The sequence below is a fragment of the Pinus tabuliformis genome, chromosome 1_2 (genome assembly GCF_031772625.1).
Source record: "Pinus tabuliformis cultivar Carrire ecotype Pingquan chromosome 1_2, CPIR1, whole genome shotgun sequence".
NCBI classification, from domain to species: Eukaryota; Viridiplantae; Streptophyta; class Pinopsida; order Pinales; family Pinaceae; genus Pinus; species Pinus tabuliformis.
Window position 1 is genome coordinate 1,022,736,077 of NC_142298.1, and position 144,179 is coordinate 1,022,880,255.

Below are 144,179 nucleotides of genomic sequence, written 5' to 3' on the forward strand. Positions count from 1 at the left end.
CTTCCCAGGCAATGCTTCACTCACAAAGCCTCAATACCCATTGATCCAATAGATCGAGAATGACCAATCTCTCCCAATTAATCTGATTGGTAACCAACATGCTATCAAAATCTTCGAGAGATTCACCTATACAAACAAAACCCCAATCAATAATACACTTTCACATGTATACAAACCTCTGGGGTCTTTCAAACAACTTGATGTTGCTTCTCAACTTTCCACAGTAGGACTATCAACTGAATCTTTGACAGAAGATTCCTCAATCATATGTTTTCCTTCCTACTTTTCATGCAACAACATATCCCCCGAAATTCATTCTTCAATTAATACCAAGCTATGCCCTCCCTCTCAACCAAGAAGCACTTCTTTGTTCGAATTCACTCTTAATCTTAGGGAGATCTCTTCTATTCATGCTTCCTCTGGGAGACCAAATTCTTCCTTTTTGACATCGGAGAATCTTTCATGGCTTTCAACCATTTTATCAGAGTTATCATCAACCTCATCATGCTTATCACTTCAACGAACATCTTCACCAAGTATTGTGTACATGCACAACTTCAATAGATCGAGAATGACCAGTCTCTCCCAATTAATCTGATTGGTAACCAACATGCTATTAAAATCTTCGAGAGATTCACCTGTACAAACACAACCCCAATCAATAATACACTTTCACATGTACATAATCAAATAAAAACCTCTGGGTCTTTCAAACAACTTGATGTTGCTTCTCAACTTTCCACAGTAGGACTATCAACTGAATTTTTGACAGAAGATTCCTCAATCATATGTTTTCCTTCCTACTTTTCATGCAACAACATATCTTCCGAAATTCATTCTTCAATTAATACCAAGCTATGCCCTTCCTCTCAACCAAGAAGCACTTATTTGTTCGAACTCCCTCTTAATCTTAGGGAGATCTCTTCTATTCATGCTTCCTCCGGGAGACCAACTTCTTCCTTTTTGACATCGAAGAATCTTTCATGGCTTTCAACCATTTCATCAGAGTTATCATCAACCTCATCATGCTTATCATATCAACGAACATCTTCACCAAGTTGAAGATTGTGTACATGCATAACTTCAATAGATCGAGAATGACCAATATCTCCCAATTAATCTGATTGGTAACCAACACGCTATCAAAATATTTGAGAGATTCACCTGTACAAACAAAACCCCAATCAATAATACACTTTCACATGTATACAAACCTCTGGGGTCTTTCAAACAACTTGATGTTGCTTCTCAACTTTCCACAATAGGACTATCAACTGAATCTTTGATAGAAGATTCCTCAATCATATGTTTTCCTTCCTACTTTTCATGCAACAACATATCCTCTGAAATTCATTCTTCAATTAATACCAAGCTATGCCCTCCCTCTCAACCAAGAAGCACTTCTTTGTTTGAAGTCCCTCTTAATATTAGGGAGATCTCTTCTATTCATGCTTCCTCAGGGAGACCAACTTCTTCCTTTTTGACATCGAAGAATCTTTCGTGGCTTTCAACTATTTCATCAGAGTTATTATCAACCTCATCATGCTTATCACATCAACGAACATCTTCACCAAGTTGAAGATTGTGTACATGCACAACTTCAATAGCAAGGACAACCAAATCTATAGAAGCATGATGTAGCTGTATCAAAATCACAAAAGCATTTCATATTTATACATATCAAATACCCAAATTTGATTATAAACAAGAGACATATACTCTTCAACATCTTGCTAGGGACTTTGTTATACACCCTAGACTACTTCATAACAACATTCATTCCATCTAGGGTTTCAATGTGTCTTCCAAAGGTATGACATAACTTACTACAACATATAACAAATCCTAGAAACAATTTACACAAATATAGATCTACAAAGTATCTTACAACCTTTAGAAATACATATGTTAGACTTCTCACTAGGGATTCATACAAATCCTAGATTTCATACAAAAGAATCAATCAAAGTCAATCACAACTTAGTCATTAACCTGACCAGCTTCCACTAGGGTTAGTTCCAACCCCTAGATTTTCAATCAACCATCAATCAATCACTAACATGACTAGCTACTACTAGGGTTAGTTGCAAACCCTATATTTCTGAGCAATCATCAAACTCAACCAAAAATTCAAATTTCAATAATCTCAAATGTCAAAACATATAGTCAACATTCATCAAAGATTTCTACTACTACTAAAGTTCAACTCCAAAACTTTTGGATTCCATTTTTCACAAATTCAACAATCTTACACAGATCTCAAATCATCATATTTCAGAGATTTTACTTTGACTAAGGTTTAACTCCAAAACCTTAGAATTCCACAATCTCAACAATCATTAAATACATAGATCTCAGATTGTTCCATTTCACACTAGGCAATGTTACTACTAGGATTTAACTGCAAAACGCTAGATTTTTTCACATTCCAACAACCATCTAATAGATTTTAAATTGTTATATCACACATATTAGACAATTTAAATTCACTAGGGTTTAGCTACAACACCCTAGATTTTCAGATATCATCGTCCTAGAATCTCAGACAAGGACTTCCATTAAATCCTAAAACTTATGACCATCAATGACTAGGTCCACACACATATCTAGGAATTCATAACCATATATAAGCATATCATATGTCCAACAACATTAATATATCTAACCTAGACCAAGCTAGGGTTTCAATCAAAAGGACACATCTATACATGCCTAGATTTCATCATCATGCAAATACATTTCATGTGTTAGTCAAACCCAAACTTAACAATGATCAATGAGAGTTAGACCCACAACCATCTTGAATACACTCGGGTTTGATCAAACAAACACACACATACCAAAGAGAACCATTCTAAGACAAAATAAGGGTCTTGTTCACACATTCCACCAAGCCCTAATGAGCTCAGGTTCCAATGTAGAAACATAGCAAACTTAACATTTACCAAAACTTCAAAGGTTCAGGATTTTAGACCTTATCATTTCGACTCTAACAAGTTAGGTTTTCCTAATCATACCAAAACCCTAAACATGACATCATCAATAAAACTTCAACTAGCATTTCACAACATCCCTAAACAATTTAGGGTTTTAGACATTCACATTAGCATACCCTTCAGTTAGGGTTTTCCAGAACCTATCTAGGGTTCTACAAAATCATTTAAGAGTGGTGTGGGTAGATTTATCAAGAGATGAATCACCCAAACAAGAATCACTAAGATTCAATATAGCTAGTCATAACAAAATTAGTAATAGATCATCAAATGAGTAATCCTTTCAATCAATGTATTTAAAGCATACCTTTGTTTCTTGACTAACCGTGTCTTGGGAGATCCTCCTTGCAAATGTTTTCCATAATCAGGACAATAGAGGGAGAAAGGTGATTAGTATTTAATCAAAACTAAATGAGTACATGAACCCAAAATACTGAAAAGACATGGGATACTTATCTTTGGAATTTGTTGGTGGCTCCCTCCAAAGCTTGAGGGATACCTACAAACTTAAAAGAAATAGAAAATGTCTTTTCCAAAATATGTTAAGAACCTATAAATTCTAAAACATATAAAACAAGATATATAAAGCTACAAACAAATGACTTAATAGTGTAAGTCCCTAATGTTGGTTTCTTTGGGCTTGAATTTTTTTGAGTCTCCTTCTATAGCAAGGTTGGCTTGATCCCTTACTCTCTTCTTTTTCTTTGGATTCTCGGGACAATCACTTTTGTAGTGACCCTTCTTATGACATTCATAGCACTCTATCTTGGACATGTCAACCTTCTTCCTTGGTCACTTCGATCTCTTTCCTTTATGATGAGCAACATAAGCATTTGATAATCCTTCAGGATTGACAACCATTGAGATCCTTAATTCTTCTTGATTACAGGCGGTCCATAATTCTTCAAAGGTGGGAGCTACCTTCCAACTGTTGAGACCTACAACAAATGCACCCCAAGAGGTTGGCAATCCTAATAGAGCAATGATCACTAGTTATTTTTTCTGGAATAATCTCATCAATGGCCAAGAAATCATCCCCGAGTCTAGCTATCTTCACAAAAAGGTTGCCACAATATCTTCTTTAGTCATCTTCGTAGTCCTTAGCTCATTCTTCAAACTTTCTACTTGACCAATAGTCTTAATAGTAAACAACTTCGATAAGGCTTCATACATATCCTGAGCATGTTCGATGTTAGCTATGAAAGGGACAAGATTTTATTTTATCCCTTCTACCGTCAGAGTCACGACCACCGATTCCAATTCCCTATATTTTTCTTTGTCCGCATCACTGGCTTCTTCTGTAGGCTTCTTTACTTTTCCTTTTACCAAGTCTAGTACCTTGTTCTTCTTGAGGATTAGGTCAACCCTCTTATTCCAAGATCTGAAGTTAGATGCTCCTTCAAGTTTGTTCTCACCCTTGATTGAGTTAGAAATCTTCCTTGAATATACTAGACTCCTTCCTCGAGATAATACTTATGAATGGATCAAGTGATTGAGATTTCATTTTTCTTCCTTTTTCACCAAAGCTCTGAAACCATGTTAGAAAATTAGAAAGATAGTAAAGATTTTCTTGATCTTGATAATTACTTGTGATGTTTCTTCTTATTATTGTTCTTTACATCTTATTTATTAATTCACCAAGCAATTACCAAAAGCAACAACACATAAAACAATAGACACCAGATGTAGGTACATGCTAGAGAAAAACCCCCCTTGAGGGGAAAACCCAGTCAAGATAATTCTTCCTTTCAATAGTATTCTTTGAGACTCTTCACCCTAGACCAGGACCAGACCCTCCACACCACATCAGCCTCCCAAAATTTCGACCTCTTCCTAGCAACTTCGACTATGCAGCAACTTACGGAAACTGGCAGCTTTCGACAATAGTGAAACTTGGAAGACTTTGATCTCCCAATCTAGAGCACAAAATAGAGAGAGAGACACCAAAATTTTGATTTTCCTTGTCTCCTTAGACTTCCCCAAACTTGCATTCACTTCGACTTCGTGACAACAAACTTTGCACCTTTTCCTAGCTACAAGAGAACTTTGCACTTCTGCCCAACAACAAGAGATTTTCACACTTCTTCTAGCTACAAGAGAATTTAAACTTGAAGAGAGAATGATGCTACAAATCAATTCGATGACCTTCCTTTTATAGGCTTTTTTGTGGGGTCGAATAGGATCCTTATGCCGGCTTGATTTTCTTTTAGACTAACATGGTGTGGAGGTTACATAATTCATATTTGACTCAATACTTAACCTTTTTACATGATTCAAAAGCCCAAGAAGGGTCTCTTTAAATGTACAATAACTCTATAAACTTATAATAAATCCTAGAAGTCATCAATGGAGACTTTAACCTAAAACATGGTGACCCAAACATGAAACCCATACTTTAATAAGTCACAATAATAATAAAAATTATTTTCTTTATTCTTTTGATAAGTACATTACATAATGATTCATGTACATTATTGAAAACGGAACATAGTTATATTTTCTAACACATTCTCCATCTTCGATCGTACTCAATATCATCCTAGTTGATCGATTAATTACCCTATTTGGTTGAAGAAGGTGATTTAAAGAATATTATACAAGATCTTCTCATCCAGAACCAGGATCGAACCCTTATCAGATCGAGAGGTCCGTTTGCATTGTCAAATCACACAGGGGTGGTGTAGGCCAAGAATTTGTAGTGACAACATCGTGATTTCGGGAGGAGGCCGATAGTGTTTGTAGTGGCAGTGGCGTCGAAGGTGATATAGGCCGCAAATAGTTTCGGTCTAATATCTACATACATGTGCAATAAAATAAATGTTGAGATCTAAATCTACAGCCGATCTGTCATCAATCGTACGAGATAGGCCTAATAGTAAATATCCCTCGAAGATCTGTCACACTGGAGATAGATGTCAAGAGATCTGACCTTGTGGTGAACATCAACAGAGATAAAGAGGCCACTTTCCAGGTTGTTGTTGTTCATACATACAAGGTGCAAAAATAGTCTGCGAAGGGCGCATGGATGATAGGTTGTTCCATCAGCGCATTTTATGCTAACCTCAGGGCCAACAAGCTACACGATTTGTGGCCAGAAACGATACGCTCGTGTGCCAGAAGTGATAAAGACAATTGCAAGAGTGGGACAATAACAGGGATGGCGTGTCTACAACAATAACTGTCAATGCTGCAAGGATTAGAGAAGGGCCACTGACGTAGAGAAATTGAAGGAGATCGCTGGAGGGCGTAGTTACTTGCTGGGAGAGGTCCAGGTTGGGAGACCTCTTCAGGAACGAGTTGATCGTATGAAGGCTGTCATTATAGCTCCTTATGTTCCCATACACATTATGCAGAAATCAATCTGAGAATTCATCATCACTTGCTGCGAGGGGCACAAGACCGATATGTCAGACCATAGTGTGTCTGTCATACAAGCCAATATCATACGCACACGCCACACATACTGATCTCAAATCCACATGCCACATAACCTTGTGCTATCCACCAGACCTCGAAATCTCCTGCCATCGTGTAGACGAACGTGTGAAGGATCTGCAAACAACTGTTGATTGTCACTGTTCTAAGAGTCGAGAATCAATGCTTAAGAGCATGGGAAGCCGATTCCTCAATGCGCCAAGGGTATATATGTGCCAATTGAGAAGGATCGTAGTTATGAAACAAGTAGCCGAACCCAACGGTCTGTCATTATAATGGGCGTTGTAAATCCACCCACCATTTGACCCAGGTCTACGCGTGTTAGGATCAACGGAGCAAGGGGTCGTTGGGAGGCCATACACTCTGCCAACAACTGCCACATATGATCGAGAGGCATTACACCAATGTTAGAGGGGGCACGTAGATATTGAAGATCAAGGGCTTACTGCCCGTCCAAACAGAGGAGGGACGACGTATGTACGTTATGCATCGTTGGATCGGGCAACCAGATCAATTTCTTTTATCAAATCGAGCGGTTATGATTATCCTGCAAGGGCAGTTAGAATCGGATGAAACCTTGGGCGGAGCCATAGTTTTTTATTTTATTTTGACAGGTGTTGACCTAAATCTACCGCACAACTCAACCAACGTAAATTATTATATCAAAGGTCAAAACATTCATGCCCTTCATGCCATAGCATATTTATGCCATATAATAAGCGGAGAAAATCTCAGATTAGAGGCACAACTTTTTTACGGGAGAAACATAAGGAAATTGAAAAAAATAGGACCACTGTTGTGGAACAGTTGAAAGTGGTTGTTATAGAGCCACATCTCAGTTTTGTAGTCAACTTGTTACTTCTCAAATTAACAGGGGATCTAAAGGGGAAAATGTTAGACCAAGGGCAACAAATGGAGACTTAGCCCATAGTCACCTCAGCTAAGGCTCCTTACTATTTATGGACTTTCACCGATGGGAGGAGACTCGGTATATTATAGAGTAATCAAAGAAGAATAAATCAATGAGTGGATGTGGAGTGACCCAAATGATCCCTTTCCAGAAAAGGTTGAAGGATAGAGCTTGCTTGCTTTCTAAGAAAGGTACAATGTCTTCTAGGAGAAGCGTGGGAAGATTTGAGGGCTAGTTTTAGGGAATATTACTTGTGATAGAGCTTCCCAATTCCTAAAATCCTTATTGAAATTGATATTCTCGATGGTTATTGAAGAATTGTCTTTTCAAAGGAACGAGACCACACGATATCAAGTGGACCTAGCCTAGGTTAGGAGGTAAGAGTTTAACAACCAATGATGTTCCTAACCCAAACAAGGAGGGGGAAAGGATCAAAGAAATAATTTTCACTTAAAGGTGTTGGATTGATCCTGTGAGGCACTAGCCTTGGGGATACTAGGATAAAGTTTAATCAGAGCTAGGGCTTGGATTTTGAATTTTCTCACAACTCCATTATCAGAATGGATTCAAAATTGGAGGAGGCCTTAAGGAGACATCAACGCAGGAGAGGCTATGAGATCGAACTTTTTGGAGGATTATTTTGTCAGGAAAATGATCCCAACTTGGCTAGACCTAGGAAAATGTGAAAAAGAGTTGATTTTTAGGTGACCACCTCTTGGAAGATCCATGCCTTAGTCTTGGGAGAATGGAGTCTATGATAAATAAGAATGAGGATCTTTGGTTCCTAGTCAAGGAGGCCTCAAGACTACTTCGCTAGCCTTTTAGGTCAAAGAGAAGCAATATTGCAATTTTTATACTTTGATGTGCAAAACGTGATGGCTTATCGAGATGAATTCATTGATAGAATTATCCATAAGAGATTTCATTCAAATTACATGGCCCATGCATTGAGAGATGCTATATAGAGACAAAATTCCACAATTTAAATAGTAATTGCATGCAACAATTAGCCCTAAAAATAACGAAAACCTCCATCCAATGTATATGACAAAATAAAACAAGAATAACATTAAAAAAAGAATGTACTTACATGTAATATAATATACCCAACCATCTATGATTTGACAATAGAGAAGCTCCACGATAAGATAAACCAAATCCACACATCAAAATTCATCCATAAAGCTCTAATTCATCTTCCAAGAAAAAGTGCGAAATTCTCAAGAGAGAGAAGAGATCCAATCCAAAGTGATGACGGGAAAATGGACTCATCTCACTTGTATTTATACATTAGTGAGGAGTTAGAATTAGTCTCCTTGGCCTACATAAACCCCAAAAATTAAATAAATGTGCTAATAATCTAACTTTTGGTGACAAGTCCACCAAAATAGCTCACAAATGAAAGAATAAGCCTCTTAAGAGGTTAGATGATGAATAATACATATCGTAGGGCCCTCCAAGAGGTATGACGAGGTCCATGGGTGCCATAATGAAGAGTAGGACCCTCAAAAGTGATGGACAAGGGGTTGGCCCTTTTTTCTCCAAACAATAAACTTGTGATGCTCCCAATGGGCGTGGGGGCACAATGGTAACCTCATGGGTATCCAAATGAGTCGAAGATGCTTGTAGATCATCTACAAGGGATGTGATGATGGTATAGGGGATGCCAAATCATCTTACAAGTCCTGGGTCAGCTGTCAGGTGCATGGTACATCTATGGGGCCAACTGGGCAAAGGTGAACTAGGGGCATCTTCCTTGTCTAATAAGAGTATCTTGAGCATATCTGAACATCCTCAGGGATCCATGGAATATTTTCTACTGTTGTGGAGACCCATGGCTCTCGAAACACACCCTACATGTGCAAATGTAGCCCTCTAGAGGATTAGGACCCCGTATAGGGATACCAAACCCAAGATGAAGACCATCTGTAATTTTGCATAAGATTAGATGCATCCCCTAGCCTTACAGTACAACTGAAGTCATTAGAGAAATCGAGTAAATGAGCTTACCAATCCTTGACCACAAGTGGGGAGTTCATAATGACCCGCCCTTCCATAATGGGCTTTGGGATGTGCCAATGTCTCCTCAACTCCAAATGGGGTTAACCAAGTATCCTATTAGGTGGTTTCTACTTCTAAAGGGGATAATATATTCAAGGTACATCCTTCTAAAGGTGGTGGCATGTGACATATAGGTGAATGAAGTAAGAGATGAGAGGGGAAGCCCTGGGCCACATGCTAGGGTACAAGGGTAGCTAATAAAAGGGAAGCCCACACTTGGGGTTTATAATGTATAGGAGGGAGAAATCATGGTACATGAGGTGCCTCGGCCTTGATTTTTCCACCCTTCTTTATATGCGTTTTTCCTTTTCTGTTTTTGTTTGATTAAATGCTCAGGGCTTAAGGGGTAAGAGCAGGATGCATAAGATATAACAATGAATACCCCCTTTAATGGTATGGCGGTTCATTTCCCACCAGGGGTTGGGACAATCATGCGTTCCTATATGATGGGGGAGGTTCATAGAACCTGTAGGAACCAGGTGATGGCCATGATGATGGGGTAGAGCTCATGTATTGGATTTTTCCCGTGTGCTAAATGTGTTTGTCTCAACCATCTTTTGCATTTTGTGTTAAACTTTCCTATTGAATGTGGCAAAATATACTTTTATCTTTCTCTTCAGCTGCATCAACCTCCAGGGCACCATTCCAGGCCTAACCCAAGGTGAGGGCAAGGAGAAGGGGCGAGTTAACCCTATGTGGAACTAGTGGAGGAATGTGGACACAGGTGGGAGAAATGATGAGTGGGGTAATAATGAGTGGAAAAGGGGTAATATAAGAGGATAAGGGAGCGGGACCATGCAACCAAAATTGCGGTTTCCTGTGAAATACGAACCCTAAATCCAAATGGTCAATAAAAGAGATTCCACAAGACTAGAATCCCAGGTTAATATGCAAAAAGGGTCTAGGGGACATGAGTACATACCTAGTCCATTATTTCTGTCGAATCCCCCCATTAATCCATGCCCAAAAGTGTCCATGATAAGCAAACTACAATATTCAATTACCAAATGACAAGGCATACCTTTAGGTTCAGGAGGCCCACCTTCAAACATACGATCATGGCAGATGAGCGAGGGGCCACATGGCTGGCTCAGGTGGCGGAGAAATGGCACAATGAGCTAGCTGGTTGCTGCAAGGGGATAGTGGCGGCCAAGGACCATCTTGGAAAACAAATTTCTCCTCAGGATATCGCCCTCAAAATGGTGGGTAACAAAAACAAGGAGTGAATTCCAGGAGTTTACATTATTTGTTTACTCTGTAAGTCTAGATGAAGTTGTATTTGCACAAAAAGACATGATGAAGGTTGATTTTGTAGGAGCGCAAGACCAATAACTATTGGCTATTAAGGCTGTGAGGGGAGTCACAATTTTGTGCAGGCAACAACCATGCACAAGCACACCAGAGATCAGGGGTTGTCATACAGTTGGAATAATTTTAGAGGCCAAAATCAATCCCTCATTGCAGATTAATCATATGAGAAGCCAAGTTTTTCCTTGGGATCTTACAGCCTCTGAGGTAGGTTACTCTAGTTACGTGGCCCTTGCTAGGGAGAATGCGTTACAAAGGTTTGATGGAAGTGAAAAATTGAAGCTGCATGCCACTTACAATAGCAAGTCCCAAGTGTGTGCTTTCACATATCTGAGGAAGAACCAACAAATGTCTCAAAGTGAATATGAGTGAAGGAGAAATGTTGAGACTTGGAAAAGAGAATCGTTTTCAAATAGAGCTAAAATTCCATGACAAATATGAGGAATAAGGCCACAACTCTCATGCAACAGGTAAACTTGTCCCCAAATCTGAGCCTCCAATCGTGTAGAGTTGAGTCCATAAGAGCCACATCTATCGCGTTTTGGCACAAAGAACAAGGTTTTAGAGGATTGGATGAAAAACGCCCAAAACATGCCTCAACCTTGCACACACCCAATGGTACATGGTTATATTGAGAAGAAAAAAGAAAGGGGAAAATAAGGTGTGTTCGGGAATCATTGTGCCTTTGGAAATTTCAAGTGTGATTGTATTTTTATTAAGGGATATCAACGTTGTTGCATAGTTCCTTGCTTTACTATGTGAAGATGGGTTGTCTTGAAGAGACCTTGGAAAACACACATAAAATTCTTGATGAACTAATGAGAATCTATGGCCCTTTATACAATAATACCTCCTTGGACCAATTGAATGGTCAAAGCAGCAGACTATTCTCGAAAAGAGTCTATGTCATTTTGTAGTCAAAGCACCCATGGGAAGTGAAGGAAGGACATGGAAGAAGGTCTAAGCTCTTTGCGCTTGGATTTGAATTGAAACGAACAAAGTCAGTCATAGACCTTCATAAGTTGGAGGGATTAGGCACATGTTTGTCCGAGGTGGGGCAACCAGAATGGAAGAAACTTAGATGGGATCTCAAGCCATCCATTCTTGTTGATACAACCCAAACTCTGGGAGCATCCTTGTGAGGAGGTCAGGATCACAATTGCCTCTTGTCTCAGCCGGAGCATAAGTTTAACATCGCCTCTACCGCCTTACAATAATGATATCATGAGGGAGGTATTGCAGCTGATAGTAGAATCCCTTCAAGGGTTGAACACCATCATGTTTCCTGCTTTTCAGAAGAAGCACAAAATCTTAGAACTCATGGAAGAGTTTAGCTTTGTCACCTTCATGATGAATCTAGATGCGAGGACTTAATCTTTCAAGTGTTCTAGAACTTTTGCACTAGAATTGCATCAACTCATCCAGACTATGTCAAAATAAGCATGCAAAAGATTATGTCATTGTTTTTAGAACGAGACGTTGACATTTGTAAGATACTAAGATCCAAACTCTTGACCATTTGGAGAAAGGATCTAGTTGTATCACCAACCGCCTATGATCTAGTCGAAAAGTTGGTCATGCAAAACATAAAATTGCTCATAAGAGTGTTGACTAGGAAGGATCTGAAGAAAATTGATGGATGAAGCAAGGAAAAAGAAAATAAAACCTATAGCAAGAATGAACTAAGAAGGAGAAGACAATGATTTATCTGCAAGGGATCTTGGGCACTTAACCATTCATGTCCAGGTGGAAGAAAGGAGGCAGTAAGGACAAAATAAAAAGGGATTCCTTCAGATCATGAGGATTCATTTGAAGGATCCAAGCAGTCAAGTACATATGGTGAGCAACAACACAATGTTATTAAGAGAGACTTGCAGGAAAATCCAATGATAATCATCCAACTTGACAAGCACTTAGAAGTACATGGGGAAAGGAAGAAGAAAATTATTCCTAACGACGTGGCAAACTCTTGTACATTTGAGTCCATAGATCTTGAGGAGGACATCTATGAAGAATATGAGAAATCAAATGTTGATAGCAGTCCACCAATGCATCCATGTTTGAAAACTAAAGAGGATGAACAGCACATCGCCCCCACAAGTGGAGAAGGCCAAGGAGAGGACATTCAAGGAGACTTGAGGAGCCAACAATAGTGAACCAACTTGATGAGCATCATCATGAAGGTGAGCATGAAAAACATAATTTGAACCATTCCCCGAGAACCAATCAAAGGCTCAAGTTGAAGCTATGGTCGTGGGGCATCTAGTGCAAACAAGTACATAAACATTCAACAGGGCACCCAAATCGCGAGTAGAGGACTTTTGGGGAAATATCACGCATTTCAAGACAAATCTTATGATGTTGAAGTAGAGAGTCTGAAAAACCCGAGACACTATCTTACAAGAGAATAGAAAAATTAAGGAGCTCATATGGGTTTGTGCCGAGTCAACGACCAAGCTGTCTAACATAGAGGAATGAATAAAGTCTCTCATAAGGCAACAAGATGAATACAATTTGGAGTTCCAAAGAAATCCTCTACAGGAGTACATAAATAGGGCTTGCGACACTACCAACCCAACTTTATACATTAGGGAGAGTAGGACAGAGTTCTCCAAATGGATCATGTTGGGTGGCCGGGTGGAGTAGCATGAGTTGAACATCGGGTAACGTCAACATGGTAGACTTATTCCATGTGCAGACATTCATGCATTAGATCCTTCTCACAAGATGGATTGGCCAGAGATTATGAGTTGGAATTCTATTGATGGGATGATTTCTAGGAGGATACCCTTATCCAAGAGCATACTGCAACTTGGATCCTTAGGCAAGGGCAGTGATGGAGGGTTGAGATGGTATCATAACCCACAAGTCCCAAGACTTAGGTGGCATTGGGATCCATGTGAATCTATTGAGGGTATGATTGGCCGGAGGATTGTTTGGGAACCAAGTATTGAAGGATCCATTCACGATCATTTAGCATGGAGGAATGGGATAACACACTAGTTCGTTGAGATCATTATACATATGCTTTTGTTGTGGATAGAAGTCGATTGCTTGAGGGCAAGCAATCTTTGGGTGGGAGGATTTGTAATAGTGCCCTTTCTTATGGTCAACGTGGACGGAATATGCCCATGGTATTTACCGTGGTATCGACCCATGGTATTTGACTTCATTTTTCGAGGGAAAACAATAAAAATAAAGTTTCTAGAGAGTCCATCAAGCCTATAAAAGGAGATAGGAGTCTGACAGTGGGATCATCATGAGTATATCTATCTTATTGTGTTCTCTTGAGAACTTGGCGTGGCTAGTTCCAGTTTGATCCCAAGACGAAAAGCCCGCAGTGACATTGTGTGGTGGATCCATTGATTCACAAGTGGGCTTCAATGTCTTAGATTAGTCATTGTTGAGCGGCTCCGTACATACTATTGGTAGAGGCTTCAGTATGTATTGTATGAACATGTATCTTGTTTTCATTTATTAATATAAATAAGAGGCTGCATTTTCAGATCCCTTTGGTTGTTGTTGTTTTTGATTGCAAGCATTTTAATTAGAACACTCAAGTGTGCCATATCTATTAATACTTTTGACGTTTGGGATCTTACATAGAAATAGCTATGGCCAATGCAAGGGGTTATTATGGGGTATTTGACTAGTTTCATGCTAGCAGGTCTACAATTCGAATCCCTTTGTTAAGTGCAATTGTTTATGTCAATGAGTTTATTAGAAACGCCATCCATGAATATGGAGAAACAACCAAATTTTAAAAAAAAATTAGCTATAAAATTTTATATAGAGTTCAAGGCCCTTTAGTGTGAGATTTAAACACCCAACATTTTAACATCACCAAAACGAAATCTCTCTTAACATGTTATTCAGAATTTGTCTTTAAAACTTATACACAAGAATAATAGCAAACAAAATATACATTAATACCTAGAATTTACAATTTGGCAAGGCAAATAAGATTTTATTATTGGGAAAAAATATTGCTTTCAGACTTACACCAAACACATGATCTCCTCATTTATCTGAAATATATTTTGTTAAAATAGTTTTGGTAACTATACTTACACCACACACATGGTCTCCTCATTTATCTGAAATAGTTTTTGTTACAATAGCTTTGGTAACTATATTTTTGACTAAAAAACAAAATAACCACAATCATAGTCTTCTCACACACATGGTCTCCTCATTTATTTGAAATAAATTTTGTTACAATAGCTTTGGTAACTATATTTTTGACAAAAAAAAAAAAAAAAACCACCATCATAGTCTTCTCATTTATGAGAAACATATATAAAGTAAATTATGTTATAATAATTTTGTAACTATATTTTTACTCGAAAAACAAAATAACCACACCAAAGAATTTTTATTACTTACTAAAATTAAATTTACATTTACAAACTGGAGCCACCGTTTCTGAAAGAGGTGGATATAATTATATATTGAGTATTAAAATTTTAATTGACGAGTTTCGGTTGTTTGAAATCTTATTTGTATCCATAAATGGAATGTGAAGCATTTGTAAGCGAAGCTGCAAAGTAAACGCTGTGTGTGGTTTAGCTGCAAGGTGAATAGATGTTTTCAATTTTGAATGGTTATAATTATGGTTATGTTTTTCTTTATTTAAAAAAAAAAATTAGGTGTTTCAGTTTTGAAAATGATTATTCACATTCTAAAAATAAATTTATATTTATCATACACAATATAAATAATGTTTTTATAAATTGTAAATTTATATTTATAATATAAAACATAAATTTGTTAATTGTATTAATTTTGCTGTGAAATAGCGTGTTGGAAAATGCTAAAAGAAGTGTGGGAGGAAAGAGTATGCATTTTTTGTTCCTTTAGAAAAGTGAAAACAGAAAAATATTTTATTTTAGAATGTGAGGCTTTCAAAGACAACAGGGAAAGTTATGCAGCTATGCTGACAGCTAGCTTTTGGGATAATCTATTTAGCGAGAGGTTTGTTGAGACGCTGAGAGCATTTATTTTGAAGTTTTACATAAAAATGGCCCAATACATCAAACAAAAGAAGAAGCAATCTGTCCCATAAACTATATTTAACCTCGTAGAAATTAAAATAATTTCTTTCTTTATTCCTTATGATAAAATAATTTCTTTCTTTATTCCTTATGATTTTGAAAAATTAACTTTATGTTTTTAATACAAAACATAAATTTGTTAATTATATTATCATAATTTTATTTAATTATATAAAATATTAAATTTTTAAATCTATCAGATTTTTAAAATATATGATTTATCAATTCTATCACAAATATGTTTCATGAAGACTTAAATTATAATTTGTGTTTAGTAAATATAATTATATTAAAGTTTCAAATAAAAAATTGATATTTTTGAAGAGTTTTTATTTATTTATAAATGAATTGGAGACCGATTGCAAAGTACAATTTTTGAAGAGTTTTTATTTAATTATAAATGAATTGGAGACCGATTGCATAGTACAATTACAAATTATAAAGGATAATTAAAAAAAGTGGTGTTAATGTGATACATGGATTTTATTTATATAAATCACAAAGTATTATAATGTTTTCAAAGTATTGAAAGAAGATGTTGTGTAGTGAGATTTTTTTTAATCAAATGAAAAAGTGATGTTAATGATAAAATATGAAGAAAATGATTTACCATGTATTTTATTTTAAAAATATAATCATTTTACTTAATCAAATTACTAAAAAAATGTTATTCTTTCATTTAATCAATTTGTTAAAATTGATACAAAATGAGAGTTATGTTATTAAATGTTCGGTAAAGATATAAAGAGTGATTATTAAATGTTCTTAAAGTCATAATAGAGCATGACATGTGTTATCATCTAAGAAACCATTTCTAAATGGTTCATATCATTTTAATTGTAAAGGTTTAGTGTTAGTCCGAGTTTAGTTTTCTTTCAAGATTGAGCTTTTGGGCTTATATTTTTCAAGATATGGACAAAATTAGTATTGCTAGGTCAAATGACACCCCTTACAGATGACAGCTGGCAAATAAAATTGATCACCGCCAAGTATTGTTCAATTTATTATATTTAATGATTTTAAGATAACCTTTTTGGTTTTTTATTAAGGTGGATGTAGAACAGACAGATTTGCGGTTTTGTTTTAGAATAATTTCACCATCAGAACATTATAGGGATTGTGGAGGTAGAGCGGATTTCTGTTGATCATGTTGCACACTTAAAACCCTCAGATGGAGATATAAAGACTGCAGAGTACTGGGAAATGGGTGAACTGTTCTTTTGATGAAGCCTGGAAAACAGAATACAACGTCTTAAGAAAATCAACTGTGCCACCTGGTTTATCTTATTGAGAATGCCATTATGAATTTGCTAACTGGTCAGGAATAGATGGTTCGGCTAATCGACTTCAGTGGGTGGTCATTGTCCAATTCTGTGCCCATTAAGACAGCTCGCAAAACTGCAAATGTTTTACAAAAGTACTATCTAGAGCGTTTGGCTGTTGCCTTTTTGTATAACCCTCCAAGAATTATTGAAACCTTTTGGAAGATTGTCAAGTACTTTCTTGATCCAAAGACATTCCAAAAGCAAGATGGCTCAGCTGCTACTCAATTGGCTGCACATCTAACCGGAATTCACATGTGCCCTTTTCAATTCAGTTTCCTTTCCAGACAGCTTTGCAATTGCAAGGGAGGACCTGCTTAATCTAAGAGATGTTCTTTTGCAGTCCATATCAGTGTTAGTACAATATAAAGAGTACATGGTTGCCGTTGAAAGAATTGAAGTAGCAGCGGAAAGGATGCCTAGCGCATTGCTTTCAGCATTTGATAACCGGTTTGGGTTCCAGTAACAAACATTCTTCTGCGGCTTTGTAAGGGTTCTGGATTCAATCCATCGTAAATGCAATAAAACAGGGCTACAGGGAAGATGATGGGCTTTACCTTGAGAGTGAGGCAGATGAGCAGCTACTGATCTATATACCATTTACTCAAGTTATCAAATTGCATTCTTTGGTAATTAAAGGTCTTACCGAGGAAGGTCCAAAGACAGTGAAACTATTTGCAAATAAGGAGCATATGGGGTTTAGCAATGTAAATGACTTTCCTCCAAGTGATACCGTGGTTTTATCACCAGATAATCTTGAGGGAAAACCAATTGTCTTGAAGTATGTAAAATTCCAGAATGTTCGCAGTTTGACCATCTTTATAGAGGACAATCAGGGCAGATGAAAAAGACAATTCAAGAAAAGAAAGCTCAAGACAGTCAGAGTTTAATATTTAAGCTGTGTTTTGGTGATTACACAGCAGTTTCGTAGCGCGCTATGAAACTGCTGAAGATGATGCCTAACGCACAACAGTTTCGTAGTGCTACTAAACTGCTGAAGCTATATAATCTAAACTCAGTCAAACCGATTTTGAAAAAACAAGTGGAAATTTTTGAAAAGGGAATGTCTTCAAGGGATCATCTACAGGTATCAACTTTCAACAAGGTCAAGACAGGTGGAGGAAACATGTATTCGAATCCAACTCTAAATTTTTTTTCATAAAGTGAGCAAATTTACCACAGTTCAAGATATGTCAAAACAGATTGGAAGAACTTTGGCCTTCACACATGAAAAAAGGTGGACAACAAATCAAGGACGTGGCAATCTGTTCTATTTTGGATAATCAAAGATAAAGGGCATGCTTCTTTGGATTCGAACATTTTGAGGCAAACCAAGGACCGATAAACAGGGGCAGTTTCCTATGTTTCAGGGCAATGGAAAAGATGTGACATTGAAGACCAACATGGAGCCTTGAACATCCATCACAGCCAAACTGAAAGGGGACCAGATGTCAAAGAACGAGAATGATTCTAATCAAGGCTATTATTAGCGTAATATGGAGTTAGAATCCTACTTGATTTAGATCTCTAGAAAGTCTAGTTGAAGTTTGTTACATTAAATAGGCAGTTAAAAGTTAAACAGGTGTCATTAGAAATAGATTTCGAGTTCCCCTCAGGTTTGAGGAGGAATCTCAGTCAGGTAGAAGAACTTTATAAATAGGAGAAAGGGAAATGTAAAGAGGGTTGGAAGTTTATGTAAAAAAGCTCTGTTGTCAAGTTCATGTAAAGACTCTGTTTCTTTTGGTAATACAGTAAATGGCTTCTGCTGCTCAAGAATCATAGTGATTTCAATGTATGAATTCCTCTTGTTGTCTTTCATGTTGTCTACAGTATTATGAGTACTTGATTACTTAGAAATCACTTGCAATGTTCTAATTTCCTTCATATGCTCATATACTTTCTCTTTTGTGTCTACTGTACTTTATCTATATTGAAGTTTGAATGCCTTGATTTTATTGCAAAGCCAATTCATTGTTAATGCTAAATGACATATGACTCCATGAGCCCAATGGATGCTTGTTAATTTAGATTTTACCAGCCTCCCCACTCAGAGACAAAAACATTTGGTTGATCTTCCGTGTCACTTGTGTCTTACCACCATTGCTCCGCCAAGGCGTTTGTCGTGGAGACTCTTAGGCCTTCATCCCCAATTTCCGCTTGGGTATATTACTCCTCCCCGCAGGGTTTGAGTTCATAGTCCCCCAAGTCCCCATACCGAATCCTCTTCTAGTTCATATGATTCCTCATCTGATTCTGAGGCTCCTTCACCCCATATCGTCACCATGTCTAGACCCACTACTAGTGCAGGAACCCAACTTGGTGTTGGCTTCAGTTCTACCTCGATAGTCACATCTAGCGGAACAGTTTCTGGAACCGTTCCGACAGCTCCTCTGCTACTTTTCATTGCTAGGTTAGGCCTCCTAGATTTTAGCCAGTTGATCAATGAACCTATAAACCACGATGCTGGTTGGCCAGCTATGCCGACTAAGCTTCCCTCTGACATTCCCAAGTTGAGGGTAATTCTAGAGAGGACCCTACCAATCACATCTGCTCCTTCCATATGGTGTTCATCCAATTCCATCACCGATGATTCCATTCGTCTTCGGTTGTTCCAACGCATGCTTACTGGAGATGCCGCAAAGTGGTATGTAGACCAATCCATCACCTCTCATTCCATTTTCGCGATGCTTGCTAAAGCATTCCTCTCATATTTTCAGTTACCTCTCCAATACGACACTGTTACAGAGATCTTGACCACATTCTGCCAGTCCTCTGCCACTCACCTTTCCGATCATGTTCAGGAATGACATAGAAGGAGGAGCACATGTTGTGCCCCACCCTTCGAAGACCGTGTCTACCTCGATTGGTTTCTTAGGAGCCTTTTGTCGCCCATTGTCAAAGATGTCACGAATCATTTTCCTCAGACAGAGGAATAAGCTTTCCAAACCGCTATGAGATATGACTTGATTTATGCACAATCCGGTTATGTCTATATCGTTATTCTAGACCTCCCCCGTCATGGAGATGCCAATGCATGGGGGAATCTCATGCCGCTGACGATACCATTGGAGCCATTTCACATCCTTCGCCATATACTCAACAAAGTTATGCCTATCTGCAGGGGGGCACTAGTCCCTCGAACACTTATGACCCTCCTTATAGCAACATGTTTTTAGGGCTAGCCAATGCTCAACCTTTCTACCAAAATATTTCCCCTCCATCATCTTATCCCTATGCACAGTCAAATTCTCCAGCCCCTCAAGCATTAGTGCCACAACCTCCCATGCATCCTTAGGTCCAGAAGACACCACCCCCTTAGTGTCAAGTTTTTGCGCAGCAGAGTGCAACCAGTCCCCAAAGTTCAAAGAAAAAGAATAAGGGGAAGGGTAGCAAAGGTAACCAGGGTAATAAAGGTAATAAACCTAGTGAACCCCAGGGGAACCAGCTTAACACCAAAAACCAGAAACTGTGAAGCTAGTCCAAGTAGAACAAGGCTATTCGTACGAAAAGGCCTTGTGCATGTTGTGGTGTACATGGCCATTATACACATGAGTGTCCTCTCTTACCCTAGATGCACCAAATGTGGGAAGCTCAAGCTACTTCTAGAGGTCAACCAACTATCCAACAATTGCCTTAGAATCCTGTGCCATCTCAACCGGTAATGCTTACAAATCCTTTCCCTCAGTAAGGATTTTTTTCTTCTCAACCTCAGCCAGGTCAAGTAGCCCATCCCCCCCAACCTTCTGACATTGGTGAGTACCAAATCCTCATGATGAATTATGACAAGGTCAATCCCTCTGATATCAACCTACAAACTCAATCATGTCAATATGACAAGCCATTGACTTCCTCCACCACTCAGTCCAAAACCAAAGAATCTACTGAGCCTCTTACGACACCAAATTGTTCGCTACAAATCCCTCAACATAAAGTTGAGGCAATTCCCAACATCCCCAAGGGGACATTATTCCATAACGTTGCTTCTAACTGAGCTTCCCATACATACAATATAGTAGATAACTTGGCATAATCACCTGCTGCCATATCGACACTAGAGGTACTCCAGTCATTCCCATCTCAAAAGAAATCTCTACTAACTTCTTTGGGTGCAGTCGATTCTTCTGACGATCATTTGATTTTCTTCCCAGTTGATACATTAGAACATCCCCCATTACCTTCATCCATTTCTTTCTGGATACCAGTCTGAGTCTGTAATGCCATCATCTCCCGATGCATTATTGACGAAGGTGCATCCACCTGTGTGATGTCCTCTGCCAATTCATAGGGGGGCATCTCACGCTGCTGACGGTATCATTAGAGCCATTTCACATCCTTCGCCATATACTCAACAAAGTTATGTCTATCTATAGGGGAGCACTAGTTCCTCCAACACTTATGACCCTCCCTATAGAGACATGTTTTCAGGGCTAGCCAATGCTCAACATTTCTACCTAACTATTTCCCCTCCATAATCTTATCCCTATGCACAGTCAAACGCTCCAGCCCCTCAAGCATTAGTGTCGCAACCTCCCATGCATCCTCAGGCCCAGAAGACACCACCCCCTTAGTGTCAAGTTTTTGCGCAACAGAGTGCAACCAGTCCCCAAAGTTAAAAGAAAAAGAATAAGGGGAAGGGTAGCAAAGGTAACCAGGGTAATAAAGGTAATCAACCTAGTGAACCCCAGGGGAACCAACTTAACACCAAAAACCAGCAACAGGGAAGTCAGTCCAAGTAGAACAAGGCTATTCGTACGAAAAGGCCTTGTGCATGTTGTGGTGTACATGGCCATTATACACATGAGTGTCCTTTCTTACCCTAGATGCACCAAATGTGGGAAGCTCACACTGCTTCTAGAGATCAACCGCCTATCCAGTAATTGCCTTAGAATCCTGTGCCATCTCAACTGGTAGTGCTTACAAATCCTTTTCCTCAACAAGGATTTTTTTCTTCTCAACCTCAGCCAGGTCAAGGAGCCCATACCCCAACCTTTTGACACTGGTGAGTAACAAATCCTCATGACGAATTATGATGAGGTCAATCCCTCTGATATCAACCTACAAACTCGATCATGTCAATATGACAAGCCATCGACTTTGTCCACCACTGAGTCCAAAACCAAAGCATATACTAAGCCTCTTATGACACCAAATGGTTCGCTACAGATCCCTCAACCTAAAGTTGAGGCAATTCCCAAGATCCCCAAGAGGCCATTATTCCGTAACGCTTCTTCTAACTGAGCTTCCCATACATACAATATAGTAGATAACTTGGCACAATCACCTACTACCCTCTCAACACTAGAGGTACTCCAGTCATGCCCATCTCAAAAGAAATCTCTACTAACTTCTTTGGGTGCAGTAGGTTCTTCCGATGATCATTTGATTGTCTTCCCAGTTGATACATAAGAACATCCCCCATTACCTTCATCCATTTATTTCTAGATACCAGTTCGAGTCCATAATGCCATCATCTCCCGATGCATTATTGAGGAAGGTGCATCCAACTGTGTGATGTCCTCTATCATTTGGAAACAAATTAAGTCACCTAAACCGTCCCCATCCACCATCACTTTGCGTGCTTGGGACAGTCACTCCTCCCAGCCTCTTGGCATGTATCGCAATTTTCCAGTGACCCTTGTGGGCAAGACTATTCATGTTGACATTGAGGTTATTGATTCCCCTCTCGATTCAAATATCCTCTTGGGTCGTAGTTACACATATTCCATGTTAGCCATCACATCTGCAGTTTTCTGCAAAATATGCTTCCCCCATGAAGGGAAGATCGTCACCATCGATCAATTGACATACTACGAGCTGACATCCTTGACATCCCCTGAGTCCATTATTTCGTCGATGTTCGACAAACAGTCCTATACCCCTCTCACCGTTGTCTCACCCAAAGTCTACAAAGATTCCTCATTATTAGGTGCTTTCCCCGGTCTTCCCCCTCCTATCTCTGAGCCTAGATATTTGAGTGTTTTCATGTTACAAGTGTCACGGGATGCTCACAAGCAGTCTGGTACATCTGAACAATAGCCACCTCCTCGACACCTTGCTTTTACCCTCTCAGCTGAGCCATCTAGATCCACCCACCCATGACCCTCTTCATTTGTGGGTGCCTCCACTTTGTTCCCAACAGGAACTTTTCCTCCTGGTATCAACCATCCAAGAGCTATTCCACCGGGACATTACCCTACAGGCCAGATACCTTTCTTGTTTCCTCCTCCATGAATATTTTCTATCCCTATCATGGCTTCATTGTTCCTCCCTAACATGAATTTGGGGATCCTAGTGTGGTACATTGATCCCCTTGGAAGCACCCCGCCTAGTCAGCTAAGACCATATCATGCTTTGACCCCAATTCAACTGGTCCCTATGGCCCCTGCCACTGCTCCAATTCCAATGCAACCTCAATAGGAACCCACTCTTGTTGTGAAAGCATCTGGACAGGGGGGTAAAGCCAAGAGGAAAGAACCTAAGGAAAAGACTCCCCAAGCTTCTCCATCCCCCAAAGCCCCAAATTCGTCACCTCCATGCGCTTTGTGTAAATTTTTTGGCATGCCACCAATAACTGTCCTAAACTTCCTCATCTCAAACCTTTGGTTCATGAAAAGTTTCCTGAGTCTAATATCCCCGAGTTCTAAATTACCTTACCGGGTGCAGCCTAGAAACTCAAAACATTACACACAAATCACCCTTGTGTCTTGTGTGATCATCATGGTCACTATTCCCATTGTTTCCCTTGTCTTGATAAATTTCACGATTACCTCGAGGCGCTTCACGAATACTAGACCTACTACTCTACCCATGGATTCTAGTACCACTAGTAAACCAAAACAAGGGGACTCTAGTCCCACCATTGTGATCCCTCCCCCCGATATCGATATGACGGACTCCATGGGCCATATCCTTTACCTGTCATCATCTTTGAGTTCCTCGCAAGAAAACCTTTTTGAGGTTTCTGCGCGTGCTTTTATTGAACCTCTTTCGACATAATCCTATGTCTCAACATCGGTAGATCTTCCATATACTAGCTTATCATCTACCATTCTAGATGATGTGTATGTGAACTTCCTTTCTCAGGATGATGCACCAGGTACCTCCACCGCATCATGTAGTCAGTCTTCCTCCCATCCGCCAATCTTCCATTCTGATGGGGACATCATGGAATCCATGTCTACCTTGATTACCCTTGCACCTAGGTAAGGGGGCATATCGTTTGGAGGATTCTGAAGGCCATGTCCTTCCTAATTCTCCCAAGGCACTCTACCTCAAAAAATGTCTCTCATAGCATATCCCTTTGATTTGTGTGTCTTTATTTCTGTCATGAAGTTAGGTAGGTTGCATCATCTCATCTGTTATCTTTTTTTCCTTTTAGATGGATCCATCATCCAAACCGTGTATCGGTTATGACGACAGTGCGAGTCGCTTCTTCTGGAATCTAGCCTCGGCAGCCTGGGCCATTTTTACCCCCTTGCATACGTTAGTCCTTTTGAATGGTGTGTGCATTGGATTTGCCACTAATAACCAGGATGAATATGATCCAGTGATAGGTTTGTTAGTTGATGTCCTTGATCATCACATCATCTTCATGTTCATTTAGATTCCTTGCTACTTGTCATGCAATTGATTGTTGTGTATCATGTGCATAACCAAGTCCTATTTAGAAAATATCTACGAGTTAAGCAGTTGGTACATCAATTTGAAACCATGACTTTTAGTCATGTTCCTAGAGCCCAAAATAACTATGTGGATACCATTGCAAATAACATTCTATATTGGAATTTATCACACATATACCACATAAGACAACCATAAACTTAACACACGGTGAACCATCATCGTCATATCAAATGCATAATCATATTATGTATCACATAAAACATATAAACGTTTGGAGTCTATAGCTCTAAATACATCCGACATGCCCATAGCATGTTACACAAATCAAAATCAAAGGGACCCACATGTCACCATATCTAGTCACTATCTGACAGATGTCATACCAAAGGCTCTGATCCACCTGTACGTAGATTACGTACCCCCTGACCAGCCATTGCCATGTGCCGCATGATCCCTCGCCACTCTGAGGGAAGGCCTGTACACTCATATGTGTATCGATCATCTAATTCATAATAGAGCATGACATTTGTTATCACCTAAGAAACCATTTCTAAATGGTTCACATCATTTTAATTGTAAAGGTTTAGTGTTAGTCCAAGTTTAGTTTTCTTTCAAGATTGAGCTTTTGGGCTTATATTTCTCAAGATATGGACAAAATTGGTATTGCTAGGTCAAATGGCACCCCTTACAGATGACAGCTGGCAAATAAAATTGATCACCGCCAAGTATTGTTCAATTTATTATATTTAATGATTTTAAGATAACCTTTTTGGTTTTTTATTAAGGTGGATGCAGAACAGACATGTTTGCGGTTTTGTTTCAGAATAATTTCACCATCAGAACATTATAGGGACTGTGGAGGTAGAGTGAATTTCTATTGATCATGTTGCACACTTAAAACCCTCAGATGGAGATATAAAGACTGCAGAGTACTGGGAAATGGGTGAACTGTTCTTTTGATGAAGCCTGGAAAACAGAATACAACGTCTTAAGAAAATCAACTGTGCCACCTGGTTTATCTTATTGAGAATGCCATTATGAATTTTCTAACTGGTCAGGAATAGATGGTTCGGCTAATCGACTTCAGTGGGTGGTCATTGTCCAATTCTGCGCCCATTAAGACAGCTCGCGAAACTGCAAATGTTTTACAAAAGCACTATCCAGAGCGTTTGGCTGTTGCATTTTTGTATAACCCTCCAAGAATTATTGAAACCTTTTGGAAGATTGTCTAGTACTTTCTTGATCCAAAGAAATTCCAAAAGCAAGATGGCTCAGCTGCTACTCAATTGGCTGCACATCTAACCGGAATTCACATGTGCCCTTTTCAATTCAGTTTCCTTTCCAGACAGCTTTGCAATTGCAAGGGAGGACCTGCTTAATCTAAGAGATGTTCTTTTGCAGTCCATATCAGTGTTAGTACAATATAAAGAGTACATGGTTGCCGTTGAAAGAACTGAAGTAGCAGCGGAAAGGATGCCTGGCGCATTGCTTTCAGCATTTTTGATAACCGGTTTGGGTTCCAGTAACAAACATTCTTCTGCGGCTTTGTAAGGGTTCTGGATTCAATCCATCGTAAATGCAATAAAACAGGGCTACAAGGAAGATGATGGGCTTTACCTTGAGAGTGAGGCAGATGAGCAGCTACTGATCTATATAACATTTACTCAAGTTATCAAATTGCATTCTTTGGTAATTAAAGGTCTTACCGAGGAAGGTCCAAAGACAGTGAAACTATTTGCAAATAAGGAGCATATGGGGTTTAGCAATGCAAATGACTTTCCTCAAAGTGATACCGTGGTTTTATCACCAGATAATATTGAGGGAAAACCAATTGTCTTGAAGTATGTAAAATTCCAGAATGTTCGCAGTTTGACCATCTTTATAGAGGACAATCAGGGCAGATGAAAAAGACAATTCAAGAAAAGAAAGCTCAAGACAGTCAGAGTTTAATATTTAAGCTGTGTTTTGGTGATTACACAGCAGTTTCGTAGCGCGCTACGAAACTGCTGAAGATGATGCCTAACGCACAACAGTTTCGTAGCGCTACTAAACTGCTGAAGCTATATAATCTAAACTCAGTCAAACCGATTTTGAAAAAACAAGTGGAAATTTTTGAAAAGGGAATGTCTTCAAGGGATAATCTACAGGTATCAACTTTCAACAAGGTCAAGACAGGTGGAGGAAACATGTATTCGAATCCAACTCTAAATTTTTTGTCATAAAGTGAGCACATTTACCACAGTTCAAGATATGTCAAAACAGCTTGGAAGAACTTTTGCCTTCACACATGAAAAAAGGTGGACAACACATCAAGGATGTGGCAATCTGTTCTATTTTGGATAATCAAAGATAAAGGGCATGCTTCTTTGGATTCGAACATTTTGAGGCAAACCAAGGACCGATAAACAGGGGTAGTTTCCTATGTTTCAGGGCAATGGAAAAGATGTGACATTGAAGACCAACATGGAGCCTTGAACATGCATCATAGCCAAACTGAAAGGGGACCAGATGTCAAAGAACGAGAATGATTCTAATCAAGGCTATTATTAGCGTAATATGGAGTTAGAATCCTACTTGATTTAGATCTCTAGAAATTCTAGTTGAAGTTTGTTACATTAAATAGGCAGTTAAAAGTTAAACAGATGTCATTAGAAATAGATTTCGAGTTCCCCTCAGGTTTGAGGAGGAATCTCAGTCAGGTAGAAGAACTTTATAAATAGGAGAAAGGGAAATGTGAAGAGGGTTGGAAGTTTATGTAAAAAAGCTCTGTTGTCAAGTTCATGTAAAGACTCTGTTTCTTTTGGTAATACAATAAATGGCTTCTGCTGCTCAAGAATCATAGTGATTTCAATGTATGAATTCCTCTTGTTGTCTTTCATGTTGTCTACAGTATTATGAGTACTTGATTACTTAGAAATCACTTGCAGTGTTCTAATTTCCTTCATATGCTCATATACTGTCTCTTTTGTGTCTACTGTACTTGATCTATATTGAAGTTTGAATGCCTTGATTTTATTGCAAAGCCAATTCACTATTAATGCTAAATGACATATGACTCCATGAGCCCAATGGATGCTTGTTAATTTAGATTTTACCAACCTCATTCCTATTTGTTTCATAAAGAGTTAGCCATCTCAATTATAATCACAAACCTTAAATCCTTTGAGAGAGCCCTCTCAGGCTAAGGAGGCTAAGCCTTAGCTAAAAGATTGGTCTAAAATAGTTACTTGAAGTCTTCCTGGTCTGCAGCCTTCTAGGGCCTGACTTTGAGATAACAACATGTATGAGGGCAAAATTGCAATTATTAATGGTTTGATTGCAAAAATATGTTTGAATGACAAATGTAAAGATGATAGATTACGAACAACTCTTCATGGAATGTGGGAACATAATGGAGTATTATTACACATTAATTTAAAACCTTGAGATGAAATTATAGTTATGTGGAGAGTCTACTACAAAATATAGTAGGCATAATGCAAATCCCCACTAGGCAAAACTAGAGCTTATGGCAACAAGAGAAAGGGTTTCCATTGTCACTTCAACAATATTCTACTTCTAGGCTTTAGTGGTATATGACCAAAAGGGAGACTTTACTAATTTACCTAAAGGATATTCAACTACTATGGCTAAATATGATAGATAAGAGGTCTATAAGATGGGACACAATATCAACCAAGCCTATAAAGGTGTAGATATTCTATGTCATATTTCAAGTAGTATATCCCTAGACCAAAGAGATGACTGTTATAAGTTAGGTTTTTATTAATTTGCAATAATAAGTTTTACAATGTCATATAGTATCCAAGGAAAAGGCCTTTCAAGGATAATAAAAAAAAGGGATTTAAGGTCTTCCAATAAACACCTAGGGTTAGGGTCACTTAATGGGAGTCTAGGAAAAAAAAACATGCACATGCAACAAATGAGGGTGATGTTAGCCTTAAAAAGGAAGGATTAACAAAGCAAAAATGTTAGAATTTTCTTTTATGAAATTTAAATTAATGAAATTCTTGATCTATGAATCATAAGCTGTAACATCCTTGGTGAAAATTCCATGGAATAGAAGTTAAAAACAATAACCACAGTTGATGGGATACTTATTCCAAGCTGAATGTTGGGCAAGAAATCTTAGGGGGTGTTCATTTGGTTGTTTATGGCTAAGGAAATTGGCAAAGGCAATGGCTAAGGCAATGGAAAGGAAAAATGGCATTTTTGACACATTTATTTATGAAAATAATGGAAATTAGGAGAAAAGGGAGGTGAAAGGTCACAAGTTGCATGTGAGGAGGAAAATGAAGGAAAATAATGGAAAATGAAGAAAATAGAGGCCTCATTCATAAAAAGGCTTCTGAGGATCTGTTGGTAACCTCTTCTTAGTTGAGTTTTGGAGCTCTCTCATTATTCTCTCTCTCTCTCTCATACACTTGGACACTTAGAGTTTTCTTGGAGCATTTTGGCATTGGAGCAAGAAAGGCAAAGAAGGCAAGAGGAAGCAAATATCAAGCAGGGAAAGGCATGATCAAGCAACTACAACAAACTTCATTGTAGGTATCAACTTGCATGTGTATTTCCTTGCTAGATTTGACATGCATGGTATTGCATGTGGTTATTTTTTACCATGGCATAGGTTTTGGTAGGTGTGATAGTGTTTTCAGCCTAGCCTTTCCATTTTCGGATAGCCATGGTGTGATGGGGTTCTCATGTTTTGGTTGAGCTGGATTGCTGGATGGATTCAAAGCTAAGTGAGGTGGATCTTCGAAATGATAGAACACATGGCCAAGTAACCCCTGAGTCGGACTGTGGGTTGCGGTAAAGCTAGATTTTGTGTTGCCTCGGATGGCCTAGGAATTCTTGACGGTGAATGACAAAATATAGGGTAAAGCTTAGAGGTGGTTCTATCTCCGTTGGGCCTAGTAATCCTGGGTTGGGATATGCAGTAAAGCCTAAAGAGTGGGTCTCGGTTTAGGGCCTAGTGATCTGGGTTTGGATTGCTATAAATCATAAGAAACTAGGAGACATGAAAATTCCTGACGGTGTAGGTGGAGAAATCTGGTGGCATCCATGCTTGTTTGGCCTAGTGATCGGGTGGAGAACACGGTAGAGAATGTTATGATGTGTTCATTATGTTTGCCTATTGATCTGGGATGGATCATAGTAAAGCCTGGTTTCTGTTGATGAGGGTGAGGTGGTTTAGCCTTGGTATGCCCTGGTTGGTTCTTTTGGTTGAGTTCCACATTCATGCTTGGAATATGGCATGGGGGTGAATGGCTGAAGAGAGATTTGGCTCAACCATTCTATGGTCGGGTGGAATGTGGTAGTCCCATCTCCGATTGGTTCATTGCATTCATTAATGAGAAATTCATTCCCTTGATTTCTATGTGAAAATGTATTGATGTATATGTGGATTTTAATGGACTATATTTTTATGGTATTTCTGTTCCTATTATGTTGGTTATATGTATATTTTATGAAAACAACTAAGTATGTATCTCAACATGTTTTTACTTGTAAATGAGTGGATAATTCATCTATGGCCTAATAGATGATAATGCAACAAATGACATGAGGGAACAATGGTTCATAGCGATTCTCAGATGGGTATGAGATCCCTACACTAATTTCAGTTGTTTACACCTATAGGTTACATGTTGATGACTTTTTGACGAAATGCCTGTCATGGCTAGTAGGGGTCTGGTTATGGACTTATTCAGCTTATTGCTTTTGCACCATTGTTTCCCTGTACTTTCATTGATTTCAAGCTATGAATCCATTCTGGGCACTAGCTTAGGCTCTGGGCCTGAAAAAATGGCTTAAATCCTGGGGTCGCTAGCACATAACTGACAATTTTGGTCTCTGGTCACTAGCAGGCAAGCCCGTGAGAGCAACTATAGCCTAAGAGATCCAGAACAGAAGTGGGACCCAACAACATGCTGTCTGAGTGGTTGACCTGTCTCCTGAGGGTTATATTGATGGCCTTGGATGACTGTGTGTGATGTTTCTGTCAATTCCACTTCCTTAAGGTCACATAAGAGGTTGAATATGATCATTGTAGCCTCTTGTCTTATGTTTACCTTGATTGGCATGGTTCCTTGGGTGGATGTGGGAGGAGAGTGTTAAAGAGTGGTATTAGAGCATGCTTCAAATCTCAAATTGGATGGATAGTGTGTGTTGGTCATGCATGCATGTCAGTTGCATGTGTGTCTCTTACACTTGCATTCCATGTGCTTGTTACATTTGCTTGATGTTGATCATGAGGATAATAAGGTTGTCATGAGGAAATTGATGATTAATTTTGTGGAATGCACCATCATGAGTATATGACTGGTTACATATTGTTACATTTTGCTTACATGTTAATTTTATGTTTCCTACTTACATCCTTGAATGCTAGGCTACATTCTTGTAGGTTTGATTACATGTATCGGTCTTGTAGGCTGATTACAAGAATTGATCGCTTATGCTCAAATACATGCGTTTATGCGTATGTGTGGTTGATTTTTCATTGCTTATGCATGTTGATGGTTGCATGTGGAATGTGTATAATGGAGTAGTGGTTGTTGTCATGCATGAGGTCATAGCATGCATTATTAATATGGCCTTGAATTGATGACTTGACCCTAGCTAGAACGATGTTTATGTGTTGATGCACTTATTATATGTATATATGATATTATGTCTTACATGTGTCATGCTAATTTGGCGATCTTGCAGACAAGGTATCCTCCCTGAGCTATATTGAGGTATGTTGATTTATTATGATTTGGTTTATCTAACATATTATGCATTGCAGGAAAGAGATCAAATGGCTAGAAAGATGGTTGACTAAAAAGACTCTCCCTATGAATCCGAAGAGTAGTATGGTGTTGGGAACTCTTCCAATTTTGAAGTTACATTGAGAAGTTTGAAGGAAGAGACAAGGAGTTGTAAGGTAGATAATGACCGGATCATATAGGCATGAGAGAAGCAAGTAGAGGTTAATTTTATACTTCTTTAGAGTTTGTTGGAATTGCAGTGACAAGGGCCACTTCAGATCAACCATGGACATGAGGATATAACTAATGGGGCATATGGCAGTAGGTCTCCTAGTAGACACAGGTCAGATATTTGACATGGTGAGAGATGGCAGGTTGTTGGACACTCCAGATAGGAGGGGCGATGAGTACATGTACTATTCTAGTTCTGGTTCTGATAGACATCATGATCGTCATCACTATCATCCTTATAGGAGGAATGATAGGGGATACTTTCCAGATGAATTCAAGAAAGAAAAACCACCTAATTTTGATGGAGATATGAAGAAGCCGGAAGATGCAGAGGCTTGGATACTTGGGATGAAAAAATTCTTTGAGTTGCATGATTACACAGATAACATAAAGGCTAGAGTAGCTATCTTTAGCTTTAAAGGTAAGAAAAATTTGGTGGGAAGATGTTAAGCGGGTCTGAGACATCAAGACAAATGAATTGAGTTGGCGAGAGTTCAAGAGGGTTTTAAGGAAGAAGTACTTGTCAGAAAGGTACTATGACAGTAAGGCCAAAGAATTCTATGAGCTAAATATGGGATTAATGACAGATGAAGGGTACACAACCAAGTTTCTGGAGCTATTGAGGTATGCACCATATCTTACTGATGAGAAGGCTAAAGTTCAGAGATTTGTCAATGGTTTTCCACTAGCATTTAGAGATCAGCTTGAGTATGATGAGCCTTAGTCACTTGAGGAAGTTATTGGGAAACTGAAGTATTTCTATGCCCAATCAAAGTGTAAGAATGAATCTCAGCATGGATGGAAAGGAAAGGACAAATGTAAAGGTAAATGGCAACCTAAGAGGACAAGGCCTTCTTATGCAGATGAGAAAGAGAATTTCACATCGCAAAAGAGGTTTAATGTAGCTAGACAAGGACATGAGTCACATCAACAATAGTAGCATAGAGGTGAGGGAACTAGTCGGTTGGAGTGTTGGACATGCGGTAAGGAGCACCTTGAGAGAGATTTCCCACAGAATCAATGTGGTAGGCCTCATATATACGGTGCACATGAGATGCAAACTATTGGGGATGTTGGTCAGAGTATTCCACGTATCTATGCATTAGTGTATTTTCAGTTGATTTCTCCACGGTCAACCCTCACAATGTTTGCAAACCTAGTTTGGGTGGGGTTTAGTTAATTGATTCGCTATTCATTTTCTATTTTTAATTTCAGTTAATTTCAACATTTTTTTTTTTTCAAACATGACTAGGGCTTAATTAATAAACACACTCGTACACACAAGCACACCTTAAGCGAAGGGAGCTTGGTTTACACCGCCAAGCCAATACTTAACTTAATTAATTTTTCTCCCCACTCAGAGACAAAAACATTTGGTTGATCTCCCTTCACCATTTCCGTGTCACTTGTGTCTTACCACCATTGCTCCGCCAAGGCGTTTGTCGTGGAGACTCTTAGGCCTTCATCCCCAATTTCAGCTTGGGTATATTACTCCTCCCCACAGGGTTTGAGTTCATAGTCCCCCAAGTCCCCATACCGAATCCTCTTCTGGTTCATATGATTCCTCATCTGATTCTGAGGCTCCTTCACCCCATATCGTCACCATGTCTAGACCCACTACTAGTGCAGGAACCCAACTTGGTGTTGGCTTCAGTTCTACCTCGATAGTCACATCTACCGGAACAGTTTCTGGAACCGTTCCGACAGCTCCTCTGCTACTTTTCATTGCTAGGTTAGGCCTCCTAAATTTTAGCCAGTTGATCAATGAACCTATAAACCACGATGCTGGTTGGCCAGCTATGCCGACTAAGCTTCCCTCTGACATTCCCAAGTTGAGGGTAGGTCTAGAGAGGACCCTACCAATCACATCTGCTCCTTCCATATGGTGTTCATCCAATTCCATCACCGATGATTCCATTCGTCTTCGGTTGTTCCAAAGCATGCTTACTGGAGATGCCGCAAAGTGGTATGTAGACCAATCCATCACCTCTCATTCCATTTTCGCGATGCTTGCTAAAGCATTCCTCTCATATTTTCAGTTACCTCTCCAATACGACACTCGTACGGAGATCTTGACCACATTCTGCCAGTCCTCTGCCACTCACCTTTCTGATCATGTTCAGGAATGGCATAGAAGGAGGAGCACATGTTGTGCCCCACCCTTCGAAGACCGTGTCTACCTCGATTGGTTTATTAGGAGCCTTTTATCGCCCATTGTCAAAGATGTCACGACTCATTTTCCTCAGACAGAGGAAGAAGCTTTCCAAACCGCTATGAGATATGACTTGATTTATGCACAATCCGGTTATGTCTATATTGTTATTCTAGACCTCCCCCATCATGGAGATGCCAATGCATGGGGGCATCTCATGCCGCTGACGATATCATTGTATCCATTTCACATCCTTCGCCATATACTCAACAAAGTTATGCCTATCTGCAGGGGGGCACTAGTTCCTCCAACACTTATGACCCTCCTCATAGCAACATGTTTTCAGGGCTAGCCAATGCTCAACCTTTCTACCAAAATATTTCCCCTCCATCATCTTATCCCTATGCACAGTCAAATTCTCCAGCCCCTCAAGCATTAGTGCCACAACCTTCCATGCATCCTCAGGCCCAGAAGACACCACCCCCTTAGTGTCAAGTTTTTGCGCAACAGAGTGCAACCAGTCCCCAAAGTTCAAAGAAAAAGAATAAGGGGAAGGGTAGCAAAGGTAACCAGGGTAATAAAGGTAATCAACCTAGTGAACCCCAGGGGAACCAGCTTAACACCAAAAATCAGCAACAGGGAAGTCAGTCCAAGTAGAACAAGGCTATTCGTACGAAAAGGCCTTGTGCATGTTGTGGTGTACATGGCCATTATACACATGAGTTTCCTCTCTTACCCTAGATGCACCAAATGTGGGAAGCTCAAGCTACTTCTAGAGGTCAACCAACTATCCAACAATTGCCTTAGAATCCTGTGCCATCTCAGCCGGTAGTGCTTACAAATCCTTTCCCTTAGTAAGGATTTTTTTCTTCTCAACCTCAGCCAGGTCAAGCAGCCCATCCCCCCCAACCTTCTGACACTGGTGAGTACCAAATCCTAGTGATGAATTATGATGAGGTCAATCCCTCTGATATCAACCTACAAACTCGATCATGTCAATATGAAAAGCCATCGACTTCCTCCACCATTGAGTCCAAAACCAAAGAATCTACTGAGCCTCTTACAACACCAAATGGTTCGCTACAGATCCCTCAACCTAAAGTTGAGGCAATTCCCAACATCCCCAAGGGGCCATTATTCCATAACGTTGCTTCTAACTGAGCTTCCCATACATACAATATAGTAGATAACTTGGCATAATCACCTGCTGCCATATCGACACTAGAGGTACTCCAGTCATGCCCATCTCAAAAGAAATCTCTACTAACTTCTTTGGGTGCAGTCGATTCTTCCGATGATCATTTGATTTTCTTCCCAGTTGATACATTAGAACATCCCCCATTACCTTTATCCATTTCTTTCTGGATACCAGTCCGAGTCCGTAATGCCATCATCTCCCAATGCATTATTGACGAAGGTGCATCCACCTATGTGATGTCCTCTGCCAATGCATAGGGGGGCATCTCACGCCGCTGACTGTATCATTAGAGCCATTTCACATCCCTCGCCATATACTCAACAAAGTTTTGCCTATCTGTAGGGGAGCACTAGTTCCTCCAACACTTATGACCCTCCTTATAGAAACATGTTTTCAGGGCTAGCCAATGCTCAACATTTCTACCTAAAAATTTCCCCTCCATAATCTTATCCCTATGCACAGTCAAATGCTCCAGCCCCTCAAGCATTAGTGTCGCAACCTCCCATGCATCCTCAGGCCCAGAAGACACCACCCTCTTAGTGTCAAGTTTTTGCGCAGCAGAGTGCAACCAGTCCCCAAAGTTAAAAGAAAAAGAATAAGGGGAAGGGTAGCAAAGGTAACCGGGGTAATAAAGGTAATCAACCTAGTGAACCCCAGGGGAACCAGCTTAACACCAAAAACCAGCAACAGGGAAGTCAGCCCAAGTAGAACAAGGCTATTCATATGAAAAGGCCTTGTGCATGTTGTGGTGTACATGGCCATTATACACATGAGTGTCATTTCTTACCCTAGATGCACCAAATGTGGGAAGCTCACGCTGCTTCTAGAGATCAACCACCTATCCAACAATTGCCTTAGAATCCTGTGCCATCTCAACTGGTAGTGCTTACAAATCCTTTCCCTCACCAAGGATTTTTTTCTTCTCAACCTCAGTCAGGTCAAGCAGCCCATCCCCCCAACCTTTTGACACTGGTGAGTAACAAATCTTCATGACGAATTATGATGAGGTGAATCCCTCTGATATCAACCTACAAACTCGATCATGTCAATATGACAAGCCATCGACTTCGTCCACCACTGAGTCCAAAACCAAAGCATCTACTAAGCCTCTTATGACACCAAATGGTTCGCTACAGATCCCTCATCCTAAAGTTGAGGCAATTCCCAACATCCCCAAGAGGCCATTAATCCGTAACGCTTCTTCTAACCGAGCTTCCAATACATACAATATAGTACATAACTTGGCACAATCACCTGCTACCATCTCAACACTAGAGGTACTCCAGTCATGCCCATCTCAAAAGAAATCTCTACTAACTTCTTTGGGTGCAGTAGGTTCTTCCGACGATCATTTGATTGTCTTCCCAGTTGATACATAAGAACATCCCCCATTACCTTCATCCATTTCTTTCTAGATACCAGTCCGAGTCCGTAATGCCATCATCTCCCGATGCATTATTGAGGAAGGTGCATCCAACTGTGTGATGTCCTCTATCATTTGGAAACAAATTAAGTCACCTAAACCGTCCCCATCCACCATCACTTTGCATGCTTGGGACAGTCACTCCTCCCAGCCTCTTGGCATGTATTGCAATTTTCCAGTGACCCTTGTGGGCAAGACTATTCATGTTGATATTGAGGTTATTGATTCCCCTCTCGATTACAATATCCTCTTGGGTCGTAGTTACACATATTCCATGTTAGCCATCACATCTGCAGTTTTCCGCAAGATATGCTTCCCCCATGAAGGGAAGATCGTCACCATCGATCAATTGACATACTATGAGCTGACATCCTTGACATCCCCTGAGTCCATTATTTCGTCGATGTTCGACAAACAATCCTATACCCGTCTCACCGGTGTCTCACCCAAAGTCTACAAAGATTCCTCATTATTAGGTGCTTTCCCTAGTCTTCCCCCTCCTATCTCTGAGCCTAGATATTTGAGTGTTTTCATGTTACAAGTGTCACGGGATGCTCACAAGCAGTCTGGTACATCTGAACAATAGCCACCTCCTCGACACCTTGCTTTTACCCTCTCAGCTGAGCCATCTAGATCCACCCACCCAGGACCCTCTTCATTTGTGGGTGCCTCCACTTTGTTCCCAGCAGGAACTTTTCCTCCCGGTATCAACCATCTAGGAGCTATTCCACCGGGACATTACCCTATAGACCAGATACCTTTCTTGTTTCCTCCTCCAGGAATATTTTCTATCCCTATCATGGCTTCATTGTTCCTCCCTAACATGAATTTGGGGATCCTAGTGTGGTACATTAATCCCCTTGGAAACACCCCACCTAGTCAGCTAAGACCATATCATGCTTTGACCCCAATTCAACTGGTCCCTACGGCCCCTGCCACTGCTCCAATTCCAATGCAACCTCAATAGGAACCCACTCTTGTTGCGAAAGCATCTGGACAGGGGGGTAAAGCCAAGAGGAAAGAACCTAAGGAAAAGACTCCCCAAGCTTCTCCAGCCCCCAAAACCCCAAATTCGTCACCTCCATGTGCTTTGTGTAAATTTGTTGGGCATGCCACCAATAACTGTCCTAAACTTCCTCATCTCAGACCTTTGGTTCATGAAAAGTTTCCTGAGTCTAATATCCCCGAGTTCTAAATTACCTTACCTAGTGCAGCCAAGAAACTCAAAACATTACACACAAATCATCCTTGTGTCTTGTGTGATCATCATGGTCACTATTCCCATTGTTTCCCTTGTCTTGATAAATTTCACGATTGCCTTGAGGCGCTTCACGAATACTAGACCTACTACTCTACCCATGGATTCTAGTAACACTAGTAAACCAAAACAAGGGGACTCTAGTCCCACCATTGTGATCCCTCCCCCCGATATCGATTTGACGGACTCCACGGGCCATATCCTTTACCTATCGTCATCTTTGAGTTCCTCGCAGGAAAACCTTTTTGAGGTTTCTGCGCGTGCTTTTATTGAACCTCTTTCGACAGAATCCTAGATCTCAACATCGGTAGATCTTCCATCTACTAGCTTGTCATCTACCATTCTAGATGATGTGTATGTGAACCTCCTTTCTCAGGATGATGCAGCAGGTACCTCCACCGCATCATGTAGTCAGTCTTCCTCCCATCCGCCAATCTTCCATTCTGATGGGGACATCATGGAAGCCATGTCTACCTTGATTACCCTTGCACCTAGGTAAGGGGGCATATCGTTTGGAGGATTCTGAAGGCCATGTCCTTCCTAATTCTCCCAAGGCACTCTACCTCAAGAAATGTCTCTCATAGCATATCCCTTTGATTTGTGTGTCTTTATTTCTATCATGAAGTTAGGTAGGTTGCATCATCTCATCTGTTATCTTTTTCGCCTTTTAGATGGATCCATCATCCAAACCGTGTATCGGTTATGACGACAGTGCGAGTCGCTTCTTCTGGAATCTAGCCTCGACAACCTGGGCCATTTTTACCCCCTTGCATACGTTAGTCCTTTTGAATGGTGTGTGCATTGGATCTGCCACTAATAACTAGGATGAATATGATCCAGTGATAGGTTTGTTAGTTGATGTCCTTGATCATCACATCATCTTCATGTTCATTTAGATTCCTTGCTACTTGTCATGCAATTGATTGTTGTGTATCATGTGCATAACCAAGTCCTATTTAGAAAATATCTACGAGTTAAGCTGTTGGTACATCAATTTGAAACCATGAATTTAGTCATGTTCCTAGAGTCCAAAATAACTATGTAGATACCATTGCAAATAGAATTCTATATTTGAATTTATCACACAAATACCACATAAGACAACCATAAACTTAACACACGGTGAACCATCATCGTCATATCAAATGCATAATCATATTATGTATCACATAAAACATATAAATGTTTGGACTCCATAGCTCTAAATACATCCGACATGCCCATAGCATGTTACACAAATCAAAATCAAAGGGACCCACATGTCACCATATCTAGTCACTATCTGACAGATGTCGTACCAAAGGCTCTGATCTACCTGTACATAGATTATGTACTCCCTGACCAGCCATTGCCATGTGCCGCATGATCCCTCGCCACTCTGAGTGAAGGCCTGTACACTCATATGTGTGTCGATCATCTAATTCATGCCATCCATGCTCAAAAACTCCAGCCAAGACTACCTCACACCTACGGTGTAGATCAATGAGTAGTGCACTATCCTCTGGACCCTAACGTGACGATGATGTTCCTTGATCTGCAACCCTGGCGCTACAGATCGTCCTACATATCCTTCTGGTTTTACCGGTGCTATGTCTGCATACCACATATTTTACACTAAGTACCATATATTTGCGATAAAAATATGAAATGCACCATAAAAATAATAACTTAAAACTTACCGTTTAGTCTCCATGCTCGCCCTGGTGGAAGTGGTAAGTCAGGATCACCCTGATAGTTCATCTCGCTATAAGGATAATTGTAAATATAGAGGGGCATCTAATCCCAGTGTGTGAAAAATTCGGGTCGGAACACCCATCCGACTCCCCCTCCTCCTCTTCGTACTTGCTGCCCCTAATGGTGCATCTTGGGCTCTCGTGGGCCCCCATCTCGGATCTGTACATGTAGACAGATGGTGGGTATCTTCTCAAAGAAGAATGCACACAACACTATACCAAATGCACAGTCGCGGTTCACCTGCCTCTTGCATAGAATTAGCTATTATTTCACGAACGACAACATCATCCGGTCCCAACCATAGTAGGTCCTTGCCAAAACACTCTCAACCAACATCATCTGCCCACCAGTGATGTGGTGGAACGCCTCGCTGCCCAAAACCTGTAGCATTGCTACGACGACAACCCATGTCTCTAGTCTATCTAGATCACTGATATGGATGGTCATGCCCTTCACACGCACACCCCATGGACAATGATGCTCCACAAACTCTGTAATTTTCATCCCATGAGGCAACACCAGATGTATATCCCCCATCACCCCTAAGGGAGGGAGTCCGGTCAAGAAATAAATATCTTGTAATGTGAGCTCAATCTTGTGCCCCTGCACTACAAAGACCTCCTGGTCTAGATCCCAATATCTCACAATCCTTAATAGCAAGGGCTCACCTACCCTCATCAATGGGTTCTCTACCAACTTGAGAACCTCGTAGTGAGCTAACACCTCTCGAATCCCCTGATCTCTCTGAATCTCAGATTTAAGGGTATCCAAATATCACTCACGCTAGTTGATTCTCAACTTTTCCATACCTACAAAACACCATATGTCTCAGAGAAGAACACACTGGCCTTGACTGATCAACCTACAACCCCCACTAGGCCAATAGACCACCCCTATTTTCAGCTCCAAATTGTAGTTTTCTGCCCAGAAACTGCAAGATTGCAGGATTTTACCTCTTTCCTGTGAGCTAGATCATATTTTTGGGCCCAAAAAGTGAGACCCATCTGAGAAGAGGAGCAGGGGTTTCCCAGGGAGCTGCACACTGCCAAAAATCAGGAAATAAACCACTAAAATTGAAGGAATGAGTAAGGCCACCTACCTGAAAGTCACAGATCTTGATTCTGATGGTCGGTTTGTCTGCTACGATATCCATAAGATTTAGGGCCTCTTCCTCCTCTCCAATTTCACCACAACTCACTTAGCAAATGGATTCAAATTGGAGGGAAAACGTCCTTTTATAGAAAAACACATAGTTTTTCTGTTGCCCATTGTGATCAAACCATAGCTTAGTTTGACAAACCATCAACACCATTAGAAAGCTCTCATCGAGTATTATAATGGGTATTTCTCAGTTTTTGATGATTTGACACTTCACCCGGAAACCATTTTTCCAAGAAGGGTCACTTCTTCACATCTTAAAATTGAATTTATTCATATGCGACACTTGTACCTTAGGGACCACCTTCCCTTAATACTAGTCACCCCATGTGTCAATTTTCATCATGAGTAACCATCTGTCGCTCATGTTTTCATGGTCCCCAACAGGCCTATTCTATGTGGTAGCGTCATTGAGTCACCCTTGTTCAGAGCATCTGCAATGAGTCACCTTTTCATCCAGGGAGTCCGTTTCACATCCCATTATATCATGCCACAATATTCCATCCATATTTGCATACCATTCATCCCGTGTTGCCCAGTTTGACCTCCAGTCACGCTGTCCCCCATCCCCTCTGGAGTTGATTCAGTCGCTACCAGGTCAACCATGCACTTTATGCTCTGACAAGGGAAGTCTTCTGTTTGTCCCTCTGTACTACCTTTTCCATTGTCCCTGGTGTCATTCCATCAGTCACATTACTATTTTCCCTCATGCCTTAGTTGAGGATCCTCATTGCCTCACCTATGGCGGGACCTATTTTGTTAACATCAACACATTTATTCCAGAAGACCGACCTAGAGGGCGATGTATCTTGGTTCCAACTTCCATTCTTGTTCGGTGCCTCAAATCAAGCAAAGGGACTCATCATTTCCCTTTGACTTGGTTGCTTCATGCTTGTGATTCATACACTTGATGCTCGAGTGATGCAGCAGATTGTACCAATGATTCCCAGGTGTGTGTGAGATGTTTTTGACCTCATGAGGGGGGTAGCCCTATAGGTACCCCCCAACATGCCCAGATGACTTCATCTTATGCTACAAACTCAGATGCAGTTCCACAGAATTGATGGGTTCAGTTCCTACCAATCGCAGTATTCATAGTGCACGTCTCCTTTAGATGATCCATTCAGTTTTTCAAAGCCCTTCCCTGTTCAACATGGCTTCTTCAGTTGTTCTACCCTCCCTCTCACCCATTTCTTGAGGGAAGGGCCATTATATCTCATGTGCTCAGATGTTATTTTCTTCAGTCTTGGCTCATATTTTTTCGAGGTGAATTATGTATATGGGACACATTGTATTATTTTCTAGCTAATTTATGCCAGCGTGTCATGTACCATTCAACATGTACTTCATTTCTCAGCTTCATGTTTCTGGGCGTATTATTATTGTTTTTACTAAGTTATCTTGGTGGGTATAGGTATGCCTCCCCCACCTCACTGAGATCCAATACCACAACATAAAAGGAGACTTGCATTGGTCTCGCCCCCTCTGTCCCTATCCTCTTTCGCTTTAGCTCCATTGGTCTCTCTCTCTCTCTCTCTCTCTCTAACTCCACTTCGCTGTCTAGTGATTGCATCCTTAAAATGTACTTCAATCATATGTTTTTCTCTTAACACTCATACATTGGGGGAAAATATGTTATCACAAAAAAATAATCATCTAGCCTTAATTTACTAGATGGATCGAAGTACACCATGTAAGGCCAATTTTACCATAGTAAAATTTCGTTCGCTGTGAGAAATTACTTAATAAACCACATTTGTTAAGCAATTTATAATTAAACCCATGAATAATAATTAAATAAATCACTATTTATTTAATTTTCTTCTACGAATAACTAATTAAACCATTGTTTAATTAAGATTCCTCATCAAATTTAACCCAATTACGAAAAATAAACAGATAAATTATTAATTATCTTATTTTTCTCTAGGAATAATTAATTAATCACTAATTAGTTATTATTCCTTGTCAAGTTTGACTAAATCCCTTAGGAATAAATAAGTAAATCATTATTTGTTTATTATTTTTTAACCATATTTCTTGAGATGATAAATAAATCATTTATTTATTTATTATTTTTAAATAAAAGTTTAAATATTTTTTCCCTCATAACCAAATATAATAAAATATTCCAAGTAGTTATTTCTAGAATGGGGTTAATAATATTTTATTATTGCTCATTATTCAAGGATAACCTAATATTTTGTTATAAATAGAAGGCTTTTCAATTCATTATTCACTTTCAATTATTTCATTGTTGCACTCACTGTTGTAACTCTGATTATTATCACTGTCACACACCATTTTTCTTTTCCATTTGAGTTCTCACTGAGCTCAAACATTTTGTTTATTTGGTTTATACATTATAGAGGAGAGAGACTCTACAAAAGATGAAGAAATTTGAGAATAGCCAAGAACCCATCCCATGGAGGGGACTGGTAACACTTATTTGTTCCCTTCACAGGTGCTGTTTAATAAAATATATTCTTTATATATCTGGTTTCCATTGGATTATTGGAGTTACCCACATTTATTACTATTTCAATTTTTTATTTAACTATGATTGTGGAATAGATCAGGGCTTTGGCAGGTTTTGTTTCTATCATTTGCTGAAGATCTATAATGTTTAGCATCCATTTATATTTTTAAGATTGTTTTTCATCCACAACCTTAGGTGATTTCTTTTCGTACACATATGAGAAGAAAACACTATAACAATAAGGAAGTTGAGGATGCATATGTGTTGAGCAGATACTTAGTTCTATAGCAGTTCAAGGATGTATTTCCTCAAGATATTATAGATTTTCCACCTCACAGGGGGGTAGACGTTTTTATTGAGTTAGTGTCAGGGGTAGCTCCAACATCAAAAGCGCCTTACACGACGAGAAAATATGAGTTATTTGAGTTAAAGCTACAGTTGAGGGAAATTTTGGACAAGGGATACATTAGGCCAAGTGTATCACCTTGGGGCGCACTGGTCTTGTTTGTGAAGAATAAAGATGGTAGTCTTAGATTGTGCATTGACTACAAGAACTTGAACAAAGTGAATATCAAGAACAGGTACCCTTTGTCAAGGATTGATGACTTGTTCGATCAAATAAAGATAGCAACAATGTTCTCGAAGATTGACTTGAGATCCGGATACCATCAGGTACACATCAAAGAAGAGGACATTTACAAGACTGCGCTCAGGACGAGGTATGGGCATTATGAGTTTGTTGTTGTTCCATTTGGATTAACTAATGCTCTAGCTACATTCATGTGCTTGATGAATAGTGTGTTGCATCCATATTTAGATAAGTTTGTTAGTGTGTTCATTGATGATATATTGGTATATTCTAAAAATGAGGAAGAGCATGTTGAACATTCAACGACAATGTTGAGGTTGTTGAGAGAGCATGAATTGTATGTGAAGCTCAGCAAGTGTAGTTTCTTTCAGACTGAGGTACACTAATTGGGACATGTTGTCTCCAAGGAAGGCATTCCAGTAGATCCAAAGAAGATAAGGGCCATCATGGAGTGGGTAGCTCCTAAGAGTCTGGATGAGGTAAGATATTTCATGGGTTTGGCAGGATATTATGGGAGGTTCATGAGGAACTTCTCACAGATTTCTTATCCCATCACATCATTGCAAAGGAAAGGTAATAAGTTCGAATGGACAAAGGAGTGTGAGGCTAGCTTTGAGAAGCTTAAGCAGTTGTTGACACATGCACCAGTGCTATAGATTGCAGATCCAGATAAAGAGTTTGTGGTATGCACAGATGCTTGCAAGAGAGGGTTTGGTGGAGTCCTTATGCAAGATGGATAGGTGGTATGTTATGAGTTCCAGAAACTAAATGAGCACGGGCATAACTACTCGACACATGATATTAGAAATGATCATACATACATTAATGATGTGGAGACACTATCTTCTTGGCAGGAGGTTTGTACTGATGAGTGATCATATTGGGTTGAGGTATTTGTTTGACCAACTGAATCTAAATTCTAGATAGGCTATATGGTTGGCCACGATCAATGAATTTGATTTCGAGATCAGGTATATCAAAGGTAAAGAGAACATGGTGGCAGATGCTCTCAGTAGACGGGTACAGATACATCACTTGGCAGTTATGAGCTCCTATGGGACAAACTTACAAGATGGGATCTTGCAGGTAGGTCAGCAGGATGTTAGGTATATGGAGATTGTGCATAGGTTGCAAGAGGGTACATGTGTAGATACAGGTGCAGGTGCACAGGGTATGGATTATTATATTACATCGGATGGATTGGTCAGGTTCAGAGACATGATATATGTATTGGAAAACAGTGAACTCAAGAAGGTGATATTGAGGGACGTTCATGTGAAACCTTATTCAGGTCACCCAGGTTATCAAAAGACACTGACAACAGTTCAAAGAGATTCTACTATTGGACGAATTTGAAGAGGGATGTAGCAGAGTTTGTGGTGAGGTGTTTTGAATATCAACGACTGAAATCAAAGTGTAAACATCCAGGTGGACTTCTATAGCTGATCACGATTCCAGAGTGGAAATGGGAGGTCATTTCCATGGATTTCATCATGGGGTTTCCTAAGACAGTGAGCAACATGATTCCATCATGGTCATTGTGGTAAGGTTAACAAAGGTTGTACACTTCATTGCAGTAAAGTCTACATTCTTAGCTAGTGATGTGGCACATGTATTCATCAGAGATTATTTAGACTGCATGGTGTTTCAAAGAAGATTGTGTTAGATAGGGATGCGAAGTTCACTTCCAATTTTGGAAGGAGTTATTTGTAGGTTTGGGCACAGAGTTAGCCTTTAGCACAACGTATCATCCGTAGACAAATGGATAGACAAAGAGGGTCAACAGGATTGGAGGACATGTTAAGGATGTATGTGATGCATCAAGAGAGGAAGTAGGAAGAGTATCTCCCTTTGGTAGAGTTTGCATACAACAACGGTTATCAGGAGTCATTGAGGATGAGTCCTTTTGAGGCATTGTATGGGTAGAGTTGTAACACTCATACCAGTTGAAGTGATCCGATTAACAGTGTATTGATTCAACTAGAAATGTTGGCAAACATGGAACAAGAAATGCAGGTGATCAAGAAAAATATAAAGGTAGCACATGATAGGAAAAATTCTATGCAGATCGGAACAGGTTGTTCAAGGAGTTCTAGGTTGGAAAACATGTGTACTTGCACATCAAACTGAAGAAGATATCATTGCGGATTGGATCTTTTACCAAGATGACACCATGGTTTTTTGGACCCTTTAGTATCATTGAGAGGATTGGGGCAGTAGCCTATCGACTTGCATTGCCTCGATAGTGAAAGTCCATGATGTTTTCCATATATCTTTGCTTAAGAAGTATGTTAAGGATGTTGATCATGTGATTGAATGGTCTATATTATAGGTGGAACCACATGGAGAATTCTAGCTGGAGCCTCAGTGTATATTGAAAAAAAAGGTGCTCATGCTCTAGAACTGAGAAATCGAGCAAGTTAAAGTGCAATGGGAGCACTTTGGTCCCGATGAAGCTAAATGGGAGAGGCCAGATCAAATGCAGGCTATGTATCCTTCCTTGTTACTGGTTGAGGCAAAGAAACTCAAATATGGCGGTGTGGTATATGCTTTATGGTGGTTTGGTATATGCTTTATGGTGGGTTGATATATGCTTTATCATGTTTTGATATATTCTTAGATATGGTGTTTAGTATATGTTTTAACATATGTTTTGGTATATGATTTGATATATGTTTTGGTATATATTCATGGTGATGTTGCTATATGTACATATGTGTATAGATGTAAATACCACTATGAGCTATGTTATAAAGCTCCACTACGCAGTATGGGTGCTATGTCATTATGATTATGTTGTCATGTTACTATGCTATCATGTGTTTATGTTATCATGATGTTATGATGTCATGTGGATTGACACTAAGAACGATGATCATTGTAAATATCGTAATGAGCTGTGTTATAAAGATCCACTATGAGATATGTTATCATGTTGTCATGATGTTTTTCTTTTGAGAAGGCCTTTCATTGTAAATACTCCAATGAGCTGTGCTATAAATCTCCATAAACAATATGATTTCTTTCAACAGGTTGTTGAGGTACATGTGTGATTTAATATCGAAGATGGTATCCCCCAAGGGGAAGGGTTCTGTAACAACCCTGGTGAAAATTCCATGTAATAAAAGTTAAAAACAATAACCACTGTTGATGGGACACTTATTCCAAGATGAATGTTGGGGAGGATATCCTAGGGGGTGTTCATTTGGTTGTTTATGGCTAAGGAATTTGGCAAAGGCAATGGATAAGGCTTTGGAAAGGAAAAATGGCATTTTTGGCACATTTATTTATGAAAATAATGGAAATTAGGAGAAAAGGGAGGTGAAAGGTTAGAGGTTGCATGTGAGGAGGAAAATGAAGGAAAATAATGGAAAATGAAGAAAAGAGAGGCCTCATTCATAAAAAGGCTTTTGAGGATCAGTTGGTAACCTTTTGTCAGTTGAGTTTTGGATATCCCTCATTATTCTCTCTCTCTCTTGTACTCTTGGACACTTAGAGTTTTCTTGGAGAATTTTGGCATTGGAGCAAGAAAGGAAAAGAATGCAAGAGGAAGAAAAGATCAAGCAGGGAAAGGCAGGATCAAGTAGTTACAACAGGCTTCATTGCAGGTATCGACTTGCATGTGTATTTTCCTTGCTATATTTGGCATGCATCTAGTTCTTGTCTATCATGGCATGGGTTTTGCCAGGTGTAATAGTGTTTTCATCCTAGCCTTGCCATTTCCAGATGGCCATGGTGTGATGGGGTTCTCATGTTTTGGTTGAGATGGATTACTGGATGGATTCAAAGCTGAGTTAGGTGGATCTCTAAAATGATAGAACACATGGCCTAGTAACATCTGAGCTAGACTATGGGTTGCAGTAAAGCCAAATTTTGTGTTGCCTCAGAAGGCCTAGGAATCCTTGCTGGTGAATGGCGGGATATATGGTAAAGCCTAGAGGTGGTTTTCTCTTCGTTGGGCCTATTAATCCCGGGTTGGGATATGTGGTAAAGGCTAGAGAGTGGGTCTCAGTTTAGGGCCCAGTGATCTGATTTTGCATTGCGGTAAGGCCTGAGAGACTAGGAGATAAGAAAATTCCTTACGGTGTAGGTGGAGAAATCTGGTGGCATCCATGCTTGTTTGGCCTAGTGATCAGGTGGAGATCATGGCAAATCCTGTTATGATGTGTTCATTGTGTTGGCCTAGTGATCTATGATGGATTACGATAAAGCCTAGTTTTTTTTGATGAGGGTGAGGTGGTTTAGCCTTGGTATGCCCGGGTTGGTTCTTTTGGTTGAGTCCCACATTCATGCTTGGAATATGGCACAAGGGTGAATGACTGAAGAGATATTTTGCTAAGCCATTCTATGGTTGGGTGGAACGTGGTAGTCCCATCTCCAGTTGGTTTATTGCATTCATTAATGAGAAATTCATTCCCTTGATTTCTATGTGAAAATGTATTGATGTATATGTGGATTTCGATGGCTGATATGTTTATGGTAATTATGTTCCTATTATGCTGGTTATATGTATATTTTATGACAATAGCTATGTATGGATCTCATCATGTTTTTACTTGTAAATGAATAGATAGTGAATCTATGGCCTAATAGATGATAATGCAGCAAATAACATGAGGGAACAATGGTTCATAGCAATTCCCAGATAAGTATGAGATCCCTACACTTAATTATGTTGTTTACACATGTAGGTTACATGTTGATGACTTGTTTGACGAAATACTTGTCATGGCTAGTAGGGTTTTGGTTATTGAATTGTTCAGATTATTGCTTTTGCATCATTGTTTCCATGTACTTTTACCGATTTCAAGCTATCACTCCATTATGGGCAGTGGCCTAGGCTTTGGGCCTAAAAAAGTGGCTTAAATCCCGGGGTCTCTGGCACAAAACTGACAATTTTGGTCTCTGGTTGCTGGAAGGCAAGCCTATGAGAGAAACTTTATGTTGTTGGTCGCTCCCTTGCTCATAGCATGAGAGCGACTATAGCCTAAGAGATCTAGAACAACAGTGGGACCCAGGGATAGGCTGTTTGAGTGGTTGACTTATCTCTTGAGGGTTTTGTTGATGATGTTGGATAACTGTGTGTGATGTTTCCGTCGATTCCACTTTCTTAAGGTCACATAGGAGGTCGAAAATGATCATAGTAACCTCTCGTATCATGTTTTCCCCAGTTGGCATGGTTACTTGGGTGGATGTGGGAGGAGGGTGTTACATAAGAAATCAACAAAAAATAAATTTTATGCAATATTATACACAAAAAAACCCTAACATCTAGCCTTAGATGTATAGGAACAAGGTAAAGAAAATTTTTTAATGGATTCAAAGAGTGATCAACACAATTTGAGATTAGCGCCTTAACCTAAATGGGATTAGTGGAGTCTTCTATGGCTAAATTAAATGAAAATGTTTTGATGGAGTAATGGGGATGACCAAGTGTTAGGCCCCAAGATGCCAAGGCATGCCCTCGTCCCAACCACGTGCCAAAGCTCACCGCCCGAAGCCTTGATAGCACCCCCATCGCAAGAAATGCAATGTTATGGAGAGGTTTTGAAATATCAAAGCTACATTTGCCAGCCAAGGTGATTTCAAATTTGCATTGGTCACCCACATCCATCATGCCACTAAGCTGCCCCAATGCACCTAATGGAAAACCCAAGTGTCATTTTTGTGACACCTCATGTTGGTGCACTCTCACCCAACATCTTCTTTTGCTCCATTTCTTATGATATTTTTTTCATAATATGTGTAATAGAGATTTCACCTATGTTGCACACCTCAACTAAAGTGTTGGGCATGGAATCCCCCCAAGGCATGTTTTGGGGCTCAAAGCCCAAGTTTTGACCCAATATTGTTGTAAAGACTCCGCAAATTGCAGGTGCGGAGCGCGAAATGTATGATAGAGTCACAGGGTTGTACACCCTAGTTTTGTAATGTAATGTCGGCTTACCTGTATAAATAGAGCGAGGCTCTAAGTGTAGAAGAAGAAATAACTAATGAAGAAGAGAAAAGTAGAAGAGCAAGAGTCTAAGTGTCTAAGGGTGTACTGGGTCGTAGGATAGGAGAAGGCTCTACAACTGAGTGTGTAGAGACCTAGTAGTCCGCAATTGAGTGCTCAGACCCCTGCAGCTGAGTGCGCAGGGCAGAGTCGAGTCTGTAACCAAGGAAGAGAATAGTGAAGAGAAGTTTTATCTAAATTCCGTGTATCTATTCTTGGGTTATTTCATGTATGATATAAATTGTAAATATACTGTTTATTTACTGCGCACAACTGTATGAATGGTGTATATTGTTATGTGTAACTTAAAGCATGCAAGTAGACTAAGATAATCAACTAACATTGGAATATCAGTAAGGACTTGGGTAATAACAATGTTCGGCCCCTGAGTAGGGCTGTGCAAAGGCATCATCTTAGGCTGCGAGGTATGGGAAAGTGCGCATAGCGACGTGCACATAGGGATGAACCACATACGACTTGAACTCATCAAACATCTCCAGGGTGTATAAACCTAGTTCTAGCACCCTCCCATACTACTTCGGGTGAGACCTCCGTCCACGCTCCGTGGACTGTTGCCAAAAGGGCTAGTAGTACCTGGATTTTTTTGGCTAAATCACCTCTGAACTTAGGTTAGGCCCCAAAAAGCCAAAAAATGGTTCTGTTTCTGGGACTGGGATCTGCAAAAGAGATGTCCGATGTCATGTCACTGGAATCCGACAAAGAAAGAAATTGAAGAGTGGCTGGACAAAAATATTCACGAGTTCGCGGTGCAGGAAAACATGAATCCACGAGTATCAAAGGAAGAGTGGTTAGAGCGCTACTTATATATCGAAATCCATGAAATTTTCTTTGCGTCCTTCCCCTTTGAGTTGTACGAGTGGATCACGAAGTTAGCAGACAGTCAAGGAAGGTGTAGGCTCGACAAACCTATTGTGTGGACTCCAGAGTTGGTGCATAGACTAGAAGCATCAAAAGATAAGATTGAGCGTGCTATGGACCATTGGCTCGATCGAATTATAGGAGTGTTTATCACTGAGTTCATGGTAGAAACTTCAGTCAGCTACAGTGAGGCAGAATGACGCTTCCTCAAAGGACCGCGAGGTAAGTATGTTAAATATTTGAACACTTGGATTAAGATGCTACTATGTGAAAAGCGGGTTATGCAAATAAATTGATGTTTGGGGCTACGTGAAGTGGGAGGATCTATAGAAATGAAGGTAGCACAGAGATATAAACAAGCCCCTTCATTTCACCTCGACGAGAAAGCGAGGAAGAGCTCGTGAAAGTTTCACCAAGAAGCGTGATTAGTCTGATAAGGCAGCGAATTCTGTGCATACCACCCCCACCTACACCGCCACCAGTGTCACCATATTCACCCCCATCTTTGTCCACACCACCTTCACCACCACCATAGTTCAATATGGCGAGTGCAATAAAGTTTCCCGTGTTCAAAGGAGTAGGGATTGAATATCTAGATCAATTTTGGTTTGTGGCAAAGGCTGTATGGGAAGTGCAAGGGGTCACGAATGAAAACATAAAGAAAGAAACACTGGTGAGCACCTTGCAGGATCGTGCACTGACATGGTACATTAAGCATTCCAACGACAATCCAAACGCAGGAATCGCGGATATCCAAGTTGCACTAAACAAGGAATTTAGCAGGCCAAAATCAGAGACACAATCGATTATTGGGTTTAAGGAAATCGCAATGCTTCCAGTCGAGACCCCCTGGGAGCTGGATCAGAGATTGAAGGGTATGATTCGTGAAGCCAATATGACCTTAATGGATGGGCAACACCACACATGGTTCGTAGCGTCATTAACTCTGCACCTAAGGACCGCGCTGTCACAGCAGAAGCCATCCACTCAGGCCAAAGCGTTGGAGATCGCTGAGATTGCACGAGACCACGATACAAGATTCTATCCTGGGAGTCCAATAGATCCATGCACAGTTGAAGAACTTGTGTTTGGAGATGCAAAGCTTGAAGCAAGATAGGATAGCCCACCCAGAAGTGTGCGAGGAGGTATGGTGCATAAAGTGCAAAGGCCAAGGACATGATAAGGACCATTGTCTAGTCTTCGTGAACTACCTGGTGGGAGGAGGGCCGATGCCATTGAGACTAGAGACACAAGCAGGAATGAGCGCGGTGCCTGCATTATGGTGCATGATTTGTTAGATAGGAGGGAAGCATGCTACAGATAACTGCCACCTATTACATAAGTATACGCAGACGTCCCAACAGTTGTTCTGTAATTTCTACAAGTCAGTAGGCCATGATGAGCACACCTGTAGAAGTTATGAATTGATGATGGATCAGAATCCTACCTACAGAGTTTAGACCAAAACACGAGCCCTCGATCAAAATGCAAGGATGGCGCACACTAGATTTCAGGGGGGCGGATGAGGTCGAGGCAGAATGGGACCAGGAAGGGGTCGCAAACAATTGATTTGTTACAATTGCAGAGGTCCAGGGCATTACACCCGTGATTGTACAAATCCAACGAGAGCATCATGTTTATATTGTACCCAGTTTTATCATGAGATGGAGGACTGTCCCACATTGATAGCCAGGTTGCGTGATAAAGGAACACTCCAGCCTCCCCCGACTCAAAACCTGCAAATGATGAGGTTTGAGCTGCACGAGGAGGACCCGAATGTAAACATCGTGCTCAGAAGTGGTATCGCTACAAGAGATGACAAGGGCAAGCAGCCCAAAGAAAGTGCTTGGGTTCGCAAGGCTCCAACAAAGGAACCAAAGTTCGATTTGGAGCGCGTGAAGGAGACATTCATAAAAGCTAAGAAGAGCTTCACAGAGGCCTCCACTTCAAGTAGTAAAGACAAACTAGAACCGGAGATGGACCCATCAATGCTCACTACCTTTCTAGAGACATGCATGAAGTTGCTGCATGACAACAAAGCGGTGACAGGGCTGCAAGAACTCATCACTAGATGTGCTGGATCAGGGGAACCTCGCATAGTCCAGAAGCTTGGGAAACACAAAATGAAAACATGAAGGGAGATGAGATTGGCTGCGAAAATCAGAGAATATGAATTGGATCAAGTGATTTTGGATCTAAGATCGGACGCGAACATCCTACCAAAGCAGACATGGGAGCATATGGGCAGGCCTGCGTTGCAATGGTCTCCTATTCAATTACAAATGGTGAACCAGCAAAAGATCCTACCAATGGGAAGATTGCAGGGAATAACGGTAGATATCGAAGGTGCGAGCATGCTTTCATATTTCGAAGTGATAGAGATTGTTGATGAAAACAATCCCTATCCTACGCTACTGGGAATAGATTGGGCCACTGACATGAATGGAGTGATAAATCTAAAAAAGTGCAAGATGATTTTTGAGAAAAAGTCACTACGCGTAGTGGTACCTTTAGACCCTGCGGAAGGATCGTGCTACACAGAGCCAGTGCACGACGACGAGAGCGACGACGATCTAGACTATATCTACAAGATAACCACTCGGGAACAGGATTGGGTGAATCCTACAATGGATGGCAGGATTTTGTGGGAACGCAAAAGCTCCTACACCTCAGATTTGGATGAGGAAATAAAACTTGGTAGAACTGGTTACACAAGGTAACCATGCTCAACTACAACATGATGATAAGGTTGCTGCACTATGTGACAACAAAGGTAAGAGATCTGCCCATGTATGATGGGTTGACAGTGGTGGATTATTTCCTGAACAAGTTTGAGAGAGAAGTACCAGAACAACAACGTTTCGACGCTCTAAAATGGGTGCTGTGCGTTATGCCCGCAAGGTGGTGGGGTACGCACTAGTAGAATTTTGGGGACTAGCAGAAATGCAGAGGGATGATGCTTATGCGGTTTGGAAAGCCTTAGATGCAGATGAAAGCCGGGTATGATGGATGCAATAGCTTGCATGCCCACCTCTCTAGATGGGTACAGGCGTATGGTACGCAACCTGCAAAAATGCACACCATCCTCACGACAGGAAACAAGACCGACAAGGAGGAGCGGGTAAGATGATGATGTGAATGATGAAGTATGATAAGACCAAGCATGCCAAAGATTATCCGCATGGAAGCCTTTGAAAAAGTGTGTGAAGTACTAAACACGATCCACCATGTGAGACGCGCTGATTGGGACCTGCGCATACCAATGATTCTATGGGCTTATAAGACCATGTGCAAAACCCTGATCACGCGGGAACTTCTGACGTTGAAGTATGAAGCAGATGCTGTAATCCCTATGGAGCATGCAACGCCTAGTCCGCGCATGGCAGCACCCGTAGATACGACGATTTGCGAAGCCTGGAAAGAAGGAATCACACAACCGCCAAAGACAAAACACATGAGACTTGAGGAAGAAATCAAACAAGGAAACCTTAGGCTTTGCGAACTTGAAAAAGAAAGGGTACGGTTAAGAGAGAAAAGCACTTTGATGGATGTGGAGATCAAGAAGCTGGAAGACGAGATATGGGAAGAGTTTCTCACCGAAAAAGCTAGGATGATCAGGCAAGGTGCGTACGATCAAACTGACAAGTTTGAACTATCGCCGTGAATTGATTAGTCTGATGCCTTGGCTTGGACCACATATTGCTAAGCGTAGGGACCAAGGTAGCACGTTGCAAATGAGGAAGTGTGCAACCATAGAGGGTGGGGATTCTCCAAGAACCGTGATGGAGGATAGGATGGAGCCCCACACGGGTGGTGCGACCACCTGACTAGCCAGGAGAAGGACAATCTTAGTGCTCCAGGAAGTTGGAAGGGAGTGCGGGACTATAAACTATCCTGCCCAAGAGCAGCACGATGTTAGAGTTGCGCACAGAAGCAGAGAATCACAAGGTCCATGACCGCACATGGGGGACTACGCTACCGCACGGATTGGCCAGAAAGTGACCATTGAAGTCACTGTTCACGATGGGATGACCGACTTGAGGCCAAATGGAGCGGGTGGCGGACATTTAAGACGTGATTTATGGGCAAGATTTGGGAAAATCTGCTGCCAAGAAAGCATTAATGAACCGAAATTGGGGGGAACGGTCGAATTCGAATTCAAAAGGCACTATAAAACACAAAGGGCTGCCCAACAAACAACACTTAGTCATTTGAGAATTGAGCGATTGAACAGAGCCCTAAGCATTGTGATCTGAGTGTTAATTGAGCCCCTGAATTCACGAGTGACAGATTATAGCCCAGGTACGAAGACATTGACTAAGGATGGTTTGAGAATAGAAGAGGTAACTGCCGGCGAGGCCACGCAAACCCCAACTATTGAGGTTCTAGAAGGTGCTGAGGTTGTGGAAGAGATCCCCAAATCACTGCGTACGCCAAGACCCAAGAAGTATAAGCAAGAAATGGCTCCCGTATGTGTGTCCCCGAGGAACCTGTTGCGCAGCAAAATATAAATGGAAGAGAAGGGGAAAGCTATCACGATATACACAGATGAGGAAGAAGAAGATTTGCAGGCCCTTATCATCACAGAGGAAGAAGACAAAGGCATGGAGGAGGATATTCAACCTACACACTCTGCGACAAACTGCCCGCATATATCCCCCCGTGAAAAGGGAAGGCCAAATTGCCCAAGGACTTGGACGAAACCAAGAGTTCACTCGAGACCCCGCTCCTCCCAGAAGACATTGTGTTTGAAGGCACGCACCTAGGTCGCGTGCCAACCCTGAAGTTTGAAGATTGGGACCTCGCTGAATACACGAAGTTCCCTCACCTGGAGATCAGGAACCTCATGAAGCAGAGGACCGCGGGGGTGGTGAAAACGTTAGAGCCATAGAAATGGCTGCGCAGAGTGGAAAAGGCTGGGATACTAAAGTTGCTATGGGTGTCACATTTCCACCATGCCCCAATATCCATTTTCGTCATCAGGAAGCTGCTCTGCCTGGTGCATGATGGGTATCTATGGTTGGAGGAGCCTATCCCCATCACAGAAGACCTAATTCATCGCATTTATCGGCTAGCATACAAAGGAAAGGACCCTGCGACCATATCGGAAGGGAAGGGTAGTGATTTGGCCCTCGCGGAGGCCATGAAGATGAAGTACAAGCTGGAGAAGAAGAAGCAGGGCTATGCCATCTCCAACATCAAGGACAAAGTGGTATTCGTAGCAACCCCTGGCAGGTAAAGTTATGCGAAAGTGCCATGCAGACGAGGTACCGACGCCGGTAATCACACTCGCCAAGCAGTGCATGGAGGGATCCAGTTTAACTGGGCTAAATTCCTCTGCAGGGAATTCCTGAAGAATTGTCGTGAAGCCCAGGAGTAGGGTAAAACCTTCCACTATGCATGGCTGTTGCTATCCATAGTGCTCATAGCAGGGGAATTTCCTGAGGACAGTCAATTCCCCACAATTGACAAAGATTTACCAGAGGCTGCGAAGCACACTTCGCTCTGGGCCACGAAGGATGCGAAAAGGATACGGGATAGCAAGATATTCTGGGTGTTCATGGAGATGAACATCTAAATGTGGATCAACCAGAAGTCGCGCTTGTCGCCCACAGTGTACAATAATCTATAGAGTTTTACAGAATTTGAGGCAGACATGCACAACATCTTTATCAGGGCGCAAAAGGACCCGACGAAGCAGTGGGCAAAGCTACCCTTTGTAGCTGCTGACGACACCATTTTCACTATCTTGGAGACATGGCCTCCAAAATGGTGCACCCCAGATCTTGCTGAACTTGAGAGGATGACAGCACAGAAAGCCGCGGAGCAGAAACAGGCCGCAAAAGCAGCTACAACAACACAGAAATCCACCGCAAAGGTGGGCGAGGGCCAAGCAACGCCCTCGCAGGAGGCAGAGGAAGTAGAAAAAGTAGAAGGGAGCGTGGATCCAGGGACCAAATCCACATAGTTGAAGTAACCACACATAGCAGAGCAAGAAGGACCAAGGAAGAAGGTCAAGGCCTTGAAATTCGCCTTTGACCCAATCACCCTAACAGAGGGTGATCTGCATGACATCGGCGAGACAGTGCACGATGTCACCAATGAGGCTCTTTAGGATGCACTAGACTGTGTTGGGGGCCATTAGAGTGTAGTTGCAGAAGTTACAGGTGCACCCCCCTTAGGTGGGTACCCTTTCAACCCACCTCGCAACAGGATCCTCGGCAACAGAGTAGATGCTACGCCCACGGATGTCAAACACAATAGTGTTGCTGGAAGGGGCTCTAGTAACATCGAATGAGGCTGATTAATTTTCAGTTAGCATGATGAAAGGCCTTGGCCTTAATATGGTTGCCCTTCCGCGTGAGACACTATATCTGTTACAGGATGGAATAATGGAAGAGTTGCACACTAGGGAGAGCCGCACGATCCAAGTCCTCAACGAACAAAAGATAAACATGGAAGAACTCAGCTTGCAGCGCGACGAATTGGTGTCGCAAAATCAGCAATTGGTATAGGTGGTAGGCAATGCTTGCTGTAGTGTCTCGGAGCTGGCCATCCCAACAGATCTACCAGTGGAGGTGCAGATCCACAGGTTAGAAGCAAGAGTCCGCGAGGCTGGGGAGGAAACAACAAAGGTTCAGCTGGAGCTGAATCTTCAGATCACCGAGCTACGGTTAAAGGCACAACCATCCAGTCCCCCAGAAGTCAGAGAATAGCGTGCTAGCACTATCACAACGGGACTAGAGGAAATCGGAGGTGCAGTGCAAGACTGTACCGGCATGTTGGAAAAAGCACTTGAGGTCCTCACAACTCTGTAGGAGAACCCCAAAATCCAACGATTGGAAACAGAAGTGCGAGAACTCCAACAACAATATAACAGTGTCTGAGGAACTGTGCATACAATATTCCTCACCCAGAGGCTTGCAAGGATGCAACAAGCCAAAGCACTGAAGGAGCAGGTGGACGCGGTGCGACATAAGGAGGAATTTCTCAAAGTGTGCGTTCAACCTTAGATCGACAAGGCCTTAACTATCACGGAAAACATCGAAGGAAAGTTGGCACACATATAGGGGATGCACACATTGATGCAGAGAAGCACCCCAGACACAGAGGTCTTGGAACAATAGATGCAACAGATTCAACAAGCAGCAGCTTAGTGCACTGCGAACCTTAGCACAGTTGGAGGGACTTTGCACCAAAATCACCGTGCCAACCGAGTGACTCGAGGGCGTGTCACGATGTTTGTGTTGGGGGCCTGTTGGGCATGGAATCCCCCCAAGGCATTTTTTGGGGCTCAAATCCCAAGTTTTGACCCGATATTGTTGTAAAGACTTCGCGAATTACGGGCACGGAGCACGAAATGTATGATAGAGTCACAGGGTTGTCTTCCCTAGTTTTGTAATGTAATGTTGGCCTACCCATGGTCCGCAGACCGTGGGATTGTATAAATTGAGTGAGGCTCTAAGTGTTGAAGAAGAAATAACTAATGAAGAAGAGCAAAGTAGAAGAGCAAGAGTCTAAGTGTCTAAGGGTGTACTGGGTTGTAGGGTAGGAGAAGGCTCTGCAACTGAGTGCGCAGAGGCCTAGTAGTCCACAACTGAGTGCGCGGATCCCTGCATCTGAGTTTGCAAGATGGAGTCGAGTCACTAGCCAAGGAAGAGAATAATAAGGAGAAGTTTTATCTAAATTATGTGTATCTATTCTTGGGTTATTGCATGTTTGATATAAATTGCAAATATATTGTTTATTTACTACGCGCAACTATATGAATGGTGTATATTGTTAAGTGTAACTTAAAGCATGCAAGTAGACTAAGATAATCAACTAATGTTGGAATATCAGTAAGGATTTGGGTAATAACAACATTCAACCCCTGAGTAGCGTTGTGTAAAGGCAACATCTCAGGCTACGAGGTATGGGAAAGTGCACATACTGCGGACCACTTGAACTCATCAAACATCTCCAGTTTGTGGAAACCTGGTTCTAGTACCCTCCCATACTACTTCGGGTGAGACCTCAGTCCGCGCTCCGTGGACTATTGCTGAAAGGGCCAGTAATACCGGGATTTGTTTGGCTAAATCACCTCTGAACCTGGGTCAGGCCCCAAAAATCCAACATAAAGTCACATCCAACTGCAGGGCCTGACATCCAAAAAAAAAAAAAAACTCAAAGTTATTTCCATCTTAGTAATAGTCTAACTACAGCCCTATGTTCATCGCCTACTGGATCTCTTCATCATGATTAAATATTTCTGGATGATATCTTTGACTCCATCTCTAGATATCACTCCTGCGTATCAACATGTGCTGGATCCGTTCATGATGCTTGGATAATAAGGTAGCTAATATGATTTCCACACTAGGCTCCATAAGAACTCATGTCACATAGTGCAATATCCCTGATCTCAATCATCACGATTCCACCAGTTTGTTGTTGTAGAGACACCACCCTAGGTACCATAATGATTTTTACTCATAATTTGTATACAATAGTGAACCATTTTGTCATGGATCAATGAGATGAATAGGATTTTTGGTCAAAGTGAATTCCACCTGATCCCTTATCTGATCTCTCAGAAATATCCCTCCATAATTCCTCATCATGTAAGTCAGCAAAGGAGGATATGATCCTATCCTACCTTCTGCCTCCTCAATGATCCTCTTAAGCTCTGAATCTCGTGGCCAACCTACTAGGCTCAATGTTGATGTATTATCCACTTCCTTTGCCTCAAAATACCAAGGCACCTTTCCTTGGTCACATCCCTAAACAATTCCTGCCATCTTTGTCTCCTTTTCCCATTCCAATTTACGTTTCCTCTTCTCAAAGTGGACATGATGTCCACATGTCACGAGAGAAGCACCTCCACATCATTGTTCAACTGTCTGCATGTAGCACCGCGATACTACTATTCATTCTTGAATATGGTGGCCATCCTCATTATTGTATTCAGGTTTCCTCTTTGATTCTTCACTATGATTGACTCAAGCCTTAATAACTCTGATCAACTAAGGCCCTAATAGAAAGGCTATATGCCCCATATGAGTCACATGGAAAACCTTCTCATCAATCAAGAACTCTTGCCAAAACATTAGGTCATAGTCATCAACATGCACCAATGTAAGGTCCGCCTTTCCCTTCAAATATCCTATGCAAATAGGAGCATCATCAATATAACCAATTACCCACATATCACAAGATTTGATAGCCTTGAAAGAGGCCTTCTCAGGATTGATCCTACAGCCAAATTTCCTTGCTACTTATTCTTTCAAAAATTGTGGGTAGCTCCACTATCAACTATTTTTCTCACTTTGATACTTCCTAGCTCTACCCCAACAAAGTCCAATTGCATTCTCTCCTTACCCTTTCTTTCTACTTCCTTCTTATGAGAAGATGCTACTCCTAGTACTAATAAAATTCCAACCATTGTTGCATCCTGCTGCTCCAAAAATAACTACTTTATGCTTGATTGGGAAATTCCTTGCGAAGTGATATTCTCTACAGATCCAACAAGATATGGGCTTCTTATCTTTGACTACACTTGTTGGTTTTCCATCCTCAAAATTCTTCCCTTTCTCCTGGTACGTCTTCTTTTTCTTACTCTTATCACTTTACATCTCCTCCTTATTCTTACCATCTATTTGGTAGTTAAGAAGTTTCTCTACTATAATGATGGATGTTGCAAGAGATTGGAATCCTTACTTCATAGCTTCCTTCTTTTCTTATGGATGGATATTCTTGTTGAAGGCATACACCTAATCCTTATCATGTATATCTTTATGCTCTAACATTATACTCGAGAATTACTTAATATAAGTCTGGATCTTACCAGTATGCTTAGCTCCCTTAGGCAATCCCTTTCCATCAATTCTTAATTCCATGTACAAAGGTTCTTTTAGCTTTATCCATGTCTCAATTCTGCCTATGATGAAATATGCTGCTAAGTCTTCAACCCTAGTTCTCCACCAATGGTTCATGGTTCCTATGAGGTACATGGTTGTTGCATTGAATTTTGTCTCTTCAAAACAACCTTTCATTTTTTCCATCATTTGTTCCATGTCCCAATGAAATATTCCCAGTACCTTAACACATGTTATCCCATCATACATCTATGGCTCTTTCAGCTTCACCTTCATGGATGAATTTATTGAACTATTCCCTATAGCTTGATTTAATACTACATTGATATCAAATTGGTCTCTTGTAAGTTCCAAACAAGGTGGAGGATGATGGAATTATTGGGGAGATGATACTTTTGGGGAAGCATGACACATAGTGTGGAGGAGTATGTGTAGACTTGCATCATATGTTAGCAGGATAAATCTAACACCAGATGACAGGTAGGAATATTTCACCCTTTACCAATTCTAGAGAGGCCTTGGGAAAGTGTCTCAATGGACTTAATCTCCTAGTTACTGGTGGTGTAAGGGAATAACAAGGTATTGATAATTTTGGATAAATTCTCTAAATATTCCATCTTCATACCTATGAAGGTACCATGTAGAGAAAAAGAGACAACATACAAGTTATTTAGGAATGTCGTGAAGTGTTGGGGTTTTCCATTGAGCATTGTGTTAGATACAGATACAAGATTCATAGGGAAGTTTTGGACCTCATTATTCAAACTTGTGGGGATGGATCTGCTACATAGTTCCAACTTTCATCCACAAACATATGGACACTGTTTGTTTTGATGGCCTTGGAGAGTGTTCTCACCAACCTATTCGAAGGCCCTAAAATCATAAGCTAATAATGTTTGTGTGATACTAGAGAAATGAAAAATGCCAGTACAATTTTATTAAATTATTGGTTTTAGTGGCCATTTTTTTAAGTTAGGGGTATATTGTGTGAAAATAAATGGTGTTTTAACTTTATTCAAGCAAAGATGTGCAAAATATGACAATGAACTCTTTTATTTCAATGAAAACTATCTATAGGAGAGTTATATATTTCCAATGCAATATGAATACAATCCTCACAACTCTCTCCTTTATCACTTTGACATAAGGTAATAGATCAGAATGAAAACATGCAAGCAATCAAATAAAAAACTAAAGGAAACAAAGAGAAACAAACCCAAAACCTAAGACCCTATCTACAAGAAAACATATGTCAAAGAAATTAATCCAAATATTACAACATACTCACATCAATAGACAAAAAAAGAAACGAGGCTACAAGGCAATGGTGATAGAGAAATACCCATCCATTAATGTCATTGTTGGGAATCTATTGGGTCCCTATAATACTAGTGATTCCCCCATTACTATTGTAGTTGTATCCCATATTAATATTGTTGTGCCCCTATTGTCCCCATATTGTTATTACTGCACCCCATAGAATCCCTCTATTGTTATTTTTGTGCCTTTATATTATTATTGTTAGGTCGGCTTGGTTATATTATGACCCCTTAGACTCCTATATATAGAAAGGAGGTTTTGTCATTTAAATCATCAAAGAATTGTTCATTTGTGTAATGTAAAGGAGGTTGCCCCCTCGAAGACGCTGAATTGTAAGGTGTTTATCTCTCTTTTCTATCTTTTTGTGAGCTGGTTCCATAACATTTGGTATCAGAGCTTTGGATTCTAGGGTTTCGCTGCTCCAAACAGGTCATCGTGGAATTTTCACTATAACTTATTTTCTGCAACGTTTCAGATACTACAAAAAAACCCATTTGGGTTGAAATCATTATAAACCTCGGGTACGAATTTCAGTTCTTTTTTTGCTATATTTGCAAAGATATGATCTGAGGAAGTTGGCCTTTTTGTAGACTCCCGAATTACATCCTAAACAGGTGACCTTGGGAAAATCGTCATAAATTTCTCTCTGAGAAACAAATTGAAATTTCGTGAGAAGTTAAAGAAAGAGGACGGACTGTAGTTTTCTGTGCATAGTTTTCAGATCCGAAGGTCGAAACAGTGACACGTGGCACTTCATACAAGTTCACTCTTCTGAAAAGGTATATAATCAGGTCATCTTGGGAGATTGTGCATAACTCTTTCTTGGAGAATCTAAATTCGATCAGACTAGTGGCATTGGAAAGAGGACATAGAGGGCTACTGCAAGTCACAATTTCAGAACTGGAAGATCCAAAATTACAAGGATACCTTAGCTTCGATATCGAGTGCCTACAAAGTGAAAACGATGTGTATTTTTTTTTAAATATTTGCATAAGCTTGGTTTGAAAAATTATTTTGAAGGAATTCAAAGGGAATAGTGAAGCATTATTATCGATAATTGATGCCCCGAAGAAAAAGAATGGAAACACCTAGTAAACAACCTGAAAGCTCTAGCATGACTCATGAAGAAGAGGAAGAAATGCTACATGATATATCAAAATTACGAGACCAAGTGCAACAAATGTCACTCTCACAAAAGCTAATAGAAGCTAAGATAAATGGCGTGGAATCTAAGATGAATGGTGTGGAAGCTAAGATGAATGGCGTGGAAGCTAAGATGAATGGTGTGGAAACTAAGATGGATACCGTGGAAGCTAAGATGGACGGCATGGAAGTTGAGATGGACGGCATGGAAGCTAAGATGGATGGTATGAAAACATTGTTACTAGAAAGGATTCCTAATGGAAAAAATGTAGGAGAGGAAAATCATAATGAGAACAAAAGGAATGTTAATCATGATTTGAAGAATGACAACATGGAAGATTTGAAGAAAGACATTGAAGGATTGAAGGAAGGTTTGACAAAGTTGCTACAAGAAAGGCTTCTTAATGGCGAAAATGTTGTAGAGGAAACTCATGATGAGAACAAAAGAAATGTTAATCATGATTTCATAGACTCTAACATTGGAACAAAGACCCACCATGTTCCAAAGATCGATATGAGGAAGTTTGATGGCAAGGATCCCGTAACATGGATACTATAAATGGAGCAATTTTTCGATCTCCATAATGTGCAAAACACACAAAAGGTACGCATTGCAACTTTATATTTAGAACCAAACTAGTTTGTATGGTATCAATTGCTTTGCTCTCGTAAAAAAATTGTGACTTGGGCAATTTTCATGGAAGAAATGACAACACATTATGAGGATACCAAAAAACACACTTTTTTTAGCCAATTGATAAACCTCAAACAAAAGGGTTCAATGAGGAAGCACATTGAGGACTTCCAAAAATTGAATATAAGGGTAAAAAATATTCCAGAGGAGCATAGGATTGATATGTTCATAGGGAATTTAAAGGATAACATCCAACATGAGGTTCGCCTTTGGGAACCTGACTCATTGGAGAAGGTATTCAGGTTGGCAAGAAAAATGGAAAGCAAAATTATGGCAACAAGGAAGCCTACCACTCACAACTATAAGGATGGAAGTGTTGTTTCCCCCAGCCATCCACAACCTACAAGGTTGACACCCCAAAAATTGGAAGAAAAAAATGTAAAAGGGCTTTGTTATAGTTGTGATAACAAATACACTAAAGGTCATAAGTGTGCTGAGAAGAAATTATTTTACATAGATTGTGAAGAGGAGGAAGAAAAGGAACAAGAAACACCGAAAGAAGAGGATATACACCAGGTACAAACCCTAGAGAAGGAAGAAATGAATCCAACCATATCTTGTAATGCATTGGCTGGAATTATCACTCCTCAAACTATCAAGATAGAAGGACATATCAAGAAGAAAAAGGTAATAGTGTTGATTGATTCGGGAAGTACCCATAATTTTATTCATTGTAAGATAGCCAAGGAATTTAATTTCTTCAAGTGATGGTTGCAAGTGGAGGAACCATAAATTGCTCTGGAAAGTGCCATAATATCAAGCTATCCATGGGAGAATATATATTGAATAGCCCAATGCTTTCCATTCCAATGGGAGATGCCGATGTTGTACAAGGAGTCCAATGGCTACAATCCTTGGGTACAATAACTTTTAATTTTCAAGAACTTTTCATGAAATTTTTGAGGATGGAAAGGAAGTTGAATTAAGGGGTATTGTAGGGAAACCGGGAAAGATAATCAACTCTAACAGTATGAAAAAGCTTCTAAAAAATGAACAACGAGGCGTAATTACACAATTATGTTCGCTAGATGTTTCCACATCGAAAGCACCTATTTCTCCAGATCTCCAAAACGTCTTGGACAATCATTCCAAGGTATTTGAGACTCCCAAATGTCCCCCACCTATTCGTGATCAAGATCATGCTATTCATTTGATTCCAGGAAGTGTTCTTCTAAACATCAGGCCGTATAGATATCCTTATGCCCAAAAGAGTGAAATTGAATATATGGTTGCAGAAATGCTAGAGGCTGGTATAATTCAACCTAGTCAAAGTTCTTTCTCTGCTCCAGTAGTATTGGTGCACAAGAAGGACGGATCATGGCGCATGTGTCCGGATTATAAGGAGCTCAACAAGCTCACTATTAAAGATAAATTTCCCATTCCTGTCATTGATGAATTATTGGATGAATTTCATGGATCAGTTTACTTCACTAAGTTGGATCTTCATTCAGGATATCATCAAATCAAAATGAATATTGAAGACATTCCAAAACAACATTTAGAACTCACGAGGGTCATTATAAATTTTTGGTCATGCCTTTTGGCCTTACCAATGCACCTTCTACATTTCAAGTTTTGATGAATTCCATTTTCAAACCCTTCCTTAGAAAATTTGTGCTAGTATTTTTGATGATATACTAATCTACGGCAAGTCTTGGAAGGATCACGTTGAACATGTTGAAAGGGTAATACAAATATTGGAGGAGAAACAATTATATGCAAAAAGCTCCAAATGTTTCTTTGGAGTACAAGAAGTGGAATATCTGGGTCATATTGTATCTCATGAAGGTGTTAAGGTAGACCCTAGCAAAATTAAAGCCATTAAGGAATGGAGGATCCCCACGTCCATAAAGCATCTGTGGGGATTTCTCGGGTTGGCAGGGTATGATCACAAGTTTGTTAAGAATTATGGGAGAATAGAAGCACCTCTAACAACATTATTGAAGAAAAATGCATTTTCATGGACTCCAGAAGAAACAAAGGCCTTCGAACATCTTAAAGAGGCAATGTGCCAAGCACCGGTCTTAGCTACACCAGACTTCACAAAAACCTTTATTGTGGAATGTGATGCTTCGGGAAATGTAATTGGTGCTATTTTAATGCAAGATGAAAGACCCATTGCTTTCGAAAGCTGTCCAATCAAGGGAAAGTATTTACACAAAGCTATTTATGAGAAGGAAATGTTGGCAATACTACATGCACTTAAGAAATGGCGACCCTACCTAATGGAAAGACACTTCAAGGTCAAAACGGATCATGATAGCCTTAAATACTTTCTAGAACAAATATTATCCTCTGAAGAGCAACAAAAATGGGTCACAAAGATGTTGGGTTATGACTTTGAATTCATCTACAAAAAAGGGAAGCAAAATGTTATGGCAGATGCACTCTCAAGAAAGGATGAGGATGTGGAAGCATTGTTGTGCACCATTTCTATTATCCAACCAAATTAGATAAATGAAGCAAGGGAGGAATGGAAGAATGACAAAGAAGTGTGGGCACTTATTCGAAAGTTACAACAAGATTCCAGTACATTTGATACATTTAGCTAGAAAAATGATTCGTTATGGTACACGGATCGCTTATACCTCTGTAAGAATTCCCAACTCAAACAAAAGATTCTTATGGAATTGCACACTTCTCCCTTAGGAGGGCACTCAGGATTTTTAAAAACTTACCACAGGGTTAAGAAGGAATTTTTTTGGGTTGGCCTTAAATCCCATATTCAAAAGTTTGTGGCGGAATGTTTGGTTTTCCAACAAAATAAAGTTGAAACAATTAAGACCCCAGGTCGATTACAACCTTTATCCATTCCAAGCCAACGTTGGGAGAAGGTTTCAATGGATTTTATCACAGGTTTACCCAAGTCTGAATGAAAGAGTGTCATCATGGTGGTAGTTGATAGACTTACCAAGTATGCACATTTTTGTGCATTATCACATCCATTTAAAGCGAGTACAGTTGCTACTGCATTTATGGAAGTAATTCAAAAGCTACATGGAAGCCCAAAGATTATTGTAAGTGACAGAGATCCCATTTTCACTAGAAATTTTTGGACATAATTATTTTCTTGTCTTGGTACTCAGTTAGATCATAGCTCATCTTATCATCCTCAATCTGATGGGCAAATTGAGATAGTAAACAAATGTTTGGTAGGATATCTTTGTTGCTTTGTATATAATAAACAGACACAATGGGTGAAATGATTGCCTCTGGCTGAATGGTGGTATAACACTTCTTTCCATACTGCAACAAAAATGACCCCATTTATGGCACTTTATGGATATCATCCACCATCCATCACATCATATTTAAAAGAAAATTCTAAGGTTCAAGCAGTGGAACATCACATCGAGCATCAACAATAAGTTCTCCAACTCTTAAAGGATAACCTCGTGTTAGCACATAATAGAATGAAATAACAGGCAGATCAACATGGCAGCGAAAGAATTTTTGATGTAGGTGACTCAAAAATGATGATGATCTCTAATGATGTCTCAAAAATGAGAAAAGTAAACAAAATAAATTAAATGAGAAAATAAAAACCACAAATAGACCCACTAAGACTCCCTAGTGGAGTCACCAATTTGGTTTATACATAATTTCCTCTATAGTGATATACTTTTGACCCACATGCCTACAAGGGGCTTATGATAGATAATGTGTATTACATCTACTTAACCTAGAAAATGAATGACACATGTATGCATAAAAAAAGTAATTAGAGAGAAGAAAGGGGGTGCAACTTATCATGGAAATTGGATGCTTGGTGCTTTCGATGATGAAGCTCCTAGATATCTCGGCCCTTTCACTCATTACACCTATAAGTTGCACAAAAAGAAATAGACAACCACTATATCTATATCCCTACAAACCAAGTTAGCATTAATGTTAGCCCAAAAATCACACAAAGGCCAAGGATCTATTGCTCCACATATCTCGCCTCAAGATTTGTTAGATAATGGGTGGAATAACCAAGCTAATCTCCTAGTTGCAATGCCATAGCCAACCATATAAATGAAATATACAAATGTATATGTGACCATACCAAAAACCCTTGTAGGCTAATGTAGTTTGTAGACCACTATTGTGGCTAGGAAACCTACTCCTATCCCTTGATCCCACTCCAACTCCTTGATCCCACATTGATCCAAACCCATATACAAAAGAAAAAAGAAGAAGAACAAGGTTTCCCTTCACAGAAGGAAAATTAACATGCAACATAAAATTAATTAAGTAAATTAATCAAATTTCTCATTTACATAGACATGAAATGGAGAAGGAAAATAACTTACATTCATATCATAACAAAAATGTATAAGGAAATATGCCTCAGTTGTAACATGTTCTCTACTTTGACACCTCAAATTTCCTCTTCCATTGAATTACAAACAAAATTGGATCATTTGAGATGCAAGAGAATATTGATCTGACGATATTTCACCAACATTATTGAGCTAACTCTCTGGTTCCTCCGTCACCCTATTTAGGCCTTTCCTATATCCGAGAGGATGTATCCAGATACTTAGGACCATAAGAAGTTAGGAAACTTCTTGAATAATTGGCCATTAGCCAAGTTAGTATAAGGTAAGTTGAGATGATCTCCTTGAGAAGTACTTATTCTAGAATTTTGACCTCCATATCTCCTAGGATGAAGGAAAGTTGTACACCCAAGTGGAAGGGTGCATGACTACAAGAGAGCGATGGGTTACAAGATGGTGGGAGTGATATGATACTAGATGAGAAAAAACAAGGAGGAGAAGATACACGTTCATGCCAACAATTGAAGGGGTTGAAAAATGGTTCCTCTTACTAATATAAAGTGGCAAAAAGGGATATGACAATTAGTATCATAATAACACCAAAAATGACATTAACAATAACATAGAAAAAACGTATTGTCAAGGGGGAAAACATGATCTTTTTATTATACTAATCAATAGTTACAATGTTTCTCCCTTTGTGGTCCTTGCCCTTGGTTCCTACTCTCACCATAGCTCAGAATTAGGGTCACTGTATTTTGTATCTTATCACAAAGAGAAGTAGGTTCTCCATTTGACAACATTTTTTTATCTCAAGCTTTTCTATCTTTGCTCCATACAGAGAATTGCTTACATATATGGCTTTGAGGAGTGATCATATGTATCTAGACACTATATTGATGTTAGGTCCCTATACTACTAGTGTAAACCCTTATTTTTATTAGTGTTATTGTGCCCATATAGTCCCCATGTTGTTATTATTATTCCCCATAGAAGCCCACTATTGTTATTGTTGTGCCCTACAATATTATTGTTATGTAGGCTCTAATTGTATTGGGACCCCTTAGAATCCTATATATAGAAAGGAGGTCTTGTCATTTGTATCATCCAATAATTATTCATTTGTGTAATGTAAAGGAGGTTTCCCCCTTGAAGAGACTGATTTTTAAGTCCTTAATCTATCTTTTCTATCTTTTTGACAACTGTTTTCATAACATTTGGTATAAGAGCTTTGGATTCTAGGGTTTCACTTCTCCAAATAGGTCATCGTGGAATTTTCGCTATAATGTTTTCTCTACGAAGTTTTAGAAGCTAAAAAAAAATCCATTTGAGCAGAAACCATTCTGAACCTTGGGTCTGAATTTTAGATCATGTTTCTCTATATTTTCAGAGATATGATATGAGGAATTTAGGGTTTTTTGCAAGCTCTAGAATTCCATCGCAAACAAGTCATCATGGAATTTTCGCTATAATTTTTTTCTACGAAGGTTCAGAATCTGAAATTAAAATCCATTTGATTCGAAATCTTGATGAAGCTTGGGCCTGAATTTTAGATCTTGTTTCACTATATTTTCGAAGATATGGTCCAAGACATTTAGGGTTTTTGTAGACTCCCAAATTACATCCCAAACTAATGACCTGTGGAAAATCATCATAACTTTCAATTTGAGCATCAAATTGAAATTTAGTAAAAAGCCACAGACAGAGGACAACATGTAGTTTTTTTTGTATTGGTTTCAAGTCCTAAGGTTGAAACAATGACACGTGGAACTTCATACAAGTTCACTCTACTGAACCAATCCATAATCAGGTCATCATGGGAGATTTGGCATAACTCTTCCTTGGAGAATCCAATCTTGATCAGACTTACGGGGTTGGAAATAGGACTCATAGGGATACCACAGGATGTAATTTCAAACCCTGGAGATCTGAAATTATAGCGATACAATAGATTCAATATTGAGCTCCTACAAAGTGAAAAAAGGTGTGTAATTTATTTTTAAATTTTGCATAATTTGGTTCAAAAATTAGTTTGAAGGAATTAAAAGGGCATAGTGAAGAATTATTATCATTAATTGATGCCCCGAAGAAATAAAATGGAAAGACCTAGTAAGCAACCTGAGATCTCTAGCATGACTCATGAAGAAGAGGAAGATATGCAACATGATAAATCAAAATTACAAGACCAAGTGCAACAAAATTCACTCTCACAAAAAGTAACAGAAGCTAAGATGGATGGTTTAAAGGAAGACGTGGAAGGTAAGATGGATGGTTTAAATAAAAATGTGGAAGCTAAGATGGATGGTATAGAATAAAAACTTAAAGGCAACATGGAAGATTTGAAGACAAATTTGACAAAGTTGCTACAATAAATACTTACTAATAGAGAAAGGGTAGTAAAGGAAACTTATGATGAGAACAAAAGAAATTTTAATCATGATTTCATAGACTCTAACATTGGATTGAAGACGCACCATGTTCCAATTATTGATATGAGGAAGTTTGATGGAAAGGATCCTGTAACATAGATACTACATATGGAGCAATATTTCGATCTCCATAATGTGCAAAACACACAAAAGGTACGCATTGCAACTTCATATTTGGAACCAAATCAGTTTGTATGGTATCAATGGATTTTCTCTCGGAAACAAATTGTCGCTTGGGAAATTTTACGAAGGAAACGGTAGCACATTATGAGGATACAAAAGGCAACGCCTTTTTTAGCCAATTGATAAATCTCAAACAAAAGGGTTCAATGATGGAGCACATTGAGGACTTCCAAAAATTGAATATAAGGGTAAAAGATATTCCAGAGGATCATAAGATTGATGTGTTCATAGGTACTTTAAAGGATAACATCCAACATGAGGTTCACCTTTGGGAACCTGATTCATTGGAGAAGGAATTTATGTTGGAAAGAAAAATGGAAAGAAAAATTATGGCAACAAGGAAGCCTACCACTCACAACTATAAAGATGGAAGTGTTGTTGCTCCTAGCCTTTCACCACCTACAAGGTTGACACCACAACAATTGGAAGAAAAAATAGCAAAAGGGCTTTGTTACAATTGTGATAGAAAATACACTAAAGGTCATAAGTGCATTGAGAAGAAATTAATTTAGATATATGGGGAAGAGGAGCAAGAAAAGGAATAAGAAACATCAAAATAATAAGATATACACTACGAACCAATCCCAGAGAAAGAAGAAATGAATATGACCATAATTTGTAATGTATTGACAAGAATTACCACTCCTCAAACTCTCAAGATAGAAGGGCATAAAGGTAATAGTGTTTATTGATTTGGGTTATACCCATAATTTTATTCATTGTAAGATAACTAAGGAATTGAATTGCTTCTTATATCCAGCACCAGACTGTCAAGTAATGGTTGCAAATGGAGGAGCCATAAATTTCTTTGTAAAGTGCCATAATATCAAGCTATCCATGGGAGAATATGTCTTGAATAGTCCAATTCTTTCCATTCTAATGGGTACAGATGTTTTACTAGGAGTTCAATGGCTACAATCTTTAGGTACGATAGATTTTAATTTTCAAGAAATTTTCTTGAATTTTTTTTGGGAAAGAAAGGAAGTTGAATTAAGGAGCATCGAAGGGAAACCAAGAAAGATAATCAGCGCTAACATCATAACAAAGCTTCTAATGAAAGAACAACAAGGCGTATTTTCACAATTATGTCCACTAGGGGTTCCCATATTGAAATCATCTATTTCTCTAGATCTCAAAAAGGTTTTGGACAATCATTCCAAGGTATTTGAGACTCCCAAATTCCTCCCACCTATTTGTGATCATGATCATGCTATTCATTTGATTCCAGGAAGTGTTTCCCCAAACATCAGGCCTTACAGATATCCATATGCCCAAAAGAGTGAAATTGAACGTATGGTTGCAGAAATTCTAGAGGTTGGTATAATTCAACCTAGTCAAAGTTCTTTCTCTGCTCTAGCGATATTGGTACACAAGAAGGATGGATCATGGCACATGCGTCCGAATTATAGGAAGCTAAAAAAGCTTACTATTAAAGAAATTTCCCATTCCTGTCATTGATGAATTATTGGATAAATTACATGGAGAAATTTACTTCACCAGGTTGGATCTTCATTCAGGATATCATCAAATCAGAATGAAGACTTAAGACATTCCAAAAACAACATTTAGAACTCATGAGGGTCATTATGAATTTTTGGTCATGCCTTTTTGCCTTACCAATGCACCTTATACATTTCAAGGTTTGATGAATTCCATTTTCAAACCCTTAGAAAATTTGTGCTAGTATTTTTTGATGTATACTAATCTACAACAAGTCTTGGAACAATCATGTTCAACATGTTGACAGGGTGCTGAAAATATTGGAGGAGAAACAATTATATGCAAAAAGCTCCAAATGTTTCTTTGGAGTACAAGAGGGGGAATATTTGGGTACTCAGTTAGCTCATAGCTCATCTTATCATCCTCAATCTAATGGGAAAATTGAGATAGTCAACAAATGTTTGGAATGATATATTCATTGCTTTGTATCTAATAAACAGGAAAAATGGGTCAAGTGGTTGCCTCTGGCTGAATGGTGGTATAACACTTCCTTCCATACTGCAGCAAAAATGACCCCATTTATGGAACTTTATGGATATCATCCACCATCCATCACATCATCTTTAAAAGGAAATTTTAAGGTTCAAGCAGTAGAATATCACATCGAGCATCAACAACAAGTTCTCAAAATCTTAAAGGATAACCTCACTTTGGCACAAAATAGAATGAAACAATAGGAAGATCAACATCGCAACGAAATAAGTTTTGATGTAGGTGACTGGATATTTCTACGACTACAACCATATAAACAAATTTCTCTCAAGAAATCTAAGAAGGATAATAAATTATCACCATAGTATTATGGTCCGTACAAGGTGTTACAAAAGATTGGTAATATGGCATACAAATTGGAGCTTCCTGCATCTTCCCGAGTGCACCCAGTTTTCCATGTTTCATGCTTAAAGAAGGTTATAGGTGAGAAGATACTAGTTCAAACAATATTCCCAGAACTTGACAAGGAAGGAAAAATCATATTGGAACTCGAAGAAGTCACAAAAACAAGAAATCGACAGTTATGAAATCGATCAATTTTAGAGTATCTCATCTAGTGGAAAAACTTACCCGCTGAAGATTCCACATGGGAGGATGAGAATTTTATACAAAAGCATCCATAACTACTCAAGCATTGAGTACAACAATTTTTTAAGGAGAGGGGCATGTTAGGTCCCTATACTACTAGTGTAACCCCTTATTGTTATTAATGCAACCCCCTTATTGTATTATTGTGCCCATATAGTCTCCGTGTTGTTATTATTATGCCCCATAGAAGCCCACTATTTTTATTGTTGTGCCCCTAAAATATTATTGTTATGTAGGCTCTAATTGTATTGGGACCCCTTAGACTCCTATATATAGAAAGGAGGTCTTTTCATTTGTATCATCCAAAAATTGTTCATTTGTGTAATGTAAAGGAGGTTCCCCCCTTGAAGAGGCTGATTTTTAAGTCGTTGATCTATCTTTTCTATCTTTTTGTGAGTTGGTTTCATAACATTTGACCATGTTTGATATGGTCATTTCATCCTTATCTTCAAAATATGATCTTTTTTTACCTTTTCCAACCTTATCCATTCACTCTTCTAGCCCTAACTGCTCCAATTCTCTTTTTTTGTGTAAATAGATCATTGTAACTCTCCCTGATAGAGCAATTGGAGCGTTCCAAATCTCCTGGCTAGTGTTATAAGGGCATCAAAGGGAAAGAACTAAGTTTTTGAGAGGGTTTCCATGGAGTTTATTCTACATTCTAGCTTTCATTTTGAGGTCTAGTAGAACCAAGGGGGTGTCACCTTGAGTTATGATAGACCCAAGGGGTGTCATTTTGTGCTATAAAATTTCTATAGTTTTATAGAGGATTTTTGTTTTAGGATTATCTAGATTCTTCAAAACCTTTCTCTATATTTTCTAAAGTTCTGCCTATCTTGATGGCTACTTGGATATTCCATATAAGTTATTTAGGAGAATAACTACTTGTTGAGGCCTTGTATGGGGTTGTTTTCTTTGTTAAGGAATTCAGTTGTGCTAGTTGCCTCATCAACTCTTATTTTTCTTGCCTCAAATTTTCTCTTATAACACATTTCCATGTGGAAGTGTTTTCTAGTATCTCATCAATTTCATGAATCCTTTCCTCTTGGTCCTTTTTAGGAATATTGGAGAATATGATGAAATTAAATGTAGGTTTATGATCCTCCCAATGTAGAGGCTCGGGGTCACTAAATTCACTTTCAATATCACCATTTGAAAGTTCATAGTTGTCATTTTCTTCATCTAAAAAGTCAAAAGGATATAGAAAGAACATTTACATCAAGAAAATCCAATGAGGCAAAGAAGAAAAAAGCCAACTATTTAGGTTTAAGTTATGGGTGAATGCTTGAAGATGGGTTACACTTTTGGGCTAAATCTGGCGATGAACTTTCAAAATTTTACTCTTTTTATCGAATTGAAGCCCTCAAAATTCATATAAGAATTATGAATTTTTATTTAGAGTAAAAAGACAATTTGTGGAGAATTATGTTGTTGTCCTAAAGATATTTTTTTACAAAAGTTTTTAGTGTCATATAATAAGTCAATTTTTCATTAAATGAAACACTTGTCCTTGAAAATTTTCACACATCTTAAGAGGTATGCGTGTGTTTACGCAACATAACTTAGTCTAAAATGTGTAATTAAAAAAAAAAATACGAGAATGATATACATGGAGAGAACAATTTTTTTTCATATTTTTTTTTAATGAAAAATTATATTTTTCTATTATTTTTCGAAGTTGGCGAAGTAATATTTCAATTGCCTTTGCAGACACATGTGTTCATGTAAGTATTTTTTCAAATATTTAAATAAATTGAAAAACCAATAGTACCCTTTTGAAGAGGACTTGTAAATGAAGATAGTGGTATTTTTTGAAAAATTTTTGTTGTGTATATTTTATGTTATTGATTTTTTATTCAGCCTCTTTAAAACTATCCAAAAAAAATTCAAGCATTATGTTTAAAATAAATTAGATGAAAAATATCATATGAATTCGAAAATGTCAAACTCATATGCCATTGGATAGAGGATTCCTTCATGAATCCAACATGATCAACTCCAATGCCTAAGGATAATTTTTTCCCTAAGTCCACTAGGGTACAAAATGGTGTTGCTAAAGATTCTGCAGAAAGGGTGCTGAAATTGTGGTTTTTAGGACTTCAGAAGCTCATTTGAGCGGTTAAAATGCTTGATCGAGTGCCTAAATTTTAAATTCAAATATCTCAATCGAGGGTTTCCTAAACCCTTGATCGATCCATTTACATGGTTACCTATATGGCTCAATCGAGGGTTTCCTAAACCCTCAATCGAGCCATTTACGTTGTTACCTAGATGGCTCAATCAAGCCTTTATAACAAAATTTGTGTATCCCATAATTTAGATTTTAGAATCAATAAAGATCTAAAATTTAATCCATTAATAATTTAACCAAGTTGATATGATATTATTTTACTAAAAATGAAAATTCAACTGGATCTAGGTTATGAACAACATTAGAATTTTTTTTATGTTATTGCGCTAAGATGCACATTCTATAGCCCAATATGAGGGAAATGTGTATGTTTATTAGTGCTAAAAATATACCTTATCATATACCTTGAATTGGAATGGATCATAAATTTACCTTTCACAAAAGTTTCTACCACATTAAAATTCCAAATTTTATTATAATTTTTGTTGTCATGTCATCTATATATATATATTTGGAGAAAAAGAAATTTTTTTATTAAGACAATAAAAAGTTACATCTGTAGATGCCTTAAGAATTGTGGTATCTGTGTATCCACAAGAAAAAACACAAAGAGGCTGAGTAGACTATGAAAAACCAGAAGGATTTGCGGTACTCAAGTTATGCAAAAATTGAAAAATCGGGCCTCTTCGAATACTATAGAAAACATCCCACATGTATTACTATTCAAATGTTTAAAAACTGTAGCAAGTAAGAACAAACTAGATGTATCAGTAGAAACATTACACCTATAAAGATAAAAACAATAACACTGCATCAAAAATAGCTGAAACAAAGAGAAAACACTGTCTCTTTAGTGAAAAAAAAACATGAAAGGAAAAAATATCAGCTGATGTATGACTATTGATCAGAATTCTGGATCGTCGTCTCTTCTATCTCTCTTATATTCCATTTGTGCATATCCTATTATAGACCCTATTTAGAAAGGATATTTGCCTCTGAGTTCTGTTCCCTATATATGTGGCAAACATAGATGAAATAAAAACCCTATTTTATATGCAAAATTTCTTCAATAAGTGGAAGAAATGTGTGATTTGACATCTCAGTACTTCATTAAACCAATTTATGAAATTTTTAGAATCACCAAAAATTTCACTGTATCAATTTCAATTTCCTAAATCTAACATAATAATAATTTCAGTGAGAGGAGTTCTGCAAGGTCGTTTGTTCTAATTCCAAGGTCAACTAAAACTTTTAAGTTTCTTTGTATATTGATGTGTATAACCAAGCCTGCCCCACACCTATTCTATGCATTAGATACTCCATCAAAATAATCCCATGCGATTTTTGGGTTTATTTTTTCCTCTCTAATAATTCAAGGAGGCGAGGTTGTTGATGATGTTGGAAGTAAAGAGACAATTGCATCACACTCAATAGAAATAAGGGAGGGAGATGAAGGAATATCACGAAAAATGCCTTTGTTTCTTGCCAATCATATACCCCATGTGGTTATTGGTGGAAAGTTTCTCAAACTTTCATCTTTCACTGAATTCCACCAATCTGTCTAGGCATCGACAATGTTTGAACCTCTCTATTTCAATCTAAGTCCCATAAGTCTCAGAGTGGCCTCCCATATTTTAAAGGTGAATGGGAAACTTAAGAACATATGGTTTACTGATTCTTCTAAGTTTTTTCATAGCATGCACCAACCAGGACCATGTTTGTTCCTTTTTTGAAGGTTATCCCATGTTGGCACCTTGTTTTTGAGGATACACCAGAAAAATAGTCTTAACTTTGCAGGGCATTTTAGTTTCCATAGCGGTTTCCACCACCATGATTGCACCCCCTGTACTCTCCTGTCCATTTGATAAATATAACCATATTTTGGAGAGTAATGAAATGAAGTCACATGGATCTATCTGATATCATTTGGCCAATCCCTTATCCTGACATGAGTACGTTGCAATTCTCTGGTATAGATCTCCCAATAAACTCCCTAGTGAGGGTCTAAGTGAAGATATTTGGCTGATTTCAAACCCTGGTGCCAAATTGATGAAACTTTGGAATTTGCTACCTGATTCAAAAAAAATTTCCTTGAATGTTGAGAGATGTCGTTAACTCCCTTGGAAGCTCATATCCTTTGATGCATCCCACCCATAGATCAATTCCTATTTTTACCTTCTCCCCATTCCCTATATGATCCGAACTTAAACAGGAACGCAAAAAATTATAGATATAACCATAAATACAAAGATTCACATTAAATAACACTTTATTCATTAATAGGAAAATGTTGAACTATGCTTACAAACAAAATGGAAACAAACTAGCTCGGGTGATGGTAGCTTGTCTATGAGAAGAGATGTGGTGGCTACATGCCTCTGAACTATGTTACAATGAGGCTAAAGGTCCTATTTATTATTGAGCAACAAGAGAAAACCATAAGCAACCAAAACCCTAACCCTAGGAGATGTAACACCTATTGGGTGTGGAGCCTGATTATCTTCTGTATTCAAAGGTTTTAGCTGGATGTATACCCCTGGAAGATTGTACACCCCTCCACGTGGGGGGGTGCGGGGGAGCCAATCCCCCCTAGCTGGGGGGTCCGGGGGCAGCGCCCCTGAAGCTAAGAATAGATGTAAAATTGCCTTGTAAAAGTATAGTAATTTCTAGTCAATCTGGGCCGTTAATTAAGCGGATGATTTGACAGTAGAAGTTGTGTTTAATTTAGGTTTTTTTTCCCTAGAAGGCAACCCCTAACTATATATGAGGGAATTGTATTGCGTCTATGTAGATCTATATCCTGAGTGAGGAAGAGAGAGGAGATTGAGAGTGAAGAGGGAGTTATAGCAGATTTGCTGTAGGTTGTATCTCTTCAGTTTGCTAGATAATATAAAAAGAAGGACTAGCTGTTTCTCCGTGGACATGGCCCAAACTGGGTGAACCATGTATATCTGTGTCTCTCTTGTTTTGTGCGTTTTCTGTGTTTATATTTATGCAATATTTTATGTGTTCCATTGCTCTGTAATATATAATTTTTTAACAACTGGTATCAAAGCCGAAGGTCTATTTGGCTGATAAACTCGCAGGAGAGAAGGATTCCTGGTTCGAGTGGGAGCAATGGCGGAAGATGGTAGGTTTAGGGTCGAAAAATTTAATGGCCAAAACTACCAGCTGTGGAAGATGCAGATGGAAGATTATCTATATCAAAGAGATCTGTACCTACCATTAAGTAGAAAGACAAAGACGCCGATGAGTATGACAGACACAGAATGGAATATTCTCGACAGAACGGCACTTGGAACAATACGGTTGTGCCTAGCGGCGTTGGTAGCATTTAATATTTGAAAGGAAATGACAACAGAGGGTTTAATGTCGACATTGGCCAAACTATATGAAAAAACTTCGGCCTCAAATAAGGTATTTCTTATGAAGCATTTATTTAATATGAAGATGTCAGAAGGTGGATCTGTTGCTGATCAGTTAAATGATTTTAATACAATTACAAGTCAGTTAAGTTCTATAGGGGTAATTTTTGATGATGAAGTTAGGGCTATGTTATTTCTGTGCTCATTACCAGAAAGTTGGAATGGTTTAGTTATAGCCATTAGTAACTCTGTCTCTGGATCTAGTACTTTAAAGTTTGATGATGTTGTCGGTGCAATCCTTAGTGAGGAAATGTGACAGAAAAGCTCTAATGAGACATCAGGTAATGCTTTGACTGCAAAGACTAGGGGAAGAAAAATGGAAAGAGGAAAGAGCCCAGGATATTGCAGTAAGTCAAGAAAAGGCATATCCAAGTTTAGATCGGGGATAGTATACTAGAAATGTGGGAAGAAAAGACACCTAAAGAAAAATTGCAAGTCTCAGAATGGAAAAGAAGGAGACGCGCAACAAGAAACTAATCATGAAGCGAATGTAATAGCTGATGTGTTGCAAGATGCTTTGATTCTTTCATTAGAAAATATTATTGATGCCTGGGTGGTAGATTCAGGGGCCTCATTCCATGCCACACCTGATAAGAAACATTTTCATGTTTATGTTCAAGGAGATTTTGGACATGTTCGATTGGGTGATGATAAACCCTGTAAAATCGTTGGAATGGGTACAATTTTCATAAAACAGCGGAATGGAAATCAATGGATATTGAAGGAGGTAAGGCATGTTCTAGATCTGAAAAAAATCTGATATCAACAAGGCAGTTGGGAGGTGAAGGTTGTGTAACTACTTTCACAGATAAAACCTGGAAGGTCACTAAATGATCCCTAGTAATAGCAAAAGGAGGAAAGGTTGGTATATTGTATTTATGCAATGGTATTTCTAATTCTGTTAATGCTTTAACCTCTATAGGAGAAGATACGGCATTGTGGCATCATAGGCTTGGGCACATGAGTAAGAAGGGGATGCAGGTTCTTCACTCAAGAAATTTGTTGCCAGGTTTGAAGCATGATGATTTAAAATTTTGTGAGAATTGTGTTTATGGAAAACAGAAGAGAGTCAGATTCCTTAGAGTTGGGAAAGAAAAGAAGAGCGAAAAATTAGAGCTTGTGCATACAAATGTATGGGGACTTGCTCAGGTATCATCTCTTGGCGGCTTTCGTTATTATGTTAATTTTATTGTTGATGCAACCAGAAAAACCTAGATTTATTGTATTCGAAATAAATCTGATGTATTTGATATTTTCAAGAAATGTAAAGCTTTGGTTGAAAATGAGATAGGAAAAAGGTTGAAGTTTCTCAGATTAGACAATGGAGGTGAATAAGAGTTTGATAGGTACTGTTCTGAGATTAGAATTCGTAGAGAGAAGACAGTTCCAAGAACACCACAAGAAAATGTTGTGTCAGAAAGGATGAACAGGACAATCATGAAGCGTGCAAGGTGCATGAGATTGCATGCAGGATTGCCTTTACAATTTTGGGCAGATGCTGTAGATACTGCTGTTTATCTAATAAACAGAGGGCCTTCAAGTTCCTTGGATGGTGGTATTCCAGAGGAGGCATGGACAAGTAAAAAGGCAAACTACTCTTTTTTAAAGACTTTTGGTTGTGAAGCCTTTGTCCACATTAATAAAGAAAATAGAACAAAACTTGAGGCAAAATCAAAGAAATGTACCTTTATTGGATATGGTGTTAATGATTTTGGTTATCGCTTTTATGATTATGAAAAACACAAAATCATTAGGAGCAGAGATGTCATATTCAATGAAAAGGTTTTGTATAAGGATCAACAACAGGAAAAGAAACAGGAAAAAGAAAATAGAGAATACACAGTGCTTGACGAGATCATAGAAAAAGTGATGGTGCCTAAAAATTATAATGATTAATAGCTAGAACAACAACCACAATAGCAACAAGCACTTCAAACACCTGAAAGTGGTGTTAGAAGATCTACGAGGATAAGTAGAGCCCCTGAATGATACTCTCCTTCATTATATTATGTATTGTTGACTGATTCTGGTGAACCAGAATGTTATGAAGAAGCAGTGCGGTAGAAACCAGGAAGAAGTGGGAACAAGCCATGAAAGAAGAGATGGACTCCTTAGCACATAACCATACTTGGGACTTAGTCAGGCTGCCTGCAGGTAAAACAACATTGTAGAATAAATGGGTTTACAAATTGAAGGAAGAAGATGGAGGTAGAAAAAGGTATAAAGCTAGACTTGTGGTGAAAGGGTTTGCACAAAAAAAGGGTATAGACTTTGATGAGATATTTTCTCTTGTTGTGAAAATGACTTCAATCAGAACTATTCTAAGTCTAGTAGCAGCTAAAGATTTTCATCTTGAGCAGTTAGATGTAAAGACAACATTTCTCCATGGGGATTTGGAGGAAGAGATATATATGCAGCAACCACAAGGATATGAGGTAAAAGGGAAGGTCAAACTAGTGTGCAGGTTGAAGAAGAGCTTGTATGGCTTAAAACAGGCTCCAAGGCAGTGGTATCTAAAATTTGACAGGTTTATGTATGAACAAGGTTATACTAGGTGTCACTCTGATCATTGTGTTTATCTCAAAAGGCAAAATGATGGCAGCTATATTATATTGTTATTGTATGTAGATGACATGCTTGTTGCAGGTTCTAACATGTAGGAAATAAATGTGCTCAAAAGGAAATTAGCAAACTCATTTGCAATGAAGGATTTGGGTGCTGCAAAACAAATCCTTGGTATGAGAATAACTAGAGACAAGAAGAATCACAAATTAACATTATCTCAAAGTGAGTACATAGAAAAGATGTTGAAAATGTTTAATATGCAGAATGAATAACGAGTTAGTATACCTTTGGCTAGCCATTTCAAATTAAGGAAGCATGTCCCAAGACTCAGGAAGAAATGGCTCATATGTCTAAAGTTCCATATGCATCAGCAGTTGGAAGCTTAATGTATGCAATGGTTTGCACAAGGCCTGATATTGCACATGCAGTAGGAGTTGTAAGCAGGTACATGAACAATCCAGGAAGAGAAAATTGGATGGCGGTGAAGTGGATTCTCAGGTATTTTAGCGGTACCACAAATTAAGCATTATGCTTTGGTGGTTCAAACATTGCTCTACAGGGATTTGTTGATGTAGATATGGCAAGTGATAGAGATAACATGAGGAGCACTACAGGATATGTATTTACTGTAGGTGGAATAGCTTTCAGTTGGGTTTCAAAAATCCAAAGTGTTGTTGCACTTTCAACAACAGAAGCAGAGTATGTTGCTGCTACAGAGGCTAGTAAAGAAATGATTTGGTTACAAAGGTTTCTGGCTGAATTGGGTAAGAAGCAAGAGTTGGGAAAGTTATACAGTGACAGCTAGAGTGCCATACATCTTGCAAATACCTCTACATTTCATTACAAGACTAAACATATACAACTCAAGTACCATTTCATACGGTCGGCATTGGAATATGGACAGTTGAAGCTAGAAAAGATACACACTAGCCAGAATCCTGCAGATATGCTAACAAAAGTTGTAACCAGGGAGAAACTGAGAATATGCTCAGTTTCAATTGGTCTTCAAGTATGATGAAGAAGATGAGAAACAACCAGGTCCAAAGTGGAGTCATTGTCTAGCAAATGAAGCAGTAGTGGAGGTGCTATAATTAGTCTCCAAGTGGGAGATTGTTGGGTGTGGAGCCTGATTATCTTCTGTATTCAAAGGTTTCAGCCGGATGTATACCCCAGGAAGATTGTACACCCCTCCATGCGGTGGGGACTTGTCCCCCCCGCGGGGGTGTGGGGGGGGCCATCCCCCCCTACTGGGGGGTCCAGGGGCTAGTGGTCCCTCGGCGGGGGTTCGGGGGCAACACCCCCAAAGCTAAAAATAGATGTAAAATTGCCTTGTAAAAGTATAGTAATTTCTAGTCAATCTGGGCCATTCATTAGGTGGATGATCTGACGGTAGAAGTTATGTTTAATTTAGGGTTTTTTGCCCTAGAAGGCAACCCCTCACTATATATGAGGTAATTGTATTGCGTCTATGTAGATCTGTATTCCGAGTGAGGAAGAGAGAGGAGATTGAGAGCGAAGAGGGAGTACAACGGATCTACTGTAGGTTGTATCTCTTCAGGTTGTTGGATAATATAAAAAGAAGGACTAGCTGTTTCTCTGTGGACGTAGCCCAAACTGGGTGAACCACGTATATCTATGTCTCTATTGTTTTATGCGTTTTCTGTGTTTATATTTTTGCAATATTTTATGTGTTCCATTGCTCTGTAATATATAATTTTCTAACAACACCAAGAGTTTGTGGGCCCCGTTTGGGTTAGTTGGGTAGTTAACTTTCCGTGGTCAAACTTGGTCATATTATCTCTATTTGACGCATATGATACCTTGTTGGAAAGGTATCTATGATTACTACAATATTTGTGGCAAGCTCGATCTACAGGCTTGTAGCGGACCTCAAAAAAACATTGTTTATGGGGTTAAAATTGCTAAAAATAGTAAATGATGAAATAAACAAGGGAATAGATGAGAACGACTAGAGGTGTAGCTGGAATAAGCGGGTGACCACCAATATCCACCTGGATCATCCCCCCCCCCTTAGGAAGCAATGGTCCCCATTACATGTAGAGCCTCCATGAGGTGAGGAAATTTCCGTTGAACCTGGTCCCAGGTGAACCACTTGCCCTGGTGAAGGAGTTGGCCTAATTTGACAACTCGATATAGATGGATCTTCTATTGGAGAGTGTTCTTGATATGTATTTCCATGAGTTGATCAATTGAGCCCTGTTCCACATAGTCTAGGATGAACTCTGTTGGTGTGAGTTGTCCTGCAATGTCGGATGTGTCCAACAATGGTGGAAATTATGGCCGAAGGCGGTCTACATTGAACACTTGGTCCAGACCAAGGAATGGTGGGATGCTAAGCTTGAAGGCATTGTCACCAAAAACCTTGGTGATGGTGTATGGCCGATATCGAATCGGGAGAAGCCTGTGGTGGGGTTCAGCGAGGCGCTCCTTCTATAAATGTAGCCAAACTTTGTCGCCCACCTAGAACTTGTGCGACACTCGATGTTGATCATGGCACTGCTTGTACTTTGCATTGGCTCTATCAAATATATAATGGCCCTGCTGGCGGATGTGTTGAATGCACTCAATGAAGCTATTAGCCCTGTCGGCTTCAGACTAGACATGAGACAAATCTGTCTGAGTGGATGAAAATGGTATGGCCACATCAATGGGACATAATGGATGAAATCCCAACCCTACCTAAAAGGGGTTGTGGCCCATTGAGATGTGGAGAAGTCTATTGTAGCTATGCTGGACATAGGGGAGACTTTCATCCCATGTGCGTGGATGATTCGAGTTGTACATGTGCAAAATGTGTACGATCATATTGTTGACAACCTCTGTTTGGCCATCAGTTTGGGGGTGGAAAGCGATGGAATTAGTAAGTTTTGTATCCAGCATCGACTAGAGGCTTGACCAAAATGCACTCAGGAATTTGTTGTCCTGATATGATAAAATGGACTGTGGGATCCCAAAGTGTACCCACATTCGCTCAAAGAAGAGCTTAGCAATGGCCTCTGCTGTGATACTCTTCTTTAAAGATGCCATGATGGCCATCTTAGAGAATATGTCAACGACCACGAAAATGTAGTCGTTGCTGTGCTTAATAGAAGGAAGGCCCAACATGTAATCCATGGAGATATATTCATAAGGATGACTAGTAGTAGGTAGAGGAGTATATAAGCCTTTCTTCTTGATGGTTGGTTTGTCAATGGCATAGGAAGTGCATGATCTAATGTACTCCCAACATCCTGATGAAGTTTCAGCCAATAAAAATAATTTTGCAATACCGCCATAGTTTTCTCTACTTCGAAATATGCAACAACCCGATTGTAGTGTGCCTCCATAATCATCTTGGAATTCTTACTTGAAGGAACACATATGTGTCCCAGGTGGAATAACAGTGCATCCTAAAGGTGAAATTTTTTAACTTTCTTCCCTTCTAGGAGTGTCTGGTATGTGATGCCAAATTCTGGATCGCTCTGGTAAATATGTGGCTGCTTCGAAGTCGCGTGCCCACAGGAGTCGAGCACAGTGATCTGAGCCATGACTGGTGGTCGGCTGAGGTAGTTTGCAACATTATTGGTGCTTCCCTTCTTGTACTTAATGTTCAAATGGAATTGTTGCAGGTAGTTGGACCATTTCTGATGGTGATCATTCTGCAACTTCCCTTATGTCTGTATGAACTACAAGGGTCGGTGGTCTGTGTGGATGACTGTTTCCTTCCCCAGAATGTAATGGCTCGATTGGCAGAAGGCCTGCACAATGGAATACATTTCTTTGTCGTAAGTGGGACACTTTCAGATTGTGTCTGAAAGTGTCTCACTATGGTAAGCCACTAGATGCCCCTGCTAAGTAAGAACTGCACCAATAACATAGTCGGAGGCATCTGTCTCAATATCAAATGGTTGTTCCAGGTCTAGCAATGTGAACATTAGTGCAGACAAGAGGTGAGGCTTCAACTTGGAAAACACCTACTATTGGGTTACATACCAAAAAACTTTTCTTTTGCTCTACCCTTGGTGACTTCACTTAAAGGCCAAGTGATATGAGAGAACCCCAACACGAACCTGCAGTAGAAATTGGACCCAGAAAGCTGCAGAGCTCTATAAGAGTGATTGGGTCTGTCCAATCCTAAATGACTTGTATCTTGGTTGGGTCCACATGCACACCTTTCGCATCAATGATTTGCCCCAGATATTGAACCTGGGTCATGCCAAAAGTTCATTTCTCCAAGTTAGCACACAATTTATGTTGTTGCAGGGTTTGAAGGACCTGTCAAATATGGTGGTGGTGCTCTTCCCAGCTCTGGCTAAAGATCAAGATGTCATCTAAGTACACCACCATGAATGAATTGGTTAATGGTGGAATTTGTCAACCCGAAAGGCATGACCAACCATTCGAAAAGGCCCTTCTTAGATTTTAAGGAAATCTTCCACACATCGGAGGATTTGATAGGCAACTGGTGATAACCTGACTTCAAGTCAATATTGCTGAAATATTTAGCCCCTTTGAGCTAGTCCAAAAGGTCATCAATTCAAGGGATTGGGTACCTATTCTGAAAAATGATCTTGTTCAGTGCCTGATAGTCAATACAGAGCCTCTAGGTCCCTTCCTTCTTCTATACCAATAAAATCGAGCTCCCACAGGGTGATGAGTTTGGCTTGATGTGCCCTTTCTGCAACAGTTCCTAAAACTACCTCTTGATCTCATTGTTCTCCATAACAGAGCATCGATTGATCAGTCCATTGGGAAGCGGTGTGCCCGGGGTTAGATCGATGGAGTGCTTGACTTGAAAGTGCAGAGGTACCCCTGTAGGTGAGGAAAAAATGTCCCTGTACCCCTCCACGATCTTTTCCATCTATTGTTGCTATGTGGAGGAGACCTATCTAGAAGCCGCGGCCACAACCTTCTTCTTTCCCTGAGGGCGAATCATAACGAAAACAAATTTCCTGGTTTGGGAAATGATCTTACTGCATTTCTTTGTAGTGTTCAAAGAGATGACGGTATGTGGCCCTACCTCCGGTATCCTGTACAACGAATTTGCGAAGGTAATAATCACAAAGCAAGGCCTAGACTCATATACAACATGTGACTTCCAAAAGTATGGTTTTCCTATTAATGCATCACAAACATCAAGAGGAGCAACATCACACAATAACTCATTCGTGAAGGGTTTGATGTTGTAGGGAATACGACATTGATGGCTAACGTGAAGATCTCGTCCTTGGTGAAGCCACCCGAAGGTGTATGAATTTGGATATGATGTAGTATTTAGGCCCAACCACTTCATGACCTTTGCTAAAATGAGGTTCTTTTTTCTCTCACTGTCAACAATGAACTGCAACGGAGAACTCTTCACCCACTTCTGTGAGTGGATGAGGCATTCCCCCTCCTCTGGATCTTTAGACTCATTATTCTAGATCTTCATGGTGGAAACAATGGCACTAGACTCTGCATCAATGATCTACTTCCCTTTTTCATTCTCCTTATCGGGTTCTGATTGAGAGTCAAAACATGCGTCTGATTCGGAGGCCTTCAGGTCGGCCACCAATGACTACTTGGCTCGACACTCACCTGTGTTGTGAGTGGAGCTCTTATGGAAGTCACACCATTTTCCCGTGTCCTTGTTTGTCTTCATGGTGGTTTTCTTTTCTTGTAGCTTCAGCGGGTTTCCCTAGGTAGACCTGCCTTGGCTCTATCCTTTTCTTTATGGTTTGGGGGTAGTTTTCCCTTGCTTTGGATTCACAGATCCAAAGTCTCGCTTCTTCTGTTTAAACTTCTGCTCAATATTGACAGTGTATCATTATGCTATGCTGAGCAAGGAAATGTACATGAACTCCATCTCACCCTGGATGTACTTGTGTAGATAACTGCGGTACTTGAGTACTGAATTCCCCTCAGAATCCTTGATACCTAGCTTCGTGCAAAGGGTATGGAAAACATTTGTGAACTCTGACACATCTTGGTCCCTTCCTTGCTGAAGCGTGGTCCACTTTATATATTTATCTTCATAGCTCCCGACAGGGTAATATTGTTCCTTGATGGTGTCTCAAAAATAATCCCAAGTGGGTGTGGCTGAAAACAACGAGGATTCCCTCTCGCACTTTTGTTCAGAGTAGGTTTCCCTCTAGTCCTTGACATGTGGGGTAGCTTTGAGAATTGAAAAAGCAATCTTTTACCGATTGGAAAATTTATGAGCTAAAAAATGTCCTTCCAATAGATTTAACTATTTATTAACAACGTCTGCATCTATCTAACACTCAAATATGGGAATATTGAAGCTAACTTGTACCTTAAAAGGAATGGCACCACCAAAGTGGCTACTAAATGAAGATGCGTCACCTGTGGGTAGCCGTTGAAGGATCTGGACAAATTTATCCATCATCGCATTCCTCTGTCACTCAAGGGATTCCTCAAGCAACATTTTGAAAGGATCTCCCACCCCTTTGTCTCTCTTTTCTTCTGCCATGGGATGTCGTCAGGGTTCGTGAGGCTGTTCATGCAAAGGTTCAACTAGATCGAGCCTTAACTCCTTATACCATGACCTCTTTGGGGACATGCAATGAAAAACAAAGAAAGATAAGACCCCTTTGATACTACTGATCCAAACTTAAACAAGAACACAACAAATTAAAAATATAACCATAAATACAAAGGTGCAGTAGAAATAACACTTTATTTCATTAGTAGAAAAATATTGAACTATGCTTACAAACAAAATGGAAATAAACTATCTCGGGTGATGGTATCTTATCTCGAAGAAGAGATGTGGTAGCTACATGCCTCTGAATTGTGCTACAATGAGGCTCAAGGGTCTATTTATTATTGAGAAATAAGAGAAAACCCTAAACAACAAAAACCCTAACCCTAGGAGATGTAACACCAAGAGTTTGTGGGCTTTGTTGGGGTTAGTTGGGCAACCAACTTCCCAGGTTCGTAACTTGGTCATATTATCTCCATTTGGCACATACGATAACTTATTGGAAAGGCATATCTGATTACTAACGGATTTGAGGCAGTCCCCTACCAATGGCCATGGGCCTACACTGGATCTCAAAAAAATACCGTTTAGGGGGTTAAAATTGCTCCAAATATTCAGGACTTGAAAAACTATTAAAAATAGTAAATGATAAAATAAAAAAAGAAAAAAATGAAACTAAATGGAGGTCTAGGAGGAAAAAGTGGATGGCCACCAATATCCACCTGGATCATTCCTCCCCCTTTAGAAATAAATGGTCCCCATTGCATGTAGAGCCTCATGAGGTGAGGAAATTTGTGTTAAACCTGGTCCCTGGTGAACCACTTGCCCTGGTGAAGGAGTTGGCTTGATTTGACAACTCGATATAGATATATTCTCTGTTGGCGAGTGTTCTCGATATTCATGTCCATGAGATGATCAGTTGTGGCCTATTCAATGCAGTCTGAGTTGAGCTATGCTGGTGTGAGTTGTTTTGCAATGTCGGATGTGTCCAACAATGGTGTAAAATATTACCGAAGGCGGTCTACATTGAACACTAGGTGTAGACCAAGGAACGGTGGGATGCTGATCTTGATGGCATTGTCACAGATAGCCTTGGGGATGGTATATGGCCCATATCGAAGTGGGAAAATCTTACAATTGGGTTCAGTGAGGTGCTCCTTCTAAAAATGTAGGAAAACTTTGTCGCCCACCTGGAACTTGTGCAACACTCGATGTTGATCATGGTGCTTCTTGTACTTAGCATTGGCTCTGTCCAATATATCATGGACCTATTAGAGGATGTGTTGAATGTGCTTAATGAAGCTGTTAGCCTTGTCCCTATACTCCTACACGACCTTGTCCATCTACTTCCGCTGTAATAATCATAGAGCGAGGTCTAGACTCATATGTCGTTTCCACAAGTATGGTTGTCCTAATAATACATCACAAACTTTAAGAGGAGAAACATCACACAATACCTTATCAGTGAAGGTCTTGATACAATAGGGAAAGTGACACTGCTGGCTAACGTGGAGATCTCGTCCTTGGTGAAGCCCCCTGATGGTGTATGGCTGTGGAGCTGTAGTCTTTAGGCCCAGTTGCTTCATGACCTATACTGAAATGAGGTTCATTTGGCTCCCTCTGTCTACATTGAACTGCAGCAGAGAACCCTTCACCCACATCTGTGAGTGGAAGACACGTTCCCCCTCGTCTAGATCTTCAAGATCATTCTTATGGATCTTGGTGGTGGCCATGGTGGCACTCAGCTTTGCATCAATGATCTACTTCCCTTTGTCAGTCCCCTTATCAGGTTTTGACTGAGAGTTGGAACATGCGTCTAATTCAGAGGCCTTCAGCTCGGCCACGAGTGGCTTCTTTTCCCAACACTCACTTGTATTGTGAGTGGAGCTCTTATGGAACTCACACCATTTTCGCATGTCCTTCTTTTTCATAGTGGTGTTTTTATTTACTTGCGGCTTCAATATGTTGGGTTGTGTTATATTATTTCCATGACTAGTCCACGTAGTTAAATAGGGGGTTAGAAGGGGGGCAGAGGCCCCCCTTTGTTGTGCTGATTACGTAGTGGGGGGAGTCATAGGGGGTTTGAGGGGTACAGGTAACCCCACTCTATGGGGTCCAAGGAAGCACCCTGGAAAATTTTGGTTTTGGACCCTATGTTAGGTTGGGCGGACCTACTTATGGTTTTGTGCATGGTTTTTGCACATGGTTTTGGACACGATGGTTTTCATTTGATGGTTTTCGTTTGATGGTTTTGGATGCAATGGTTTTCGGTCCATGGTATTGGATGCTTCGGCATGTATAAATATGTATTGTAACATTGAAAGGAACATAATGAAAAATCAAGCTGGTAGTCTTGGTTTTGGGATCCAGGGGAAAATCTCTGTGTATATGTGTTTTATGTGTTATGCTCTCGCTATTGTTTATTTTCTGTGTTTTAGAATTTGTATGCAGGTAATTTCTGTACGGGGTTAAAACCTACATTTGGTATCGGAGCTATTTTGGCTTCAAGGGGATGCCTTTGTTGCTGAGGGGTTTTGCTCGGGCCTATGGTAGATCTTGTTCAGTGGGAGATCTGCGAGATCGATTCTGGCGGTGAAAGAAGATGGCGAGCAGTGGAAAGATAGAGATCAAGAAATTTAATGGTCAGAGTTTTGAGTTGGGGAAACTCAAGATGGAGGATCTGCTGGTGGATAAAGATCAGTGGATCACGGTAGATCCGAGTACTAAACCAATGGGAGAGTCCGATGAAGAATGGAAGAAGTTGGATCGGAAGGCAAAGAGCACAATATGATTGTGTGTCTCAGATTCAGTATTGTTGAATGTATTAGGGGAAGCTACGACAAAGGATTTGTGGGAAAGAGCATCTGAATGCATTTAATACTGTGGTAATTTAGTTATTGTCTATTGATATCAAAATTTCAGATGAAAATAAGTGCATTAGTTTGTTGTGTTCTCTACCAGATTCGTGGGATAGTCTGGTTATTGCAATAGGTAGCAATGCAACTACCTTGCAGTTTGATGAAATAGTATCATCCTCGCTGACGGAGGAAATGAGACAGAAAAATATGGAGAGCTAGAATGGTGATGCCTTTTTTGTACGAGGACGGTCCCAAAACAAAAACAAAAATAAGTAATCAAGTGGGAGATCTAAATTTAGAGGGAGATCTAAATCTCCAGGAAAACCTGTAAAGATGGTGTGCTGGAAATGCGGAAAGGAAGGGCACTACAAAAGGGACTGTAAATCTAAATCTTCTAACAAAGGAAAGGGATCTGATGATTCTCCTTCTGCAGAGGTGAAAACCACCTCAGATGAAGGTGGGGATGTGTACTTGGCTTCTTCAAGTACACATGTAGATCATGAAGCATGGTTGATTGACTTAGGTGCATCATTTCACTTCACTCCCCATAGAGAGTGGTTCTGCGAGTATGATAAATATGATGGTGGTGATGTCTTCTTAGGGGATGATAGGAAGGCTAGAATCGTTGGTCGTGGAAAAGTAAAGTTGAAGTTGCAAGGTGGAAGGGTTAGAATACTTCCAGGTGTTCTACATATTCCTGCATTGGCCAAAAATCTGATTTTTGTAAGCAAGCTGGATGATGCAGGTGTAAAAACAGTGTTTGAGAAGGATACCTGCAATATGGTTTGGGAAGCACTGGTATTGATGCAGGGAGTTTGGATTGGAACCTTGTACAAGTTGCAAGGTAGCACTATTGTTAATAGGTGCAACAGTTTTGTGGTTCTTGAAAGTGGAGCAGAAAATCTAGTGAACTCTAGAGAGAAGACCATGTTGTGGCATCAAAGGCTTGGACATATTGGAGAGAAGGGCCTTTAAATACTTCATGGTAAAGGTATGAGTAATAGCTCTCTGGATTTTGATTTTCATGAAAATTGTGTATATGGGAAGCAAAATCAAGTGAGTTTCCCCTCTGATAGTAAGAGGGCGAAACAGATATTAGAGCTTGTGCACAGTGATGTGTTTGGACCTGTGAAGGTTCCATCACTGGGTAAGTCTGTGTACTATGTATCATTTATAGATGACTTCTCAAGGAATACATGGATATATTTCCTTAAGAAGAAATCTGAAGTCTTTGACAGGTTTAAAGAATTTAAGGCTCTGGTGGAAAACCAGACAGAGAAGAAGATAAAGGTGTTGAGGAAAGATAATGGTGGAGAGTTTTGCAGTAAGGAATTTGAAGAATTCTGTAAGAAGCGTGGTATAGCATGAAAAAAGACTACTCCATATACACCTCAGCAAAATGGAGTCACAGAAATAATGAACAAGACGTTGATGGAAAGGGCAAGAGGCATGCTCAATGGTGCCAGGTTAGGACAAGAATTCTGGGTAGAGGCGATGGAGACAACATGTTACTTGGTCAACATATCACCTTCATCAACGTTGGAGGATAAGACTTTGCAAGAGGTATGGACTGGTAATAAACCCTCTCTTTCACATTTGAGGGTATTTGGATGTGATGCATATGTACATGTTCCAAAGGAGAAACGAACCAAGTTGGATAGTAAAGATGAAAAGTGCATCTTTATTGGGTATAAGGATGGTTTAAAGGGTTATAAGCTTTGGAACCAAGTAACAAGGAAGGTTGTGTATAGCCGAGATGTGGTGTTTAGAGAGGTGAAAGATGTTATTAAACATGAATTCCAACAAAAGGAACCTATGAAGATAGAGTTCGATCTAAAGGAGGAAGAATCAGACTCTACAACGGAAGTGTGGTATAGCATGAAAAAAGACTACTCCATATACACCTCAGCAAAATGGAGTCACAAAAGAATGAACAAGATGTTGATGGAAAGGGCAAGAGGCATGCTCAATGGTGCCAGGTTAGGACAAGAATTCTGGGTAGAGGCGGTGGAGACAGCATGTTACTTGGTCAACATATCACCTTCATCAGTGTTGGAGGATAAGACTTCGAAAGAGGTATGGGCTGGTAAGAAACCCTCTCTTTCACATTTGAGGGTATTTGGATGTGATGCATATGTACATGTTCCAAAGGAGAAACGAACCAAGTTGGATAGTAAATATGAAAAGCGCATCTTTATTGGGTATAAGGATGGTTTAAAGGGTTATAAGATTTGGAACCAAGTAACAAGGAAGGTTGTGTATAGCCGAGATGTGGTGTTTAGAGAGGTGAAAGATGTTATTAAACATGAATTCCAACAAAAGGAACCGATGAAGATAGAGTTCGATCTAAAGGAGGAAGAATCAGACTCTACAACAGAGGAGGAATTAGAAGATGAAGAGCCATGAACTCTGGGTGTGAGAAGATCAGTTCGAGAAAGAAGGAAACCAGAAAGGTATAGTCCATCTGCTTTCTGTTCAAATTTTGCTTTATCTATCATTGATGATGATCCCATAATTGTATAGGAAGCAGTAGATTCAGAGGATGGAAAACTATGGAAAGAGGCCATGGTTGATGAAATGGCATCTTTACACAAAAATGAGGCTTGGGATCTGGTGGAGTTGCTGGCTGGAAGGAAACCCATTGGCAGCAAATGAGTGTTCAAGAAGAAGACAAATGCAGAAGGAAAGGTGGAGAAATACAAAGCTCGGTTGGTAGAAAAAGGTTATTCCTAGGTGTTGGGAATTGATTTTTGTGATATTTTTTCTCCTGTTGCCAAGGTAACTTCTATTAGATTACTTTTATTTGTTGCTGCTGCTTTTGATTTTGAGGTAGAACAGATGGATTTGAAGACAACATTTCTTCACGGGGATCTGGAAGAGGAGATCTACATGAGCAACCTGAAGGCTTTATGGTGAAGGGCAAGAAAGAACTGGCATGCAAGATAAAGAAGTCTCTGTATGGGTTAAAACAGTCACCAAGGATGTGGTATTAGAAATTTGATACATTTATACGGCGACTTGGCTTCACCAGAAGAAAGTAGATCACTGCGTATATTTTAAATTAATTGGTGACCGTGTTATTTATCTGAGCTTGTATGTGGATGATATGTTGCTGGTTGGAAATGACAAAGAAATTATCTAGGATTTGAAGACCCATTTGTCCTCCAAATTCGACATGAAAGATCTTGGTGTTGCAAACTATATTTTGGGCATGGGAATTAAAATAGATCGGACAAAGAGGAAGCTCTGGTTAAACCAGAGGAAGTATGTCGAGACAATATTGCAGAGGTTTAATATGTAGGATAGTAAACTGGTGAAAGTTCCTATTCCTGTGGGTGTAAAGTTATCTGCTGAACAGTGTTCCAAGACACAAGAAGAGGAAGAGGACATGTCCCCTGTTCCATATGCAAGTGCAGTTGGTAGCCTGATGTATGTGATGGTCTGTACTAGACTAGACATTGCACATGTAGTGGGAGTATTGAGCAAGTTTATGTCAAAACCAAGGAAGGAGCACTGGACAACAGTGAAGCAGGTTTTCAGGTATTTGCGTGGCACTAGTGATTATGGTTTGTGCTACCAAGGAAGACCAGGATTGGACAGAGTGTTGGATATTCATGGCTTTGTTGATGCAGTCTACGCTAGAGATCTGGATCAGAGAAGATCTACAAGTGGGTATGTGTTTAACCTATTTGGAGGTGCAGTTAGTTGGATGAGTAAGAAACAATCTGTAGTGGCACTATCAAATATAGAGGCAGAATACATGGAAGTCACTCGTGCAAGCAAGGAAGTAGTTTGGTTGCAAATATTGCGTTCAAATATGGGATTAGTACAGGGAGCTATAAGGATAGATTGTGATAGCCAAAGTGCAATTTTTTTGGCAAAGAACCCTGCATATCATTCAAAGACAAAGCACATTGATGTTCAGTATCACTTTGTGAGGGATATGATAGAAGAAAAAAAGTTGTTGTTGGTAAAGGTGGACACTTTAAAGAATACTGCAGATGCATTGACAAAATATGTGAGCTTTGAGAAGTTATCTTGGTGTAGAGAAACAATGGGCATTGTAGGGCTGGATAAATGACTAAGCTCTCTTCTGCCCCCCTGTGGAAAGAAAACAAAAAGTGGGAGAATGTTGGGTTGTGTTATATTCTTTCCATGACTAGCCCACGTAGTTAACCGAGGGGTTAGAAGGGGGCCAAAGCCCCCCCTTTGTTGTGCCGATTACGTAGCAGGGGGAGTCACATGGGGTTTGAGGGGTGCAAGTAACCCCACTTTATGGGGTCCGAAGTAGCGCCCCAAAAAATTTTGGTTTTTGACCCTATGTTAGGTTGGGTGGACCTACCTATGGTTTTGTGCATGATTTTCGCACATGGTTTTGGGCGTGATGGTTTTCGGTCCATGGTTTTGGACGCAATGGTTTTCTATCCATGGTATTGGATGCTTCAGCATGTATAAATATGTATTGTAACATTGAAAGGAACATAATGAAAAATCAAGCTGGTAGTCCCGATTTTGGGATCCAGGGGAAATCTCTATGTATATGTGTTTTATGTGTTATGCTCTCGCTATTGTTTATTTTCTGTGTTTTAGAGTTCGTATGCAGGTAATTTCTATACGGGTTAAAACCTACACAATAGGTTTTCCTAGCTAGCCCCACCTTGGCTCTGTCCTTTTCTCTATGGTACAGGGGTGCATTTCCTTCCTTTAGATTCGAAAATCCAAAGTCCCGCTTCTTCTGTTTAAAATTTTGCTTAATCTTGACAGGGTATCGATATGCCATGTTGAGAGAGGAAATGTCTAGGAAATACATATTTTCCTAGATGTACTAGTGTAGTCAGTTTTCGTACTTGAGTACCAAATTTCGCTCAAAATCCTTGATACCCAACTTCCTACAAAGGGTATGGAAAACATTTGTGAACTACGACACATCTTGTTTCCTTACCTGACGTAGCGTGGTCTACTTTATGTATTTATCTTCATAGCTCCCGACAAGGTAATTTTGTTCGTTGATGGTGTCTCAAAAAGAATCCCAAGTGGGTGCAGCTGAAAACAATGAGGATTCCCTCTCGTCTGTTTGTTCACAGTAGGTTTCCCACCAGTCATTGACGTGTGGGGCAACTTTGAGAAGTGAAAAATTAATATTTTCCTACTTGGAAAAGTCATGAATTGAAAAATATCCTTCCAATATTTTTATCCATTTATCTATGATGTCTGCATCTATCTAGAACTCAAATATGGGATTATCGAATTTAACTTATAACTTAAAAGGAATGGCACCTATAAAGTGGCTGCTGGATGAAGATGCATCGCCTGTTGGTAGCCGTCGAAGGATATGGGTAAAGTTATCCATCATCATGTTACTTTGTCGCTCGAGGGCTTCCTTGAACAAAATTTTGAAAGGATATCATGTCCCCTCATCTTTCTTTTCTTGCAACATGGGAGGTCGTTGGGGTTTGTGAGGCTGGTATTGCAAAGGTTCAACCAGATCAAGCCCTAACTCCTTATACCCTGACCTTATTGGGGATATGTAAAGAAAATTAGAGAAATATCAAACCCCTATGATACCACTGATCCAAACTTAAAAATGAATGCAACAAATTATAGATATAAACATAAATACAAAGATGCAGCAAAAATAACACTTTATTTCATTAATATAGAAATACAGAACTATGCTTACAAACATAATGGAAATGAACTAGCTCAGGCGATGGTAGCTTATCTCTGAGAAGAGATGGGGCAGCTACCAAAACTCTAACCCCAGGAGATGTAATGCCAAGAGTTTGTGGGCCCTGTTGGGGTTAGTTGGGAAACAAAATTCCTAGGGTTGTAACTTAGTTATATTATATTCATTTTGCGCGTACGATACCTTATTGGAAAGGTCTCTCTAAGTACTGCAGGGTTTTTGGCAGATGATGAGCCTTGGAAATGGGTAACTATATGGGCTCATTTTGCCTATTATTCTCATTTAATCCACCATTCTCCATAGTTTTATGCATTTTGACTATATTTATGTTAATTGTGTGAATGGGAATAGTCACTTTACCACAAAGTCTAATACGTGCTTATTGCAGATTTTTGGACATTTTTGGACCAAGATCAGGGATTTATGAGTAGATTGGCAGCCAAATACGAAGAAACAAGGCTGAGGATTTGTAGGAGGGGTGTCTCCTGCACTAAATGACCCCTTCCTCGAGTTCTCCACCATCAGCTCGGAGTTCAACAGCCCACCAAAGATGATTTCAAGGGGCAGCCGAGCATGTCTAGTGAAGTGGCTGATTAACTGTAGTTTTGGGCAGCCAAGCTCCCAAAGTTAAGGAGGACTGTTGGGAGTTCTCATTTGCATAAGTAGGAAGGGTTCAAGCCTTAGTCATTTAGTCATTTGTTAGTCTATTTTCGCACTTTAGTGTAGCCCTGTATCAACACATTTTCGAGCTTCTTCTTGTAGATAGTTCTTGGGATGTAACTATTATTTTTTGATCAATGAAGATGAATCTAGCTTTGCACCAGCTCTGATCTTTCTTAGGAGGCTGTAGCTCTTGGGGTTGGGCCCAACCCAAGTGCCCAGTACCTCCTTTGTGTACTTTTATGTGTTTTTCTTGCACTCATAGAATAATTTCTGTTATTTAGGTTAAAATCTTGCTTTATTACTTAGGTTGTTTTTGATGATTATGATCCGGATTTAAACAGGAACGCAACAAATTACAGAGATAACCATATACACAAAGATGCAGCGGAAATAATACTTCATTTCATTAATGGAAAATACTGAAATATGCTTACAATCAGAAATGGGAATAAACCAGCTAAGGCGATGGTAGCTTATCTCTGAGAAGAGATGTGATGGCTACATGCCTCTGAACTGTCTTACAATGAGGCTCGAAGGCCTATTTATTGTTGAGAAACAATGGAAAACCCTTAACATTCCAAAACCTAACCCTAGGAGATGAAACGCCAAACTGTGGGCCCCGTTTGGGGTAAATTGGTACATCAACTTCCCGGGGTCGTAACTTTGGCATATGATCTCCGTTTGACGCGTACAATAGCTCATTAGAAAGATTTATCCGAGCACTATCATTGTTGGAACAAGCAACATCGGTCCATTCCATGGACCCATGTTGCCCCCGGATTCCCCAAAAAACGTCGTTTAGGGCCTCAAAACGGCTCCGGAAGTTCAGGACCCGAAAAACTGCTAAAAATAGTAAGTTGTGCTACAATTAAGGAAACTGAAAATGCTGAGAAAGACAATGGTGGGGGTCCAGGTGGACTTGGCAGGTGGCCACCAATATCCACCTGGATCATTCCTCCCCCCTTAGGAAGCAATGGTCTCCATTACGTTGAGCTCCTCCATGAGATGAGGAAACTTCTGCTGAACTTGTTCCCTGGTGAGCCACTTGCCCTGCTGAAGGAGTTGGCCTGCTTTGACAACTTGATACAGTTGGATATTCTGTTGGCGAGTCTTCTTGATCTGTGTGTCCATGATCCGATCAGTTGCAGCTTGTTCCATGCAGTCTGGATTTAATTCTGTGGGTTTGAGCTGTTCTGCAATGTCAGATGTGTCTAGCAATGGTGGAAAGTAGGGCCAAAGGCGGTCCACATTGAACACTGGGTGCAGGCCAAGGAATGGGGGAATGCTGAGCTCAAATGCATTGTCTCCCATAGCCTTAGTAATGGTGTAAGGACCATATCGGAGTGGTCTCAATTTCCGATAGGCTCCAGTAAGGCGTTCCTTTTGCAAATGCAACCAGACTTTGTCGCCCACCTGAAACTTGTGTGGCACCCGATGTTGATCATGTCGCTGCTTGTACTTGGCATTTGATTTCTCAAGAATGTCATGGACCTACTGGCGAATATGTTGGATGCGCTTAATGAAGCTGGTGGCCTTATCTGTTTCGGACTGGACATGAGCTGAATTCATGTGAGTAGCTGCAAGTGGCATGGCCACATCAATGGGGCATAGTGGCTGGAATCCCAAACCCACTTGAAAAGGGCTATGGCCAGTGGAGCTGTGAAGAGCTCGGTTGTAGCTGTGCTGAACATAGGGGAGGCTCTCGTCCCATGTGCGTGGATGCTTTGAGTTATACATGCGCAAAATGTGCACAATCATCCTATTGACAACCTTTGTCTGGCCATAAGTTTGAGGATGGAAGGCTGTGGGCTTCGTGAGTTTGGTGTCCAGCATTGACTAGAGACTGGACCAAAATGTGCTGAGAAACCGTCTGTCCCGATCTGAGATGATAGGCTGTGGGATCCCAAAGTGCACCCACACTCGTTCAAAGAAGAGTTTAGCAGTGGCTTCTGATGTGATATTCTTCTTGCAGGTCGCCATAATGGCCATCTTCGAGAACCTGTCGACGACCACAAAAACACAGTCATTTCCATGCTTAGTGGAAGGAAGGCCTGACATGTAATCCATGGAGATGGATTCCCAAGGTCGACTAGGGGTAGGCAACGGGGTATAGAGGCCGTGCTTCTTAATGGTCGGTTTGGCAATGGCACAGGCAGTACATGATCGGATGTACTTCCCAACATCCTGTCGAAGATTCAGCCAATAGAAATAATTTTGCAGTACTGCCACTGTTTTCTCGACCCCGAAATGCCCAGCAGCCCGACTGTAGTGTGATTCCCAAATCATCTTGGCACGCTCGCTTGAAGGAACACAAAGGTGACCGAGGTGGCATTATAGGGCATCCTGGAGGTGAAAATCTGCAACATGTCGACCCTCCAAGAGTGTCTGGTAGGTGTGGCCGAATTCTAGATCGCTTTTGTAGAGAAGTGGCCAATCAGAAGTCTCGTGCCCACAAGAGTTGAGCACGGTGGTTAGCGCCATGATCGGTGGTCGATTGAGGCAATCTGCAACATTATTGGTGCTGCCCTTTTTATACTTGATATTCAGGTGAAACTGTTGCAGGTATGTAGACCACTTCTGATGGCGATCATTCTGCAATTTCCCTTGGGTCTGTATGAACTGCAGGGGTCGGTGGTCTGTGTGGATGACCGTTTCCTTCCCCAAAATGTAATGCTTCCATTTTCGGCAAGCCTGTACAATGGAATACATCTCTTTATCATAAGTGGGGTACTTCCGGACTGTGTCTGAAAGTGTTTCACTGTGATATGCCACTGAATGTCCATGTTGAGTAAGGACTGCCCCAATAGCATAGTCAGAGGCATCTGTCTCGACCTCAAATGGTTGTTGTAAATCTGGTAACGCGAGCACTGGTGCCGTGTAGAGGCGATCCTTCAACTCCCTGAATGCCTTCTGTTGAGATTCAGACCAATTTGTTTTTTCTTTCGCCCCTCCCTTGTTGACTTGACTCAAGGGCCAAGAAATATGAGAAAACCCCAACACAAACCTACGGTAGAAGTTGGCAAGACCTAGAAAGCTGCGGAGCTCTGTTAGAGTGGTTGGAGAGGGCCAATCCCGAATGACTTGGACCTTGGCTGGATCGACATACACCCCCTATTCATCAATGATGTATCCTAGATACTGAACCTGGGTCATGCCAAAAGTGCATTTCTCCAAATTGGCACATAGCTTGTGTTGCCGCAGTGTTTAGAGAACCTGTCGGATGTGGTGGAGGTGCTCTTCCCAACTCTGGCTGAAGATCAGAATGTCATCCAAGTATACTACTACAAAGGAGTTGGTGAATGGCCACAAGATGTCATCCATTAGCCTCATAAAGGTTGCAGGAGCATTCGTCAATCCGAAAGGCATGACCAACCATTCGAATAGGCCCTCCTTGGATTTGAAGGCAGTCTTCCACACATCGGAGGGTTCGATTGGTACCTGGTGATATCCTGACTTCAGATCGATCTTGCTGAAATATTTCGCCCCCTTTAGTTGGTCTAGGAGGTCATCAACTCGCGGGATCAGGTACCTATTACGGACAGTGATCTTGTTCAGCGCCCGATAGTCAATACAGAGTCTCCACGTCCCATCCTTCTTCTGTACCAACACGATCGGGCTCCCACAGGGCGATGAACTCGGACGGATGTGACCTTTCTGCAGGAGCTCCTGAATCTGCCTCTTGATTTCATTGTTCTCCAGAACGGAGCGCCGATAAATTGGTCCATTGGGTAGCGGTGCACCTGGGGTCAGATCGATGGAGTGCTTGACTTGACAGTGCAGAGGAACCCCTGCCGGGGAGGTGAAGATGTCCTCGTACTCCTCCACAATCTTGTCCATCTGTAGTTGTCGTGCAGAGGGACCCTGTTTGGAGGACGCGGCCACTGTCTTCTTCTTTCCTTGAGGGCGTATCATCAGGAAGACAAATTTCCTGGTTTTGGAAATGATCTTACTACATTGTTTTGCAGTAATCAAAGAGATGGCGGCAGGTGGTGCTACCTCTGGTATCCTGAACAACTTATTTCCCAATGTAATAATAACAGCACGGGGCCTTGATTCATACACAGCATGTCGCTTCCACAAGTATGGTTGTCCTAGTAATACATCACAAACTTCAAGGGAGCAATGTCACACAATACCTCATCCGTGAAGGGCTTGATGTTGTATGGAAGGCGACACTGCTGGCTCACGCGAAGATCTCGTCCTTGGTGAAGCCACTCAATGGTGTATGGTTGTGGATGTGCTTTGGTCGGTAAGCCCAACCGCTTCACGACCTTTGCCGAAATGACGTTCTTTTGACTCCCGCTATCAACAATGAACTGTATCGGGGAGCCCTTTACCCACATCTAGGAGTGGAAGAGACGCTCCTCCTCCTCTGGATCTTCGGGTTCATTTTTCTGGATCTTTGCGGTAGCAACAGTGGCGCTGGGATCCGCATCAATGATTTGCTTCCCTTTTTCATACCCCTTATCGGGTTCTGACTCAGAGTCGGAACATGCATCTGATTCTGAAACCTTTAGCTCAGCCACCAGTGACTCCTTGGCCCGACACTCACTTGTGTTGTGAGTGGAGCTCTTATGGAACTCGCACCATTTTCCAGTGTCCTTTCTCGGCTTCGCGGTGCTGTTCTTTGCTCGTAGCTTCGGCTGGTTGTCTTGGGTTGCCCCGCCTTGGCTTTGTCCTTTGTTCTGTGGTTTAGGGGCACCTTTCCCCTGCTTTGGATTCGCAGATCCAAAGTCTCGCTTCTTTTGTTTAAACTTCTGTTCGACCTTGACGGCATATCGGTATGCTGCGCCGAGCAAGGGGATGTTTAGGAATTGTATTTCTTCCTGGATGTACTTGTGCAGGCAGCCACGGTATTTGAGTATCAAATGTTGCTCCGAATACTTGATACCCAACTTTGTGCGAAGGGTATGGAAAAGATTGGTGAACTCCGGCACGTCTTGGTCCCTTCCCTACCGCAGCGTGGTCCACTTTATGTATTCATCCTCATAGCTTCCGACAGGGTAGTACTGCTCCTTGACGGCATCCCAGAACGAATCCCAGGTGGGTGCGGCTGAAAATAGTGAGCCAGTACTTTCATCCTTCTGCTCGCAGTAGGTTTCCCACCAGTCCTTGACGTGGGGGGCTGCTTTGAGAAGAGCAAAAACAATCTTTTCCCGACTCGAAAATTCATGAACAGAAAAATAACCCTCTAGCAGATTTAACCATTTATCTACGACATCTGCGTCTATCTGACCCTTGAATATGGGGATTTCAAAATTAACTTGTACCTTAAAGGGTGTGGCATTTCCAGAGTAGCTGCTAGAAGCCGATGCGTCGCTTCTGGGTAGCCGCTGAAGGATCTGGGCAAAGCTGTCCATCATCGCGTTCCGTTGTCGCTCGAGGGCTTCTTCGAGCAAGATTTTGATGGGATCTCCTGCCCCCTCGTCTTTCTTCTCGTCCGCCATGGGAGGCCATCGGGATTTGCGAGGCTGGTCTTGCAAAGGTTCAACCAGTTCAAGCCCTAACTCCTTATATCCCGACCTTGTTGGGGACATGCAAAGAAAAACAGAGAAAAAGCAGACCGCTCTGATACCACTGATCCGGATTTAAACAGGAACGCAACAAATTACAGAGATAACCATATACACAAAGATGTAGCAGAAATAATACTTCATTTCATTAATGGAAAATACTGAAATATGCTTACAATCAGAAATGGGAATAAACCAGCTAGGGCGATGGTAGCTTATCTCTGAGAAGAGATGTGATGGCTACATGCCTCTGAACTGTCTTACAATGAGGCTCGAAGGCCTATTTATTGTTGAGAAACAATGGAAAACCCTTAACATTCCAAAACCTAACCCTAGGAGATGAAACGCCAAACTGTGGGCCCCGTTTGGGGTAAATTGGTACATCAACTTCCCGGGGTCGTAACTTTGGCATATGATCTCCGTTTGACGCGTACAATAGCTCATTAGAAAGATCTATCCGAGCACTATCATTGTTGGAACGGGCAACATCGGTCCATCCCATGGACCCATGTTGCCCCCGGATTCCCAAAAAACGTCGTTTAGGGCCTCAAAACGGCTCCGGAAGTTCAGGACCCGAAAAACTGCTAAAAATAGTAAGTTGTGCTACAATTAAGGAAACTGAAAATGCTGAGAAAGACAATGGTGGGGGTCCAGGTGGACTTGGCAGGTGGCCACCAATATCCACCTGGATCAGATTAAGATAGCTATTCATGCTTCAGGTTGATTTGACAGTTTGGTAACAGAAAGGATCCATAAAAAGGATACCAAGCAGTACTTGATCTCATTTCTCCCTCCTTGGGACCATGAATTGAGACCAAGGCACACTTGCTGCCACAAAAACACTGTTTTTACCTTCCAATGCAATTGCTATTGTTAGATTTTGAGTTGGAAAAGTTGATATCAGTTGTGTTTTCATGCTTAGATCTGTTCTTGCTCAATTTCCATAGCTTTCTTGCATGATTTTCTGTCTATAAACTTCTGTTCATCGCATTTCTGTTTTTTAGGGCAGATTAGGTCAAAATAGATAAATCTCTGTTTTTTTAGTCTTTGTCTGGATCAGTTTTGGAAAGTAGTGTGTAGAGCACCTATAAGACACTCCTACCTACCCTTCCTCCATCATACAACCGGCTCCTATCCTTCGCTCAAGATTTCTTTCCCTCATTCGCCACACTTTCCCAACTTGCCCTAATTTCTACATTTTTGTGCAACATTGCTCTCTTCATCCTTGAACAAATCCAACCATCTTCATCACTCCTGAGCTTCATTTACCACGTCCTAAACATCTTAACATCCTTATCCATCCTTCATTTCCACTTTTGCATCGTTTTTCCACCATCAACCCTCTAAAAACCACTTTTGGCCTGTTCTTGTAAAATTTCCTGTAGATCCCTTGCAGCCTCCTGTAGAAGTTCACGCGAGTGATTTTTCGAGATCTGAGCATAGTGGAAATATCTATAAGGATTCTAGGGACTCCTTAGGTCCTCTCCACACCTTCCCAACCTCCTGCAAATGCCCACTCCATTTCCTTTCGCCAATAAACCTCTGCATAGTAAAAAATAGTTAAAGCACATGCATAATAATTCTGTACAAAATTGCTCAAGAATACAAAAAGATGATTTTTCCATGTTTACCTTCAAAAGTAGCTTAAACACATGCATTTTACCTTCTCAATAGTCCATGGCATCCATTTCAGCAGCTTACATCTCTTTTCTTGCACGAGTATGGTTAGTTGGTACAACTAGTGTTTACTAGGTTTTGCATTCTTTTCAACTTTCATCTTCTTTCTGCAAGTAGACTAGCCTCTTTTGAGTTAGCTTTCATCCATCATAGTTAAAAGCTTCTTCTAAAAACTCATAGAATTTGGCTTAAGCTCCTAGCGAACTTGTGCCAGTTGATCAAGTGACAGCCTGCAGTAAGAGCTAGTACTTGTGCATATAGCACCGTCACTTCCAAGTTTGTTACGAACTACTGGGTTGATAAAAGTAAAGTAGGGAGTCCTAGGAGTTGCAGCAACATTGCTGCAATACTAGATCTCACTATCAGGCCCCTTCCTAGGGCCACGGTCTTGCAGCGGACCTTAAAAAACACCGCTTAGGGGGTCAAAACTACTTCGGAAGTTGAGGACTTGAAAAACTATTAAAAATAGTAAATGATGAAATAAACAAGGAAACAAATGAAACTGACTGGAGGTCTAGGTGGAATAGGAAGGTGGCCACCATTATCCACATGGATCACTCCCCCCCCCCCATCACGAAGCAATGATCCCCATTGCATGCAGAGCCTCCATGAGGTGAGGAAATTTGTGTTGAAACTGGTCCCTGGCGAACCACTTTCCCTAGTGAAGGAGTTGGCCTGCTTTGACAAATCGATATAACTAGGTCTTCTATTGGCTAGTGTTATTGATCTCCGTGTCCATGAGCTCATCAGTTGTGACCTGTTCCATGCAGTCTGGGTTGACCTCTGTTGGTGTGAGTTGTTTTGCAATGTCATATGTGTCCAAAAATGGTCGAAAGTATCGCTGAAGGCAGTCTACATTGAACATTGGGTACAAACTAAGGAACAGTGGGATGCTAAGCTTGAAGGCATTGTCACTAACAACCTTGGTGATGGTGTAGGGACCATATTAGAGCACACGAAGCTTGCAATGGGGTCCAATGAGGTGCTCCTTCTGCAAATGTAGCCAAACTTTTTTTCCCACCTTGAACTTGTGCGACACTTGATGCTGATCATGGCGTTGCTTGTACTTAGCATTGGCTCTATCCAATATATCATGGACCTGCTGGTGGATGTGTTGAATGTGCTTAATGAAGTTGTTAGCCCTGTCGTCTTCGGATTGGACATGAAATGAATCTACCTAAGTGGTTGCAAATGGTATGGTCACATCAATGGGACATAATGGCTGAAATCCTAGCCCTACCTGAAAGGGGCTGTTTCCCATTGAGCTGTGGAGATATATGTTGTATTTGTGTTGGACATAAGGGAGACTTTCATCCCATGTGCATGGATGCTTCGAGTTGTGCATGTGCAGAATGTGTATGATCATCCTATTGACAACCTCTGTTTGGCCATCAGTTTGGGGATGGAAAGTCATGGAATTAGTAATTTTAGTATCGAGCATCGACCATAGACTTGACAAAAATGCACTCAAGAATTTTCTATCTCAATCTAAAACAATGGACTATGGCATTTGAAAGTGTACACACACTCTCTCAAAGAAGAATTTTGCAGTGGCCTCTGCTGTGATACTCTTCTTGCAGGCTACCATGATGGCCATCTTAGAGAATTTGTCGATGACCATGAAGATGCATTCGTTGTTGTGCTTAGTAGAAGGAAGGCCTGGCATGTAATCTATGGAGATAGATTCCCAAGGTCGACTAGGAGTAGGTAGAGGAGTATATAGGCCTTTCTTCTTGATAATTGGTTTGGCAATGGTGTAGGAGGTGCAAGATCTAATGTACTTCCCAACATCCTAACAAAGTTTCGGCCAATAAAAATAATTTTACGATATCACTATTGTTTTCTCTACTCCGAAATGTCCAACGATTTGATAGTAGCGCGCCTCCAGAATAATATTGTCACACTTGCTTGAAGGAACACAGATGTTTCCGGTGGCATAATAGTGCATCCTGAAGGTGAAAATTTGGAACTTTATTCCCTTCGAAGAGTGTCTGGTATGTGCTTCTAAATTCTGGATCGCTCTGGTAAAGATGCGGCCACCTGAAGTCTCGTGCACACAAGAGTTGAGCACAATGATAACCGCCATGACTAGTTCTCAATTGAGGCATTCTGTAACATTATTGTTGCTTACCTTCTTATACACAATGTTCAAATGGAACTATTACAGGTAGGTGGACCATTTTTTATGGCGATCGTTCTGTAACTTCCCCTGTGTCTGTATGAATAGCAGGGGTTTCTGGTCTATGTGGATGACCGTTTCCATCCCCAGAATGTAATGCTTCGATTGATGGCAGACCTACATAATGGAACACATTTCTTTGTCATAAGTGGGATACTTTAAAACTATGTTTGGAAGTGTCCCACTATGGTAAGCCACTGGATGCCCCTGCTGAGTAACAAATGCACCAATAACATAGTTGGAGGCATTTATTTCAATCTCAAATGGTTGTTGCAAGTCTGGCAATGTGAGGACTAGTGCAAAGGAGAGGCAATGCTTCAACTCAACAAATGCTTGCTGTTGGATTTCAGACCAAAAACGCTTTGCTTTCACTCCACCCTTAGTGACTTGAGTTAAAGGCCAAGTGATATGAGAGAGCCTTGACACAAACATGGGAATATAAAAGTTAATTTGTACCTTAAAAGGAGTGACACCTCTGGAGTGGCTGCTGAATGAAGATGCGTCACCTGTGGGTAGCCGTCAAACGATTTGGGAAAAGTTATCCATCATCACATTCCTCTGTCGCTCAAGGGTTTCCTTGAGAAACATTTTGAAAGGATCTCCATGGGAGGCTACCAGGGTTTGTGAGGCTGGTGTTTCAAAGGTTCAACAAGATCGATCCCTAACTCCTTATACCTTGACCTCGTTGGGGACATACAAAGAAAAAAAGAGAAAGATCAGACCCCTCTGATACCACTGATCCAAAATTATATAGGAACACAATAAATTACAGATATAATCATAAATATAGAGATGCAGTAGAAATAACACTTTATTTCATTAATAGAAAAATACTTAACTATGCTTAGAAACGATATGGAAATAAACTAGCTCGAGTCGAAGAGATGTGGCAGCTACATGCCTTTGAACTGTGTTACAATGAGGCTCAAGTGACTATTTATTATTGAGAAATAAGATAAAACCCTAAAAAACCAAAACTCTCACCCCAGGAGATGTAACGCCAAGAGTTTGTGGGACCCATTGGGGTTAGTTGGGCAGCCAACTTCCCGGGGTCATAACCTGGTCATATTATCTCCGTTTAGCACGTATGATACCTTGTTGGAAAGGTCTCTAAGAGTACTATATTTTTTGTGGTAGTTCCCTACATATGACTATGGGCCTACAGAAGAACTAAAAAAATAATGCCGTTTAGGCAGTCAAACCTGCTTCGTAAGTTTAGGACCCGAAAAATTGCTAAAAATAGTAAATGTTGAAATAAACAAGGAAACATATGAAAATGATTGGAGGTATATGTGGAATAGGGAGGTGGCCACCAATATCCACATGGATCATTCCTCCCCTGTCAGGAAGCAATGGTCCCCATTGTGTGCAAAGCCTCCATGAGTTGAGGAAATTTATGTTGAACTTGGTCCTTGGTGAACCACTTGCCCTAGTGAAGGAGTTGACCTACTTTGACAACTCGATATAGTTGGATACTCTGTTGGAGAGTGTTCTTGATCTACATGTCCATGATATGATTAGCTATGGCCTATTCCATGTAGTCTGAGTTGAGATCTGTTGGTGTGAGTTGTTCTGCAACATCGGATGTGTCCGACAATAGTGGAACGTATGGCCGAAGGCGATCTGCATTGAACACTAGGTGTAGACCAAGGAACAGTGTGATGCTAAACTCGAAGGAATTGTCATTGGAAGCCTTGGTGATAGTGTATGGCCTATATCAAAGCAGACAAAGCTTATAGTGGGGTCCAGTGAGGCGCTCCTTCTGCAAAAGTAGCCAAACTTTGTCATCCACTTGGAACTTGTGCGATACTCAATGCTTATTATGGTGCTGCTTGTACTTAGCATTCGCTTTGTCCAATATATCATGGACCTACTAGAAGATATATTGAATGCCATCAATGAAGCTGTTATCCCTGTTGGCTTCGGACTAGACAAAGAGGAATTTGCCTCAGTGGCTGCAAATGGTATGGCCATATAAATGGGATATAATGGAAGAAATCCCAACCCTACTTGAAAGGGGTTGTGGAGAGCTTTATTGTAGCTTTTTTTGACATAAGGGAGACATCCATCCCATGTGCATGGATGCTTCGAGTTGTACATGTGAAAAATGTGTGCGATCATCTTGTTGACAACCTCTATTTGGCCATCCGTTTGGAGATGGAAAGATGTGGACTTAGTAAGTATTGTATCCAACATCGACCAGAGACTTGACCAAAATGAACTCAAGAATCTGTTGTCCTGATCTAAGACAATGGACTATGGGATCCAAAAGTGTACCTACACTTTCTCAAAGAAGAGCTTAGCAGTGGCCACTTTTGTGATACTCTTCTTCCAGGCCGCCATGATGGCCATCTTAGAGAATCTGTTGATGACCTTGAAAATGCAGGCCTGACATGTAATCTATGGAGATGGATTCCCAAGGTCAACTAGCAGTAGGTAGAGGAGTATATAGGCCTTGATTCTTGATGGTTGGTTTGGAAATGGCGTAGGTGGTGCAGGATCTAATGTACTTCCCAACATCCTGACAAAGTTTTGGCCAATAAAAATACTTCTGCAATACCACCACTATTTTCGCTACTCCAAAATGTCCAACAACCCTGTTATATTTATCGCACCCAAAAGTTCCTTCTGAGGAAAGAGATGATATGTAAAAACTATAAGGTGGTGAAAGAAACATGTTCCCCAATTATTAATCTCAAAATACTATGTATATCGGGTCCATGGGAGAGGAAGTTTTGCAATGAAATTAAATGATTTTAAAGTATTCAGGATAACATTCCAAAGGTTCATTCCATGCTTATAAACCACATAGCTCAAAGCTCGGGTCACCCTCCATCCAAATCCATTGACACATAGCCTCGACTCTAGCGGCATACATGCAATAGGGTTAAAGAAGGAGCAGAACCCCAGTGTTGAAATGTCAATGCTCATCCTATGAACATGATCCATTCCAACACCCAACGAAGATGGTGTCTGATCCACAGTGTATCCCACCATAACGTGCTGGGGCCACTCGACAGGCGGTCTTCTCCCATTGGCTCGATGATGTTGAAGGTATTAGGTATCAAGTAAAAGGTAAAAGGTAATTGTTAAGGTCATGGATAGCTTGTCCCTCTGCATGAGCCCGTCCTCCGTTGCCTCAGACAAATCCTCGATCACCACGTGTCTCCCCATGCCTGAGTTCGCCCTCCGCCACCTAGGCATTTATCCCTATCGTTTGCATAAATCCCCTAAACCCTAAAACTATTGTCCTACAATGATCTTTTAGTCCCAGTCAAATAACTTCTCGCCTAGACCACAGAACATGATTCACCTCTCTGCACACTCCCAAAGGTCAAGTATGCCTTCCCAAGTCGTTTTTAGTCCTCCCCGTGGGCTCCAAGTAACTCGACACCCTGACCTCATTGTTTGTTACTTTTGTTTTATTCCGAGGGATAAAGCACACAACACCTGGAATTCCCAACACCCATGAGGTAAAAAGCATAGGTTCCAAGCCTTTAACAAACATCGAGACCCAAATAGCCAACCCTGTCTGTCCCCTTCCACTCGTAGACCTCCACTATGAAATGTTTTCCAACCATGTAAGGAATGAGGACCCTTTTAGGGTTGTGAATTCTGGACTATACTACCAAATTTCTCCTCCAATTCATCACCTCCCTGAGTTTGTAACTTGGCTAGCTGACTCTTATCAAAAGGAGAAGAACCACTTCATTTCTACTTCAAGGGTTTTAATCCTCGAGATAACCCCTCTCTTAATCCAAAGGGCTTTGACTTTCCCTGAATCCTCTGTATGTATATGTTAATTAACGCCGCCCTAGTCAGTCATTTCGTAACACTCCCAGTTGGAGAGCAACAATCGTTCTTGGGGAAAATCCTCACCCCAAAGGTCAAAACCTTGCCCTTAGATATCTGATTCCAATTGACTATATTTAGGGCATCTGTTCAGCCTATTTTAGCTGCAATTGCTTATCTAATGGGTGAAGACACCACCCTGAAAATAAACAGGGTTGCTTTGGGATGTTTACATAAAATGAAACACTATGGGTGTCAAATTAATATCCCAAAATATCTTTCAGCTTCCATTTGCTTCCAATTCAGCTATTTCAGGGTCTCCTCTTATTTCTGCAACTACTCATTGTTGTTCTACTTGTTCCTCTACACCCACATCAAAGAGTTTCAATGTCTTCACCTGGACGTGTTTCCCCCTAATAAAGAACGAAATTTAGTCTTTAACTGGATTATCTCAGTGAGAAAGAGACCCGTTTTGGGTGGGTACTCTCATTTCATTTCGTATTTTATGGCTATCGCTTACCAAATATTCCTAGAGAAGAAGGAGCTCCTCCAAATCAACGAGGAAGCTACCTTTGGAGACTGGTACCTCTATGAGGATCACAAAAAAAATCAAGTTTACAGATGTGAACTCCCTCCATATCATATGCTAGTATTTATGCTTATGAGGATATTCGCCCTCGAGTTCATGAGACAAATCCTCGGTGTAGACATACTCCACTTTGTATCGACAAAGAAAGGTTAGATTTTAAAAATGGGACAGTTGGTAGGCCCGCTTTTGATAAGTACCAGACACGCCTTCAGAATAGTTGAGGCCCTGCTCGAAGCCATGGAGTTTGAAAAAGGACAAATTTTGCATTACAATCCCTGAGGCATCCTTGCTCGAAGAAGGGAAAAGATTAAAGCCTCAAATTATGTACATGATCCTAAGATAGAGGTTGAAAGGAAAGCTAATTTTATTCTTGACCTCTTAATACAGAGATGGAGACTGAATCCCTAGTCAGCACGGAAAAAGCACAAAAGAGGACTACTGACACTTCAGGGACAACTGACATGGAAGAGGGACATGTTCATAAAAGGGAAAGAAATCAAGGGCCTAAATAGGAACATGAAGAGGAAGAACAACGTATTCAGCTAGAAACACAAGTTTCAGATAGCCCAGGTTTCCATGTCAATATGGAAATACCACAGGTTGCTTTGTCTACATCCTCAATCGAGGTAGCTATCTCGGAATTAGAAGATAGCCTCTATGCTACAAGAACAAGTTGGTCGCAAGGGAAGGCCACCGAAGTGATAAAAATGAGAGAAAAAGAAAATTTACACCAAGAAATGGCCTCCAAGATAACTCCTCGCTACACTAGGGTACTAGCTGCGATGGACTTGGAGAAAGAGGAGATGAAGATAAGGTTGCAACATATTTCTATCCAAACCCTGCCTTCTGGCTCTCAGTTCCAGGATTTGGATGTATCTTTGGATTTAACTAGTGTCTCTTTGGTAGAAAAAGTCAATTTACATAGGAAGGTGGGAGAAATATTGTATAACGACATCAACAAGCACCAGATGATGATCGACTGGGCTCAAAATTGTATAGAGAAAATCTCTGAAAACTTAAAGGCGGAGAAGATCAAGTCTCGTGTGATTTTTAAACAGAAGAAAGTATATAAAGAGATGATCATGAATATGGGGGTGGATCTTGAGGATAAAGCAGTAGTAGAACCTATCATACAGGCCACTCAGAAAGAGAATATGGAGTTAATAATACAATTAAAGATGCTTGGGGATGAGCACATTCAAACTCCTGAGTTGATCCAGAGCGAAAAGGAGAAAGAGGCCTTAATGCAACAAATGACCAAGAGAAAGAACATAGTTACTTCCTTAGATATGACAATGATTGATTTACAAAATAGAATCATTTCTCATGTTTTCACGATAGTAGTGCCTGAAGATCCTCAAAACCCCACCGATCGCCTCACTTAGGCATTAACCGAGTTGGTGATTTTTGCAATGATGGAAAAAATGAAGAAAGAAGGTTTTTGTATATATATGATCTCGACCATGGAAGAAGGGTTCAAAATTTTGGAAAGAAAACTATATTTTATTTTTGGGAACATTTCTGCTTCTGTGAAGGATGTATTACTCAGATTATTAATGAAAATTCGATGGTGATTCCTCTGTTCTAGCATTATAATATGTCTTCTCTCTATTGTAATTTCATAATGTTCATGTTCCTCTCAGATTCCACATTATGTAGCTTCTAGATATGTTTCCTTCTTTCATACAGATTCATTTGAGTTAAGATGTTAGCACAAATGTCTGTATTAGTCTTTGGAAACTAAATCTTTAATTGTGCTCTGTGAATCTTTGCATCCATTCCTTTTGCATATTCATCATGTCTTTCTGAATTCAAAGAAGTGTGGAATTCTCAATATTTCGAGCTCTACATGATGGGTTACTTCCTCTCTCTCTTTTTTCTTTCGTATTCATACTAAAGTAATACGTCTGTAATTCCTTGAGCTATTTGGCCTCCTTGATTTATCATTTATGCTGCTGGGTATCCTGTATATATGAATGTATAAAGAAATCATGGATTATGTCTTTCTTTGATGATTGAATCAACTAAATTCTATTGGTAATAAAAGTTATAAGTGATGTCTCTATTATTTGAAGACTTATCGGAGACACATCATATATAGATGTTCTAGGCACTTGGTCTCTTAGCAATCAAAGGTTGTCTCTAGAATTTACAACATCTTATGGCGTCGTTGTTGGGAAACGTATTAGAGGATTTTTCCTATGGGATTCAACATTTAGGAAATCTTTGTTAAGGTGAGCAAAGACATCCAGATCGCGTATTCATCACCTTGGTGAGTCCACAAATATTTATCTCAAAATATCATCCCGGCATTTAGAAATCCCCACACTCATTCAGATACCTCTCAACAGAGAACTCCATCTGTATCTGGCCCATAAAAGTTTATTTTCAGAAGAGTTTGGAAGGAGAAAAACCCCGGTACTGATGCCACTATCTCATCATTTCTTGAATCCTCCTCATCCAAATCCCAGCACGCCATCATTCATTGCTCAAACTTTAATCCTAAGTTTCTAACCTATGCTTCAGAAAATGCTCTGACACACCATATTATCCCATTCTAAGTCAAGGAAGAAGAATTCTTAGTTAATACTCCTTTCTCGTTTCCCCTTCCCTTGAGATCAGAAAGGGAAAATCCATCTTTACTAGCAGTCATATCCATCACATAAAAAATTCTATAGTTCCCAGCTCATCTACTTTGACTGCTGTTGTCTTAGCACATATATCTCTGGTAAATCTAGCTCCACCTCCATTAGTACAAATGATAGTCCCAAGCTTCTTACTGAACAAGTATGCCCCTCTAGACCTACCTCAACCTCTGAGTGCCATGCCTTAGGACTACCTCAAACTTTTACCTAGGTTCAATGCGGAGGATGAAACCACTTCACAGAGACATATCGAAATATTCTGTGCATTTGCATAAAATCTAAATGTGGAACACTTAGGCATGGTACTAAGGCTTTTTGTTCAATCCCTTGATGGTGAAGCTAGAAAGTGGTTTAAATATTTACCAGATGCTTCCATTGCCACTTGGGAAGAGCTTGATAACTCCTTTACATAAAAGTAGCGTGAAGAGAGAGACCACGAATATGTCCTCATAGAGTTTAATGATATAAAGAAGAAACTAGATGAGGATATATCATAATTCATAAAGAGGTTTCATAAGCAGTATAACAACTTTCCTATTGAGATGAAACCTGCCCAGGGTGCTTCCCGGGTAGTATTTGTAGGGGATTTTGAGTTAGAGTTTGGTTTTACTCTAAGGGAAAGGAAATCTCGCACATTGGACCAACTCCAGATTGATGCCCTCGAGGTGGAGGCAAATTTCACATCCGCAGGGAAATCAAGTGGTAAGATTGACCCCGTGGAAAAGAGAGGGAAAAGAGAGGGAAAAGAGGAAAGATATTCCTATAGTTAGGCAAAAGAGTCACAGGAACTAAAGTTGGAAGAAATGGATAAGCTGATAAAAATCTTATCACATAAACTAGTAAATCTTGAACTGGAAAACAAAAATCTCCCCAAACAGAATGCCCAAGGACCGAGTCGAGACTTGAATGCACAATATCAAAGACAACCTTTACATATACTACAAAGGGAAAGAAAATATCAACTCAATTAGATTCCCCCTCCATTATACATAGAGGATGATCTAGATGAACAGTCACAAGGCACCCATGAGATGTAGGGTAACTTGTACTCTTCCTTCTCTGAAGGGGAACAAGAAACTAGAGTTCATCACAAAGCAGGTTAGGATATGGATGCAACAGTCAATGAGGAGGAAATAGGTGACTATTGCAAAAAATTTATAGATTTCATGTAGGCACAACTGCATATGAGGTATGATCTCATATCCTTAAGAAAAAGGTAAATGGAACAAGATTAGCAAGAGGGTGTTTCTCCCTAAGATACCCCCACAACTCTTGAAAAATGAAAAGAGAAACTAGACCCAAACACGTCCAAAGTAAAAGCATCCTTAACTGAGGAAGGTGGTAAATATGCAGAACAAATAGAGGAGAATCCATCGGTCCTTCTGAAACCAACCTGTGAAAAAGAAAGAGAAAAATAGAATTTGGCGGTATGGAGAAAGGCCAATCTGTCTTCAACCTTCAAAAGGAACTCGAAAAGGTAAAACTCCTCGTTCCTCTAATTGAAATCCTATAACAACCCACTTATAAAGCCCAATTCTCTCAATCCATGCTTCCATCCACCTCAGCTCCATCCCGTGACTATTCAAACCTTCAAGAGGAAAGACCTATGGTTGTTTTTGGAACTCATGTAGAAGAACAAGATCCTTCTACTGCACCTTTCTATGTGACCCTTGTAATACATGATCTCTTACTTCATAACTACATGCTAGATTCAGGAGCCTCACATAACCTCATGCCCTTAACTGTGATGGATCAACTTGGTTTACAAATCACTAGACCTTACAAGGACCTTTACTCCTTTGATTATAAGGGAGTAAAATGCTTGGGAATGATAAAGGACCTGGTAGTGAACCTGACTCATATTCCCATTAAGAGCATAGTAATGGATATAGTGGTAGCTGATATCCATGTATGATTCATCATGCTTTTATCCAGGTCTAGGGGTTCCAAAGTTAGGGTTTCTATCAAGTTAGATCTAACTTTTTCCACCATTCCCACCTTTTGGGGTGAAGAAATAAGATTATACAGAGAGTCAAGATTTGTGAAAACAGTGACCAGATCTGAGGGCTCTCATTTCAGAAGAAACACAAGTACATCTAGCGATCCAATTAGATGATCAACACAAAGACAAAGGAAAAGTATGGAAATTATACTTTGATGGGGCTAATTCCAAAGAAGGAAATGGAGCAAGGGTGTTGTTGGTGTCCCTTGAGGGAAAATTGATCCTGCTTTCATTTAAACTGAAGTTTGAAGCAACCAATAATGTGGAAGAATATGAGGCATTTCTCCTTGGGCTAAAAAAAACAAGGAATATGAATATTGAGTGCTTGACAGTATATGGGGATTCTGAGTTAGTTATGAAGCAGATTAAAAATTAGTGTCAGGTTAAGCACCCCAGATTGAGGACTTACAGGAACGAGGTATGAGACTTGATAGATAACTTATTTTTGGCATTCAATATTCAATTTCTTCCCTGGGAAGGAAATAGAATGGTTGATTCCACTGCTATAGCTGCAAGCAACTTTAAGCCTCCTCAAAACCCACTTCTCATGTATGAAGTTGAAGTTAGATACAAACCCTCTATACTCGATAATGTGAAGTATTGGTAGGTATTCGAGGACTATGAGAAAATCAAATGCTTTATAGAAGTAGTTGGGGAATTTTCTAACTCAGCTATTGACCAAGAAGAAGAGAAAGTGGCAGAAGAAGGGACAACCACATGGGAAGATACAATTTCCAGACACAAAGTCCTGGAACTAAAGGGAAATACTATTCCTCATGGCCTAGTTCCACTTGAGATATTGTTTAACAAGAATGATGTAGCTTCAAAACCAACGGCCCAAGGGATGGATGAATAGGTGGAAGACTACAATATTGGCTCAAAGGATGAACCCAAGATGGTCAAATTATCAAAGGAGATCCCCCCAATATATAAAAAAAGGTACTTAGATCTCTTCAAAGTCTATAAAGATGTTTTTTCTTGGTCTTATGATGATTTGAAGACGTTTGATACTAACATTATGTAGCATAATATCCCTCTAAAAAGTGGAATGAAACCTTGTAAACAAAGGCTCAGGTAGATCAATCCTCTCCTACTCCTTTCTATTGAGAAGAAAGTGAGAAAGTTTCTACAAGCTAAAATCATAGTGCCTTTAAGGTATTCAGAGTGGGTAGAAAACTTAGTCCCAGTCTGAAAAAAGAATGGGGAAATAAGGTTATGTATAGATTTTGGGAACCTTAACAGAGCATCATTCAAAGATAACTACCCACTGCCCAAGATGGATTGTATACTGTAGAAAGTGGTTGGTTCAGCCAAAATGTCCATGATGTACAAGTTCTCAGGTTACAATAAGGTGGCAGTACATCTAGATGACCAAAAGAAAGCAACGTTCACTACCCCTTGGGAAACTTTCATGTATGCCTGCATGCCCTTTGGCCTCATAAACGAAGGAGTCACATTTCAAAGAGCTATGGATATAACATTTGTGGGGGAACAAGACAAGTTTGTAGTGGTATATTTAGACAACATCACATTCTTCTCCAAGACCGATGAAGAGCATATCATACACCTAAAATTCACCTTTGAAAAATGCAGGAGATATGGATTATCTCTAAATCCGAAGAAATCCCAATTTGCTTTAAGAGAAGGAAAACTATTGGACACATAGTAGAACATGAGGGCATGAAAATTGATCCTAAGCGAGTAGAGGCCATTAGTCACATCCCCTTGCCTAGAAACAAGAAAGAGATTCAAGTGTTTCTCGAAAGAATTAATTTTCTGAGAAGATTTGTACCTAACTATGTCAAAATAGTGAAGGGTATTATAGACATGCTGAAAAAGGAAAATGAGGTCAAATGGAGCCCTGTTTCTCAAGAATTTTTCACTAGAATCAAAGTAGCATTTGTCGAAGCACTAGTGCTAGTCATCCCTGACTATTCAACACATTTCTATATCTTTTCTTTCAATTCTCCTCATACGATTGCTACAGTTTTGTTATAAAAAATAAGGATGGTTATGAGCTTCCAATCACCTTCTTTAGCCAAGTCTTGAGGGATGTCAAACTGAAGTACAACATCTTGGAGAAATAGGTCTATGATCTATTCAAAGCATTGAAGGCATTCAGAGTATATGTATTGCAGTCAGACATCACAACGTATGTTCCAACAACAGCAGTCAAAGATATTCTAGTGCAAGGAGACAGTGAGGGAAAAATGGGAATGTGGATCACTAAGATTCAGGAATTCGAATTGGACATAAGACCTACAAAGCTCATAAAGGGTCAGGGACTGGCCAAGATCATGTCAGAATAAAACTGCCAAGCTTTGGGGATAAATATGATAGTTGGTGAAGATGAAGTGGAAGTACAACAAAATGACATCAAGACCTCAGAACAAAAAATTTATGCCAAATATGAAATGTCGGCTTGGTATAAAAACATCATCCATTATCTTTTATTTCTAAGGTGTCCAATGGGAATGGATAAGTCCAAATATCGAAAAATGAGCTTGCAAGCTCAAAAGTTCATCATATTGAATGGCTAGCTCTATTGGAAAGACCTTGTGGGGATCCTATTTCTATGCTTAGTGGAAGGAGAAACTCACAAAGTAATTAAATAATTCCATGGAGGTGTTTGTGTAGGTCACTACAGTTAGAAAACCACTACTCACAAGATCCTCAAAGCTGTATTCTACTAGTCCACACTCATTGGAGAGGTTCATTCTCAGGTTTGGGCATGTTAGAAATGCCAAGTTTTCACTAAAAAGAAAAAGCTAGCCCCTCTCCCTTTGATCCCAGTACATAAGAAAGAACATTTTAGACAATCAGGGCTAGATTTCATAGGAGAGATAAACATGCCCTCCCGTGGTCCACATAAATGGATGCTAAATGCCACTAAATATTTCATGAAGTGGGTGGAGGCCATCCCAGCCCGAAATGCTATTAATCCTGTGGTGATTAGTTTTCTGGAGGAGAACATCTTGTCTCGTTTTGGTTTCCCTACAATGATCATAACATACAATGCCCAGGTTTTTAAGTTTGCTAAATTTATTAGTTTCTATCAAAAGTTTAATATCATAATAGGGCATTCCACTACCTACTACCCTAAAGGGAATGGGTAAGACGAGTCCTCTAATAAAACAATGGTAAGAGTTTCGAAGAAAACCATTACAGAAAACCAAAGAAACTGGGATACTTAGCTAAAACTTTCTCTCTGGGCTAACAAAGTAACTCCTAAATGGTCCACTGGAAAGTCACCCTTCGAGCTGGTATATGGTAAGGCAACAATATTTCCAATCTAGTTAGCAATTCTAGTTGCAAAGTTGTTACAAGGAGTAGAAGAGGAACAGAATGTTATGACTCGAAGGTTAAATCAACTGGTTGAAGTCAACGAGAGAAGAGAACATGAAGGAGCAAACTTGGCAAACTACCAACTGAAAATGGAGTCTTTGTTTGACAAGAAGGCCAAAGAAAGACCTTTACAGTTAGGCGATTTCATCCTACAATGGGATGTTAGAAGGGAGGATAAAGGAAAGCACGGGAAATTTTATCTGCTATGGTTCGATCCTTTCAAAATCTCTAAAGGGAAAGGAAATAACACCTATCTGCTCAAAAACATGGAAGGAGAATCATTGGAATTACCAGTCAATGGTCAGTTCCTCAAACTCTATTTTCAGAATTAAAGGTACTCCTCCCTCACACATTGTAAATACCATTGTGTATAGGTAAATACTTTATGATGTTTCAAGTTTTCGAATATTTGCTTCATAAAAAAAAATTGTTGAAAAATACTCCATGCCAAAAAAAGGAATTTACCACATTGTGGGTTCTTGACGCATTGAAATAAAATTCCCCATCCCCAGTTGGAGCCAATGTGATTCAGGAGCATCCAACACCCTTAGTCAAAAGGAGGAATCCAAAGCGGAGCGAAGAGGAAGATGTGGACCACCGAGAAAAATAGGGACAAATCTGTTTTAAAACAACATAAAATATGGAATGGATAAGTCTCTTGGAGACTTATTAAATGTAATCTACCATGCATGCATTATGGAGCAGTTTGTTAGAGGAAATCAAGGAGAGGATTGATCAGATCCTTCATAGTGATCCGATCCAATATTCCTGTAATGATGAATCAATATTTATTATATATAGATGAACCTGTGCATTCAGAGAGAGGGAGACAGAGTGATATAGATAAAAATTATGAATTCAGAGTGTTGCAATGTAGTCGAGAGGAGAGCTCGTGCTAAGGCTCAAATGCCTTAGAATTGTAACTGTGCTATTTATAATAAATATGTGTTTTGTGTGTTTCTGCGTGTCTGTGTAGTAGGTTCCCTTCCAATTCTGTTATGTATATATGTGCCGAGGCTTGAATCCAAAACTGAAAATGCATTGGTCGACCATCGATCGTAGTAGGATCGATGGTGATCCAATGGAATATTGTCATATGTGGAATCGTTTGTGAATGAAGGTGGTAGAAGAACTGTAGTTAACAAAAAATTCCATCAAAGAACATTGAAATCAAGTGAAGGAGGAAACAGACCAAAATTCACAGGAGCCGTTTGATCACATAGATCAACGGCCTGGATCAAATCGCAGAGGAGCGGAGAGTCTTATCACATCGGCGGAAACCATTGGAACAAGAATTGAAACGAGCCCTTGTAATAGAGCGATAGCGATATGTGTTTAAATCACAACTGTCAGATCAGAAGTCAGATCGACGGTCTCGATGGGATCGCTAATTTCATTTTGGAAGGTCAAAGGCTGGCCGCAATGGGACGCCGATATGGCGATGGGCTGATAATGTGACATTGCCGATAAGCTGATCAACGATCGGAGCTTGGGTGGATCAGAGGTGTTCGGAGTTCGGAGGAGTAGCAGCATAGGTGGCTTAATGAGTCAGAACCGACGACAAATATAGGTTTGGGTGTATAGTTTTGAAATCCAAACAAAGGTTTTGGAGCGGGGTTTCTTTGTTATCCCTTGTTTCCCGATATAGGTGTTGCTCGGGGCCTTAAGGCTTAAGAGCATCTATGTATGCTTTCGATGGTATAAAAGCCTCGATAGTTGAATGGTTGAAAGCGTCAAATTTAAGTCCATGATTTAAAAGGCTTAAAACCTAAAGGAGCGCTTCCAATAGGCTTAGTGGGCCATAACTCACAAGCCTCAGGATCGATTTTTAAAGGAAAAGGGATTTTGGTTAACCCCCAATTTCTCATTTCCATCATTTGGTATCAGAGCTGAAGAAGATTCTACTTGTAAGAGAAGGGAAAGGATTCCAGAGAGAAAGAAGAAGGAGCAGGAGGTATGGTTGATAAAGTATGGAGAGTTATGGTCTTACTGTCGCACAGAGAATGACAGCAGAAGGTGAGAATATTGCAGCAAACCTAGAGCATGGAGCGCTTATATGGTTCCAGAGGAGAGAACTTGAAGGATGCCAAAAGACCGAGTGAGGAGGAGAGCTTGGTGAGGTATCATGTAGTAGAAGGAGACTGTTACTACACAGGCTTGTTTGCACCTCACAGAAGACCATGAAGGCAGTTCCACTGAAGAAGTGAAGTGGGTAGAATTTCTAAGGAAAAGGAGAAGCATATGACCAGGAGGTCATAAAATTTTTGTGCCTCAGGAGTTTGATGCAGGAGCATCCAACACCCTTAGTCAAAAGGAGGAATCCAAAGCAGAGTGAAGAGGAAGACGTGGACCACCGAGAAAAACAAGGACAAATATGTTTTAAAACAACGTAAAATATGGAATGGATAAGTCTCTGGGAGACTTATTAAATGTAATCTGCCATGCATGCTTTATGGAGTGGTTTGTTAGAGGAGATCAAGGAGAGGATTGATCGGATCCTTCATAGTGATCCGATCCAATATTCCTGTAATGATGAATCAATATTTCTTATATATAGACGAACCGGCGTGTTCAGAGAGAGGGAGACAGAGTGATATAGATAAAAATTGTGAATTTAGAGTGTTGCAATGTAGTTGAAAGGAGAGCCCATGCTAAGGCTGAAATGCCTTAGAATTGTAACTGTGTTATTTATAATAAATATGTGTTTTGTGTGTTTCTGCGTGTCTATGTAGTAGGTTCCCTTCCAATTCTATTATGTATATGTGCCGAGGCTTGAATCTTAAATTGAAAATGCGTTGGTCAACCATTGATTGCAGAAGGATCAATGGAAATCCAATGAAATATTGTCATATGTGGAATTGTTTGTGAACGCAGGTGCCAAAAGAACTATAGTTAACACAGAATTATGTCAAAGACCATTGAAATCAAGTGAAGGAGGAAATGGACCGGAATGCCCAGGATTTATTTGACCACACAGATCAATGGCCTGGATCAAATCGTAGAGGAGCAAAGAGTCTTATCGCGTCGGCAGAAACCATTGGAACAAGAACTAGAACGAGCCCTTGTAATAGAGCGATAGCGATATGCGATTAAATCACAACCGTTGGAGCGGAAGTTAGATCGATGGTCCCAATGGGATTTCTAATTGCATTTCGGAAGGTCAAAGGCTGGCGGCAATGGGACATCGATACAACGATGGGCTGATAATGCGACATCGTTGATAAGCCGATCGGTGATCGAAGCTCGGGTGGATTAGAGGTGTTCAGAGTTCGGAGGAGTAGTAGCGGAGGTGGCTTGATGAGCCGAACCCGATGACAAATATAGGTCTGGGCATACAGTTTTGAAATCTGAACAAAGGTTTCAGAGCGGGGTTTCTTTGTTATCTCGTGTTTCTCGATATATGTGTTGCTCGGGGCCTTAAGGCTTAAAAGCATCTATGTATGCTTCCGATGGTATAAAAGCCCCGATAGTTGAATGGTTGAAAGGGTCAAATTTAAGTCCATGATTTAAAAGGCTTAAAGCCTAAAGAAGCTCTTCCGATAGGCTTAGTGGGCCATAACCCACAGGCCTCAGGATCGATTTTTAAAGGAAAAGGGATTTTGGTTAACCCCCAATTTCTCATTTCCATCACAATGTTATATCCATCTTGCCCAAAAGTTCCTTCTGAGGAAAGATATGATATGTAAAACCTATAAGGTGGCGAAAGAAACATTTTCCCCAATGATTAATCTCAAAATACTATGTATATCGGGTCCACAGGAGAGGAAGCTTTGTAATGAAATTAAATGAATTTAAAGTATTCGAGCTAACATTCCAAAGGTTCAATCCATGCTTATAAACCATGAAGCTTAGAGCTCGGTCGCCCTTCATCCAAATCCATTGACACATAGCCTCAAATCTGGTGACATACATGCAATAGGGTTAACAAAGGAGTAGATCCCCAACGTTGAAATTTCATCCCTCATCCGACGACCACTATCCATTCTGGCACCCAATGAAGAAGGCGTCTAATCCACAGTACATCCCATCATAATGGGTTGGGGACCACCGGATAGGTGATATTCTCCCATTGGCTTGGTAATGCTGAAGGTATCAAGTATCAAGTAAAAGGTAAAAGGTAATTGGTAAGGTCATGGATAGCTCATCCCTTTGCATGAGCCCATCCTCCGTCAACCTGGACAAATCCTCGATCGTCATGTGTGTCCCAAGCCTGAGTTTGTCCTCTACCACATGGGCATTTATCCTTGTCCTTTGCATAAATCCCCTAAACCCTAAAACTACTGCCCAATAATGATCTTTCAGTCCCAGGCAAAGAACCTCTCGCCTAGACCGCAACGCATGATTCACACTCCCGAAGGTAAAGGACGCCTTCCCAAGTCATTTTCAGTCCTTCCTGCGGGCTCCAGGTAACCCAACACCCCGACCTCATTGTTTGTTACTTTTTGTTTTTATTCAGAGGGATGAAGCACACAACGCCTGCAACCCCCAACACCCATGAGGTCAAAAGAATTGCTGTTGGGCCTTTAACGGACACCGAGACCCAAATAGCTAACCATGTCTATCCCTTTCCACTCGCATACCTTCGCTATGAAATGTTTTTCGACCATGTAAGGAATGAGGACCCTTTTAGGGTTGTGAATTTTGGACTGTACTACCAAATTTCTCCTCCAGTTGATCCCTTCCCTGAGTTTGTAACTTGAATAGCCAACTTTTATCAAAAGGAGAAGAACCACTTCATTTCTACTTTAGGGGTTTTAATCCTCAAGATAACCCCTCTCTTAATCCAAATAGCTATAAATTTCCCTAAATACTCCACTATCTATATGTTCACTGATGCCACCCTAGCCGGTCATTTTGTAGCACTTCCAGCTGGAGAGCAAAAATCATTCTTGGGGAAAATCCTCGCCCCAGAGGTCAAAACCCTGCCCTCAAATATCTGATTTCCATTGAATCTCTTTAGGGAATCTGTTCAACTTGTTTTAGCTACAATTTCTTATCTAATGGGTGAAGACACTGCCGTGAAAATAAACAGGGCCACTTTGGGATGTTTACATAAAATGAAACACTTTGGGTGTCAACTTAATATCCACAAATATCTTTCAACTTCCATTTGCTTCTAATTTAGCTATTTCAGGGTCTCCTCTTATTTCCGCTACTACTCATTGATGTTCTACTTGTTCCTCTACACCCACATCGAAGAGTTTCAATGTCTTCACTTGGATGTGTTTTCCCCAATAAAGAGCGAAATTTAGTCTTTGACTGGAACATCTCAGTGAGAAAGAGATATGGTTTGGGTAGGTACTCTCATTTCATTTCATATTTTATGGCCATCACTTACCAAATCATCCACGGGGTCCCACATTCCAGAATCTTCCTAGAGCAAAGTCAGCTCCTCCATCTCAATGAGGAAGCTACAATTGGAGACTGGTACTTCCATGAGGATCACACAGGAATTCAGGTTTACAAATGTGAACTCCCTCCATATCATCCTCCAGTATCTCTGCCAATGAGTATATTCGAGTTCATGAGACAAATCCTTAGTGTATACCTACTCCACTTTGTACCGGCAAAGAAAGGTTACATTTTAAAATGGGATGGATAGTAGGCCATTTTGTGATAAGTACCAGAAACGCATTCAATATAGTTGAGGCCCTGCTCAAAGCCATGGAGTTTGAAAAAGGAAAAATTTGGCATTACAATCCCCAAGGCATCCTTGCTTGAAGAAGGGAAAATATTGAAGCCTCAACTTATGTACATGATCCTAAGCCCGAGGTTGAATGGAAAGCTAAGTTTTATTCCTGGCCTCTTAATAGAGAGATGGAGACTGAATCCCCAGTCAACATGAAAAAGCACAAAAGAGGACTGTTGACACTTCAGGGACAACTGACATGGAAGAGGGACATGTTCATAAAAGGGCAAGAAGTCAAGGGCCTGAACAATAATAGGAATAGGAATAGGAACAATATGAATAGGAAAATGAAGAGGAAGAACAACGTATTCAGCTACAAACACAAGTGTTGGATCGCCCAAGTTTCCAGATCAATCTGGAAATACCACCGGTCACTTCATCTACATTTTTTACTGAGGTAGTCAACCGAGATAGCTGTCCTGGAATCATAAGATAGAATCTATGCTACAAGAACAAGTTGGTCACAAAAGGAAGGCCACCCACATGAGAAACAAGAGAGAAAAAGAAAATTTTCACCAAGAAATGGCCTCCAAGCTAACTGCTCGCCACACCAGGGTACTAGCTATGATGGACCTGAAGAAAGAGGAGATAAAGATAATATTGCAGCATCCTTCTATCCAAACTCTGCCTTCTGGCTCTTAGTTCCAGGATTTGGTGTATATTTGTATTTAACTAGTGTCCCTTTGGTAGACAAAGTCCATTTACATAGGTAGGTGGGAGAAATGTTGTATAACGACATCAACAAGAACCATATGACCATCGATCGGTCTCAAACTTATATAGAGAAAATCTCTGAAAGGGTAAAGACGGAGAAGATCAAGTCCCGTGTGATTTTTCAACAGAAGGAAGTATATAAAGAGTTGATCATGAAGATGGGGGTGGATCCCGAGGATAAGGAAGTAGTAGTTGCTATCTTACAGGCCACTTAGAAAGAGAATATGGAGTTAAGAAGACAATTAAAGATGTCTAGGGGTGAGCACATTCAAACTCCTGAGTTGATCTAGAGCGAAAAGGAGAAAGAGGAATTAATGCATTAGCTAGTTGAGAGCAAGAACATAGTTATTACCTTAGAGCTGACAGTGACTGATTTACAAAATAGAATCACTTCTCATGTTTTCACGATAGTAGTGCCCGAAAACCCTCAAAACCCCACCGATCGCTGCACTCAGGCATTAACTGAGTTGCAGCTATTTAAAGGGTAGTTATTGAAGGCTCATAGTGACTTAGATGCTACCAGAGATCAAGTAGCTAAGAAAGAGAAGCTTCTCCAAGCTTCGATTGAAAATACAAAAAAGCTCACTAGGGATCTACAGAGTGCCACTCAAGAAAACAAGGAACTAAGAACCAGACTCAAAGGAAATATAGCTCTCATTGAGACTAGGCAGTTGGTCTGGGACAAGATCATTTACGAGATCAATCAAAGCTAGGAACAAATAGCCTTGATACAAGATCAAAAGAAGCTCAGTGCAGAATGTTCCCCTTCTCTCCTAAATGGAAAACAGGCAAGCATCACCAACTCTCAGTATGCTAAGAAATACATTCATTTCCTAACTGAGAGGTCAATTGAGGAGCTAAGGCCACTAGATATAGTTGACAGAATGGATGTGGTGGTGGAAATTTCAAAGGTTATTTCAAAGGAAGAAGCCAGAGCTAAAGTGGAACAAAGCCTAACAAGGCTACAAAAAGAGGTGGTAGCTTTCGATGACAAGTTCAACAAGCTCCTTGAAGTTGGGTTACCTAATTTGTGGGGGCCAAATGGAGAATTGTTCACACAGGAGCTATATAACCAAAAAAAGGTTGAGATCAAAAGTAGGATTGGAGCAACCCCCGAGAAAATGTCTGTTAGGGTCCCACCCTAACCCCCTTATTTATGTCATGGGATCACGTCATAGTCAAGAGTCAATAAAGCCCATATTAATATTTGTAAGTGGTTAACCCGCAATTAATGACGGGACCACAGTTAGTTGCAAATGGGACGTAGTATTAGATAGATGGTATTAATAAAACCCACGGTATTGGCCCGTGGTATTGCATGTATGAGTCATATATAAAGGATAGAGACTCCCTGCGAGGAGCATCGTGTCTTATTTTGTAATCAAGCTCTGCTCTATTGGAGGTTGCCCCCTCGAAGAGGCATGTGAACATTGCTCTTTGAATAATAAAATCATTGCTATTCTGTGTTCTGGGTATCTTTTCTTCGCATATTCTGTGTTTTGGGTATCTTTTCTGTGCATATTCTGTATCTGGGTATTATTTTTCAGGTTAAGAGCATAACAAGTGGTATTAGAGCACTTTCCAGGGCTCGGTGGGATCTCCAATTTTTAGCAAATTTTTTTTTGGCTAGAGACGTGTTCCGGCGTCTTTAAACCACGGGATCTGTCGTTAAGCGCATAAACCTGCGGATTTGGGGAGGCATGCACGCAGGAAATACAAGAGGTGGTCACGTCTGTTGGACTCCCTTGTAACCCCTGTGGGTACCCCTTCGAGTAGTAGCGCATTAGACAGAACCGCGCACGGACTGTCTTCCACGTACCCTCTGGGTATATAGGAAGCCCCCTAGGCTCCTTGAAACCTCGCCATAGATAAACCTTCGGCCGTCTTATGGCTACAGTGCACTGAGAACAGCACTCGGAGAGATTACTCGCCCGTATGATAGGGTAGTCGGGTTGTACGGCTAAGGGTACGGTCGATCCTCCTTAGTTAGAGCCCTGAAACATTGGGCTGAGTACTACTGTCAGACCCTTATGTATATTGCGATCTGTAGCACCTGACACTCCTCTAGACCATAGTTCCCTTTTCTATCGGGGGATCACACATCATCTATTCCAGATCCACGTGTGCAAAGACGTGCCGCAGCAGCAGACATCAGTCCCGCAGCTCCATCAGATCCACAACAGCAGTTGTTCCACCATTCAGATCTCTCAGATCCACCAGATCGGAGTTGTTGTGAAGGGTTCCTATACCGGGGTCTACTTTTCGCAGGACTTTTGGTAGCATTGACATTTTGAGGATTTGGCGACTACAGTATTGATAAAGAAGGAGTAAAAATCCATTATGAGTTTTCCAAAAAAAAAAGTCTGAGATCTACCGGGGTGCTTATTGGTGATCTAGCCCATCAGAATCAGGACGGCGAGCTGAGCAAGGTGGTACCATTCAATTTATTAGAAAAAAATTTTAGGCGGTCCCAATTTTTCATCCGGTTGGTGTATGGTAGAAACTAGAGCTCAAGCAATGGCCAATGAAAGGATGGACAGACTTGAAGACACTGTGAACACCATCCACACTGCGATGAACTCCCTCAAACGTGAGATTAGCGGAATAACTCTCCAGGTACAGGAAGCACTCTCGAAGGGTAAGGAACCAGCCCACGAGGAGGCGTATAAGGGCCCTGAATACCATGAGGGTGAGTCGAGCCACTCTCCTCACGTCTGGCACACCCATCCACCAACCAGTCAGCGACCTCCCAAGTTCGATATGCATAAATTTGACGGTTCTCACACGTCAACATGGCTATCACAAATGGAGCAGTATTTCAGATTGAATCATATCCTAGATGATTGGACTAAGCTTATGGTGGGGACCATGTACTTGGAAAATGAACGATGGCAATGGGTGGAATGGCATCAGCGTTGCAATGCACCTTTTCAGAATTGGGACCAATTTACCAAAGCTCTTCGAAATCGCTTTGAACATGAAGACTCTTTTTTGGGGCGTCTCACTAAGCTCCGACAGACGGGTACAATGGATGAATATATTATCGCTTTTGAAGCCTTAGCCTTCCGCACTAAGGGTCTCACAGATGAGTTCTACACGGAATGTTTTATCAGTGGTCTTAAAGAATCCATCAAAGCTCAAGTTCTACTTCACCACCCTCCCACGTGGACAGAGGCTTGCCAGGTAGCTCGTAAGGTGGAACGTGCATTAGTAGCCCAATACAGCCGCCCCAATTTCTCCGCTAAAGGTCGTCCCCCACAGGCTCCCAACACGACTCAGACACTTAAGATTCAAAAGGTTTCACCTGCGGAAATGGCCGAAAGAAGGAAGCAAGGACTATGTTACTACTGTGATGAAAAATATTCCCTGGGTCATAAATGCAAGGAGCCCAAGTTTTTTCAAATAGATGCCACTGACTACAGCTCCACCGAGGAAGATCCACCACTTGAGGAACCGGAGGTGGTCGAAGAAGACAACCAAAAGGAGATTGTATCTGACGAACCAATTATTTTAGTAAATGCGTTGGCAGGAATTTCTTCCCCTCAAACTCTCAAAATCATGGGTTTTCTTAAACATCGCCCAGTAGTAGTCTTGATTGATAGTGGAAGTACCCATAATTTCATCCATCAAAAAATCGCCGAAGCAACGCATTGTTTTGTACGGGCAGTTTCTAACTTCCAAGTCCAAATTGCAGATGGGGGCACAATGAAATGTGAAGGCCGCTGTGAAAATGTCAAACTTCAAATGGGGGATTATCAGTTGAAAACCCACATGTTTGCCATACACATGGGGGGTTGCGACATTGTCCTAGGTGCTGAATGGCTCCGCACTCTTGGGCCAATCACAATGGATTTCCAGGAGTTATATATGAGTTTTAAGCAGAACAACTCCACACATACCCTCTGTGGACTCCAGGCGGGAGCCCCCTCTGTCATCAGCTCGCATCGGATGGAAAAATTGTTAAAAAAGGGCCATCATGGAGTGGTAGCTCAATTTAATGCCATCCAGGTAGTCGAAACCATGTCTCTGCCAATTCATCCTGAGATGCAGCAGATTTTAAATAACCATCGGACAGTCTTTGACAAGCCTCATGAGCTTCCACCCTCGAGAGGGGAACATGATCATAGCATCACCTTGGTTCCAGGGGCCCAACCCCCAAATGTGCGGCCATACAGATATCTGTTCACTCAAAAGAATGAAATAGAAAAAATCATCAAGGAATTGTTGGAAGCAAGTGTCATTCGTCCCAGCATTAGTCCTTATTCATCCCCAGTGGTCATGGTCCTCAAGAAAGATGGGGAGTGGCGGATGTGTCCCGACTTCAGGGCCCTCAACAAGTTGACAGTCAAAGATAAATTTCCCATTCCGGTGGTTGACGATTTGCTGGACGAACTCAATGGGGCTCAATTCTTCACTAAGTTGGATCTTCGCTCCAGCTACCACCAAATTCGCATGAAGGAAGTCGAAATTCCCAAGACGGCTTTCAGAACTCATGAAGGCCATTATGAGTTCCTGGTCATGCCATTTGGTCTCTGTAATGCCCCTTCTACTTTTCAGAGTCTTATGAATCACATCCTCAAACCATATCTCAGAAAATTTGTCCTTGTCTTCTTCGATGACATTCTCATCTACAGTGGCACTTGGGCGGCACATCTTCAGCATGTAGATCTACTCTTGCAACTGCTCCGCAAGCATAAATTATTTGTCAAGATGTCTAAGTGTTCGTTTGGCATGGAAGAAGTTGAGTATTTGGGCCACATTGTGGGGCGTGAAGGTGTCAAGGTGGACCCCAAAAAGATCCAGGCAATGCAAGAATGGATTCAACCTAAGACTTTGAAGAGCTTGAGAGGATTTTTGGGTCTCACAGGCTATTATCGTAAATTTGTCTGCAACTATGGCCGCATAGCGAAGCCCCTCACTCAACTCCTAAAGAAAAATTCCTTCTTCTGGAACGAGGAAGCACAACAGGCATTTACCGCTCTCAAAAACGCCATGTGTTCCACTCCAGTCTTAGCACTACCTGACTTCACCAAATCCTTTGTCATTGAATGTGATGCTTCGGGTACAGGTATTGGGGCGGTCTTAATGCAGGAAGGGCGACCATTGGCCTTCACAAGCCAACAACTCAGTGGGAGGAATCTGGGCCAATCTACCTACGAGAAGGAAATGATGGCCATCTTACATGCAGTCGAGACCTGGTGACCTTACTTATTGGGGCGACGTTTCCAAATCCGCACAGATCATCACAGTCTTAAATATTTTTTGGAGCAACGCCTATCCTCCCCACAACAAAATAAATGGTTAGCCAAAATGTTGGGATATGATTATGAGATCATTTACAAGAAAGGGAAAGACAACAGTGTAGCAGATGCATTATTGCGCCAATTTGAGGAGGAAACTACTCTGCTCGCAATTTCCCTTCCCATTCCAGACTGGATTGAAGAGGCTCATAGGGAATGGTTTTCACACCCAGGGCTCTCCCAACTCATTTCTCAATTGCAGGTAGATCCTAATTCCAGCAAGGGCTACTCGTGGCAGAATGATATTCTTCGCTATAAGGACAGAGTCGTAATATCACCAACATCTACCCTCAAAAGTCGCATTTTGGCAGAATTGCACTCATCTCCCATTGCAGGACATTCAGGCTTTCAGAAGACGTATGCTCGCACCAGAAGATCCTTCTTTTGGACAGGCATGAAAAAGGACGTCCTTACTTTCGTAGCAGAATGTGATGTCTGTCAACACCATAAAGGGGAAACCATCAACACACCAGGCACATTACAACCATTGCCCATTCCGGCATCAATTTGGACGGAGGTTTCTATGGATTTCATTACAGGTCTTCCAAAGTCAGGGAACAAGTCAGTCATCATGGTGGTTGTGGACCGACTGTTGAAGTATGCTCATTTTTGCGCCCTACCCCACCCGTTTACACCAACTTTGGTTGCTCAATCTTTCATGGCTCAGATCTTCAAATTACATGGCATGCCCACTTCTATAGTGTCCGACCGCGACCCGATCTTCACCAGCAATTTTTGGCAGGAACTCTTCAGAATACAAGGCACTCAACTCAAACTTAGTACTTCATATCATCCGCAAACAGATGGTCAAACCGAAGCCGTCAACAAATGTCTAGAAACCTACCTTAGGTGTTTCACTTCAGAAAAGCAACACCTTTGGGCACAATGGTTACCTCTGGCTGAATGGTGGTATAACGCCAACTATCATGCTACCACCAAAATGACTCCCTATGAAGTAGTCTATGGTCAACTTCCGCCTTCCCCTACTTCTTATCTCAAGGGGTGCTCCAAAGTACAAGCAGTGGATCAACTCCTACAACACCGCGCAACCATGCTCACCCATCTTCGCGAGAATCTTCATCAAGCTCAGAACCGCATGAAGCAACAGGCCGACCAACATCGCTCAGAGCGCCAATTTCAAGAAGGGGATCAGGTCTTTTTGAGGCTGCAACCATATAAGAAAACATCACTCAAAGACAAGGGTTGTCAAAAGCTCTCTCCAAAATTCTACGGACCATACCTAGTACTTCAGCGCATTGGAGAAGTGGCTTACAAGTTGGCTTTGCCACCTACGGCAAAAATCCATCCCGTTTTCCATGTATCGTGCCTCAAGAAAGTGATTGGGAACAATTGCCGAGTTCAAACCAGTCTACCTGAATTAGACGAAGAAGGGTCAATCTGGCTTCAACCCGAATAGGTTCTAGACACACGAGACAAGCACCTGCGCGGCCGCATGATTAAGGAAGTCCTCGTCAAATGGAAAGACACCTCTCTGGAAGATGCAACTTGGGAACCAGCCACTATTCTTCAGCAATTTCCGCAGCTTCAGCCTTGAGGACAAGGCTAGTCTTAAGGGGGAGGGCATGTTAGGGTCCCACCCTAACCCCCTTATTTATGTCATGGGATCACGTCATAGTCAAGAGTCAATAAAGCCCATATTAATATTTGTAAGTGGTTAACCCGCAATTAATGACGGGACCACAGTTAGTTGCAAATGGGCCGTAGTATTAGATAGATGGTATTAATAAAACCCACGGTATTGGCCCGTGGTATTGCATGTATGAGTCATATATAAAGGATAGAGACTCCCTGCGAGGAGCATCGTGTCTTATTTTGTAATCGAGCTCTGATCTATTGGAGGTTGCCCCCTCGAAGAGGCATGTGAACATTGCTCTTTGAATAATAAAATCATTGCTATTCTGTGTTCTGGGTATCTTTTCTTCGCATATTCTATGTTTTGGGTATCTTTTCTGCGCATATTCTGTATCTGGGTATTATTTTGCAGGTTAAGAGCATAACAATGTTGGTCCTCAAAGGAACAACCATATTGAATTTCCTTATGAAAGGATTTCATCTTCTCGAGATGGTTAAAAGTACATTTCAGCGCAAATTGGATTATGCAGGGGTGATCCATCTCAGGCTCCATTATAAACTATTCATCTCTATCCCTCCACCTCTTCTAGCCACGTGGCAGTGATGTGAACAATTTTCCAACCCCCCATTACTTTAGATGATTCATCCTCGGGTTCTAACTACTTCTCACCAAGCATCAACATCATCTCGCCGTTCTTCGAAGATTACTCTTATTGTGCTAGCTATGGCCTTTTTATTTTACTTTCCAGTTATTTTTACTCTATGCTTTACCATGTTTTTGGCAAGACATTTTATTATGATTAGAATGGTTGTGCTCTTGCACATGCTATAATTTTGACATGCGATTTTTGCAATGATGGAAAAAATCAAGAAAGAATATTTATTTAATGGCCTATGTTTAAAGGTTTTTGTATATATATGATCTTGACGAAGGAAGAAGGGTTCAAAATTTTGGAAAGAAAACTCTAAGTTATTTTTGGGAACATTTATGCTTCTGTGAAGGATGTATTACTCATATTATTAATGAAAAATTGACGGTGATTCCTTCGTTCCAGGATTACAATATGTCTTCTCTCTATTGTAATTTCATAATGTTCATGTTCCTCTCAGATTCCACGTTATGTAGCTACCATATATGTTTCCTGCTTTCTTACAAATTCATTTGAGTTAAGATGTTAGCACAAATTCCTGTATTAGTCTTTGGAAACTAAATCTTTAATTGCACTCCGTGAATATTTGCATCCATTCCTTTTGCATATTCATCATGTCTTTCTGAATCTAGAGAAGTGTGGAATTCTTGATATTTCGAGCTCTACATGATGGGTTACTTCCTCTCTCTCTTTATTCTTTTGTATTCATACTAAAGTAATTGATTTGTAATTCCTTGAGCTATTTGGCCTCCTTGATTTATCATTTATGCTGTTGGGTATCATGTATATATGAATGTATATAGAAATCATGGATTATGTATTTCTTTGATGATTGAAGAAACTAAATTCTATTGATAAGAAAAGTTATAAGTGATTTCTCTATTCTTTGAAGAATTATTGGAGACACATCAAATCTAGATGTTCTAGGCACTGGTCTCTCAACAATCAAAGGTTGTCTCTAGAATTGACAACAAACCTGACTATAGTGTGCCTCCAAAATCATCTTGGCACACTCACTTGAAGGAACACAAATGTGTCCTAGGTGGCATAACAATGCATCCTGAAGGTGAAAATATTGAACTGGATTCTCTTCCAGGAGTGTCTAGTATGTGCTGGCGAATTTTGGATCACTCTAGTAAAGATGCGGCCACCCCGAAGTCTCGTGCCCATAGGAATCAAGCATAGTGATCAATGCCATGACTGGTGGTTCTGCAACATTATTGGTGTTTCCCTTCTTATATATAATGTTCAAATGGAACTGTTGTAGGTAGGTGGACCATTTATTATGGTGATCATTCTTCAAGTTCCCTTGTGTCTGTATGAACTACAGGGGTCGGCGGTTTGTGTGGATGACCATTCTATCCCCCGAATGTAATGCTTCCATTTGATAGTAGGCTTGCACAATGGAATAAATTTCTTTCTCATAAGTGGGACAATTTTATATTGTGTCTGAAAGTGTCTCACTATGGCAAGCTATTGGATACCCCTACTGAGTAAGAACTGCACCAATAACATAGTCGGAGGGATCTATCTCAATCAATGGTTGTTGCAGGTATGGTAATGTGAGCACTAGTGCAGAGAAGAGGTGATGATTCAACTTGGAAAATGCTTGCTGTTGGGTTTCATACCAAGAAATTTTTCTTTCTCTCTACCCTTGGTGACTTGACTTAAAGGCCAAGTGATGTGAGAGAACCCCAACACGAACCTTCGATAGAAATTGGTAAGACTGAGAAAGTTGTGGATCTCTGTTAGAGTGGTTGGGGCTGGCCAAACCCAAATGAGTTAAATCTTGGCTGGGTCCACTTTCACACCCTGCTCATCAATGATGTACACCAGATATTGAACCTGGGTCATGCCAAAAGTTCATTTCTCTAAGTCAGCACACAACTTATGTTGTCACAGGGTTTGAAGGACTTGTCGAATATGGTGGAGGTGCTCTTCCCAACTCTGGCCAAAGATCAAGATGTCATCTATATACACTACCACGAATGCATTGGTGAAGGGTCACAAGATGTCATCCATCAATCTCATGAAGGTTGCGAGGGCATTCATCAACCCAAAAGGTATGACTAACCATTCAAAAAGGCCCTCATTGGATTTGAAGGTAGTCTCTACACATCAGAAGGTTCGATAGGCACCTGGTGATAACCTGACTTCAAGTAAATATTGGTGAAATATTTAGCCCCCTTGAGCTAGTCCAAAAGGTCATCAATCTATGGGATTGGGTACCTATTTTGAACAATGATCTTGTTCAGTGCCTGATAGTCAATACATAGCCTCCACGCCCCACCCTTTTTTTGTGCCAATAAAATTGGGCTCCCACATGGTGATGAGCTTGGCCTCATGTGCCCTTTCTGTAGTTCCTGAATATGCCTCTTGATCTTATCATTCTCCACATCAGAGCATCGATAGATTGTTCCATTGGACAACGACACACCTCAGGTCAGATCGATGGAGTTTTTGAACTAAGAGTGCAGAGGTACCCCTATAGGTGAGCTGAAAATGTCCCTGTAATCCTCCATAACCTTATCTATCTACTACTTTTGTTACACAGGAAAAATGGCCTCCTCATCAGCTCAGAGGAGAAGTTTAGGATGACTAAAAGACTGACCAAGTTCACATGCCTATTTTTCAAGCTAATTCTCTCTAGGAAATAACAACCTTCTTTATAAATCTTCCTAGCAATGCATCAAGTGTGTTAGTCCCTAGGGTAACTCTATTTGTTGCCTCGGGAAGAGAATTCGTCAACTTAAGTGTGTTTCTGAAGGTCAAGGAGCAAGTTGACCGAGAAATATCCCTATATTCACTCCTATGTTAGCTCATAAAAGCAGGGAAACATCCAAATTCGACTTGTTTGGAGGAATTACTATTCCTAATGGAGTCTACAAATGGGGAAAGAGCACAAAAGCATGGAAACATCTCTGCTTTTGCCCAAAGGAACTCATGAAGGATTTGGCAAGGCTTATCCTCTCATGCTATATATTTGAGGCTAAGGCCATTGTGAAAGAGGTTGAAACATTTGAAAGGATTTCCTATTTGACTGTCGAAGCTTGTATTAGACATTGGCTCTTCAAGAGGTTAAAAAGGGAGAGAGAGAGAGGAGCTGGAGGAGTAAGGGAAGACTGATGCAATTGATGGTTGTAATCACTCTTTTCTATCATTAATATAGACCTACAATTGTGTTTCCCACTCCATGGCGTTGGTATTGTGATTTGTTTACATGTTTATGCAACATTAATGATTATGAATGGCTTAGATGTATGCAGTTAGATATCCCTATGTATTAATGCATTGATTGTTGAAGTTATATGCTGTGATTACGCCTCATATTGTTTATGTGTAGGTATTGATCTTGGAGATAGCTGAGGGGTATTCCACTCGCTACTTTGCGCTCTCCAGCAACACCACACCAAGACCTGAGGTAACAATTCGTCTTCCTACTTTGATTCTCATTTCACTAATATGGATATGTGCATGTACCTTTGGGCCAGCTACAGCTAATCTGACTATATGCCAAGGATCCTGGGAAGATCCTTGAGGGTATCTCTATCACCAAACACCCATGCATTAATCCCTGTAGCAGAATTGGGGACTCCACTAGGGACTATACTTAGTAATTGGTTTTCTCCCAGAAAGTTCCTAGATCTCTCTTTCTTCCAGGCCTTCTTGTACTTCTTGATCCCGTTTCTGACCACTCAGGACTATACAAACCCCTTCTCTCTATGCTCATCCCTAGATCTGATCCCCACAACCTTATTTTTAAGCCTATTTCCTCACTAACGTACCTTGCTAGTGTAAACAATGCTTTATAAAGCACTGTGGCCTTGCACACAGAGCATTAGTGCAGTCACTAACTCTCTGTACCTTCTGTTACAGTGTGTTAGCTAGCCATTTCTTGATAAGCAACCAGTTCTGTGACCTCATGGGTTGGGAAATTTTCTTGTAGACTGATCAGGGATCTGGAGCTATGCATGTTCATTTGACATCTGTCTCCTGAACAATTTTTTTTTTAGGCAAATAGCTTTACTTCTTAAAGTTTTTCATAAAAAAGAAAATACAATTTTTTTTTACTGTTTTTTGCTTAGTTGGTTAGATCTACATTTATTTGGTTTCAAAAGTTGTTAGTGAGCATTGTAGTTCTGTTGGTTGTGCTAGTGTTTCATTGAACTGGATGCATGGTATATATATTGACGTATAAATGGCTCTTCCTTTGTAGAAGCAACTTATTCATCGAATGTGAAATTTACAAGCATTGTTTTTGCATGATTTGAGTTAGAGTCCCACATAACTTCATACGTGAACACCCCCTCCAAAGAATTTAACGAAGTACATTTAGAAATTACATAATAAAATCAATCAACAACTATTTTTTTAGAAAACACACATTAGTTTAGGCTAGGATCTTGGGTTAGGAAGTTGTGAGTTAACTACCCAAGATCATACACCGAAACTAGTGTCATTAACGAGGAAATCCTTCTGCACTCATACTATTTGGGACCATTCCAGTAAAAGCGAAGATAAATACGAGACAACATCAGATTGAAAACAAAGGTAGCCCACCTTTGCTTACATCTCCTTTGGGTATTCTTTGTATTAGGGATCCCTTTGGGGATATTGGAACTGAGTCGGGGACTTAGGTATCCTACCCACACAGCATACTGTCTGCGATTATGTCCCCTCGATAATGTCTGTGATTTGAGGTAACCGTAGTGGCCGTACTTTTAGGGATGAACACAAGGTGACTGGGGCGGGCTTCCCTGGTACCTAACATAGAGGACCCTACTCTATCTTCAATTTTTGTGAGTGTGCTTGTCTTCACGAGAGTACTTGGCCCCTTAATATGAGATTCAGGTGAAGCTCAAGATTAATCGTAACTTTACAATTGGCCAACTCTCTCTTTTATCCATTGTGATACTGGGTTTCATCTCCAACAAACGGTGGCTATCAGACAGAGTCATACCCTCTGCTTGTTGATTGATTTCTTTAGTGTATTTTTTATTCTTTAAGTACCATATTGTTATCATCGATACTTTAATAAATATCACTGTAAAATCTATTGATAAAATTTATCGACCACCGTGGCTACATCCGACCCTTGCCATCAATCTAGACGGCTACTAGGTCTCCCCCCACTAAATGTGGAGGAGCCACTGAGCCCCACTGAGCTAGATTACCCATCTTTGGGTAATCACTCTCCAATATCTCACACTAAATTAGTCTCGACATCCCATGACTCAAGTTTACTGGAATATTTCTTCACTGAAGGTTTCATTCCTCCATATAATCCTCTGATCATGAATCTGTTGGGACCACTCTTGATTCCAGTTGCACATGTACCTTCTATGTCTTTCGTTGAACCTATACCCACCATCCCATTGATGACTAACGGGTCGTGCGATTTTGTGGACACTTTTGGTCCACCTCTGCTTCCCTAGTCAATAGTCAGTACTACACCTCTAATGGAAAACCCCACTATCCCAATTGTCCCAGGTCCGAACCCTATCGTGACACCCAACACGAGTGGAACCCAACACATTTCGGTTTCTGCCCCTTTTGTGTCAGCTCCCGAACCTTCGACAAGCGCTACATATGGCACTCCTTATAGCACTCTATATAGCGCGATTAGCACGGGTCCCTTCAATAACCCTTTTGGTTGGAATCCATTGCTTAGTTCCAAACCCCACGTTCAGATGCTTGGGGGCGTTGTTCACAATATGCATATACTGGTTGGGAACGTTACAATTCCCCCTCCATTTATGGGACAATAGGGATAGTCATTGATTGACATGGACCCTCCTTATGTCAGTCAAGGGTCTATGGATAATTACGTGGCTAGCGTGATCCTTCAACAAGGTCTTTCTCAATCCATATGGGCACCCCACTCTCAACCTCAAATGAGTTAAGGGGGCATTCCTTATCCTGGGGGCACGTATATCCCCCAACCTAACAATCCCTATGGATAGACAAAATATACAATTGTACCCCAAGGAAATTACTATTCCATACATCTTGTGTATAATATTGGGAATAATATGGTGGGAGGACTGCAAGGATCCTTAAGTCTGTTGTCATCGCCTTGGTCTAATTTAGGGGCATCAAATACCTTGCCTTTCTAGGCAACACTTGATATCCCTGATTTGTACAAACTCACCAATGACCCCATCTTTCACAACTTACTTTGGCCTCCAATCCCGAACAAAATTCCTACAGACATCCCAAAGTTCGAAAGGAAACAAGGGGAGGATCCGGGTACGCACATCACGACCTATCATTTATGGTGTGTTTCTAACTCCATGGTGGATGATAGTATCTGGCTTAGGCTCTTTCCCCATACCCTTACTAGCAATGCATCCAAGTGGTACATTAAGTTACCATGTGCGTCAGTCAATACCTTTGGCGCTTTAGAGATGGAATTTTTAAAGCACTTTTAGCTACCCATCTGTTATGAAACTGGGACGGAAATCCTTACTTCTTTACATCAGGACATCGCCACCCACATCTCTGATCACATCCATGAATGGAGACTTAGGTAGAGGCTAGTCAAATCTCCCTTCCCAGATTATCTCTTAGTGGATTGGTTCTGTAAATCTCTACTTCTTCAAATCGCTAAGGATGTAGTCTTAAGTGGTGTGGTCATGGAAGACAAATCCATTCGTCGTGCCCAACACTTAGATTTGATTTATTCACAATCTGGCACATTATACGATGTCATTCCCAATGCCCCTAGAAACCTCAATGCTCTTGCTACTCAGCAACCCAGTGTGCACGTTGATGGTATTATTAGCACTACCTTTGGGGCTACTGTAAAACAACTTAATAGTCACATTTCTCAGTTGTTAGTTGACCCTGCTACCTAATTGACTGCTCTTCCTACCGCTACCATACACTCTGTGTAGTCTACACAAAAAAACAATGGTAAGAACAAGAAGAACAAGAAAAAGACCACTCCTTCTGAAGAACAGTTAGCCAAGAAGTCCAAGCCAAAGCAGAAAGTTGTTGCTCCTCCTAATAATGGAAAGGACAAAGCTATCAAATTCCCTTGCAAGATCTGTGCGGAAGTCCATATGACACACCATTTTCTACGTCTCCACGAATGCACATATTTCCTTCTCAAAAGGACACTGACCGAACTCCTACGGTCCTAAACAACCCTTTCCCTGCTTAGCAGTAGCAACATCTTATTGCAAACCAAACTCAACCCCCGTAAGGGGGAAATGACAGTTCGCATCATCCTTCAGCTGGTGAAGGACCATCTACCATTTACACCTTTGAAATGGTAAATCTTCAAACCAGAGCCAAAACTTATGGAGCTCCATTCGCTCATGCTGAGGAATCCTCCTCAGGTCCAAACCCGCTACCACCTACCGATCTTCATATCGAAAGGCCGACTGTTGATCTTGTGATCCAACCCCCAAAAGGGGAACTTCGCCGCACAACGCATAATACATCTACACGTGCTACCTAGAACTACAGTATTGTAGAAGATTTGGCGCAAGCACCATCAACTATGTCATCGCTTGAAGTATTGCAAATCTGTCCAAATCAAAGAAAAGCTCTGCTTTCAAAAATTGGTGGGATAGACCCTTAGGGTTCCATGTTGGAAATTTTCGACATGGACAAATGTAAACCTCCCCTTTCACACCAGCTTACATTTCAGGTGCAAATATTTTTGAAAGGGAAAGGCATACACGAACTTTCATTGACGAAGGTGTTTCAACCTACATCATGTCAGCTTCATGTTGGCTCACTTTGGGTTCTCCAACCCTATCACTGCCATCAAATTCCCTTAAAGCTTTCGACGACCACACTTTCATCCCAAAAGGTTACCATGCCAGCGACCCCATCACTTTGAGTGGGAAAACGGTAATGGTGGATATCGAAGTCATGGATCGAAAACTCGACTATAATCTATTATTAGGTCACAGTTGGACTTATGCCATGACTGTCATTGTGTCTACTGTCTTTCATATCATCCTATTTCCCTTGGATGGAAGGATAGTCACAGTGGACCAATTGTCCTTTTGCACCCCAGATTACTCCCCGTTACCTAACAGCTATGTATCCTTAGTGGGTGGTGTTCCTGATTCTTACATCACTATCAGTACCAGTATATTGAAGGGCTCTTCCTTGATGGGTTGTTTTCCTCTCCTACCGCCCGTGGTTCCACAAACAGTCTCTATGGTCTCATCTATTCCTCATGAACCGACCGATCCTTGGATCCTCCCAGTCCCTTTAGAAATTGACTCTTATGGAGAACAAATGCCACTGTCACTAACTGAATTGGCTTACCAAGCCATTCAATTTGCATGCAAACCTCCGGTCATTTTGGTCACGACCAACGGTGCCACCTCCCCTCCCATAATGAATCTTTCCTACGATCTCCTCAATCAAGTCCTACCTACGAACAAATCCATTTGATAGATCATGTGTTTGGAAGAGCGACCTTGGGAGGATTCACACCATCACATTTCAATATCTGATTTGGACATGATGCCCATACAAATCCTGTACTTTGACACACCTGAAATCGTTCCCTCACCTTATATGACTATCCAAACTTTAGATTCGGAAGGGAACATGGGAAATATTTCAAAGACATTACTCATCGATATTTCGGTCAAGGCAGGCATCATGGAAAACATCTAGATTGGAGCTGATTGTACTCCTGAGGAATTACAAGCTTCACCTGCCTTTTTAAGGAATTCCGCGATGTATTTGCTTGGTCTTACGAGAAAATCCTGGCATAGATCCATCTATTATTGAGCATGAGATCAAGGTATATGAAAATTCCAAGCCTATCTGCCAAAGGCTTTGACCAGTCCACCCTCACAAAACTGTAGCCATCAAGATTGAGGTGGAAAAATTGTTACGTGCTGGTTTCGTCTACCCTGTTCCCTTAACGGAATGGGTTTCCAATCTAGTTCCTATAGACAAGAAACATGGTACCATCCACGTTTGTGTCAACTACCGGGACTTGAACACTACCTGTCCAAAAGATAATTATCCGACACCGTTCATCGACCAAATAATCTACGACTGTGTCGGTTGCGAATCCTTCTCATTTATTGATGGTTTCTCAGGTTATAACTAGATCGCCATAAAACTGGTGGACCAGCACAAAACCGCCTTCATTTTCCCTTGGGGATTTTTTGCATATTGAAAACTCCCATTTGATTTAAAGAATGTTGGAGAAACATTTCAATGGGCCATGGACTACACATTCCACGATATCAGACATATTATTCAGGCTATCTTGGACGACCGTCCAACCCATTCCAAGAAGCAAACTTAGCACCTAGCTCATTTACGAGAAATTTTTCTTAGGTGTAGGTTCTATGACATACCTCTAAATCTGCACAAATGCATTTTCTTTGTCGAGTCTAGATGCCTACTTGGGTTCATTATCTCAAAGCACAGGATTAGGATTGATCTCGATAAGGTAAAGGAAATTACTCAATTTCTCGAACCACAATCCATTTTGCAGCTCCAATGTTTGCAAGGCAAAGCAAACTTCTTATGATGGTTCATCGTAAATTACGTTGAGTTGACGAAAGGTTTTATGTGCCTACTAGAAAAGGGAGTACCATATTTGTGGGATGATCAAGCCCAATGATCATTCTATGCCTTGAAAAAGGCACTTATATTAGCCCCACTACTTAGTGCTCGCAATAATGGGCACGATTTTCTCCTCTATCTGGTAGCCTCGCCATCCTCTCTTGGAATGGCGTTGAACCAAAATCATGATGACCTAAGTGAGCATGTGATCTATTATCTGTCAAAAGGCTTGGCTAGGCCCGAAATCAGATATTCACATGTGGAAAAGCTATCCTTGGCAGTCGTCTTTGTTGTTAATCAATTCCGACATTATACACTGTTGTGACAGACTACCGTCATCACTTTGGAGAATCCCATGAGACACATTTTGTCTCGTCATGTCATTGGAGGAAAATATTCCAAATGGATAGTTATCCTCCAACAATTTGATTTGGTTTTCGCCACTCCCAAGGAGAAAGAATCCTTAGTCTTCACCAAACTTTTGTCGGATCTTCCCATTGTCGATCCCAAAGAGATAGACCACGATCCTCTCCATGAGAAAGCATGTGGCGGTCATATTTCTGGCATGTCTACTGCTCAGAAAATTTTACGTGCAGGCTACTACTAGCCAACTTTGTTCAAATATTGTATCAAGGCTATCCAGCAATGCCACCCTTGTCAAGTGTTTACAAAGAAAATGCGTTCTCCTCCAACCCTACTACACCTGATTATCTCCATCGACCCTTTTTCCAAATGGGGTATCGACTTCATCACATGCAACTCCACTTCCTTTGTTGGACATAACTACATTACTGTAGCTGTGGACTATTTCACAAAATGGGCTGAAGCCCTTCCCACTTTTTGAGTCAATGGAGAAACCACAATGCTATTCCTATTTAATCAGGTTATCTGTTGCTTCAGTGTGCCCTGCACGATCGTTACAGACCATGGGTTTCATATTCAGAATCACATGATGTCTGACTTAACATCGTTGCTCGGTTTCCGCTAGGACCAATCATCCTCCTACTACCCCCAAGCTAATGGCCAAGTAGAAGCCGTTAATGGTGTCTTAAATACCATGATCCGTAGGTTAGTAGGTAATCATAAAACCCACTGGCACCGAATGTTATATCCTGTATTGTGGGCATATCGAACTTCAGCCAAAACCGCTACAGGATTTACACCATTTCAACTAGCTTATAGCCTAGAAGCAGTTTTACCTATCGAATCTCAAATTCCTTCCCTCAAAATTGTTTTTGAACTCTTGCCTGGAACCACCACAGAAGAAGAGCACCTGCTATACCTCAATCAACTGGATGAAACCCATCGAGATATCGAATTGGAACTTGAAGCCCACAAGAATTGGGTCAAAGCCCAGTACAACAAAAAGGTCAAGCCTCATTCTTACCAAGAGAGAGATATTGTTTTACTCTTGATAGAAAACATGACCTCTTAGGGGCAGGAATGCTTCAAACCTTATGGATCGGTCCCTATGTTGTCACCAAGGTCCTCTCAAAAGGGGCATATGAAATTCAGGACTGTGAAGGAATCTTGCTCGATGAGCCTCGAAACGAACTCTATCTGAAAAAGTGTTATGCCTAGTATTACACTAGGCATGTGCTTTGTAATTCTATGTATTTATAAGTTTTGCTTCTTTTTGATGTGACTAGATTTTTTGGTATTTTTTGAGTATTTTCCTCATACATATTTCTCATCGTGAAAATGTCTTCATTACCCTTAGCATACATAGGATATGCAGATGGTGTCAGTCATCACACACGACACATTGCATCAACTTCTTGGGTCATCTATACACCTGAGTCAAAACTTCTTTGTTCCAGGGGAGTCTTACTTGGTACTGCCACCAACAATATTTCTGAGTATATGTCGGTAATTTCACTTCTCACTGAAGCGTCATCTCGAGACATCTCAAATATGGTGGTCAGGTTAGACTCTCAACTTGTCATTATGGACTTGACAAATTATTATCACATTCGCAATCTAATCTTGTTACGTCATTATTTAAGGGTGCGACTCTTGGAACGTTAATTTGAGTTTATTGCATATGAACACATTCCTCGATAATTTAATGTAGTTGTTGATTCATTGAAAACCTATGTATT